The sequence below is a fragment of the Chlorocebus sabaeus genome, chromosome 9 (assembly GCF_047675955.1).
Source record: "Chlorocebus sabaeus isolate Y175 chromosome 9, mChlSab1.0.hap1, whole genome shotgun sequence".
NCBI classification, from domain to species: domain Eukaryota; kingdom Metazoa; phylum Chordata; class Mammalia; order Primates; family Cercopithecidae; genus Chlorocebus; species Chlorocebus sabaeus.
In genome coordinates this window covers 69884275-70018925 of record NC_132912.1, presented here as the reverse complement: position 1 = coordinate 70018925, position 134651 = coordinate 69884275, and the positions used below count along the sequence as shown (strand labels likewise).

Sequence of the window (134651 nt, the reverse complement as noted above, 5' to 3'; positions counted from 1 at the left end):
TCTGCTTCAGCCTCCCGAGTAGTTGGGATGACAGGTCCCCACCACCATGCCCGGCTAATATTTTTATTTTTAGTAGAGGTGGGGTTTTGCCATGTCATCCACCCACCTCAGCCTCCCAAAGTGCTGGGATTACAGGCGTGAGCCACTGCGCCTGGCCAAAGTATTGATTCTTAAGTCCAGACCCAGACCTTCAGATTTAGAATTTGGTGAGAGGGCGTGGTCATCTACATATTTCACAAGCACCCCAGTGATACTTTTTTCTTTTTTTGAGACAGGGTCTCACTCTGTCACCCAGGCTGGCATGCAGTGACATGATCTCGGTTCACTGCAGCCTCTACCTCCTGGGTTCAAGGGATTCTCCTGCCTCAGTAGCTGTAATTCCTGCCTCAGGAGCTGGGATTATAGGCACATGCCACTACGCCTGGTTAATTTTTGTACTGTTAGTAGAGACAGGAGTTTCACCATCTTGGTCTCGAACTCCTGACCTCGAGTGATCTGTCCGCTTTGGCCTCCATAAGTGCTGGGATTACAGGCATGAGCCACCATGCCCGGCCTTCCAGTGATTCTGATCAGCCAACTTTGGGACCCACCTGGGCTAGGGTTCTTGCTGCAGTTTGTAACTCACCTCTCTACATTGTTTCCTCATCTGCAAAACATGTCTAAAGATTACTCCTCCCATGTAGACCAAACGAAATGAATGTAAAAATGCTTTACTGGCTGGGCGCAGTAGCTGAAGCTTGTAATCCCAGCACTTTGGGAGGCCGAGACGGGCGGATCACGAGGTCAGGAGATTGAGACCATCCTGGCTAACACGGTGAAACCCCGTCTCTACTAAAAAATACAAAAAAACTAGCCAGGCGAGATGGCGGGCGCCTGTAGTCCCAGCTACTCAGGAGGCTGAGGCAGGAGAATGGCATAAACCCGGGAGGCCGAGCTTGCAGTGAGCTGAGATCCAGCCACTGCACTCCAGCCCGGGGGACAGAGTGAGACTCCGTCTCAAAAAAAAAAAAAAAAAAAAAAATGCTTTACAAGCTCTAAAACCTGATGTCATTATAGAGGATGATGCATGCGGGTATTATTGTTAGTGGTCCATGGTTGTCATCTGACTTCCCCAGCCTAGAGACTCAGCCTCAGCCCTCTGTATCAGACCCGTCCCCAGAGGCAGAAGGCACCCTCATCCAGGTCATGCACATATAAATACAAAAATGACAGGTTGTGGTTAGTGTTGTGGGAGCCTCTGACCAGGACTTAGGTTCCAAGGATGGCAGTACAGGGAAGGCACAGACAACTAGATGGAGGTACAGGAGTCAGACTCAGTGAAACCAATTCCAGAACCCAAGTCTACCAAATCGCCATGTGGCCTAGTGTGTAGGTGGTCCCTGTTTAAACATGCTTAGCTCAGCTCAGAGCACCCTCATCCACTGAGACTGGAAAGGAACAAAAATGATGGCATGCTTTCCATCCTGGACCTGAAGCTTCTTCTTCTTCTTTTTTTTTTCTGAGATGGAGTCTGGCTCTATCACCCAGGCTGAAGAGCAGTGGCATAATCTCAGCTCACTACAACCTCTGCCTCCTGGGTTCAAGCAATTCTCCTACCTCAGCCTCCAGAGTAGCTGGGATTACAGGCATGCACCACCATGCCCAGCTATTTTTTTTTTTGTATTTTTAGTATGTTTAGTATGTTGGCCAGGCTAGTGTTGAACTCCTGACCTCAAGTGATCCACCCGCCTCAGCCTCCCAAAGTTCTGGGATTACAGGCATGGGCCAATACACCCAGCCCAGAAGCTTCTTGAAATTAGGGCTAAAGCTTTATTCATCACATGTCCCTTGCACTACAGGCACTTAATGGGTGCTTACTAACTGTTTAAGGTAAAATGAATGATAACCATAGCTAACATTTATTGAGCACCTAATGCACCAGACATTCTGCTAATAATTGCATTGATTTTTTCCTCATCCCCACTTCAGAGATGATGAGAAAACAGAAGCTCAGATAATTTACCCAAAGTCACAAATTTACAAGTGGAAACAGCCAGTATGTGAAGGGTCAGTTTGCTTGTCGCCCAAACCCATTGCTTCCCCATAGAAGAGGAGTGAAAATGTGCTTTGTACTAAGACTTTTAAGAAAACTCTCAAATAATGCCTTGCCTTTCCCAGGGTCCAACAGCTGCAGACAGCTCATTTCTGATGTGTATTGGCTTAGAGCCCTGTGGAGGCCTGGAATTTCTCTCTGACCCGCAAGAGCAACTGTCTGACAAAGCTCATCCATCTCTGAACTTTCTTGGGCTCTGGCACTATCCCTGGAAGAACCTGAATCTCTGTTGCTTTTTTAGGACCGAGGCTAACAGTCACCCTCACTTTTTAAAGACCTTAGTTGGTCCAGGATCTCTTTCATATAAGAAAAACCAGAGGTGCCCTTTTCCCAGGTGAGGAACGACACCTTCTCATTTCCTCTGTCCCAGACAGACTCACCGTCAGATTCCCTGACCTGGGAGATAACCTTTGAGGCCATCCCAGCTGGCAGGAGGGTGGGGGCAAAGTCCCTTGAGATTCTCAGATGCTTTCCAGTGCTCTCCATCGAGACATTTGGGACCCTCCCTTGACATAAGCAGCAATGTGTGACATGGTTAAGTGCTTGGACCCTGAAGCTGAGCCTCCAGGAGGCAGAATCTGGATGCTTCTCTGTCACTTCCTACCTAGGGATATTAGACCAGGCACTTAGCATCCTGAAGCTTCTGCTTGCTCAGCTGTAAAATGGAGACAAATAATATCTACTGACAGGAATGCTATAAATAGTAAATGTGTGTGAAATGCATAGTGCACGTAGCATTTAGTCATTCATTCATTCATCGAACAAACCTGCTTGTCTAGTGAGTCTCTGGCAGGCTAACTCAGAGCTAGATTCTCAGGGAATCAAGGACATGTGTTTAGTGAGCATTTCCTGTACAGCCAGGGTGCCTGTATATGTTGCCTACGTAAGCAATCCTGTTCACCCCTCACTGATGTTCTCTGTGCGGCAAGCCTTTCAGGGATGGAGAAACTGAGGTACCCAGGAATTAAAGCTTAAGCTTTGTGAGGGGGGAGGGCACCTGCTTCGTCATATCCCTCTGTGCCTAGCATAGCTCCTGGCACACAGGTACCAGTGAGTATCTGCTAAGTGATTGAATGAACCCCGTATTCCCAAAGTGGGGCCCCCAAGCACCCTTGCCTTTCACTTGTTCTTTCCTCCTGCTGTTTGTACTTTATCTCCCCCAGTAAACTCCTAAACTCCCACTCATGTATCAAGACATAGTTTTATTTATTTATTTATTTATTTATTTATTTATTGAGATGGAGTCTTGCTGTGTCGCCCAGGCTGGAGTGCAGTGGCTGGATCTCGGCTCACTGCAAGCTCCGCCTCCCGGGTTCACGCCATTCTCCTGCCTCAGCCTCCCGAGTAGCTGGGACTACAGGCGCCCGCCACCTCGCCTGGCTAGTTTTTTGCATTTTTTAGTAGATACAGGGTTTCACCGTGTTAGCCAGGATGGTCTCAATCTCCTGACCTCGTGATCCACCCGTCTTGGCCTCCCAAAATGCTGGGATTACAGGCTTGAGCCACCGTGCCCGGCCAAGACATAGTTTTAAAGTCTCCTCTTCTATAAACCTGTAACTGCCCCTGCAGCAATTTAGCAGAGCCCTCCTCCTCCTCCTCCTCCTCCTCCTCCTCCTCCTCCTTCTTCCAGAGTCTCACTCTGTCGCCAGGCTGGTTTCTTCTTCTTCTGACAGAGTCTTACTCTGTCGCTAGGCTGGAGTGCACTGGTACGATCTTCGCTCACTGCAACCTCTGCCTCCTGGGTTCAAGTACTTCTCCTGCCTTAGCCTCCCGAGTAGCTGGTATTACAAGTGAGTGCCACCAGGCCTGGCTAAAGTTTGTATTTTTAGTAGAGATGGGGTTTCAGTATGTTGGCTGGTCTCAAACTCTTGACCTCAGATGATCCATCCACCTCGGTTCCCAAAGTGCTGGGATTACAGGTGTGAGCCACCGCGCCCGGCCAGCAGAGCCCTCTTCTAAGTAAAACATCAGGGCGGGGCGTGGTGGCTGGTGCCTGCAATCCCAGTGCTTTGGGAGGCCAAGATGGAAGGATCGATTGAGACCAGGAGTTTGAGACCAGCCTAGGCAACATGGTGAGACCCTGTCTCCACAAAAAATTTAAAAATTAGCCAGCTTGTGTCTGTAGTCCCAGCTACTTGGGAGGCTGAGATGGCAGGAGGTCAAGGCTCCAGTGAGCCATGATCACACCACTCTACTCCAGCCTGGGTGACAGAGTGAGACCCTGTCTCAGAAAAAAAAAAAAAAAAAAAAAGGAAGAAGAAAATCAACAAACAAAGTAAAGCATCATAGAGCAGTTGTCTAAACTCTCTTCAGTGAAGGCCACCAGCCTATCAGACTGTGAGCTGCCTAGGAGCAGGGGGGACCCCTGACTCCTTTCTCTCTGAAACCCCAGCCCCTGGTTTATAACTGCCCACTGTTTGCTGGAATCTGCAACCTATGTGAATGAATTCAATCTCGTAAAGGCAGGTCTAAGACAAGTCTCTTGCTTCTACCTTTAGTCTGTACCCGCAACTGTTGGTCTTGGAGGCTGATGCCCAGGCTCAGAGGTGCCATCCAGCAACTCTGCTGGGCACATGTGGCTCTCTGTGATCTCAAGCTAGAAATGAGCCTCCATCTCCCGCCCTGTTTTCCAGAGCCCTCCCCTGCAAACCCCTTGGAGCCCAGAAGCACTCCAGCCCCATGCAAACACCTGCCCTTCCCCAAAGTTCAAAGCGGTTCTTTCTCCGCCCAAAATGAGTTTGCCTCCTCTTCATTCAACAAAACATTCTTATTTATCCCACAGATCCAGCCCAAGAGTCTCTTCTTCCATGAAGTTTTCCTTATATGATCTCTCTCCCCTCAGGCACTCTCCCCCTGAGACCCCTTCCTTATCCGGGCTCTGATCCCAGCCATTCTTTGTTTATGGGACAAGATCTTCGAGCCCCTGGGAGTTTCCCACCAGCAAGCCTGGTGCTGGTTTGCACTGTAGTCTTCAAAGTGCTGGGCAAAGGGCCTGGTATACAGTAAATGGAGGTTGCAAACCATGACTGCAGCTGGCCCTGGCTGATGCGGTGTTTTGTCTGCCACCAACTATGTTTTTAAAAGTTTTTTACTGACTGCCATGACTCCCACCTCTAATCCCAGCGGTTTTGGAGGCTGAGACAGGAGGATCATTTGAGTCCAGGAGTTTAAGATCAGCCTGGGCAGTATAGCATGACCTCATCTCTAAAAAAAAAAACAAAAAAGCACATCCAGGCCAACATGGTGAAACCCTGTCTCTACTAAAAATACAAAAATTAGCCGAGCGTGATGGTGCTTGCATGTAATCCCAACTATTTGGGAGGCTGAGGTAGGAGAATCGCTTGAACCATGGAGTCGGAGGCTGCAGTGAGCCGAGATTGCGCCTCTGCACTCCAGCCTGGGTGACAGACGAGACTCCACCTCGAATAAAAAGAAAAAGAAAAAGAAAGTATCTGGGTGTGGTGGCCTATGCATGTAGTTTCAGCTATGCAGGAGGCTAAGGAGGGAAGATGGCTTGAGTACAGGAGGTTGAGGCTGCAGTGAGCCATGATTGTGCTACTGTATTCCAGTCTGGGTCACAGACTGAGACCCTGCCTCAAACACAACAAAACAAAAACAAAAAGAAAAGTCTTGAAGATGCAGGGTGTGGTGGCACATGCCTGTAATTTTTGAGATTGTTCATAAAAACGTTTTTGTTTTCTTATCTTCATTTGAGAAATGGAAAGAAAGGTCTGGGCCCTCATTTCAACATGGCAAAGGTTCCCTAAAGCCAAATAGTCACTATTTCCTTTAGGCAGGGTCTATTCTCTCTTTTTTTTTTTTTTTTCTGAGACAGAGTTTTGCTCTGTCACCCAGGCTAGAGTGCAGTGGCTTGATCTCGGCTCACTGCAAGCTCCGCCTCCCAGGTTTACGCCATTCTCCTGCCTCCGCCTCCGGAGTAGCTGGGACTACAGGCGCCCACCACCACACCCGCTAATTTTTTGTATTTTTAGTAGAGACGGCATTTCACTGTGTTAGCCAGGATGGTCTCGATCTCCTCACCTCGTGATCCACCCGCCTTGGCCTCCCAAAGTGCTGGGATTACAAGTGTGAGCCACCGTGCTCGGCTGGGTCTATTCTCTTAAGTGCTAGAGTCAATCCTTAACTTACTACATCTATTTGCCTGGCCCTGGAGATACTTGTTATATTTTATTTTATTTTAAAATTATTATTAGTTTTTTCTTTTCTTTTTTTTTTTTTTTTTGAGATAGAGTCTCACTCTGTCGCCCAGGCTGGAGTGCAGTGGTGTGATCTCCGCTCACTGCAAGCTGTGCCTCCCGGGTTCATGCCATTCTCCTGCCTCAGCCTCCTGAGTAGCTGGGACTATAGGCGCCCACCACCATGCCCGGCTAATTTTTTGTATTTTTTTTTTTTTTAGTAGAGATGGGGTTTGACCGTAGCCAGGATGGTCTCGATCTCCTGACCTAGTGATCTGCCTGCCTTGGCTTCCCAAAGTGCTGGGATTACAGGCGTGAGCCATCGCGCCTGGCCTATTATTAGTTTTTTGAGATGGAGTCTTACTCTGTCACCCAGACTGGAGTGCAGTGGACTGATCTCATCTCACTGCAACCTCTGCCTCCTGGTTGAAGTGATTCTCATGCCTCAGCCTCCTGAGTAGCTGGGATTACAGGCATGCGCCAGTACGCCCATCTAATTTTTGTATTTTTAGTAGAGATGGGGTTTCACTTTGTTGCCAGGCTGGTCTTGAACTCCTGACCTCAGGTGATCCGTCCCTCTCAGCCTACCAAAGTAGTGGGATTACAGGTGTGAGCCACTGCTCCCAGCCCCCCTTGTTATATTTTAGATGAGAGAAAGACACTCTGGAGTCAGTTAGGAGTGTTTGGGTTGGGCTCATCTCATTGTCCTTCTCCAAAGGGACTAACTCATGCATTGTGGGTAGGTGGCCCAGGCTGGACAAGATAGACATAATCTATTATTCTATAAATGCTTACCATAATGTGTTTGCACTCTCCTATCAATCCTATGAAGTGGATTGGATGGTTACTCCCATTTTACAGGTGAGGAAACTGAGGCTCACAGAGGTTAAGCAGCTTGCCAAGGAGGAGAATCTAGCAGGTGGTAAAGTTGTGAGGGGCTCTAAGTCGCTGTGACTTGAGAACCCACACTGGATGCTCCCTTGGCCCAGCAGAGTCACTTATTATTACTTTCCTTGCACAGAGAGGTCTTTCCCAGCTTCCCCCATCTAAACTGACATCCTGCACTCTGTTCTATCACTGTTTATTTTCTCCACAGCTCTTCCATGGTCAGAAATTACCTTGTGGCTGGGTGCAGTGGCTCATGCCTGCAATCCCAGCACTTTGGTAGGCTGAGGCGGGCAGATCACTTGATGTCAGGAGTTTGAGACCAGCCTGGTCAACATGGTGAAACCCTGTCTGTACTAAAAATACAAAAATTAGCCAGGTGTGGTGGCACATGTCTGTAAGTCCAGCTACTTGGGAGGCTGAGGCAAGAGAATCACTTGAACCTGGGAGGTGGAGGTTGCAGTGAGCCGAGGTCGTGCCATTGCACTCCAGCCTGGGCAACAAGAGCAAGACTCTGCCTCAAAAAAAAAAAAAAAAAAAAGAAATTACCTTATTTTGTTTTGTACTGTGTGTTTCTTTTTTATCCTTTCCCCTCCCCAGCACTAGGCTGGCTATAAGCAGCTTCTCTGTTTAGTTCATTGCTGGATCCCAGTTGTTAGCACAGTTCTTGACACATGTAAGTGTTTATAGTACATGTTTGTTGAATGAATGCATTTAACCCGGTGTCTGCATTGCAGGACACAGAGGTAAGAAGGCAAAGACAGGGAAGGCGCTTCTTGGTCCGGTGGCCACTAAAAGGACATAAGTCCCTCAGATCAGCAGCTCCCACTGCTTTCAAGTTCTTCCACCTCACTCTCCTGAGCACATGGTCGGGTACACAGTGGGTCTCACATACTGGGTGCACTGTCTTGGCATGCCGACGTCTGGACATCAGCAAGACAATGCCTTCTGTGTCCCCATCTCTTTGTGGACACGATTCATGTTACTGCACCTTCTGTGTGTATCACTCATGCCTCCAGTCTCTCTCGTGGTCCTTGCAGGAGCCGTATGACCTAAGCAGGGCTGGTACCACCCTCAGACAGAGTGACTGGCCCCACATTGTCCAGCTGGCAGGGCCTGGCCTGTCTGACTCTGAAACTCAGGCTTCTCCAGCTCCCATGGCCCCCCAGCCTCTTGGGGTGGAGCCAAGTCGAGGCTTGTGCTTCCCACAGGGTCAGGAGGTGAAGGCACAGTCTGGCCTTGGAACCCCCGCGGAATGGGAAGGTTTTGTGAAACAAACAGAGAGACCACCAGGAGGGTGCCCTCCCCTCCCACCCCGGAAGCTTCTCAGAGATTCCCACAGCCCGGCCAGCTGCCTCTGCCTTCTACCTTCCCACTTCCCCTCCACGGGGAGTCACTGGTGCTGAAGTTAAGCTGGAGTTTGATGACCTAACTCTGAGCCTGGGGGTGGGAGAAAGGCTCTGTGCTTGAGAGGAAGAGAGAGAGAGAGAGAGAAGCCATGAATAAGAATCAGAACTGACAGGGAGCAGTGGTTCATACCTGTAATTCCAGCACTTTGGGAGGCCAAGGCAGGCGGATCACCTGAGATCAGGGGTTCAAGACCAGTCTGGCCAACGTGGTGAAACCCTGTCTGTACAAAAAATACAAAAATTAGTCGGGCATGATGATGGGTGCCTGTAATTCCAGCTATTCAGGAGGCTGAGGCAGAAGAACTGCTTGAACCCAAGAGACAGAGGTTGCTGTGAGCCAAAATTGTGCCATTACACTCCAGCCTGGGCAACATAGTGAGACTATGTCTCAAAAAACATGACGCCAGGCACGGTGGCTCACGCCTCTAATCCCAGCACTTTGGGAGGCTGAGGCGGGTGGATCACCTGGGGTCAGGAGTTTGAGACCAACCTGGCCAACATGGTGAGACCTCCTCTCTACTAAAAATACAAAAATCAACTGGGCGTGATGGCGGGCGCCTGCAATCCCAGCTACTCGGAAGGCTGAGGCAGGAGAATCGCTTGAACCTGGGAGGCAGTGGTTGCAGTGAGCTGAGGTAGTGCCACTGCACTCCAGCCCAGGCGACAAAGAGAGATTCTGTCTCAACAAAACAAAACAAAACAAAACAAAATAAAACACAAACAAAAAAAAAACGCCAGGCGCAGTGGCTCATACCTGTAATCCCAGCACTTTGGGAGGGCGAGGTGGGCGGATCACGAGGTCAGGAGATCGAGACTATCCTGGCTAACACAGTGAAACCCCATCTCCACTAAAAATACAGAAAAGTTAGCTGGGCGTGGTGGTGGGTGCCTGTAATCCCAGTAATCCCAGCCACTGGGGAGGCTGAGGCAGGAGAATGGTGTGAACCCGAGAGGCGGAGCTTGCAGTGAGCCGAGATCTCGCCACCGCACTCGAGCCTGGGTGACAGAGCGAGACTCCATCTAAAAAAAAAAAAAAGAAGAATCAGAACTAAGAATAAACACTAAATAAACTAAGAATAACACTAAGCACTTAGGGAGTGCTTACTGTGTGCTGGGCACTGACTGCGCCAGAGATTTATATGTGCAGTTAACTCATTGTCTCCCAAAATTGCTTGCTGACGGTTATCACTGGGAGCAATTATTAATCGTAAAGGGAGCTCTAAAAGTCCTAGTGCTCTGTTTTAGTCATATTTAATCTTTGATAACTTCAAAAGTATAAATGATAGAAACTTACAGAACCAGCTTCTGATAATTTATTGATATTTCTTTTATACTTATTTAGTTTTGCGATCTTTGAGTAATATATTTTAAATTTTATTGTTTTGTTTCTGTCAACATGTGCTATCTTCAAAAAGCATTTATATTAAAAACGTATTATTCAAAATTCAAAATCGTCCAAAAGACCATGGATAATTCAAGTTCAAAGCTGAACAGGCAATGACCAGGCATGGTGGCTGTGATCTCAGTACTTTGGGAGGCCAAGGCAGGAGGATCACTTGTGCCCAAGAGTTCAAGGCTGCAGTGAAATATGATCACGCCACTGCACTCCAGCCTGGGTGACAGAGTGAGATCCTGTCTCTTAAAAAAAAAAAAAAGTGAATGAGTAAACAAATTGCGGTATATCCATATATTGAAATACTATCTGACAATAAAACGGAATGCACTATTGATACACATGAAGGGGATGAATCTCAAAACAATGATACGACAATGATGTGGAGTGAAAGAAGCCCAACAAAAAGTAGTATGCACTGGAAGATTCCATTTCTATAAAATTCTAGAAAATGCAGACTAATGTATAGTTACAGAAAGCAGATCAATGGGTTGCCTAGGGATGGGGAAGAGGGAGGGATAACAAAGGGCAGAAGGAAAGTTTTGGGAATGATAAATATGTTCATTTTCTTTTTTTTTTTTTTTTTTTTTTGAGACAGAGTCTCACTCTGTCACCCAGGCTGGAGTGCAGTGGTGCAGTCTCTGCTCAATGCAACCTCTACCTCGGGTTCAAGTGATTCTCGTGCCTTAGCCTCTGGAGTCGCTGAGGTCACAGGCGCGTGCCACCGTGACTGGGTAATTTTTGCATTTTTAGTAGAGACGGGGTTTCACCATGTTGGTCAGGCTAGTCTCAAACTCCTGACCTCAGGTGATCTGCCCGTCTTGGCCTCCCAAAGTGCTGGGATTATAGGCGTGAGCCACTGTGCCTGGCCTATTAATTTTCTTAATCGTGGTGATGGTTATATATATATATGAAAGCTTATCAAAATGCACACTTTAAATATTTGCAGTTGTAGCCTCGTCAACATGGTGAAACCCCGTCTCCGCAAAAAATATAAAAATTAATCGGGTGTGGTGGTGCATACCTGTAGTCCCAGCAACTCCAGGGGCTGAGGCAGGAGGATCTCTTGAGCCTAGGAGGTAGAGGTTGCAGTGAGCTGAGATCATGTCACTGCACTCCAGCCTGGGTGACAGAGTGAGACCCTGCCTCAAAAAAAAAAAAAAAAGAAAAAGAAAAAGAAAATATTCACAGTTGTGTGTTGATTGTACCTTACTAAAGCTGTAAAAATGAAATTCAATGTAATAAACTTTAGAACTATAAAACTTGGCTAGGCACAGTGGCTCATGCCTGTAATCCCAGCACTTTGGGAGGGTGAGGCAGGAGAATTGCTTGAGGCCAGGACTTCCAGACGAGCCTGGGCAACATGATGACACTGCGTCTCCACAAAAACTACAAAAAGTAGCCAAGTGTGGAGGCAAGAACCTGTAATTTCAGCTACTCAGGAGGCTGAAGTGGGAGGATAGCTTGGTCTCAAGAGATTAAGGCTACAATGAGTTGTGATTGCACTCCAGCCTGGGTGACAGAGTGAGACCCTGTCTCAAAAAAATTACAGATATCTCTATATGTATCTTATTTGAAACTCATAAAACTAATATGTGTAAAAAATTTAAATAAACTTTGATGTTCTTTGTAAGTTTGTAGCATTTATACTTCTGAAACAGTATACTTAATAGAATATACTTCTATTAGAACTTAAAAGTGCTCTAAAACTTTTAAGGATATCAGTCTTGTAGGTCTATTGCCTTGGGGGCCCTGGAGTGGGACCCAGGAATCCTTGCTCTTTCAAAGAGTCTTAGGTAAGATGGGAAACAGAGCATAAACTCTTCTCTCTCTCTCTGTCTCTCTCTCTCCCTCTCTTTCGCTCTCTGGCTTTTCACAAACACATAAGATAGGTATTTCTAAAGATGAGGGATCTGAGACTCAGAGAGGCTCGGTGACTTGCCCCAGGTCACACAGCTCATTAACAGCGGTGCTGGGATTGGAACCCAGGCAGTCTGACTCCAAAGTCCACACAGGCAGGGATTGGGGGCACTTACATCATCTCAAACTCCCCAGTCCCTATTCCTTGTTGGCCACTGACCCCAGAGCTCTCAAGAGCCCCAGGCTGGTGCATCCCCCACTAACATCAAAGGGCCCCAGGCTTCAAAGGCAGGTGAGGAAGATGCACATACCCCATACCTGGCTGAGTATGCAGGGAAGCCTGGGAGAGCTAATACGATTAAGCAGAGACCCAGTGGAGCCGGAAGTAGCTTCCCTGAGTAGATCATTCACTGGAAGTGACTTGCATACATTCTCACCCACCAACCACCCTCAGAGTCTTTCATTCTAGGTCTACTAACAAAACCTCTGGACACTTGGGAATCAGGACAGCAGTGGGGGCTGTGCCAAGTATGTGTCCATCCCCTAGATGAACAAATTTGTTTGAAACCAGTTGCTACCAAATTTGTGCCAGGCATGGTGCTGAGTGCTTCGGACATGTCTCATTTTTATCCTGAAATTAGGTACAGGGTAACCACTAAATGTATGACTCCAAGGAGCTCCTTTGATGTTGCATTCTCTAGGTATAATTATTCCCATTTTACTGATGAGAAAACGAAGGCGTGGAATACCTGCCCAAGGTCAAGTTGGTACTAAGTGGCTAGAATTGGAGCCCAGGACTATTTTGATTCTAACCTCCATTCCCTGCCTTGGCTGTCAGGAGGGAACACACAGCTAAGACCCCAGCATGTTCTCCTAGCCCTTTCCCTTCACTCTGGGTGTCAGGAGTGGCAGGGGTTAACTCTGTGTCTGTTTGCCCAAATTACCCCACGTATCTTTAGGGAATGGGAAACAGACAATCTAAAGCTGAGATCACCTCCTCATGATTCGAGACGTTACAAAACCACAAGGCCTCCCCGACCTTCTTCCATTGCTCCCATGTTCATGCCACCATCCCCCAATCATTCTCCCACCAACCTGCACTGCAAGCACTCCCTGACAAAGGCTGCGGTTTCAGAGCCAGAAAGCGCTGGGGTTATGAGGAGTGAGGGAGGCTCCAAGCGCAGGGCCGCTTCCCCCCAGCTCCTGTCTTGGCCACACCAGCCTCTTTTCCAGGGGAGCTTCCAGTCCAACCTTCCCAGCCTATTCTTTCCTACTCCTGCCCTCCTACCCTACCCACTGGAAGATCTAAGGTCACATACCCTTTCTCTGCCTGTACCTGCCTCAGGTCCTAAGCTGGCCCAGCAGGGATGGTGGGGTCAGCAACAAAAATTTAGAGGGACCCGCCCTGCTGGGAAAATTGTCCTTGCTGGGAAAGTGCAGCCAAGGAAACTCCCTGAGGGCAGAGGTGGGAGAGCGGGAGAGTTGTTTAAATTAGTACCAGTTAGGCTGGGGTATGGGGGGCAGGACACCTAGATCCTGCTCCCAGCTCAACCCAGACCAGCACATGACCTTGTTGAGCCTCCGTTTCCACATCTAGGATGATTCCTAGCCCTGTCTCCACACTCGACTGTCTTGTGTTTGGTGGAACTCTGAGGCCAGGGGGTGGAAGTGTCTCCTAACATTCAAGGCCTGCACAGCTTCTTCTCCCTCTCCTCTACCTACTCTTTGATGAAGTGCAGCCAATTCCCACACACTCCACTCCCTGCTCTCCCTCCCCTGCCTGCTTAGTTCTTATTTATTGTGCTATTGTGCTTTTTTTGTTTTGTTTTGTTTTGTTTTGAGATGAAGTTTCACTCTTGTTGCCCAGGCTGGAGGGCAATGACGAGGTCTCGGCTCACTGCAAACTCCACTTCCTGAGTTCAACCAATTCTCCTGCCTCAGCCTCCCAAGTGGCTGGGATTACAGGCACCTGCCACCACACCCAGCTAATTTTTGTATTTTTAGTGAGACAGGGTTTCTCCATGTTGGCCAGGCTGGTCTCGAACTCCTGACCTCAGGTGATCCACCTGCCTCGACCTCCCAAACTGCTGGGATTACAGATGTGAGCCAGGGCACCCGGCCATACTGTGCCTTGTTTTTTTTGTTTGTTTGTTTTTGTTTTTTGTTTTTTGTTTTTTTTTTGAGACGGAGTCTTCCTCTGCGCCCAGCCTGGAGGTGCAATGGAGCAATCTCAGCTCACTGCAAGCTCTGCCTCCCAGGCTCACGCCATTCTCCTGCCTCAGCCTCCGGACCACAGGCACCCACACCACGCCCGGCTAATTTTTTGTATTGTTTTTAGTAGAGACGGGGTTTCACCCTGTTAGCCAGGATGGTCTCGATCTCCTGACCTTGTGATCTGTCAGCCTCGGCCTCCCAAAGTGCTGGGATTACAGGCATAAGCCACCGCACCCAGCTTTTTTTTTTTTTTGAGATGGAGTTTCGCTCTTGTTGCCCAGGCTGGAGGACAATGGCATGATCTCGGCTCACTGCAACCTCTGCCTCCCAGGTTCAAGTGATTCTCCTGCCTCACCTAGTGGCTGGGATTACAGGCGCCCACCACCAAGCCCGTCTAATTTTTGTATTTTTAGTAGAGATGGGGTTTCACCATGTTGCTCAGCAGGGTCTCGAACTCCTGATCTCAGGTGATCCACCCACCTTGGCCTCCCAAAGTGCTGGGGTTACAGGCATGAGCCACCGTGCCCGTCCTGTATTGTGCTTTTTAAACACAAAATGCATGCCTATTCGCTGTAGAAAAAGTGCAGACTATATAATGGTATATACAGGAAGAGAAAAATCCCCTGTAACCCCGTGATCTAGATATAACCATGGTTAATCTTTTGGGGGTACATTCTTCCTGCCCCCTGCACTTAGGTATTGATGTGCACATGCATTTATGTGCACTTAGAAGAATCACACCATGTGAACCGTTCTGTAAACTACTTCTTTTATGAAACCTGAACATCTTTCCAGGCCATAAAGCATCCTCTCCACTACCATTTAAAAATAAACGTTGGCTGGGTGTGGTGGCTCATGACTGTAATCCCAGCCCTTTGAGAGGCTGAGGCAGGCAGATTGTTTGAGCCCGGGAGTTCGAGACCAGCCTGGCCAACATGGTGAAACCTAGTCTCTACTAAAAATACAATAATTAGCTGAGCGTGGTGGCGGACGTCTGTAATCCTAGCTACCAAGAAGACTGAGGAAGGAGAATCGCTTGAACCCGGGAGGCAGTGGTTGCAGTGAGCCGAGATCTTGCCACTGCTCTCCAGCCTGGGCTACAGAGGGAGACTCCGTCTCAAAAAAAAAAAAAAAAAGTTTCTTAATTCTTTAGGCCTCCTCCTCCAGGAAGCCAGCCTGGAGGATTTCTCTAGCCCAGTCAGCCTCTCTCAAGGTCCTCACACCAAGTTCCGTGTTATCCACCTTCTCTTGGGCTGTGAGCTTTCAGGGGACAGACAGAAGGCCCCTCCGGACCCTTTCACTCAGTGCCCGGTGTACGTAATAGGTGCTTAATAAATGAGGCTGGAAAGGGTACTTTTCTTGATTGCTGTCAGCAGGAGGAGGCCGAGGCAGAGGAAAAGAGCACTGGACTTGGAGTCGGCGTGCCTCCCTGTCTCTAGCTTCGCGTTCTTGTTTGCAGCCAAGAGGCATAGTGGTCTGTGCGACGCAGGGCCCAGCCCCGCTTGCCCCGCCCGCCCCGCCGCTCCTGGCCGGGCGCCTGGCACAGCCAAGGCGCCCAGCGGAGGCCCCAGCCATGGCAGAACCGACGGAGCCCGGTGAGGTGAGCGCGCCTGGCCGGCCCGCGGGGCTGGAGGCGGAGGCCCAGGCGCCCGCCCCCGTGGGAAAGCGCGCGGAGGGCGAACCGGGTGAGTCAGCCTGCTAGCAGACGGGCTGCGGAGCGAGAGGACCGAGGCCGGAGGCGGCGGTGAGTGTTCCCGCCGGGCGGGGAGCTTAGTCGCCGCCAAGGGGGACCCGCCCCTCTCCCTTGTTCCCCGCACTGCGGGTCCCGCCGCCGGGGCCGGGACACGAGCCTAGCGAGACAGAGACGCTCCGGCGCGAGCTCCCGCCCCGGCCCTGTGGCCGGGCGGGGTAGGGGTTACCCAGGGCTTTGCCCACAGCAGGGTGTGTCCCCTCCCATCTGTCCCGTCCCCTCGCTGGGTTTCTGTCCAGTGGCCTCATTCTCTTGCTGCTGGTGGGAAGGGTGGGATGTGCCTGGTTGGTAAATTGTGGGGCGCCACCAAACGCAGGTAGCCCCCATTTGGTGCCAGGCTGGGCCTAGTGCGTGGGCAGGAGAGGCGGGATGGGCTCCGCACACCATCACCGCCTTATCACGGTGCTGCACTGCTAAACAAGGGGTTACTGCTGCTCCTGGGCTCAGGAAGAGAGCGGCTCCCCCACCTTTATCCCCCGCCATCCGCCTACCCACTGCTTCACCCTTCCCCCACCCCGCCCCACTCCAAGTCCCAAGGAGCCCAGTTTATAAGAGCCACTGCCACCGTTTGTCCAGCGCTCACTGGGACGCTGCCTTGTTATAAACATTTTGCACAGTTGCCTCAGTTAGCCCTCCCGCTGGCACTATACTGACGGCTGCCTTTTCAGATGTGGAACTGGGGCTCGGAGAGGTGAAGTCACTTGTTCAAGGTCACTGCAGTCAGAGGCGGAGTTACCCTGAGGCTAATTGAAGCTTAAGTTTCAGACCCTTGCAAGGCCGGGACCTAATTTTTGCATTTGTATTTTTGTGTTCTTTTCCTTTAGAAGCTCCCTCCCCCAACAGTAGGAGGGTCAAGCCCCTTCAAAATGGATCTCTCTGGCTGTGCCTGGTCTGTCTGCTGTCCTCTGTGGCACTGCCCCGGATGGGTGGGGATGGGGGATTGCTGGGGCTGGGCAGTGCCAACCTGGCAGGGAGGGAAGGACGTCCAGATTTGGTCAAGGGGCCCACATGCCCTCTGCATGAGTCTTGGCAGACTCCAAACAGCCTGCTGTGTGCGGAGCCAGCTTAGGCAGAGCCCTCCTTGTGACGTTGGGATCTTCTCTGGGACTCAGCTGTCCTCATCTGAGTTAGGGGTGGTTATTATGGGGTAACTGCAGACACGAGGTGAAAGTGGAAGGAACAGAGGCTGGAAAGCTCGAAGCCCTGCCTGTCCTGCGTTCCCCCTCCCACTCCCACCCCCCCCGCCACCCCACAGGTGCCCGCCACTCTGCCCTGTGCCCTCGTCTTCACAGCCAGCCCTCTCCTCTACAGCTGCCGCATCTTCTCCACAGCCAAGCTGTCCGTGGTGCCGTCTCCCTACACTACCCGCTTCGCGGTCACCCTTCACCCCGTTCCATTGTTTGCCTCCTGCCTCCACCCACCATGGCGTCTGCCCTGGCTTGGGTTGTATAAGAGAGATTCCGTGTTACCAAATTGGCTCCAGCCCTGCCTGGCCGCACAGCAGCCTTTGACACGGTTGAAATGCTCCCCACCTCTTAGCTTTTGTGCAGCTAAGCTTCCCTTCTGCCGTCTGGGCCCCTCCTCAGTTCTCTTTGTCTTCTGAGCCTCTTCCCCCTGCCCCAGGCCTCCCCTCCCCTGGGCCCGCCCTCCAAGGCTGTGCTTGGACTTCTCCTCTCCCCTGCCACTACCTGCCTCTCCTAGAGACCCTCACCCGTCCTGGGGCTTAAAACCCACCAATGCCCATGGTGCCCGGCCTTTGTCTACCTCAGACCAGTCCTCACAGCTCTGGACCCCTGCACCCACCAGCCCACCTGTGCGTCTCCCGTGGGCTCCCTCATAGTCATCTCTGGCTCCACTCATCAAGACTGAACTCCTCTGTGCCTTCTCCAGCGTTCTCTCTGCAGCCAAGCCCCTGGTTGCTGATTCCTTCCTCCCCCAACACCACAACATCCAACCCCAAACCAGCCCTGTGGATCCCGCTTCCAAAATGGCTCTCTAGAATCCACCTGCTCCTCCCCATCTCCTCTGTCATCACCTGGTCCCAGCCACCATCATCTCTCTCCTGGACAACTGCAGGGGCCTCCCTGCCTCCACCCTGGCCCTCCAGAATCCACTCCTCTCAGGAGCTACTGCGCTAGATGGGATGGCATCACTCCCCTCATTGACACCTTCAGTGCCTCCCATTGCCTGTAGGACAAAATACAAGCTCCAGGCCGGGCCAGGTGGCACACGCCTGTAATCCCAGCACTTTGGGAGGCCAAGGTGGGCATATCACCTGAGGTTGGAAGTTCAAGACGAGCCTGACCAACATGGAGAAACCCAGTCTCCACTATAAATACAAAATTAGCTGGGCATGGTGGTGCATGCCTGCTACTCGGGAGTAGTAATCCCAGTTACTCAGAAGGCTGAGGCAGAAGAATCGCTTGAACCCGGGAGGCAGAGGTTGCAGTGAGCTGAGATTGTGCCACTGCACTCCAGCCTGGGCAACAAGAGCGAAACTCCGTCTCAAAAAAAAAGAAAAGAAAATGCAAGCTCCAGAACCCCGGCCGGCGGGCCTCAGCCCTCTGGGCTCATTGCTGTGCAGTTGCAGCAGCCTTCTTTCCGCTTCTGGAGTGTGATGTGGGTGTTCCCATTGTAGGGCCTTTGCCCCTGCTGTCCCCTCTGGCTGGAATGCCCTTTCTCCCACTCTTTGCCTGGCACACATCTAATTAGCCTTCAAGTCTTAGCTTAAGGATGACCTCCTTGAAGAGGCCTTCCCCATGACCCCCTGTCACACTCCCTAAGAGCACCCCGAGTACTTACTGTCAGCTGGAATTATGCCTTTATTTCTAGAGCTATGGGTTAATGTCTGCCACCCTCACCAGACTGCAAGCTCCACAGGGCTGTCTGGTTTACTGTCTGTGTTGCTCTGCCTCTCCCGTGCCTAGCATGGTGCCAGGCACACAGTGGGCACCCAGGAAACACGTATGAAGGAGAGGCGTGGAGACCCAGCTGCCAAGGTTGTCCTGCTGCCATCTGTCCAGCAGGTGGCCTCCCAAACCAGAGCTTCACCTCTGGAGATGGGTACCCACGGCAGTCCTCAGATTTTGGAACAGCTCCTATGCAAATCCTGGGGCCCCCACTTGAGATCCACATGGCAGATATGTCTTCAGTCCCAGAGATCCCTTGGCACTTACTTTTTTGAGATTTACGACTTGGCATTGTGATTTTTTCTGTTTTTTGTTTTTGTTTTTATTTTTGAGGCAGGGTCTTGCTCTGTCACCCAGGCTGGAGTGCAATGGCACAATCATGACTAATTGCAGCCTCAACCTCCCTAGCTCAAGCCATCCTCCCACCTCAGCCTCCTGAGTAGCTGGGACTACAGGCATGTGCCATCATGCCTGGCATATTTTCATATTATTTGTAGAGATGGAGTTTCACCATGTTGCCCAGGCTGGGCTCGAACTCCTGACCTTAAGCGATCTTCCCACCTCAGCCTCCCATAGTGCTGGGACTAGAGGTGTGAGCCCCCACCCTCAGCTTGGCATCACGATTGTCTACCTGCATGTGCTGCAAGGGGACTAGGGGCAACTCAAGCCAGAGACCTGATCTAACCTGTGGAGAGACTGCTCCTGGAAGTTAACATTAAGGCTTTGGAGCCCCATGCCTGGGTTCTAATCTTGGCTCTGGGGCTTCCTCATTGTGAGGCTTAGGCGAATTGCTTAACTAACCTATGCCTCCCCTGTAAAGTGGTAATACTACCTGCCTCATAGGATTGTTGTGAGACTTGAATGAGGAAATACATGAAGAGTACTTTTTCTGGTGCCTGGCATGTAATCAATGCTCAGTAAATGGGAGCTTTTATCACTGAACAATTCTTTACCCCTACTGGAAGCCCAGTCTCAGCTGGGGAGAGGCTGCCCACTGTTGCACTGGGCACAATTGTGCATGCTTGTGCAGGGCATGCACACACATATGCAGGAACAACACACAACTCTCCCAGCTGTGGCGTGAGCTGGCCAAGGTGCCTCCCTTGCCAGAACAAGGGAGCCTGGCAGATGCCTTGTGCCCCCTGGCACTGTGCCTCCTGTGCCCAGTGCCATTGGCTTGGCAAGACAAGTTGCCATGGCAGCAGGTGATTGGGCCTGCAGGCGGGGACAGTGGCTGGCCTTGGCTGAGCTCTCTGGCTTTTTAGAAGGGGATGGCTTGCTGCCAAGGCACAGGCTTTCCTGTTACTTGGCTACATCCATGGCCACACCCAGGAGCCCTTGTGGGCTCCCAGCCCTGGGAACTGGGAGACTGAGCCAGCCACTCACTCTGGGCATTCCCCCAGGCCTGGACACATGCCCCATTGTCCATCACTCACACTCCACTAGAAAGATCTGGCGTGGGTCTTTTTCCTCTACCCCATGGGGAACTCCTGGAGAGTTCAGGTTGCACCCAACATATTGTAGGTCTCTCTGGAATGTTTGTGGGGTGAATCAAAAAACAAAAAATGAACAGGTAGAGCAGGTAGAATTATGACTTTATTCTCTACTCACCACCTGGAGGAGAAGAGGTGGTGAGAGGACTGTAAAGTCTCCAGACTTAATTCTACCTGCTCTAGACACTAATATCTAGTTAATAATATTAATTTAGTACCCACTGTGTGCCAGACATTGCTCTAGGTGAAGCCAAGATTTAAACCCAGATGGATACATTCCTGCTGTCATGGAGCTAATATCCTAGTGGAGGGAGACAGACAATAAACAAACAGGCAAACAAAACCAGGAAAACATCAGATAAGGACTACAGGTGCTGTCTGAGAATTACAATAGGGGGATGCAGTAGGGAGGAACTGAATGGCTGCTTCAGATGTGGGGACAGGGGAGGCCTCTCCAAGGAGGCGACATTTAAGCAAACACCTAACTGGAAGAAAGGAAGATCTGGATGGGGAGCCTTCTAGGAAGACGTATGAACTAGTGCAAAGACCCTGAGGACAGACCACACTTGATTGGTGTGGAAAGAAGTGAGGTTGAACTTAGTAGGTGAAGGGGATGATGAAGATACACATACAGTAAAATGTACTAATCCTAAAGTTACAACTTGATGAGTTTTCACACATGCATTTGTCCGCATAACCCCTATCCAGATCAAGCTATAGCACCCCAGCAGGTTCCCTCAGGTCCCTCCCAGTCAGTGTCGCCACTCACCCATGGGCTGCTCTTCTGGCCTTGATGATTGTCATAGGCTAATTTTGCCTGTCCCTGGACTTTATATAAGTGATGAAATCTTATGCTGTATTCTTGTTTGTATCTGGCTTTTTCCTTGTTTTTTTTTTTTTTGTTGTTGTTGTTTTGTTTTGTTTTTTTCTTTTTTCTGAGACAGTGTTTCACTCTTGTTGCCTAGGCTGGAGTGCAGTGGCATGATATCGGCTCATTGCAACCTCTACCTCCCGGGTTCAAGCAATTCTTCCACCTCAGCCCCCTGAGTAGCTGGGATTACAGGCATGTGCCACCACACCCAGCTAATTTTTTTGTATTTTTAGTTGAGATGGGGTTTTATCATGTTGGCCAGGCTGATCTTGAACTCCTGACCTCAGGTGATCCGTCCGCCTCAGTCTCCCAAAGTACTGGTATTACAGGCATGAGCCACTGTGCCTGGCCTGGCTTCTTTCATTCATCATTAGTTTTGTGATGTTCATCCATGATGTTGCTTTGTATCGGCAATTCACTCATTTCAGTTGCTGGGGTATTCCAGGCTAAAACTGTACCTCCTTTTTTTTTTTTTTTTTTTTTTTTTTTAAGATGGAGTCTCGCTCTGTCGCCCAGGCTGGAGTGCAGTGGTGCAGTCTCGGCTCATTATAGCCTCCACCTCCCAGATTCAAGCTATTCTCCTGCCTCAGCCTCCCAAGCAGCTGGGATTACAGGCACATACCACCATGCCTGGCTAATTTTTTGTACTTTTAGTGGAGGTGGGGTTTCACCATGTTGGCCAGGCTGGTCTCCAACTCCTGGCCTCAGGAGATCCACCCATCTTGGCCTTCCAAAGTGCTGGGATTACAGGAGTGAGCCACCATGCCCGGCCTCTACATACACTTTTAAGCAGCTTATATATGCTGGTGAAAGTTCCCCTGGTTCTCTTCCATTTTACAGGTGGGGAAACTGAGGCCCAGAGAAGGGAATAGACTTATCCCTGGTTACTCAGGCAGTTAGTGGCTGACACTGGTGCTGCTGACTCTGCAGAAGGCAGAGGATCTGGGTTCCAGAGAGGGAGGAGGAGAGAATGAATATTTACTGAGCACCTACTATATATCAGGTCCTCCATAGGTATTATGTCATTTGCCGTCATCCTCAAAATAACCCCGCCAATTAGGCGTGATTATGTTAGTTTTACAGGTGAGGGGCCTGAGTCTAAGAAACATATTTATAGAATGGAGTCAGGACTCAGGCGGGCCAGTCTGACTCCAAAGCCTGACACCCTCCAAGACATCACGCTGCCACTCAGGGAGGGGTAAAGCCTCCATGTGCCAAGGCTGCACAGGCAGAATGCAGAACTCACAGGTGAATGAAGAGCTTGAGGGGGCTCGCTGGATTAGGCTGGTCCCTCCTCAGGATGGAGGACAGCAGGGAGAAAGGTCCTGGTCTTCTGTTTTGAACGCCTGCCAGGGTCCCACAGACATTTACCCTCTGAGGCCCCAGTTTCATGGTTAACTTGCTGTTAACTTTGGGCCAGGTACTTCCTCTCTGGCTCCTTTTAGCTCTGCTCTTCTGAGTGGGGTTTGGACTGGGAGTCTCTTGCCCTTTACTGTTCTGATCCTGCCCCATGCCCCAGGGCTGTTACTGGGGAGGCTGGAGGGGAGAGGGGCTTTGAGACCTCCAGGGTCTCCACCTCCTCCACATGCTGGTCTTCCTGATTCAGAACCGGCCCTCAGGCACCCTTGGGACTTTGTGGGGAGGCCTTTTGTTGGAGGAGGACAATTATTTTCTTGCATTTGGTGGGTTATCTTTAAAAAAAATTGTGGTAAAATATACATAACATAAAGTTTGCCATTTTAATCTTTTGTTTTTTCTTTTGCTTTTTGAGGCAGAGTCTCACTCTGTCGCTCAGGCTGGAGTGTAGTGGCACTATCTTGGCTCACTGCAACCTCTGTCTCCTGGGTTCAAGCGATTCTCCTTTCTCAGCCTCTGAGTACTTGAGATTATAGGCGCCCGCCACCATGCCTGGCTAATTTTTGTATTTTTAGTAGAGACGGGGTTTCACCATGTTGGCCAGGCTGGTCTCTAACTCCTGACCTGATGATCTGCCCACTTCGGCTTCCCAAAGTGTCAGGATTACAGGTGTGAGCCACCGTGCCCGGCCATTTTAACGATTTTTAATTAAACACTACAGTGGCATTAAGTACATCCTTGTAACTGTGCAACCATCAGCACCATCCGTCTCCAGAACCTTTACATCTTCTCAGGCTGGAACTCCTTACCCATTAAACAATCACCGAGGCTTTTAAAATAGTGGTTTTTGGAGATGGCAGATGCCCTCCTTGAGAAGCGTGGGGGAAGTTGTAAGAGAACGTGAGACAATGTGGAACACTCTGGGGAGAAGGGGCAAGAATTTGAGGGGAGAAAGCAAGGGCCCCGGGGCAGGCAGGCTTAGCAAGTTCACCTCCGGGATGCTGCCAGGGCTCCGAGAGTCCCCTGCGTGGGCCCTTTCCTTCCTTCCACAGCCACCCCAGCCCACCATCCTGGACTCGCCCTCTCTCCCTGTAAGGAAACAGTGGGCATTTTAACGATTTCGCTTCCTCCTGCCAGCAGCAGCCCACTCCTGCACCCTCTTCAGAGACTTGAAGTTGGGGACAACTTCTGACGGGTGGGCCTAGTGGGTGCAGAAAGGGACTTGTCCACAGGTCTCTAAGTGTCAAACGTCAGGTAGGTGTGAAGTCAGAGCCAGGAGACCAGCTTCTGGGGGGTATGGGAGGTGTTGAGTGTTGAGAGAAAGCAGGGTTTCATTCTCTTCTTGACCCCCCTGGGAAAGAGGCCCCCTGGGGAGCTGGAGGTAGAATCACAATTAAGGCCTATTCTGGTCCTAGAGGTTCCCACCAGCCTTTGAAAGTCCTTGGATGTTTAGCTGGAGAAGCCTGGGGGTCGGGGTATGAGATGGTGTTTCTCAAATATTTGAGAGGCAGCCCCCTGGGAGGAGGTACCTATGCTCTGGTAGTCCCAGTGGCGGAGGTGGGGGGTGGGAGGCAAGGGGAAGTAAAAGACTAGCTGGAGAGTGAGGGGAGCCACTGAGAAGTGGATGTCGGGTTCACGTGTGGAGAAAGGTGAAGGACATCCTAACACCTAGCACACATCTCAGAAGCGGATGGCCTCTGAAGGAGTGAGATCCCTGTCACTGGGAGGATTCAAGTCAGGCAGCAGTTTAGTAGCCCAACACAAGAGCTGTGGAGTCAGAGAGGGCTGGGGGACATTGAGCAAGTTCCTCAATTGCTGTGTGCCTCAATTTCTTCATTTATAAAATGAGGATAGCAATGGAATTTGCTCTAGGGGTTTTGTGAGGAGTGAGATTGTGATTCTGACACAGTAGCCAGCACTCAGAACACACCCAGGACAGGACAGGAGTGCATGGAGGGGATTCTTGGATGAGGTGGGCAGTTAGATTAACTCCTCACTATGAGCTCCCCGCCCTGATTTTCATGGAAGGAGTGCCCTGGGGCTCATTGTGACAATGTCCCTGAGTTATCGGAAGTTCGCCACCTGCCATCAAATGGGCAGTTTACCCGCTCCCCCCCGCCCCCGCTGCCTCCCACTGATGGGGTCTGAGGACAGTACCTTGTGATAACGCACAAGGCAGGGGTTATTTATCCCATTTTACAGATGAGGAGACTGAGGCTGAGAGGCTCCTTGGCTTTCCCAGTGTAAACATGGGGAGGCAGGAATGAGACGAGGATTCTGGTTTCCAGAAGCCTGGTCAGGGTCCTTGACCTGTCGTGATGGCCCTTATGGAGCCTGGCCCCTGGGCTTCCCTCTGTCAGAGTAGTTGCCTGTCTTACTAGGAAGAAGGCAGGTGCAGTCCACCAAGCAAGGTTTTTTTTTTTGAGATGTAGTTTCGCTCTTGTCGTCCAGGCTGGAGTACAATGGCGAGATCTCGGCCCACTGCAACCTCCACCTCCTGGATTCAAGTGATTCTCCTGCCTCAGTCAGCTTCCTGGGTATCTGAGATTACAGGTGCCCACGACCACACCCAGCTAATTTTTGTATTTTTAATAGAGACGAGGTTTCACCACATTGGCCAGGATGGGCTCGAACTCCTGACCTCAGGTGATCCATCCAGCTCGGCCTCCCAAAGTGCTGGGATTACAGGCTTGAGCCACCGCACCTGGTCACCAGGCAAGGTTTTTAAGGAAACTTTCTTTCCCTAGAACCCAAGTGTGGAGCCCCCATTCCCTGCCTTTGCCCCACAAGGAGCCCCTGCCCAGGACTTCTTATGGATGGGGTGTAGTGGGCAGAGCACAGCAGCCTCACCCTAGCCCATGAGGCAGGACTCTTTGTGTGTGTGTGTATGTGTATGTGTGTGTGTGTATTTTTTTTTGAGATAGAGTCTCACTCTGTCGCCCAGGCTGGAGTGCAGTGGTGTGATCTTGGCTCATTGCAACCTCTGCCTCTCAGGTTCAAGCGATTCTCCTGAGGCAGGACTCTTATTATGGCCTATATAGATGAAGAGACTGAGACTCGGGGCACACAGCTGGTAAGGGACAGAGCTGGGATTTAAATCCGGCAGCCTGGCTTTAAAGCTTGCCTTTATCTACCCACAGTGGAGGGGGCACAGTACCATCTCTGAATCCATTACCTCTAGCCGTGGAAGGCACCTTGGATTTAGGGCTGCATGTGTCCCTTCTGAGCCTTGGCCAGCACACCCTTAAGAGGAGCTGACATTGCTGGGCCCCCTGCCAGCTGGAGTTGGGTACATCTCACCCCCCAGGCTGGCAGGCGGCTAAGGGTCAGATTGGCCTGTCAGCCAGAGGAAAACCTCGGAGTCCCTTGGAACATGGATTCTCAAATGTGAAACACTCTACCATGGCCTTAAACCCTCCTAGCGGGCTTTCCTAGGCTCAGCTCTGGAGATTCTGGCTGAGGAGGGCTGGGCGGAGCCTGGGAGTCTGTCGTGTAACCCCTCTGCCAGTGATTCAAATGCATACACAGGCAGGCTGGGGAACAACTGTTTACTCCGAACTGCCGGACCGTGAATGCCTGTCTCGGATTGTCTGGAGGTGTCTGGAGGGGCCTTCCAAGCCAGCGGAGCTTCCGCGTCTGCTAGTTGAAGTGAATGTGCATTGCATACATTATGCTTCTGAGTTTGCCGTAGAGGTGAGCAGGCCGATAAGCTGGACTGGGTTCCCCTGCGCCACCCCTGCCTGCTGCTGGGTGCCTGCAAGATGCAAAGGGTGGGTGGACTGGCTGGTGTCTGTGCCTTCTGAGAAGCCTAGATCTCAGTCAGCACCACAAGGAAGGAGACTGAGTCAGGTTGTGATTCCTCATTGCTGGGAATAGTCAAGCAGAGGCAAGGGGGCTTAGTACAGGGCTGCTCCAGGTCTGGCAGGGTGCACTGACTTGCTTCTCAGACTGTTTCTTTTTTCTTTTTCTTTTTTTTTTTTTTTTTTTTGAGACAGAGTCTCACTCTGTCACCCAGGCTGGAGTGCAGTGGCGTAATCTTGACTCACTGCAACCTCTGGCCCCCAGGTTCAAGCGATTCTCCTGCCTCAGCCTCCCGAGTAGCTAGGACTACAGGTGCCTGCCGCCACGCCTGGTTAATTTTTGTATTTTTAGTAGGAACACGGTTTCACCATGTTGGCCAGGCTGGTCTCAAACTCCTGACCTCAGGTGATCTGCCCGCCTCGGCATCCCAAAGTACTGGGATTACAGGCATGAACCACCATGCCCGACCCTGACTCTGTTTCTTTAAATTGCATTTGTTATGTCTGTTGTATTCTGATGGAAGGAGGAGTGAATGGTGTGATATTTGGGGGCTGCTTTAAAACACTCCAACAAGGAAATGGAAAACAGTAGATGAAGCAAGTGTGGCAAAATCTTGATAACTGTCATATCTGGACAATGGGTATATAGAATCGATTTTACTCTTCTCTACATTTGTGCATATGTAAGAACATTCCAAATTAAAATGACAAATGACTTAATTATTAGAATGTCAGAAATGCATGATGTAAAAAAACTCAACTATACAGTAGGATAGTGGGACGTCAGTCTGATCCCCTCTCCCAGGCCCCAGTCCCTTTTAGGACTAAGTCCTCTTTCCAGCCTGTTCTACAGCCTTCCAGAGGTTGACCGTGTGTATACAAGCCTATGAGTGTAAGCGTGGTTTATTATTTTATTTTATTTTTTGACACAGGGTCTTACTCTGTCACCCAGGCTGGAGTGCAGTGGTGTGATCTCAGCTAACTGCAACTCTGCCTCCTGGGTTCAAGTGATTCTCCTGCCTCAGCCTCCCAAGTAGCTGGAACTACAGGCATGCACCACGACGCCCAGGGAATTTTTGTATTTTTAGTAGAGACGGGGTTTCTCCACGTTAGCCAGGCTGGTCTTGAACTCCTGACCTCGGGTTATCCATTGGCCTTGGCCTCCCAAAGTGCTGGGATTATAGGCATGACCACTTCGTCCAGCCTCAATAGTATTATACATTTATTACTCTTATCCCTGGATACTGGGTTTCCAAGCTCACTGCATATTTCTGTGTGTGCACCTGGGTGGGTGTAACTGTTGGACAGGATTCTGTGGTTGGAATCCATGTGACTTATTCATCACCCTAGAGACAGATACCGAGGCTGCCTCCAGCACCCACTGTCATGGTCAACACCACTGTGGCCATCCTCGTCCATGTCCACCTCTGAACCTTGCCCCTTACTGCAGCAAGCATTTTTTCTCAGCCTACATACATCTGCCTTGGGTTTTAAAATAGCTGCATGGTGTTCCTCATTTTGGATGTTCCATAGTTTAGCTAATCACCTCTCTATTGACAGACTTTTCAATCTTCTCTTTCATCATCTCACTCAAACTATGAATAGCCTTGTTCAGTTGTCAGTTTGCACACATGCAAGCACATTTTTAGGCGAAAGTCCTAGGGATGGAATTGCTGAGGCAGAGGGCCTGTGTCCTTGTCATTTGCATGGATACTGACAGAAAAGTGTGAGAATGTCTCTTTCCCACCCATCAGCAAAGCTGTCTTCTAGCACTCAGGTTCTTTGAGACTCAGAGTGGTGGCCTGGCTGGGATAACACAGCCAGTGAGGGTTGGCACTGAGCCTGGCATGCAGGAAACTGAACCCTGGCCTTTCCAAGGCACCGCTTCAGCTTCTTCGTGCCCAAAGCTTCACAGAGTCTGGGACCTTCCTAGCAAGTCTATGGGCTTCAGCCTTTGGAATGTGCCCGGTAAGCAACCCCTCCAAGTGTCCGCTAGCCTACAGCAGTGTCAGCCTTGGAGCTCGTCACGTGAAAGCCCCTGGGAGGTTGTGTCAGGCCCAGCCTCCGTAGATCCCTGACCCTTTCCCCACCCCCACCTCCCCTGCAGCGTCCTCATAAATGGCTCTGTCGGAGTTAGACATCCTTGGGAGCCTGGAGTGGTGTTGCCTGGAGACAACTGGGCAACAGATCTGAGTTATTTATTTATTTATTTATTTATTTATTTATTTATTTATTGAGACGGAGTTTCGCTCTTGTCGCCTAGGCTGGAGTGTAATTACGCGATCTCGGCTCACTGCAACCTCCACCTCCTGGATTCAAGTGATTCTCCTGCCTCAGCCTCCCCAGTAGCTGGGACTACAGGCGCCTGCCACCATGCCTGGCTAATTTTTGTATTTTTAGTAGAGATGGGATTTCACCACATTGGCCAGGCTGGTCTCAAACTCCTGACCTCAGGTGATCCACCGGCCTCAGCCTCCCAAAGTTCTGGGATTACAGGCGCCAGCCACTGTGCCTGGCCAGATCTGAGTTATTTAAAGGAGGGAGAGGGTGGGAGGGAAGGGGTGACAGCCTGTTTATTCAGGGATGGATGGTCCTGCTGCTGCAGGGTTTGGCAGCCTCTCCCACCCCTCGTCTTTCTCAGTGTCCAGAGCCGGGGACTCTGTAGCGAGACCCAGTAGAAGGCCACTTGGAGCACCTTTCTGATGGCAGTAGGGGTTGGAGAGTCTCTGCATGCCCCAGGGGGCTCTGTACAAGTGCTGGCTCAGGGAGCGAGGAGGTGTGGGCAGAAGGACCAAGCCTTGGAGAGAAATCTTCTGATGTTGATAACCACAACTCCTATTATGAGCTTCCTCTCAGACAGCTATTCGATAAGAATTTTAAATTTATTAGTTCATTTGATCTCAAAACTCATCAAGGTAGGTATGACTATCCCCATTTTATAGATGTGGAAACTGAGACTCAGAGACATTAAGTGACTTGCCTGAGGTCACACAGCTAAGTGGCAGAAACCAAATGAAAACTCACATCTGTCTGATGCAGAAGCCAGAACAAACCTCCGTATGTTGCTAGAGATGGCAGGGCCCTTGAATGCACCCACGTCTCCCCACCCCGAGCTGACCTGGAAGGTCCTGCATCCTGTCCTGCTGTGTGCCACCAATCGTGCTTCTCCAGCACCCTGGTCCCACCCCGACCCTGCAGGAAACCCAGGGCTCTGAAATGATCTGAGACTTATCTGCCTTTCCCACAGGTCTGTGAGCACCTCGAGGGCAGGGCAGGGTTTTACTCATCTCTGTGTCCTGAGCCCAGGGTCAGGCACATAGTGGGTACTTAAAGAGCATTTCCACATGGAGCTTGGATGTTTGAGCAGCTCTCCCTCAGACAGGGACCAGCTGTCTATCTATGGGCCCTCACTCTCTCCCCGATAGCCCTGCAGGGGCCAGAAGAAATGATCCTTCTTTTTTTGTTGTGTACTTGTTTACTGTCCTCCCAGCCCACTAAAATGTCAGTTCCATGAAGGCAGGAACTTGTCTGCCTCATTCACTTCTCAGGGGATAGAACAGTCTTGGAATATAGAAGGGGCTCCATAAATGTTTGTTGACAGACTAATTTTTTTTTTTTTTTTTTTTAATTGAGACAGAGTCTTATTCTGTTGCCCCGGCTGGAGTGCAGTGGCATGATCTCAGCTCACTGCAACCTCTGCCTCCCAGTTTCAAGCGATTCTCGTGCCTCAGCCTGCCAGGTAGCTGGGATTACAGGGGCGTGCCACTATGCCTGGCTAATTTTTTTGTATTTTTAGTAGAGATGGGGTTTCACCATGTTGGCCAGGCTGGTCTCGAACTCCTGACCTCAGGTGATCCACCCGCCTCAGCCTCCCAAAGTGCTGGGATTACAGGTGTGAGAAACAGTACCCTGCCTGACTGACTAAATAAATGAATGAAATATATTTGTGGAATGAATGAGCCAGGATTCCTCCCCCCTTTTCTCTCTTGATCTGATGGAGCATCTCCCTGTAGAACCTGAAGAACGTTCTGGAGCTAGAATCACCCTCCTGCCACATGTCCTGGGTGCTCTTCAGTCAGGCCTTTAAGTGGTCCTGTGGGGAGGGAGGGGAGCAAGATCTGGTGCCTGCTCTTAGGAATCTCATTGTTCTGTGCAGCATGTACAAACTGCAGGTCACGGGCAAAATCAGTGTAGTGCCCTGCAGTCAGCAATAACAAAACGAAATAGAATAAGATAGATTAGAGGGCCGTGCGTAGTGGCTCACACCTGTAATCCCAACACTTTGGGCGGCCGAGGCAGGTGGATCACCTGAGGTCAGGAGTTCAAGACCAGCCTGGCCAACATGGTGAAACCCTGTCTCTACTAAAAATACAAAAATTAGCTGGCCATGGTGGCGGGAACCTGTAATTCTAGCTACTCAGGAGGCTGAGGCAGGAGAATTGCTTGAACCCAGGAGGTGGAGGCAGCAGTGAGCCGAGATTGTGCCACTGCCACTGCACTCCAGCCTGAGGCTCTGTCGAAGGAAGCAGGATGCATCCAATGCAGTAAGGCTAAGCGTTTTTTGTGAATAACACACATTCACATATCTGTGTAGCCGGCCCCGGTGTAAAATGTATTTCTTACTTTGAGTCTTGGTAAAAAAAAGGTTTGAATCTTGTGTGTGAATTTGGGAGTTGGGGGATGTAATCCTTAGGCTTAGACCCAAAGAAGGGTATAACCAATTAAATGAATAATCCTGCCCATAGTATGATGCCGATAACCGAACATGTATCCTGTGCCAGGCGGGGGTGCTTGGGTCCCAGTGCCTGGCAGGGAAGGGAGGGGAAGGAGTCCTGAGTGGACAGAGATCCCATGGGCAGATAAGGGAGGAGTCCAAGGCAAATTGCCTGGAGGAGGAACCTGAACTCAGGCTCCAAACACCCCTCTGCCCTGGCAGGTTCAGGGCTAGGTCATAGTGTGAGCTTGGGTGGCAACAGTAATGACAGGAACAGCTGTCATCAGTAAGTACTGGCTGAGTGCCAAGCACCTTTTATCCTCCAGACTTTCCCAGGAAGCAAGAACTGCTCTTCGCATCATTTTACAAATGAGGAGACTTGGAGCAATGTGGTAACTTGTAGCATGGGGTCACATGGTGGTAAAGTTGCTGTGGCTAGATGCAAGCCCAGCTCTGCCCTGCTTAAAGCCCTTGTCTTTAGGATTGCACACAGAAGGGGGCCGAAAAAATGGGAGTGCTGGGTGCTGGAGATGGGGCAGTGGGCCTGGAAGGGCAGATGGCAGACAGGGGATCTGTCTGTGTGGGGACTCAGGCATCAGGGATGAGTTTGCCTGAGGCTCAGAGACCACTGGGCTCAGGGGGAAATCGTAGGCCCCAAAACTCCCACCCTGGAGGGTGCACATGATTCCTGTTCTTGGCAATAATGCAGTTACAAGGAGCAAGGCCAGGCCAGCCCGTGTTCTGATGTTGTCCACTCCTCAGGCCCAGTGTTCCCCAGCTGTGGCAGATGTCAGGGGAGTGGGGAGTAGAGAAGAGCAGCTAGGGCCTGTTTCCCGTCGTTGATCAGGATTCATCTTTGCTGGTTTGAATCCAGCTCCTCTGCTTTCCAGCGAGACATTTGTGCCTGTCAGGAAATAATTTTTGGTTTAAGCGTTCTCTTGAGGGAATCTGGGGTTCCCACAGCTCATGTTTCTGCCCAGGGACTGAACTTGCGAGCTCTCTCCTGAGAGCACCAGCACCTTGCTTGGGCTGACGGGGCAGTGGACGGCCACAGGCGAGTCTGTCGGGGTGTGAGTAACAGGTTACTTACATTCTTTGCAGCAGCAACTCGTCTGGTTTTGGACTATGGCAGGTGCTTTGTGTGTGTGCTACACGTAAACACACATACACCCATGCTCACTCATAAAGCCACACTCGCTCCCACTAGACACTTGCACAAACATGGATCCCTGCAAATATGAGTTCACATACGAACAACACAAGCATGATAACATGGTGTCTTGGGCGCTTGTGTGTGTGGGAGGTGGGTGCTGGCAGTGCTGGTGGAGTGCTGGGTGAGTGAGGGTCAGTCCCGACTTCTCTCCTTCCTGAGATCCTGGTCTGGGACCCATGAATCTTTTCTCAGGGGATTTTGGGCTTCTGCTCTGAGCTTCCAGATTTCTCAGGAATCTTCTGCTGCAGTTTGAGCCGCTCAAATGGGCTCAAGTGAGAGCTGGCTCGACTGATTCTTTCTTTCTGCCTGGGGCTGGGGAGACAGCAGAGTGCCTTCTCTTGGGTGTACCCAGGGCTGCTCTGTGGCCTTCAACATTCAGTCCTTGTTCCCCTCCCAGGCCCAGGGCGGGGCAGATCTGACTGTGAATCTTTCTTGTGGTTGCAGGAACTCTCCTAGCCCCATGGCCAGCAGACGGCCAGGGCTGCAGGACTTGCTATTCTGAGTAGGGACTTGGCAGGCCCTCTGCGGGGGCTGGTGGTGGGCTGGTGAGGCTGGGCACTGTGGTTTGGATGCAGTCTGTGGCCTGACCCCGAGGAACCTCCAAGCCCTCAGCCCCCTACCTACCAGCTGAACCCTGAGGCTGTTAGAGCCAGAAGGGTTGTGACTGCAGGCTTTCCTGAGAACATCTTTGTCCTGGGCTTTTCTGCTTGGTTCAACAGGAACACCTACTGTGTGTGTGGTGAGTACAAATGAACATATGAAGACGTGCCAGGCACTGTGCTGTGGACCAAAAGACAGGTCAGGCACAGGTAGGACATAGCTTTTGTTCTCTGGGAGCTAGAGAGGCACACAGTCATGGATCCCAGCATCTGCCGGACAGGGGGTGAGGTGAGGGGAAGCAAAGTGTGTATATTTGTATGTGTGTATGTGCATATGTGTATGTGCTATGTTTGTGTATGTATATATATCTGCACGCATACCTATATGCATGTTTATATATGTATATATGTGCGTTGGCATACATATATGTGCATGTATGTGTATACATGTGTGCGTATGCATGCACATGTATGTAAATGTGTATTTTGCATCTGCTCACACACATGCCTGCCCCTGCCTTAGTCCTGACCTAGAGGAGGGCATTATCCTGGAATGCATCCTCAGGATGGCAGGCTTCAGTTGGGGAGTCTGGCAGGGGGCAGGATGGGATACGGGGCTGTGGCAAGAAGAAGAAGGAAGGAAACTGTGGCCCAGGATGGAGTCCTACAGTGTGCCACACATGATGCCTGGACATTACTTGCCCAGCTCACTGGCTTCTCCAACACCTCTTTGAAGGAGGATGAAGCCATCTTATGGATGCAGAAGTTGGGAATCTGAGAACTTACATCACTTTTCCCAGACCACACAGCCAGTAAATTGTGAGCCACTTTGAGCCTAGCTCTGCTGAACTCTGAAGGTCAGGTCTGTTTCCCAAGGCCACTATCGGATTTTCTCTGCTGCTTTGGGTGGCGCAGGAGGAGGTATGGAGCTGAGAGCAAGTTTCCCTGGGCCTGTTTCCTCATTTATTAAAATAGGGATCAGAAAAGTATTGACCTTACAACATCGCGAAGCACTTAAGAGCTAGGTGCTGGGGACATGGTGAGACCACCACAATGAGTCATTTCTCTTGTCTTCAGTTATTCTTAGGGGTCATGGGGAATGTGTTCCCCTCTCCCAGCCCAGCACTCTCCAGCCTGACAGAGGTGGTGCCTACACTGCCTTCATTCTGGGGCAACCCCAGCTCGCCCAAATCCCGCACCGTCCCGAACGGGGGTGAGGCACGTGGTAACAGGTGAGAAAGGATTTCCCGAGTGTGGAGCGGCGAGAGGGAGGAAGTGACTCACCAACCACAACAAAGCCCATCTCTCCGCGAGGAAGCACCAGCCAGCGAGGAGTGAACGCACGCAGCGCTAGTCCGCGCGGGTGGGGTGAGGGGTGGTGGGGCGCAGGCCTATGGTGCGGGTCACTGCCTGAAACCGCATGATGGGGTGGGGGCAGAGGGACCCCTCTCCATCCAAAACTCTGCTCTGCCGTTCCCCTTTCGCCTCTGGGGGCCGAGGGGCGCGTTTACTTAGGACCCCGGGGCGTGGGAGGAGCCCCTGCTTGGGAGGACAGTCTGCTGTTTAGGGGCTCCCCTTCGACACCTGGGAGGCAAAAGTCCAGGGCGCACTATCTTCTAGCTCCCGTCGCACAGCACAGCGAGGCCAGCCTGGAGCCCACGTGCTGGGCTCGGTCCCGCCGAGGCTCGGTCTGCCTGTAAAGCAGAGAGGGGCGAGGAAAGCCAGGCCAGCTGGTCTCGCGGGTAGCCGGCGTCCGGGACGGGGTGTGGCGCCCAGAGCGCTGCTGCCTCTCGCAGCCAGGAGGCTGGATGTAGGGTTTGGGTGTCTTCCAGAAGGAGCCGCACTAGCGACGAGGGAAGAGGAACTGGCTTCCCGAGCAGTCTCCCCCGCCCCAAACTTTTCCTCCTCGCGGAGGGAGGAAGAGCGGCCGGGGAAGGTGGGGCCCGCGCCCGCCCGGGGACCGCGGCTGGGGTGAGTGTGTCTTTAAATCCGAGCCCCCCGCCCCTCGCGGTGCGGCCGGGGCTCGCGGTCCGGGCGGGGGCGGACGCGGTGATTGGCGGCCTGGCCGGATCCGCCCCTCGGCGCTGGGGACGCGGGGCGCAGGGCGCGGGGCAGCAGCTCGGCGCGCAAGGGCCGGGACGCTCAGCTACCGTTGCCGGTGAGTGCGGGCTCCCTCTCGCGTGGCCTCGCCGGGTCCGCCTGGCCTGCCCACCTCCGGAGCCGCCTCTGCCCCCGCATGGGCTGGGGAAGTTGGGAGGAGCGAGCCAGAGCCAGAGCCAGAGCCCGCGCCGGGCGCGCCCCGCCGCTGCCTGACTCGGCGCCCGCAGTCCGGGCGCAGCGCGCCTGCAGTAGGAGCACGGATGCCCCCCGGAGCCGCGGGCTGGCAGGTACAGACGTGTCCCAGCCTAGGGCTGGCGAGGGGCGGGCAAATCCAGAATCCCCCGGCACCCCCCATTCCGAGGCTGCTCCAGACACCAACTCCCCATCCTCTGGGGAGGTGAGGTCCTGGGCCTTCACCCAACACCAGCTCGGTATTGGTCGCTGGGAGGCAAGAGGGACTCACAGGGAGCAATTGCTGTGTGGTTCTGTGTGTTGGACCTTGGGCTACCCCCTCTCCCGAGTTTCCTGGTTTTGGTGTAGGCATGGGCTGGCGACAATTCCACTTTTCATTGCCAGACCTGGGAGCACGGCCAGGAGCTAGGGTTCCCCGCGAAGTTAGGGGGAGATTGGGGAGAGGGAAGCCGCTTCATGACCGTGATGGGGTGCTGGGACTCATCGCTAGGGGGCGTGAGGCCCGCAGATCCAGGATGAGTCCAGAAGTCTCAGCGGGCACACGCTTTGATTCTTGGCCCAGCCTGGCCCTCTTCCTCTGTAGGCCTGGGTCTCCGAGGAGAGTACATTTTTCAGTTTCAGAGGGTTTTCCTGAAGGGGCAGTGACCTGTCAGAGAGAGAGTGGCCTATGGGAGACCAGCAGCACCCGGCTCCTGAAGGTGGCCGGAATGGTTGGAGCTCTTTCATGTCTCTTGGGTTGTCAGAGATGGGAGTAAAGCTTCATGGCCCCGGGAATATTCTGGGCATCGCTACTCTCCCAGCCAGAGGCCCAGGCACCAACTCCTTAGCTTCTGGGTAGAACAACCTGAACCCAGTGGCTGAGCACCTCTTAAATGCCAGGCAGGGCACTGGGCCATGCCCCTGGAGTGTGCGGGTGGGGGAGATTTGGAGGATTCTGTCCTCAGGAGGCTCAGCCTCTGGGGGGAAGACAGGACATAAACACACAAAGTTCACTGATACAGGGTTTCGATACCAGTCCTGGACTGGTGATAGTGGAAAGCCAAGAGGCTACACACCATTAATTGCTACATGAGTAATACAGGCTGCGAGACTGCCAGGGCAGCAGAGATCCAGTTCCATGCAAGCAAGCAAATGTGCTGAAATGTTCCAGCTCCATGCCCACCCTTACTTATTACCCTGCTCCAAGGGCAGGGAGCAGCAGGGGCGCTGAGGAGGTTCTCTTGCACCCATCCCCACCCACTCCCAGGTTTGTTTGTTTCCTGCTGGTGGATTTCTGAAGTAACCCATTTGGTTTCTTGGCTTGGACTGAGCATGGGACTCTCCTAGTTGCCCTGTGGCTCCTGGGGTTTGGGGTCTAGAGCCAGCCTTGTAGGAGGTTCAGAGACAAACAGGAGGAAGTCCTCACTTCCTTTCTGAAGAGCCTCCATCGCTGGGGGTTGGGGGTAGGTTGGGAGGCTGGCAGGCACTGGGTCAGTTTCCTGTGAGTGCAGACAGACCCCAGGTGGTGCATGCACCCCCCCCTTCCCTGGCCAGTGTTGGGGGTGGGCACAGTAGGGCTCAGGTGACTTGAGGTGGGTGGTTCCTGGCACAGCTCTGACCTCACTTCTGTGAGGCTCTGCTGTATCTGGGGCCCTGCCCCCTCCCTCACTGTCCCTGGCAGGTTTCTGTTTTTCTGGAACACTTTGTGGAGGTGGCAGTGTGCTCATGCTCGTGGCCTTGGGTGCAGTTCTGGGAGTGGGAGTTGCTGAGCTCACCCGAAACTCTTGGCTGGCACTGTGAGAACTTGTGTGAACACACTTGCCTGCCTCAAAACAGGTGGTGCACAGACGTGGGTTACCCAGGCACCTGTGGGGGATACCCATGGGGGCAGAGACGTGAGTGCACGTGTGTGCTCAGGTTTACAGCTGCGTGGGCAGAGACATAGAGGAACTGGATGCATATGTACATGAGGACAGACACAGTAGGATGATGGGGGTGAGCAAACTACCCGGGGACACAGACGTGTGTGGGGACAGACATGCATGAATGCATCAGCGTGGGCCACGTATGGGCTGCAGACATGTACATAGAAATATACCATCGCTGGGATCTGAATCTCCCCATGTGGGAGGCAGACATGTAAGTGGACAGACATATAGGTAGACCCACCAGAGCACAGACAGGGATGGGAACCGACATTCCCAGACAAGACTTGGAGCCACAGGGAAGCCACTCAAGTACCTGGGCAGAATGGAGTTGGCTGTGAGCTCCTGAGGGGCACAGACACATATGCTTGCCAGAGCCAGCTGACAGCAGAGGCCCGGAACCAGACACAGGTGGGTTCTGAGAGGTGGGCCGAGGTGCGCGTTACCTGGGTATCACCCTTTCCCTGCGTGACACAGTGCCCGGGAGTGGTCCTGTTTGGGGTGGTGATGGTACCGGTGCTCTGTGGTGGAGTTTATTTCTAGACTCTCACTTTGGGGTTTGAGGACCCCCAAAAGCTCAGTCTCCTGTGTTTTCCTCTGAGAGTCATTTGGCCTCTCCACCTCTGCATTACAAGGCTGGGCTGTGCCTTAAACGCCAGCAGGTGCTCTTTGAATTTTGATTCTCATCTTTTCTGGGTCTCCAGAGGCTTCCTGAAGTGAGGCTGTGTGGCCTGGGTGGAGTGCTCCAGCTATTCTTTGCCTACCAGAATAGAGGAGGAACTACCTGGGGATTCTCCTGAACGCAAGCCTGCGGGTCTTTGACAGGGATGGGAGATTCCCCCAGGGGAGAGAGAGAGCACATGCGGCTGCATCTGTGATAAGAGCCACTGCCCTCTGGGGCGGGCTCCTTCTCCGCTAAGCCCTGGGCTTGCACAGGGAAGGAGTCCGCCACCTTGCTATGCTCAGGTCTACCTCTGCCCAACCTGGCACCTGAGAGCCAGCCCAGATTCTAGATATGGTTTGATACTAATGCACCATGTAACCTCCAGCAAGTCAATTAACGTCTTGGTTTCCTCATCTTTAGAGTGGGGCCACTAACCTCTACCTCCTTGTGGGTTCAGTGGGAGAAAATCAGTGCAAAGCATGTGGCCCAGTGCATGGCATGGAGTGAGTGCTCAGTTGATGTCAGGGTGGGGGCCTTTGATTATGAGCCGTCCCCTGTGGCCAGGACTCTGCAGGGCTTCCTCGGCAGCTGGGTGCATGGCCCTGGGCCTCTGGGTGAGTCCTGGAGCAGGCTGGGTGGGCCAGGCATCTCTCATGTGAAAGCTGGAGGGCTTTGTCCTCAGTCTGTGCCCAGTCCCTCCTTAGCCCTGTGGGACCTCCATACATGGGGTCAGGAAATGGCAGTCTGGGCAGGCGTATGGAAGCTTGGGCGTCCTGCCTGCTGGGCCTCTGGGAGGGGAGCCAGTGGTTTGCTAAGAATAGTCCCGAATCATGGCTCTTGCCTCCCAGAGGGCAGCCCAGCCGTGTGCCACCCCTGTCTCGGGCCAAGGCACTTGCAGATGGGCTTTTTATGTTTCCTGTAACTGGTGCTCAGCACAGGATTCTGCCTGGGAGCAGCCAGCTTAGTCTGGGAGGAGGCTCTGTTTGCCTTCCGAGGCTTTTGACTGGGACCTGGGGAAAGAGAAGGTCTGGAAGCACTGGCCTTTATAATCCCCGAGTTCCTCTTCCACTCAGGGCTTTTCCTGACACATCTGCCTTGACCATCTTCCTACCTGCAAATAGACCTGTTGTGATTAAGAACACTGGCTCTGGAAAGAAACCACCCGGGTCTGAATTTCTGCTCCCTCCCTCATTAGCCGTGTGGCCCAGGGCAAGAAACTTAACCTCTCTGTGCCTCAAGTCCCTTGTGTCACAGAGTTAAGGATAACAGCTCCCTTATGAAAATGTCACAAGGATGAAAGGAGGTAATCGCAGAGAGCCCCCAAGGCACTGGCTGCTAGGAAGTACTCCAGAAACATTAGGTGCTTCTGTTGTTACCATGATATTACTCTCTCAGCAGAGGCCAGGGTGCTCAGCACAGGACCAGATGGTGGGAAGGGACCAGAGTGGCATCTTGATGTGGGTTCCTGAGCTTTTTGGCCCTGGGTTCAGTATGAGGTGCAGGGGCTTCGAAGGTGGATTAAACTCAGTCCCCACCAGGAGGTGAGCAAGGTACATGCAGACACCATGTCTGGTTCTGTGATGGGGTCTGTGCTAGTTATGGTTTGAGCCGGAGGGAGGGAATGGCTGGCATGGGGTGTGTGTGATACTTCACGTGGGCTTTGAGGGATGGCCAGGAGTTTGCAAAGGGGGAGGGCAAGGCTTCTGCAGCAGAAAGAGCAGCGTGGCAGAGGTGTGACAGCCTTGGGAAGCGTTTTGTATATTTCCCATAACTGGCATGTGGGCTGGCTTTGGCTTTAAGGGGTGCGCCTGCTTGGGCTGAAGCTGAGCACTGATGAGAGAGGCAGGTGGGGTGTCTAGCTCATCTGCACACCCGTGGAAGGCAGTAGGGAACATCTTTGGGAACTGGGTGTGTCACTGCCAATGCTTTGGGCTCCTAGGGAGTTGGGGCTTTCAGAAATTCCATGAGGAGGGAGGATGTGGTGCTTCGAGGGCTGTGGGTACCCTGGGAAATGGCCAACAGGCTGGGTGTGGCCCATGGGTGGGGAGAGGGGTGGGTGCCCTGAGATGACCTGGGACCCTGCCAGCTTCTGCGTCCTGCTGAGCCCCAGGCCCTTCCTCTCTGCGGGCTGTGCCGGCCTCTGTCTGGCCTTTCCAGAGTGGAGGCCTGGGACGCTGGGACATTTTTTGAAGATTCTATTTAGAAAGCATAGAGGGGACTTCTCCCCTTTTCCTTTTCCTGGAATGGAGAATCTCCTGAAGGAGTTAACCCCTTTCCTGCTGGTCACAGAGTGGCCCGTGGATGTGTCCCCCACTTTTTTTAGGATCACTATTTTATCGTTGCCCTTTCTGTTATGAGGGATGTGTACATCAGGTGCTGAAAGGTACAACACATTCTGCAACTGAGCGCCACCTTCCGAGACTGAACCGGCAAAGGAAGTACACTGAGCATCTGCATCTGGCAATATATTTTTTATTTGTTTGTTTGTTTTTTTGAGATGGAGTCTTATTCTGTTGCCCAGGCTGGTGTGCAATGGCACGTTCCCAGCTCACTGCAACCTCTGTGTCCCAGGTTCAAGTAATTCTCGTGCCCCAGCCTCCTGAGTAGCTGAGCTTACAGGTGCCCACTACCACACCCAGCTAATTTTTGTATTTATTTATTTATTTTTTTGAGACAGAGTCTCGCTCTATCGCCCAGGCTGGAGTGCAGTGGCGCGATCTCGGCTCACTGCAAGCTCCGCCTCCCGGGTTCACACCATTCTCCTACCTCAGCCTCCCGAGTAGCTGGGACTACAGGCACCTGCCACCACACCTGGCTAATTTTTTTTGTATTTTTAGTAGAGACAGGGTTTCACCGTGGTAGTCAGGATGGTCTGGATCTCCTGACCTTGTGATCTGCCCGCCTCGGCCTCCCAAAGTGCTGGCATTACAGGCGTGAGCCACTGTGCCTGGCCTGTAATTTTTGTATTTTTAATAGAGATGGGGTTTCACTGCATTGGCCAGGCTGGTCTCAAACTCCTGACCTCAGGTGATCTGCCCATTGTGACCTCCCAAAGTGTTGGGATTATACGCATGAGCCACCATGCTCGGCCCCAATATTTTTCTAAAAAAAGACTAAAATGGATTTAAATTGATTAGCACTGTTAAATCACATCTAATATTTGATACTACATGATTTAATATAGCTGAATGATGCAATGATGGAAAATGTGTTTACATCAAAGAATACAACCAAAATGAAGATAGCAAACAAAACCCATATACTTTTTTTAAATAGGAAAATGCTTTTGAAGTATACACGTAACCGCCCATTCTTTTCTTTTATTTATTTATTTATTTATTTATTTTTGAGATGGAGTCTCACTCTGTCACCCAGGCTGGAGTGCAGTGGCGCGATCTTGGCTCACTGCAAGCTCCGCCTCCCGGGTTCAAGAGATTCTCCTGCCTCAGCCTCCCAAGTAGCTGGGACTACAGGTGCGTGCCACCACACCTGGCTAATTTTTGTCTTTTTAGTATAGACAGGGTTTTGCCATTTTGACCAGGTTGGTCTCAAACTCCTGACCTCAGGTGATCTGCCTGCCTTGGACTCCCAAAGTGCTGGGATTACAGGCATGAGCCACTGTGCCTGGCCGAAACTGCCCATTCTTTTAAAGAAAATCTACTGCAAGCAAAGTTATCAACCTTTAGAAAATATACACATAGCATTGCTAAGCATCCCCCGTTCCAATATGCATACTTGGAAAATACAAAGTTAAATAGTAAACAATAGGTGAGCTTCATATTTGTAAGAATATGGAAAGAAATCCCATTTTTAGCAGTGTCGTATAAAGAACTGTCTTTTCATGTGAAATTCATGAATTGTCCTTCTGTTGGGATCATACTTCACAAACCACCATGTTTTTGAGATGAGATTACAGTGCGAGATAGAACATCTTAGCAATGTTACCTTATTATTAAAGTTAAATTTTTTTTAAACTATTTTTCAGAACACCTCCCTTAAGTATGTAGGATTCATTTTTTAAATTTTTCCTAGAAAAAATATACAAAGGAGAGGTATGTTTATTCCCTGTTATACTTCTGGAAGGCACTTCCATGGTGGAGAAAGGGCTTCTTTCTCTTCTGTTCACTGATTGTTTTTGTCCTTGGTGTGTGTTAAGATGTAAGATTTCAGGTTAGTTGTCTGAGCAAACTTTTTTGTTGTTGTTTTTGAGACAGAGTTTCGTACTTGTTGCCCATGCCGGAATGCAATGGTGTGATCTCAGCTCACTGCAACCTCCACCTCCTGGGTTCAGATGATTCTCCTGCCTCAGCCTCCCAAGCAGCTGGGACTAAAGGTGTGTGCCACCACACCCGGCTAATTTTTGTATTTTTAGTAGAGACGGGATTTCCATGTTGGCCAGGCTGATCTTGAACTCCTGACCTCAAGTGATCCACTTGCCTCAGCCTCCCAAAGTGCTGGGATTACAGGTGTGAGCCACCATGCCCAGCCACAAACTTCTTATTACAACCACGGAAGGGGCACACATGGGTCCTGTCTCTGGTATGGATTCACACACATGTGCGCAAATTGAAGTCCAATAAAAAGTGTTTCCCGCAGACCCACCGTGTGCCATGAAAGAGCTTCTCTCCAGCACAGACTGGTTGGTGTCGTTCTGGTTTTGAGCTCTCAACAAGAGCTTTGCCATGTTCTTCACAGATGAGGACTCTGGGACTGTGGCTGTGCAGATGTTTTCTCATAGCAGAGTTATCTAAGAACATCTTTGTGCTCCCTTTATGAGGGCAAGCTGTTGTTCTTGGAGCATCATTTTATTTCATTTTTCTTGGCTTCATTCTAGCCAGTTATGCCCATTGTTTAGGATTTGAGAGGTTACTGCCAGGTATTCCTCCAGGAGGAAGTTTCAGGAGGCAGGCTATCTTCATTGGTCAGTCATTCAATCACTGTTGACATATCAAGGTCAATATCTTTTTTTTTTTTTTTTTTTTTCCCTCGGAGGACCACATGGTGACCAAGAACTTGCCTTCCAGGTTCTTGATCTGCACCTGCTTCTGCTCCCACTTCTTGTTGCCTAGGTTGGCGCCATTAACCACCCACCACATTTCTGCTTTGACGTCTGCCCTGTAGTGACTGAGCCCTTCATCCTGGGACCATTGAGGTTGGTGCCAACCCCTGCACTTCCCAGGGACAGCCCTCTCTCAGGGCCCCGGGACCCTGGTTGGCAGGGCCTAGAAGGCTTCATCAGCCGGTCAGGCACTGTGGCTCACACCTGTAATCCCAGCACTTTGGGAGGCCAGGGCAGGTGGATCGCTCGAGGTCAGGAGTTCGAGATCAGCCTGGCCAACATGGTGAAACCCCATCTCTACTAATAATTCAAAAATTAGCCAGGTGTAGTGGTGGGTACCTGTAGTCCTAGCTACTAGGGAGGCTGAGACTGGAGAATAGCTTGAACCTGGGAGGTGGAGGTTGCAGTGAGCCGAGGTCGCGTCACTGCAACCCGGTCTGGGCAACAGAGTGAGATTCTGTCTCAAAAAAAAAAAAAACACAAAACCCAAAAAACTCATCAGCCTGATCCGAGTGGTGGTTTAGCTTTGCCTTGACCATCATCTTCAGGCGTGCTCCCTCCCTTCCTCCCGAGGCAGCCCTGTCTGCTGGAGCACAAGGACTTCTAGAGTTTCCCTGCAGGTGTTACCCTGCTGGCTCACCCCAAGGCCTGATGGGAAGCTGATTTCTGAATGCCTCAGAGAGAAGGGCCCGCCATAGAGACAAGCCCCAGAGTTGCAGAGCCCTTTGGGGAGGTGTGGAGTAGTCTCTGCTCCAGGGGGCTCTGAACTGGGCCCTAAGGCATCAGGTAAATAAGCCCTGGGCTGCCTTTTGACTGTCCCTCTGAGCCTAGTTTTCTCACCTGCATAATGGGTGTGGACATTTTCCCCTGCCTATCTTTAATTGTTTTTTTTTTTTTGAGACGGAGCCTCCAAAAAATTGCCCAGGCTGAAGTGCAGTGGCATGATTGCCGCTCACTGCAAGCTCCGCCTCCCTGGTTCACGCCATTCTCCTGCCTCAGCCTCCCGAGTAGCTGGGACTGTAGATGCCCGCCACTACACCTGGCCAATTTTTTGTATTTTTAGTAGAGATGGGGTTTCACCATGTTAGCCAGGATGGTCTCCATCTCCTGACCTTATGATCCTCCCGACTTGGCCTCCCAAAGTGCTGGGATTACAGGTGTGAGCCACTGCGCCCGGCCTAATTTTTTGTTTTAACTGAGGTGAAATCCATTTAAGTAAAATAAACCATTTTAAAGCCCACAATTCAGAGGCATTTAGTATAGTCACAATATTGTGCAGCCACTGCTTCTATCACATTCTAAAACATTTTATCACCCCAAAGGAAAATCCTGTATCTATTAAGCCGTTACTCACCATTCCCTTCTCTACCACTGTACTTTTTTTTCTTTTAAAAAAAAAAAAAAACAGTTTTGTTGAGATATGTACACCATAAAATCCACCTGCGTGAAGTGTGTACTTTGGTGAGTATTGGTAAAAGTCATGGGCGTGCAGCCACCTCCTAGACAAGTCTGGCAACATTTTCCATCACCTAGAAGGGCCCTATGTTCCCTTGTAGCCGGTCACCATCCCACCTTGGGCCCAGGCCCACTCGTCTACTTTCTGTCACTCACTATGATTTTGTTTTTTCTGGATTTTTCACATACATGGACTCATATAACAGGTAGCTTTAAGTGACTGGCCTCTTTACTCAACATGATGTTTTCTGAGATTCATCTCTGTTATTGAATGATTTAATCAGTTCCATTTCTTTTTTATTGGTGAGTAGTATTCCAGTGTGTGAGATATGTTAAAAATAGTGTAAAATTTCTCTGTTTTTTTTTTTAGAAGGGCCTTATTCCTATTGCCCAGGCTGCAGTGAAGTGGCGCAGTGTTAGCTCACTGCAGCCTTAACTTCCTGGCCTCAAATGATCTTCCCACCTCAGCCTTCTGAGTAGCTGGGACTACAGCTGTGCACCACCATGCCCGGCTAATTTTTGTATTTTTAGTAGACACGGGGTTTTGCCCTGTTGCCCAGACTGGTGTTGAACTCCTGGACTCAAGTGATCTGCCTGCCTTGGCCTCCCAAAGTGCTGGGATTACAGGCGTGAGCCACCATGCCTGGCCTAAAATAATCTTCACAAAAGATTCAAGTAGTAGCTTCATAGAAAGTAAAATGTCAAAGTCCCCTTTCCCCTCCTTCCCCTCTCTCTGGTCCCCGGAAGTGACACTATCAGCAGTGTGCCGAGTGTCCTTTGGTCTTTTTTCTGTACCTCTACATGAATTTGTGTGGTTTTTGATTTTCGGGGTAAGCTCAAACTCAGTCTATGGCTGTGGGGCCTGCTTTCATCCGGCCGTGTATCATGCAGAGGGACCCCAGCACTGCCATGGGAGTTCTGAGCATGTGTCCTGAGCTGGAGCCCGGCGAGGCTTTGGGAGAGATGGGAAGAAGCCTTCCTGGAGGTGGTTAATGTAGAGCAGGTCCTGGAGAAGGGTGGCATTGGATCAAACAGCATCAGTGTCCAAAACAGCCTCTGTGGTGACCCGTCCTGGTGGTCTGGGTGGATGTGTCCTCCTGCTGCTTCACCACTGACCCCAACTTGGCTGCCACCGGTGGGGGCTTTTTCCCGTCTCTATGAAGTGTCACTGGAAGGAATAGGTCCAGGACAGGGCAGTTTGTTGGGTTGACAGAGGAGGGACTCTTGGGAAATTGCCCCTTGCCAAAGTCTCTTTAGGCAGCTTGTAGGGGCCTCCCAGTAGCCATCTTGCCTGGCCTGCATGGGTGGAGGATGGGATGCCTGTGGCCTCTGAGGAAGGGGCTGCCTAGGCTCAGATTTTCACCCTCCTGGCTCCACCCCAACCCCAGCCAGTGAGACCCCAGCCAGTGGGGTCCCAGGGGCTCCAAGTCTTATGTCATGCTGCTTTCCTTGATGCTGCCGTCGATGTGTAAATGAACCCCATCCCCTGCATCCTAAAGTTGGTTGTTTTCATTGTTTTTAAGTCTTTCCTAACTTAACAGTTCAAAGTAGTGCTTTAATTGTAAGACATGGGTTCCAGGAGATAGGTGAGCCACCTGCTCACCCAGGATGGGGTTATCTTGTGACCTGGGGTCCCATCCTGGGCTCAGGAGTCCTGTAGGGGGAGGGGGAGGACCTGGCAGGGAGCTCTGTGTAGGTGGGTTTGTGGATGTCTCCCTTTCTCCAGCTCAGCGCTGCTCAAATGTGGGTAATACATGGACTCCCAATTCACAGCCCTATTGAGATCTAATTCACATGCTGTACAATTCACCCATTTAGTAGGTTTTTTTTTTTTTTTTTGAGATGGAGTCTCGCTCTGTGGCCCAGGCTGGAGTGCAGTGGCACGATCTGGGCTCACTGCAAGCTCCACCTCCCGGGTTCACGCCATTCTCCTGCCTCAGCCTCCCCAGCAGCTGGGACTACAGGTGTCCGCCACCACGCCTGGCTAATTTTTTGTATTTTTTTTTTTTTTTTTTGAGACAGAGTCTGGCTCTGTCGCCCAGGCTGGAGTGCAGTGGCCGGATCTCAGCTCACTGCAAGCTCCGCCTCCCGGGTTCACGCCATTCTCCTGCCTCAGCCTCCCAAGTAGCTGGGACTACAGGCGCCCGCCACCTCGCCCGGCTAGGTTTTTGTATTTTTTTAGTAGAGACGGGGTTTCACTGTGTTAGCCAGGATGGTCTCGATCTCCTGACCTCGTGATCCGCCCGTCTCGGCCTCCCAAAGTGCTGGGATTACAGGCTTGAGCCACCGCGCCCGGCCTGTATTTTTTAGTAGAGACGGGGTTTCACCATGTTAGACAGTATGGTCTGGATCTCCTGACCTCGTGATCCACCCGCCTCGGCCTCCCAAAGTGTTGGGATTACAGGCGTGAGCCACCGCGCCCAACCATTTAGTAGCTTTTAATACATTCAAAGAGTTGTCGTCTCACCACAGTTTAATTTTACGACATTTTCATCAACCTCAGAAGATACCCTGTACCCATTAGTAGTCACTCCCCACCCCCAGCCCACTAGCATGCTCTCTATTGCTATAGATTTGCCGATTCTAGACATTTCATATAAATGAAGTCATATAACATATGGGTTTTTTGTAGACTCCCTCTTTCTCTCTCTCTTTTTTTTTTTTGAGACAGTGTCTCGCTCTGTTGCCCAGTCTGGAGTATAGTGGTGTGATCTCAGCTCATGGCAACCTCTGCCTCCCAGCTTCAAGTGATTCTTCTGCCTCAGCCTCCTGAGTAGCTGGGATCACAGGTACTTGCCACCATGCCCAGCTAATTTTTGTATTTTTAGTAGAGATGAGGTTTCACCATGTTGGCCAGGCTGGTCTTGAACTGCTGACCTCAGGTGATCCATCTGCCTTGGCCTCCTATAATGGTGGGATTACAGGTGTGAGCTACCGCGCCCGGCCCTCTCTCTCTCTCTCTTTTTAAAGGTCTCACTCTGTTGCTCAGGCTGGGGTGCAGTGGTACAGTCATGGCTCACTGCAGCCTCAACCTTCTGGGCTCAGGTGATCCTTCCTTCTCAGTCTCCTGAGTATCTAGGACCACAGGCGTGTGTTTAAAATTTTTTTTTTTAATAGAAACGAGGTCTTGTGTTGCCCAGGCCTTGAACTCCTGAGCTCAAGAGTCCCTTTTGAACAACAACAACAAAGCCCTCACTTGCTGATTGACATTATTCTTACTGTACTATAACTGAAATGTGTATAAGACCAGGCATAAACACCTTAGACTTAAAGTTTTTACAAAACTATTTTAAAAACCAGGAAATAGTAGTAAAACCAGAAAGCCAACTCATTTCCAGTGAACAATGTGACTTTAATTGGAAGGATGTTAACTGCACCTACACTGCCAACCTTGGGTTGATGGAGAGAACTGTGCCCTTGGACCTCTCCTGTGTCCCCTGCCTCTGTTTCTTGGGCCTGCTGTACAGGAAAGTACTAATAATGTTGGGCTGATGGGACGGTTTGGGGTAATCAGACCTCATATTTAAGCCTAGACTGCACGTGAGCAATCCCTGAATGTCTGTTTTAATAGGGCATCGCCTGATACCTGGAAAGCTGGCTTGTTTGATTGAAGATAAGCATGGCATAGTGGCATTATTGAAATCTGCTTGTAGTGGCTCTTAAACCCAGTTCTTGTAGGAACCAGGAATTTGGCACAGAGATAGGCTTTGCTCAGTTCACGCAGATGCTCTCAACATGCACATGGTCCTGACTGCTAAGAAGCTGGGCCTTTGAATGGGCACCTCCAGGCTGCCATGGGCTATGGGGTGGCTCTGTTCTTCCTCCCCACCCCCTTTTTTTCCTATTTGAATCACAACCTTTTTTGGGCTGCGTGAGATGATACCATTTGGCCTTCATGGAGAAGGAACTGGATTGTAAACACAGGAGCAAACTTGAGGCTCAAATTGTAGGGCACTGCTTGCTTTTGAGATGATTATTCAGAGGACCAGGGGATGCTCTCATTACTTTTTGAAATTAACATTAAAAATAATGCTTTTAAAGTGTACAATTCAGTGGCATTTAGTACATTTGCAATGTTGTGCAACCATCACCGCAAACATTTCCAGTTCCAAAACATGTTCATCACCCCAAAAGGAAAACTCCATCTAGCCATTAAGTAATCCCTCCCAGTTTCCCCTCCCCCAGCCTTTGGCAACCATGGATCTGCATTCTGTCTCTGGATTTACCTATTTTGGATAGTTTGTATAAGGGGAATCATATCATATGTGACCTTCTGTGTCTGGCTTTTTTCACTTAGCATAGTGTTCAGGGCTCATCTGTGTTGTAGCAAGTATCAGTCCTCCATTCCCTTTTATGGCTGAATAACTTTCCATTGTATGGATAGGCCACACTTTGTTTATTCATTTATTGTTTGATGGACATTTGGGTTGTTTCCACTTTTCAGCTATTGTGAATAGCTGTTTGGCTGCTATGAATGTTCATGTACAAGCATTTGTTTGGATACTTGTTTTTGATTCTCTTGGGTATATACTCAGCAGTAGGATTGCTTGGTCATATGGTAAGTCTTTAACTTTTTGAGTTTGATGTTCTGGGATTAGTGGCGATGGTTGTACAACTTTGTGAATATACTAAAAAACATTAAGTCATATACAGACGGTCTCTGACTTACGATGGTTCCACTTATGCTTTTTCAACTTAATGATGGGTATATCTGGATATAACTCCGTGGTAAGTCAAGGACCTCCTTACATCCTGCGATTTGTATCACTCTACCGTTGTAAAGTTGAAAAAGTATAAGTGGAACCATCGTAAGTCAAGGACTGTCTGCTGTGTTAGCAGAATTAAATACGTGTTTGACTTTTTTTTTTTTTTTTTGGAGACAGTGTCTTGCTCTGTCACCCAGGCTGGAATGCAGTGGCGCGATCTTGGCTCACTACAGCCTCTGCCTCCTGGGTTCAAACGATTCTCCTGCCTCAGCTTCCCGAGTAGCTGGGATTACAGGTACCCACCACCACGCCTGGCTAATTTTTGTGTATTTAGTAGAGATGGGGTTTCACCATGTTGGCCAGGCTGGTGTAGAACTCCTGACCTCAGGTGATCCACCCACCTCAGCCTCCCAAACTGCTGGGATTACGGGCATGAGCCACCGCACCCGGCCTTGACTTATGATATGTATAATTTATGATGGGTTTGTCAGAATGAAACCCCATGGTTACATCAAGGAGCATCTGTACTTTAAAGCATGAATTTTATGGTATGTGAATTATATCTCAATTTAAAAATTTCACAGATCCCTAAGCAGGCATTCATGGAGTCTGGATTGAGTCGTGTTCTCAGTTTTGGCAACCCAGGGTCCTGCATCACCTTTTGGGAATCCTGGGGTCTCCCTTGGTGGGTGAGGACACTGTGTCTCCATAGTCCCATTTTTGGGGGTAGTCGGTGCGAGCTGTAGGAAGCAAATGGGCTCACTGGCTGCCTGCCCCCCTACCTTGGCTCATTCTGGCCCTTTCCAGCTGCTGCTGCTGCTTCCTTGTTTTGAGTCAGGGCTTTGCTTTGTTGCCCAGGTTGGAGTGCAGTGGCATGATTGCAGTTCACTGCAACCTTGAACTCCTGGGCTCAAGTGATCCTCCCACCTCAGCCTCTCAAAATGTTGGAATTACAGGCATGAGTTACCACTTGTAGCCTGTTTCTGGCGCCTAAACAAGAGGTGCTTACTGTAGAACTGTTTCCTTAGTTTCCCCACCCGTGAAGTGGGTCTGTGAGCAGCCCAGCCATGGCCACAGCCTGGGCTCTGCAGACAGTGATGTCTGTTGCAGGTCAGACATGCCGCGCTGACTTCCTCTCCGGATCCTCTTTTCCTCTGTCTTTTGTGTTGCTTTCCACAATGGCCTGTGTGAGCCTCAGGAGCAGTTCCTCTTTTGCGATGCTGCTTCCTTCTAAGATTGCAGCTGAGGGCGGCGGTGGCCCCCTTCCCTTGTCTGTCTGTTCAGTCCTCACTGCACACTCACTTCCCCCCAGTCTGGCCCATCTCAGTTGGCAGCAACCCCATGCTTGTAGGTGTCCAGGCTAAATACTGCAAAACTGTCCATGGTTTCTCTCTTTCTCTTACACTTCAGAAAAGACGTGTCAGGAGGTTCACTGGCCTCACCTTCAGCATGGATGCAGGATAAGCCATGTCTTCACCCGTCCTCCGCCGCTGGCCCCACCTCCAGCATCACCTGCACTGTTGCAGTGCCACCTGATGTTTCTGCTGGTTTCGGCCCTTTTCCCCAACCAACTCTTCTAACACAGCAGCTAGCAGACCTTGTCAGAACTTAAAACTCAGGTCAGAGCACTTCTGTGTTCCAAGCTCCCTAGGGGCTCCCTGTATCCTTACAGTGAAAGCCAGTGTCCTTACTGTGGCTTCCAGGATGCCGCCATCCAATACCCAGCCTCATGCTCACCTTGTCGCAGCCCCACTGGCTGGCTCATGACTCTTTCAGTACCCTAGGATCACCCCACCACAGGACATTTGCATAGGCTAGCCCCGCCACCTGGGGTGCTTTTTCTCCAGAGAGGCACAGGGCTGCCGCCGCGCCACTTCCTTCAGGTCTTTACTCTCCTGTGAGGCCTCCCCTGCATACCTTGTCTAAACTTTCACTTCTTGCCTGCATCTCCTTGTGTACTATTTAACTAATTTATATAGTTTATTTCTGTGTCTCTTGCTAGGTTGCATGAGGCAGGGATTTTTGCTCTGTATTTCTGGCTCTTAGAACAGTGCCTCACACATAGGTGGTGTCCCAAAAATGTTCGTAGGATGGCTACAGGAAGAGAGAATGTATGAGCCCATTTTACAGATGAGAAAATGATCCTCAGAAAGATGGAGTGGAACCTGGTCTCTTGACTCCCTGCCCAGGGCTCTCTGGCTGAACCACAGTTGCCACCACCTCTTCCCCATAACCCTGACTCCAGAACAGCCATGTGAACCTTGTGGGTTTGAGCGTTCAGAGCTCCCTTAGAAGTTCCCCTTGTTGTGGGGTAATTATAGAACTGGAAGCTACCTCCAGGCATTTGCATGGAAAGGATGGTAAGAGCCTGCTCCTGTGGACAGGGGCTGTCTCTGTGTGAGGCACTGGGCTTGGCAGGTTACAGGGATTTCTCAGTTAAGCCTCACAGCATCCTGTGGAAGGGGACTGGTCATGTCTCCCATTTTGCAGACAACGAAGTGGGAGCTTTTATGTGGGCAGAAATGAAAAAGATTGGTAACATGTTGAACTAGGCAGGATGTGGGGAAGCTGGCTTCCTTAAGCATGAAGCAGCATTAGTTGCTGCATAAAATGCAGCAACCTTTTGGAAAAGTAATTTGGCAGTATCTCTGAAAGTTGTTTAAGTGCACATTTTTATCTCAGCCTCCCGAATTCTGGTAACCTGTCCTAAAGAAGTAAACTATCAGGATGCAAGGCTGTGTGCACAAGGATTTCGCAGCAGTAAACCGGAGACTCGCTGTCTCCTTTCAGTTCTGTGTTTTTCCCACCGCAGGGCATCTGCATGGGCCATTCCCTCTGCTGCTGGGCATGCTTCTTCACATGGCCGGGGCCTTTCTGTCTTCATACGTCAGCATAGGCTTTCCGTGACTGTCATATCTGGAATATGTGCTTTCCCTATCTTCCCCATCTTCTAGCTCAGCCTCAGCCCCTGGTAGCCCACATCACAATGTATACAGTGTATCATAATCGTGTCCCCGGGTGGACTCCCTCCCTCTCTTTCTCTTGTTGGAAGATCTGTTCCATGAGGGTCTGGGTCTGTGCCTGCCTGGTTGACAGGGTCAGTACTTCGCAGCTGTTTGTTGAATGAGTGGTGATGCAATGAAATGACTTGCCACCATTAAGCAGACGGGGTTGGAATTACCTGTATAGGCTGGGAGGGGTGTTTGTATTAAAACACTGGTTTTAATACAATGGTGTTGGAATTACCTGTATTGGCTGGGAGAGGTGTTTGTGTTGTCTTGTTAAGGGCAAAAGCTTTTGCACAAGGAAGCTTAAGAGGTAGGCTTGAATGGGGATGGGAAGGGCATAAGCATTTTCTGTATAGACCTTTGACTTGTGACAGTAAGTACAAGTTACTTTTGTAATAAAAAATCTTGTAGGCTGGGTGTGGTGGCTCATACCTGTAATCCCAGCACTGTGGGAGGCTGAGACAGGAAGATCACTGATGCCCAGGAGTTTGAGTGGAGCCTGGGCAGCACAGTGAGATCCTTGTCTCTACAAAAATAAAAAAAATTAGACAGCTGTGGTAGTGTGTACCTGTAGTTCCCCAGATACTTGGGAGGTTGAGATGGGAGGATTGCTTGAGTCTGGGAGGTCGAGGCTGCAGTGAGTCATGATCATACCACTGCATTCCAGCCTGGGCAACAGAGGGAGACTCTCTCAAACAACAACAACAACAACAACAACAACAACAACAGCAACAACACCTGGTTAACCAACAACAAAATTTAAAAAAAGGGGAAAAAAGTATCCCATTAGGGAGTATCAGGACTTGAACTCTGGTCTTTCAGACTCCCAGCCCATGTTCTTGCCCATAACCCAACCCTTGCCATATTTCCACACACAACCTCTTAGTATAGCCTCACTGCAGTCCTCAGAGGAAAGCAGAGGATGAGTTATTAGCTATTTCTATTTTATTTTGTCAATTGAGATCTAATTTCCAGATGGTGAATCAAGGCATAGCTTGATGAGTTGCTGCGGTTGTATCACTTGTGTCTCCCTACCCAGATCAAGGTGTAGATTTCCAGTGCCCCAGAGGTTCCCTGGTGCCCCTTCCCAGTCCTTTCCCCCACCCTCCCACCCCTGCAGGTGGTCACTCCCCTGACCGCCTTCCCGAGGATCAGTCCTGCCTATTCTTGAACTTTGTACAAGTGGACTAATATGGTATGAGCTGCTTTTATCGGGTATCTTTCATTCCACATCAGCCCCGAGGGAGTCACCTGTGTCACTGCAGGTATCAGTGGTTTGTTCCTTTCCTTGCTGAGTAGGGTTCCTTGGTAGGGACAATTTGCTGATTCTTGTTCTTATTGTTGGGCCTTTGCCATGTTTCCATTTTTGGTGCTTGTGGATAAAGCTACTGTGAACATTTTTGTGTCTCTTGACGAACATGAACTCCCGCTTCTCTAGGATGTAGAGCCAGGTGCGAACTGCTGGGTGCTGGGGTAGAATCCTCCTTTCACCAAGAGGGAGACGGAGGAGGTTCCAGAGGGTCTGAGAGAGGAAGAGCCTTGCCCAGGGTCACATGGTAACTCGATTAGCTTGTCTAACCCTCTTCCTCCCTTCACCTTCCAGTCTTACCAACCTCCCACCCCCAGCTGCAGCCTCATGGGAGAGTGGTCAGGCTGGAATTGGGGGTGAGGAGCTTCTGGAGGGCCGTATTTCCAAGTCTCATTTCACTGGGTGTACCCACGAAGCAGCAGTCTTCTCTGCCTTCCTCGCCCGTCTCCTTCCCCATCCCTGACTCCAGGGAGAGTGGCTGGACTGCAGTTTGCCCTGTGTGGTGGTTGGTGCTGGGAGAGATGAGGAGGGCTTGCTGTTTGTTGGATGTTGGTGCTATGGGCTGGCCAGGCACAGACCCCGATCAGCACGTAGGGGCTGTACTGGCACCTTGAGCCTGGGACGGTGCACATTCGTGAATGAAGATCTGAGCAGGGCCCTGCACACACCTTCCACTCATGCATGCTCCTGGCTCCTGGCGGGTGCAGGTGTGCACAGATGCCTCGCTCAGACCCAGCCTGTCTGGGGCCAGTGCACGCCTAGCCACGAGGCTGCCAGCTCCCTGACCCGAGGTCGCGTTTGGGTCTTTCCTCAGCGCCTGTTGCACAGCTCTCCTGACTGTGCCAACTCTCTGGGTGGTGATGCCTTTAGCTCTTTCCATATCTGCTCCATCTCTCCATCCTGAGCTTTGCAGGGGTGGAGATGGAAATGAACAGAGGCATTAAAAACTTTTTTTTTTTTTTGAGACAAAGTCTTGCTCTGTCACCCAGGCTGGAGTGCAGTAGTAGCATGATCTTAGCCCACTGTAACCTCCGCCTCCTGGGTTCAAACGATTCACTTGCCTCATCCTCCTGAGTAGCTGGGACTACAGGCGTGTGCCACCGTGCCTGGCTTATTTTTTGTGTGTGTGTGTGTATTTTTTGTAGAAACAGGGTTTCACCGTGTTACCCAGGATGGTCTTGATCTCCTGACCTCGTGATCCACCCACCTCGGCCTCCCAAAGTGCTGGGATTACAGGCGTGAGCCATGTGCCTGGCCTATTAAAAACATTTTTTAATGAGGCCTTAATTTTCTTTTACCATGGTAAAATATACATAACATAAAATTTACCATTTTGGCCATTTAAAATTGTATAATTTAATGTCATTAAGAACATTCACATTGTTGTGCACCCATCACCACCATCCAGCCCCAGAGCTTTTCCTTCTTTCCACACTGAAACTCTGCACCATTAATCACTAACTCCCCACTCCCTCTCCTCCAGGCCCTGGCACCCACAGTTCTGCTTCCTGTCTCTGAATGTGACCAAGGTATCTCGTATTAGTGGAATCGTACAGTATTTCTTCTTTTGTGTCTGGCTTATTTAACATTTATTTTTCTTTAGAGATGGGGTTTGCTCTATCACCAAAGCCAGAGCAAGCACAGTGGCATGGTCCTAGCTCACTGCAACCTCAAGTTCCTGGGCTCAAGCAATCCTCCTGTTTCAGCCTCCTGAGTAGCTGGGACCACAGGAGTGTGCCGCCACACCCGGCTAATCTTTAAAATTGTTTTTTATAGAGATGAGATCTTGTGTTGCCCAGGCTGGTATCAAACTCCTGACTTCAAGCAGTCATCTTGCCTTAGCCTCCCAAAGTGTTGAGATAACAAGCATGAGCCACTCTGCCTGTCCTGTTTTGTTTTTCTGAGGCTGTAATTGTTCTTTTGAGCATATTTGAAAGGTATTGCACAGACTGGGCGCGGTGGCTCACTCCTGTAATCCCAGCACTTTGGGAGGCCGAGGTGGTAGATCACCTGAGGTCAGGAGTTTTGAGACCAGCCTGGCTAACATGGTAAAACCCTGTTTCTACTAAAAATACAAAAATTTAGCCAGGCGTGGTAGTGCACGCCTGTAATCCCAGCTCTTGGGAGGCTGAGGCTGGAGAATTGCTTGAGCCTAGGAGGCAGAGGTTACAGTGAGCCGAGATCGCCCCATTGTACTCCAGATTGGGCAACAAGAGCAAAACTTTGTCTCAAAAAAAAAAGGAGAAAAAAAGGTATCATATATCTTTGGGATTGAGTGAGGGGATCAGCTTGATGGTGAGAGTGGCAATAAATAGCATTTATTATGTTTACCAGGTGCTAGCACTTTCCTTACATTGCCTCATGTAATCCTTACTACATCCCTGTGAAGTAGGTATTAACATTATCCTTATTTTACAGATAAGGGAACTAGGCTCAGAGAAGTTCAGTAACTTAGCCAAGGTCACACAGCAAGTTGTGGGCCAGCTAGGTTTGGATGCCAGTTCTACCTGGCTCTACAGCCAGTGCTGTGTGTTCCTGACCCCAGCTCTGGCTCTGGCCCTTCCTTCAATACCAGGCTTAGAGTTATTTCTTCAAATCCTTCTTGTCACCTCTCTGGTCTGAGTGTGGAGCTGATTGGTGCCATGGTATGGGCCCCTCCTCCCAGCTCCAGGTCCCCTTCCTGGGCCCCAGCTTCTTCTGAAAGCCTCTTTATGCAGCCTCTGGGCCAGGCGGGAGTGTCTGCAGGGAGGTGGGCCTCAGAGCCTGTAGTGTGAGGCTGGCAGGGGAGGCCTGGCCTGGGGCGGCCACACGGCAGGATGTCCCTCTTGGCAGGATTTTCCGTGCAAAAAACAGCTACCAGGACTTCAGGATGGAAGGGACAGATAAACAGGAAGAGGGAGAAACTTAAAAATATTTTTCTTCCTCTCCCATGGCCTGGCATTTTCTCCCTGCCCCTCCCTCTGCCACTGGAGGTTTGAGGTGGTAGAGCACTGCCCGAAGCTGCCCGGGGGCCTGGAGAGCCACAGCTGGCAGGTGCAGGTTTCAGTCTTGTGGGTTTTGTTTTGCCTGATGGGCTGGTGTGAGCCTAGGCATTGGGGGCCAGATGGCCTGAGTTGGAATCTTTGCTCCACTGTTTCTTTGCCGTGGGTTCTAGGCCAAGTCACTCAGCCTCCTGGTGCATCAGAATGGCCACAATCTGTAGCCGCAGGGCTATTTGGAGAAATGATATGGTAGTGACTCTTTGTCATGCCCCAGCTGTGGCACTCAGGTGGATCTGTACAGAGGATTTCTCAGTTAGTCCTCATGGCCTCAGAGGTGGGCATGGGCTTGGGCTTCACTGACAGATGTTGAAGCATAGAGAGGTGGAGCTTCAGTCAGGGGCGTCAGGCTGCCCATGGTAGAGCTGAGGCTCAAGCCCAGGCAGTCTGTACTCAACACCCTGCTTGCTCGTTGATCTGGCATGTGGTATAGACCTTGGCATATGGTACTGTTGGTATTGTGAACTTCTTTCTTAGTTTGATTAGGGTTGGTGGGGTGGTGGGGTGAGCTTTGCGCCCCAGATGTCGCAGAGCAATACCCACCCTCTTGTTCAGGTGCCTCCACATGTTGCCTCCTCCCTGCAGCCCCACTAGGTGGACACAGGCCGTGGTTGTGCTTCTATCCCATTGCCACAGCGGGGCAGCACATCACACCCCGCAGAGCAACACCTAAGATCCTGGCACGGTCCCCAGGGACTGGGGTTCAGCCTACCCCACCTCATCCTATATTCTGGCCTCACAAGCTCCTTAATTCTTCCCACAATACTGTGCAGGAAGCACCTCTGTCTCCATGCTGCTCCCTCTGCGCAGAGTGCGCTTCCTCCCCCTTCCTGTCTGTCAAATGTGGCTCATCCTTTAGGACCCAGCTCAGCTGCATCCTCTTTCAGGAAGCCTTCCCCAAGTTCCTGACCATCAGTTAACATCTTCCACTGTGTGGCTCAGTATGATGGGACAGGTGCTGGAGTCCCTGCGCTTCTGTCAGCCTCTCCGAGCCTCCGTTTCCTTATCTGTGAATTGGGGATTGTAGGGGTGGGGGAGAGGAGACAACTTGAACTCTTTTGCTCTGGTCCATGTGGAGTTGGCTGGAGCCGGTGCAATATGGCCCTCTTAGGGTTAAGTTCCTCCCATGCCAGGGGTGGAAGTGAAGAGGACAATGTGTGAAATGAAGTCACTTCCCTGCCGGGGGTCTGCCGTGTGCCTGGCCTTCCGCAGTAAATCCTGCTTCCTCCTTGGTCTCTGTATGCCCACCCATTCCTGGCTCCCATGACCCCACAGGCCACCAGCAGGTGGGGGCTCCTGATGGAATGTCTTTCATCCGGCGAGGTCACTTCCTGTCTGGATAAGCCGTCCCACTGTTCCTGCCACTGAGGGAGGCTACATGAGGTCAAGTGCAATGCCCAGCCTGCTCCTTTTACTCCTGGAGCTGCTGAGGCCCAGGGAGGGGAGAGGATTTCCTGGGGTCAGGCCTCCGGACCACACTCCAATTGTGGGGAGGACTTTGCGGGCCAGGGTGCCTCCTGTGGTTGTTTCTGGGGAAAACTAGGCCTCACAGGCCCGCTGCATGAGGTGAGGAAGTTCGTCGGCCTCCGTGGGCCTCCTTGGAACCTGGGGGAGCCTGGGTGTAAGAGCTACCCTAAGAACTAACCTGGTGTGGCCAGGACATCGTGGCCTTATTTAACCTTCACTGCCCTGCAGGAGAGCAAGGCTCAGAGAGGCCAAGCCTCGGGCCTCTGGTGAGGGACGGCGCCGGGGTCTGCGAAGCTCCTTCTGACCCCACTGGCCAGTTTTCCCACGGGAAGGTGTTGAGTGTTCCAGCACTGGCACCTCGGGAGCGTCCTCACCCCGTGGGGTCAGGGTCTCTTGGGCTGTCAAGTTGATGCAGAGCCATGGTTGCTAGTGTCAGTGGCCACTGTGTAGTTTTTTTTTTTTTTTTTTTTTTTTGTCCTTCTTTTTTCTCTAAATAGTGTATTTTTACTGTAGGGAAATGAGAGAAAATAAAGATATCCAGGAAGTTGAGAAAAATCATCTGAGATCCCATTTTCCAGAGATAACGACGGTTCACCATTGATGTTTTGAGATTCGTCCTTCCAGACATTTTTCCTCTGTGTGTGTGTGTGTGCGTGTGCATGCATATCCATGTTCATGCACATTTGTATATAAGAGGCCTCCCCCTTTTTAATGGAACAAAACTCTAAAATACTGTGGTGTCTATTTTTTTTTAAAACTAGACATACAGTAGATATTTTTCTACACCAGTAAATAAGCTGCTACTTCATTCGAAGTTTACCATCCATAAAAGAGCCAAGGACAGTGGCTCATGCCTGTAATCCCAGTGCCCTGGGAGACTGAGGCAGGAGGATTAGTTAAGGCCAGGAATTCGAGACCAACCTGGGCAACATAGTGAGACGAGGCCCCCATCTCTACAAAAAACAGACTTCTGTATCCTAGCACCACACCCTCTTCCTGCTCTCAGCAGGACTTCTTGCCTGACTTTCAACATCATAGACTAGTTTTGCCTGTTTCTGAGTTTTAGATAAATGGAATCATGTAGTATTTGCTTATGTTGGCTTTTTTCGCTCCATGTCCTCTTAAGGATGTTCTTCTGCTGCTCCATCCATTTTCATGACCTTAATGATGTCCATGATACATTCAACTTCAAGCACTGTTGGTGTGAAAGACATTTCTAATCTTTCACTAATATCAACAAAACGGTACTGGATACCTTTGTGGCCCCGTCTTTCCCTGTTTGCTTTGGATACATTGATAGAAGGCTTGCAGGGTCAAAGGGGCTGCAGGACAGTTTTGTTGACATTAGTGAAAAACTAGAAATATCTTTCATATTCACAGTGGTTGAAGTCGAATGTATCATGGACGTCATTGTGTAGTCATGAAAATGGATGGAGTGGTGGATGAATATCCCTAACAGGATATGGGGTGAAAGAAGCCAACATAAGCAAATACTACCTGGTTCCATTAATCTAAAAAGGCCATTTTACAGATATTTTAGAATTATTACCGGTTTACATCCTGCCAGGTGCTCAGGAGAGAGCCCGTCCCCAGTGCCCATGCCCACACGGGCGTTTCCACCCTGATTCACTTCCAACGTGATGATGGACATTGCATGATTCTCATTGTTTCTGGGTCTGGTCTTTTCTCTCCCCTCCCCTCCCCTCCCCTCCCCTCCCCTCCCCTCCCCTCCCTTCCCCTCCCTTCCCCTCCCCTCCCCTCCTTTCCCCTCCCCTCCCCTCCCCTCCCCTTCCCTCGCCTCTCCTCTCCTCCGCTCTCCCCTTTTCTTTCAGAGTTTCACTCTTGTTGCCCAGGCTGGAGTGCAGTGGCATGATCTCGGCTCACTGCAGCCTCCACATCCTGGGTTCAAATTCTCCTGCCTCAGCCTCCTGAGTAGCTGGGATTGCAGGCATGCACCACCATGCCCAGCTAATTTTGTATTTGTAGTAGAGACAGGGTTTCTCCATGTTGGTCAGGCTGGTCTCAAACTCCTGACCTCAGGTGATCTGCCTGCCTTGGCCTCCCAAAGTGCTGGGATTACAGGAGTCAGCCACCGCGCCCGGCCGATTTCTAGATTTTCCATTACGAGTTAGGTTGGACGTTGTGTCTCGTGTTCACTGACCATTTGTATTTCTTCTCTTTCTATTTTGCTTGTTATTTTTGGTCTGCTTTACTTTCAAGATGTACTTGTTTTCCCATTTGTTTGAAAAATAATCCGTATGTTGAATGACAGATAATAGACCGGGCACAGTGGCTCATGCCTGTAATCCCAGCACTTAGGGAGGCCAAGGTGGGTGGATCACCTTAGGTCAGGAGTTCGAGAACAGCCTGGCCAACATGGTGAAACCCTGTCTCTACTAAAAATAAAATAATTAGCCAGGCGTGGTGGTGTGTGCCTGTAGTCCCAGCTACTCGGGAGGCTGAGACATGAATCGCTTGAACCTGGGAGGTGGAGGCTGTGGTGAACCTGTATCACGCCACTGTACTCCAGCCTGAGTGACAGAGCGAGACTCCGTCTCAGAAGAAAAAAAGAGAATGAGAAATAATAAAAATATGTTGAAAATATTTTTATCCAGTTTGTCATTGGCCTTGTGACTTTGTGTTTTGTTTTTTTCTGATTGGTCAAAAGCTGATTATTTTTTATGCAGTCTGATCTATCCATCTTTAACTTTTATGTGTTCTGCCTCCAGAATTTTGTGTAGAAAGTTCTTTTCTGCCCCAAGATTATACAAATATTTACTTACGTTCTCTTCTTTCATGTCTATGGCTTCCCTCATACCACATCTTCTTTTATCCTTCTGCACTTCCTTTGGGAGAGTAATGTAAGATGAGGGGCAGCTATAAAGAGCATGCCTGGGAAGCCGGGCTGCCTGACTTTGAGCTGTGCTCAGCCACCTGCGCACCCTTGGGGCAAGTTAACCCGGACTGTCTGGGCCTCAGTGTCTGCACCTGCAAAAATGGGAGTAAGGTAAGGGTTATGAAGGTGAAATCAAACTGTTTGTAAATGTATTCTCAGGGCTCCTTTACACTTAAAAATTGACGACTCTAAGAGCTTCTGTGTGGCTTATATACATATATCAATAGCTACCACACTGGAAATTGAAACAGTATATTTAAAACACATATTTTGGCTGGACACGGTGGCTCACGCCTGTAATCCCAGCACTTTGGGAGGTCGAGGTGGGCGGATCACCCGAGGTCAGGAGTTCGAGACCAGCCTGGCCAACATGGTGAAACCCTGTCTCTACTAAAAATACAAAAATTAGGCATGGTAGCACATGCCTGTGATCTCAGCTACTCGAGAGGCTGAGGCAGGAGAATCGCTTGAACCTGGGAGGTGGAGGTTGCAGTGAGCCGAGATCGCACCACTGCACTCTGGCCTGGGTGACAGATCAAGACTCCGTCTCAGAAAACTAACAAACAAAAACACGTATTTATAAATTCATTTATAACAAATCTATTATATGCAACATAAATAAAATCTATTATTTTTCCTGGAAAATATATGTTCCAAAACAAAAAATTGAATGGGAAGAGCGGCATTACCTTACAGATTTGCAAGCCTCTTTCGTGTCTGGCTTAACAGAAGACAGCTGGATTCTCATGTCTGCCTCCGCACTCAATCTGTTGTGATACATTGTTTTGACTGAAGTATGGTGAAGAAAATCGGCTTCACCACAGATACGTATTGTGAAAAGGGAGGAATATTTTATTAGCTTCTAGATATTTTCCTTTGATCCTACATAAAAATTTGACAGATGGTCGATTCTTAAAGCTAGTTGAAATGCGGAGTCTGAAAGCACATTAATGAACATTTTGTACCTCGTCACGTTAAGATCCTCTGGACTGTGTTGCAGTGTGAATGGCTCTGTTACGGGATTTTGTAATATCAGGCATCTGTCTTTGGGGAAATATTGGCCCTGTGTGTTACACAGATCTTCCAAATGTGGATACATTTCCTGTCAACATTTTAAAAAAGTCACATCTGTTACTATCGACACACCTATTATCAGAAAAATCTTTCTGTTTTCAGCAGCTTTTGAACTCACAGTGGGTGACACACGCTTTCCAAAATGATAATTGTCCCTCGAAAGCTCCCAGCCCTAGCTTTATTATTGGCAACAAATTCAGTCAGTTGTTTTCTTTGAAGGGACAGGTTCACTTTACTCATTTTTGTGAAAATATCTGCCATGGTCAGGCGCGGTGGCTCACGCCTACAATCCCAGCACTTTGGGAGGCCGAGGCAGGCGGATCACCTGAGGTCGGGAGTTGGAGACTAGCCTGACCCACATGGAGAAACCCCATCTCTACTAAAAAAAAAATACAAAATTAGCCGGGCGTGGTGGCGCATGCCTGTAATTTCAACTACTCGGGAGACTGAGGCAGGAGAATCGCTTCAACCTGGGAGGCGGAGGTTGTGGTGAGCTGAGATCGCGCCATTGTAGTCCAGCCTGGGCAACAAGAGAGAAACTCTATCTCAAAAAAAAAAAAGAAAAGAAGAAAAGAAAAAAAAGCCTGCCAAATACTCATATCTGAAAACCCACTGTCTGTTGGTCATTCTGTCAAGTAAAAATGGTGTTCCCGGCCAGGTGTAGTGGCTCACATCTGTAGTCCCAGCATTTTGGGAGGCTGAGGCAGGCGGATCACTTTAGCCCAGGAGTTGGAGACCATCCTGGACAACATGGCCAAACCCTATATCTACCCAAAATACAAAAGTTAGCCGGGCATGGTGGCACACACCTGTAGTCCCAGCTATTTGGGAGGCTGAGGTGGTGGGAGGATGGCTTGAGCCTGGGTTAAGGATGTGGTGAACCATGATCGTGCCACTGCACTCCAGCCTGGGTGACAAAGCAAGACCCCCATCTCCAAAATAAAATAAAATAAAAATAATGTTCTTTGGACTAGAGGCTGGGTCAGCTCCAACTGTGACGAACTCTGTGTGATTTCTAGACCCCTGTCATTCTTGGGCCTTACATGCACTTCCCATTTTATCACACAGAATGTCAAGTGGGCATGTACCCAAAGGCTAAGATTCAGTGAAACTAATCATTTTTACTGCCTCATCATGGACCCTTATATGACATTGGTGAATTTTGTCACTGCGAGTGCATGTCTCTGGGAACACAGTGAGACCGGCCCATTTTGGGGCTGCTGCCTTGTTTCTACTGAGCCTTTAGCAGTTTCACCCCCCATGGCTTTTGAGCCACCGAATGTCATTCCAGTGAAAGGCAGTGACGCGTTAGTGCTGCCGTGAGAATCCTGTTGACCCTGAACCCCTGGAAGGAAGGTGCTGGGCCCTGGAGTCTGTGGAGCCTGCTTTCAGAACTGTAGGATTAGATGACAGATGCACTGCTGAGCCCAGTGCCTGGCATGCTCTTAGAGTTCAGCAAACGTTACCTGCTGCCATTATTATCCTTTCCCCCAACGAACCTGAAGGACACAGCCTGGGGGAGTGGAGGTGGAAGCCATCGGGTTAAGAATTCGGTGTTTGTGATTTCAAATCCTGCTCAAGGTGCTAACATGTTTGGTCCTCAGGAGTGAGTGAGGGGCCCAGGGGACTCGATAGGTGCCCCATTTTTCTTGCCCCTCTGAGTGGCGGGGAGGGCACGACTCATCGAGAGACCCAGGGGTCTCAGCCAGGCAACTCCCTCATGGGTGGGATCTGCCTCTCAGAGAGGAGCCCCTTAGAGTCACTCTGTCTTCCTTCTGACCTGAAAGGGCTTCCCTGACCTCTGACCTCCATGTGTCCTCCTCCTTAGCCTTCTCACCTGGGGGTGGGGGCTGTCAGAGGTCAGCGCCTTCCGCCCAGCGTTTTCTTTTAGGCATTCAACACATGGTGGTCACTTATGGGCTGTATGTTGTATTCTGGGACCTGGGCTAAAACCCCATCTGTGCTGTCTGGTTTATTTTCACAACACAGACACCTGCAAAGTTGATCCTTTAAAAAAATTATCTTTTTTGTCTCAAAAAAAAAATTATCTTTTTATTAAAAAAAATTTTTTTAGGCCAGGCATGGTGGCTCATGCCTGTAATCCCAGCACTTTGGGAGGTCAAGGTGGATGGATCACCCGAGGTCAGGAGTTCAAGACCAGCCTGGCCAACATGGTGAAACCCCGTCTCTACTAAAAATACAAAAAAAAAAAAATTTAGCTAGGAATGGTGGCGGGTGCCTGTAATCCCAGCTACTTGGAGGCTGAGGCAGGAGAATCACTTGAACCCAGGAGGTGGAGGTTGCAGTGAGCTGAGATCGCACTATTGCACTCCAGCCTGGGCGACAAGAGTGAAACTCTGTCTCGCTCTTGTCGCCCAGGCTGGAGTGCAGTGGTGTGATCACAACTCACTGCAGCCTTGACCTGGGCTCAAGTGATCCTCCCACCTTAACCTCCCAAGTAGCTGGGACTGAAGGTGTGCGCCACCACACCTGGCTAATTTTTGTACTTTTAGTAGAGATGGGGTTTCGCCACGTTGCCCAGGCTGGTCTTGAACTCTTGGCCTCAAGCTATCTGCCAGCCTTGGCCTCCCAAAGTGCTGGGACCACAGGTGCATACCACCATGCTGGCTAATTGTTACATTTGTATGTTTGTGTGTGTGTGTGTGTGTGTCTGTGTGTGGTGTATGTATGTGTTAGTAGAGATGAGGTCTCACCATCTTGCCCAGGCTAGCTTTTTATTGTTTTTAAAAAATTTTCCCAGTTTTGTTTATCCAAGTGGCTCCTTTGTGCCAAGCACAGGCCAGGCCCAGAGGATGCCATTGAAGGCAGCCCCAGCTCCTGCCTGGTGGGTCCCCAGGGAGACCCCTGTGGTGGGAAGGCATGGAGGGGAAGGTAAGGAAGGCTCCTGATGCGGGGAGTGGGCTGGACAAGAAGGCTGAGCCAGTCAGGAAGATGTGGAATGAGTGAGTTAGGGGCTGGTGTGTGGCCCTCAAACTTCCACTGCTCCACAGAAGAAACAGCAGCATCGGTTCTGTCACTGCAGGAAAACTGGCTGGACCGGACCATTTGAGAGACAGCCCAGCCTTGTTGTTTATGGAACATGTCAAGGATCTTCAAAGGCAACATTTCTGCCGTAAACAGACTGCAGAACACCCCGCTCCCACCCCTGGTCCAGTAAGATGCTCCTTGGCTTTCATGTTATTTTTGTTATTGATGTTGATTATTTGCCAAGGCCTGTTGATGGTGCCCATTCTGGGGACTGTGAGGAGATGTACTGGCTGGAGTTTAGGGCATGGGAGTTGGGGAGCAGCAGGTTGGAGAAGGGCTGGGCCAGCCCAGTGTGCTCCTGGACTGCCACGTGCTGTGCCCTGAGTCCAACTGATATGCTTAAAGTGGAATCTGCCTCCTTGGTATCAGGGTCGTCCCTGGCCCTGGCTGGACGTGCCCGGTGATGCGCATGAGCGGGGGGTGCCATGTCCCAACACCACCACCCACTGTTCTTGTGACTGTGGGCAGGTCTCCGGCCACCCGTGGACTGTTTCCTCCTTTGTAAAATGAAAGGGTCAGACTTGGGTCTCAAAGGTACTTCTGGCTCTCAACTCTAGGACACACATGGGTGCCCAAGGTGGGTTTCGACTCTGTACGGCGTGTGTGTGTGTGTGTGTGTGTGTGTGTGTGTGTGTGTGTGTGCGCGCGCGCGCAGGCCTGTGGTAGCTGTGGGACCAGGCCCAGGGCAGGTGAGGGGCTGGTCTGAGCCGCTGCCCTTGGTACAGACCTGGACATTTCATGTGCCCTGCACCCACAGTAGGGGAACCCTGCAGCAGGGCAGTTTCCTCTGGGTTTGTTCTCTGAGGCAGATGTTTCCTCCAGCTGGCCACTCGGCCCCCTGCCATCCCCCAGAGTCGGGCCCTATTTTTAGCTCCATTGTTACTTACTCTGGGCATCTGGCTGCCAGGGGCATGTGAGAGGCCATGGCTCTGGAAGGGGTATTCTCCCCCTGGGTCCCATGTGTTCTTTGCCTCCTGCCGGTCCCTGCTCTAAGCTTCCCAGTGTCCTTTGGGAAAGCTGGGGTGGCTTCTGCAGAGGAATGAGGGACTGGTAGGTGGAGTGCAGGAAGAGCCAGCTGAGGAAATGGAGGCTGGGCTCTGTCTTGTCTTGTGGAGAACTCTCTGGCCTGTTTTTTTCACCTGCTTCATGGGACACTTGCCCTGTGCTTCTCCCTTCCTCATAAGGTTGTCCTGAAGTTCCAGTGAGATAGCCAGTGCGAAATGCACTTGATAAAGTGACATTTGGAATCTACAACTATTATAGTCTGAATGCTGTTAGTGGGGCTGCCCCACAGAGGGAACATGAGACCTGGAGTGGGGAGGTGAGGCATGTACTTAGGAAACACCAGGCCACTGGGGTCAGGGCCAGGCTGGGTGGAGCACGGGCTGAGTGCTGCTCAGCTTGGAGCCGGAGGCCCATTCATTTCCACTGGATGTTGATGGATGTACTGAAGGGGGTGAGGGTGGGCTGGCATGCCTGGTTGTGGGACCCACAAGGGTGAGGGCAAGGAAGGGCCTTATATCCTGGGAGGGCCTTGAGGACCTTGAGCAGCTCTGTGGGGCAGCTCTGGAACTTCTTCTCTCTAGGAGGGCACAGGGTGGGTCTCAGGGCAGGAAGCGCTGCAGCTTCTTCTGAGTGTGCAGCCAGTACACCAGCTCTGCTCCTGGCTGTTTGACACACAAGGATTTCAGGAAACATTGATTTTGCACAAAGAATTCAGCCGCTGAAATGTTTGAAAACCACCCGTCTATCTCGTCCAGATGGAAATAAGCATGGGCTGTGCTGAACTCTTGGCAAGTCAGGGCTGGAGGAAAACTTCTAGTCGGGCTTTTTTTTCTGTTCAACACTACAGGGCAGCTGAGATCTGGATTTGCCTAAAATATTGGGGATGTGTGGGGCACATTCGTGGTGTTGAGATAAGAGTGGGTAAGGGGGTACTTGAGTACTGGGCAAAGGAGTTTAGACTGGAGGCCACGGGGGTGGGTGGGATGGAGACAGATGCCCAGAATCCAGGTCATGGTTCTCCCCAGCTCCTTGAAATGATTCTTTAGGTCCCTGCGAGATTGCTGGAGGTTGGAAGTGGGGCTGAAGTGTGCTTTCCCACTGGCACTCTGGGCCTACTCCCTGGTGGCAGCCAGGAGAGTGTCAGCGGGGCAGAGCCCTGGGTGAGGTCTCAGGTCACTCTGAGTTCCTGCTGACCTTGAAATGTCCAAATGCCCGACTTCCTGGAACTGAGCACATGAGCATTCCAGATACTCTTAACACTATTCTCCCTGGGCCCCCCGCCCCAAAGGCATTTGCCCCCAACACCTGGCTGCATGGAACCTGGAGATGGACAGGAGCTCAGGCTCTTTCAGGAGAAGAAGGCATTGCCTTTCCCTGAGTTGACCAGCTCCTTCCTAATTGTTACACACCACTCCCTCTGCTCCTTCCTGGAAGAACCAACAGGGCAGGGTCCCTCCCATCCAGATAACACCTTCTTGCTTCCCAGGGACATTCTTGGCTCAGAAGTCTCCCTAGAGGGCAAAAGAGAGACTCTGCCCTCCAGATGGAGAGAGGCTTGTGGTCTTTCTCTGCCACTTTGAAGCAGTAGAGGCCATGTCTCTATCTATAGAGTGAAACAAACATTTAGCAGCTTGGGACTTTCGAAATCTCCGCTGACTCAGGGAAAGCTGCTTCACCATGCTGTCTCGCAGTTAGTTGATGGTGCCCTAACAGCACGCATCTCATGTGTGCATATCCTCAGCTATCTTGCAGGCCCTGGTGGGCAGGGATTATGTCTTCTGTGTTCTGTACACTGTGCACTTGGATCCTGGGCTCTCAGGATCTTGGAGTCACTCTGCCCAAACATGGAGTTGCCAGCCCACAGTGTAGCCTGGCTTTCACCGGTGGGGAAACTTGACATTCTCCTGCAAGAGGAGAAAGAAATAAATTCTCTCCTGTTCCCATGTGGCATGTGATCACTGAAGGCCAAACCTAAAAATAACAGAGTGCATTAATCAGGATTAGATTTGGCTGCAAGTAATAGGAAAAGCCAGATAACAGTGGTTTACACAAGTTGGAAGTTTATTTCTTCGTCCTGTCTAAGCCCAGAGTTTTGCAGACCAGGTCTGGTATAGTAGCTGTACCCTAGTTTCCTTGGGGAACTTGATGTCCACCGCACCGTTCCCAGGTCGTGGCTTCGAGGGCTCATGGTTCAAGATGGCTGTGAAACTTTAGTTACCACATCTGTGTCCAGGCAGCAGGATCGAGACAGGGAGGAAAGAGGTCTTGTAAGGAAGGATTCCAGAACTTGGCATCTTATACTGACCCTTATGTCCCTGTCTTAGTCCATTTTCTGCTGCTATCACAGAATACCATGGACTGGGTAATTTATAATGAACAGAAATTTATTTGACTTACAATTCTAGAGGCTGGGAAGTCTAAGAGCACAGCACTGATGTCTGCTTGGCATCTGGCACGGGACTTCTTGCTGTGTCCTCTTATGGCAGAAGGCAGAAGGGCAGATGAGCATGTGAAACAGATAAAACTCACTCCCCAAATCCCTCTTTTAAAAGGCATCGAGCGCTGGGCATGGTGGTTCATGTCTGTAATCCCAGCACTGTGGGAGGCCGAGACAGGTGGATCATGAGGTTAGGAGTTCGAGACCAGCCTAGTGAAACCCCATCTCGACTAAAAATACAAAAATTAGCCGGGTGTGGTGGCACGTGCCTGTAGTCCCAGCTACTCAGGAGACTGAGGCAGGAGAATGGCGTGAACCCTTGAGGCGGAGCTTGTGGTGAGCCGAGATCATGCCACTGCACTCCAGCCTGGGCAACAGAGCGAGACTCCCTCTCAAAAAAAGGCATGGAATCCACCATAAGGACAGCGCCCTCAAGGCCTAATCACACCTCTTAAAGGCCGCTTAATAGCCCCAGGTCGCTGCTAGGGAGGTGGGGAATGCAGTCTTGGCTCTGGGCAGCTGTGTTCTCAGCTGCTGCTTCTGGGGGATGAAGGCATTGTGAGCTTTTTGATTAAATCTGGGCCATTCCCAGGCTGAAAAGCTGGACCAGAGCTTCAGGGCTTGAGTCTCTCACAGAGAGATTTCCCAATGGGGATATCAGTCCTGCCTTGGGACCAGAAAACTCATGCTATAGGCCAGGAAGTGGGAAGCAGGGGCCAAGCCCGAGGGAGAAAAGCTTTAGAGGTGTTAGCAGACAGCTCAGTGGTAGTGGTTAGAATTAGAGAGGCAGTGACCTCTTCTTAGTGTGGTCAGAGCACGCCAAGAAAGTGTGGTCTGTGTCTGGGCTGTTGAGGCCTGAGGGCAAGGGCCAAGCTCATTCATAGGACAGTAGCCAAGAGGCCAGGGACGGAAAGGCTTGGGAAAAGCGAGGAAGCTCTGCAGGATCTGGGACACAAGTGAACACGGTACAGCAGTGGAAGGCCCACCCCAGGACAGGGTTAGACTGGGAGCACAGTCCCCTTCTAGCCCACAAGAGGCCAGGGCAGGGCCCAAGTGCAGTGTGGAGGCCCAGCCTGGTAGACTGCCGGGATCCCTACGCGAGTCCAGCCCCCGCTCACCTCCTCGAGTGGCACCTTGTTGTTGTACATTTTTTAATTCACCAAGAGAAGCCAGAGATCTAGAGTTTGTGTGTGTGTGTGTGTGTGTGTGTGTGTGTTTAGTAGAGACAGGGTTTCACCATGTTAGCCAGGATGGTCTCGATCTCCTGACCTCGTGATCCACCCGCCTTGGCCTCCGAAAGTATTGGGATTACAGGCGTGAGCCACCGCACCCGGCCGAGATCTAGATTTTTATTTGAAATTCATTGATTTCAAAGTATGGGTGGCTAATTAGAGTGGGAAGTACAAAACTATGAGGATCATACAGATTGTTCCTGAGAGCGACCCCTTTTGGCCTGTGGGCCACAAGCTGTCTCCCTCCAGTTAGCGTGCGTCCTCTGGGTCCTCGGGCAGAACCAGGAGGAATCCATGGAGCACTTCTCATAAGACCCCTTAACACTTCTCAGTTTTATTTTTGAAATTTTTTAACCCCCATTTTTTTATTTGGAAAAATTTTAAACCTACAGACAAATTGAAAGAGTTCGCTGGACACGGTGGCTTATGCCTCACCACTTTGGGAGGCTGAGGTGGGTGCATCATTTGAGGTTAGGAGTTCGAGACCAGTCTGGCCAACATAGTGAAACCCCATCTCTGCAAAAAATAAAAAAATTAGCCGGGTGTGGTGGCACTTGCCTGTAGTCCCGGCCACTCGGGAGGCTGAGTCAGGAATTGCTTGAACCTGGGAGGCGGAGGTTGCAGTGAGCTGAGATCGTGTCACTGCCCTCCAGCCTGGCGACAGAGTGAGACTCCGTCTCAAAAAATAAAAAATAGGAAGAGTGCAGTAAGTAAACTGTCTCCTGTCTGCCAACACCAGGTAAGATTTGTTCCATTTACTTTTCTCTCTAAATCATATGAATGTCAAACATCAAGGGGCCTTACGTAACCCCAAATGCTTCAGCCTGTATTTCCTAAGAACAAGGGCATTCTCCTTTTAGGCACAATCCAAGGACGTTAACTTATTTATCCAGCATATACTCCATTCTCAGATTTTCCCAGTTGTCCTCAGAATGCTTATTATAGCCTTTCCCCGCTCCCCAATCTGAGATCCCATAGACAGAACAGCAGAGCAGACCCACTTGGAGGCAGGCAACCAGGGGTGCTGGAAAAGGTCCTGAATTCCAGGAACCTGCAGGCCCGTGATGGCCGGCCTGCACCTGGTGACCAGGGACCGCTGCTGGCTGTGGGGCAGGCTTTGTCATCCTGAGAGCCCGCCTGCCCGGTGAGCTGAGAGGGAGGCTTGCCCCCTGCTCTCTGAGGGCAGGCAGGGACTTCCCCATCCCTCCACAGCTTCTCCCAGCTCAGTGGGCCGACCTGATTTGCATCCCCACACTCTGCTGGCCCTGGGTACTGGCCTCCATGTGTCACAGTGCCTCTGCGGGCCATCCGGTCATTCTTTCCACCTTTGCCCGCTTCCTGCTCCATGCCCACCTTGACTTGTCATCTCAGTGTGTGACAGCCACGAGGCCTCCTTCCTGCCAGGACTCAGTGCTCGCTTCAGAGGCTCCCCAGGGATTGCAGGCTGAAGCCAGGAATTCAGGACTGCCCCCCCGCAGTGGCAGCCTCGACCGCAGAGCAAAGGGCTGCGTTTCCACACGTCCTCTAATTTCTGTTTTTAACTTTTAAACTTTTTTTTCTAGTTTAGAAAAATATAAAAACACTTGAGAAAGAGATAATTTAGCAGGTGAAGGGTTCCTGTGATCCCAGCCCCCAGACAACTTTATTTTAGCTTTTATTGAACTCTTCCTAGTTTTAAAGAGAAAGAGGCTGAGGGGCAGAGGTCATGAAGGACGGGTCTGTGGGACCCCCAAGAGATGAAGGAGTCGGGGCCAGGAGCCTCTGCCTCCATGAAGCCTGTCACCTGGGAGGTTCATGTCTTTGACTTAGCTCAGCTGTCGCCTATTCTGTAAAATGGGGATCCTAATTCTCGGCTCCCTTGAGGGTTGTAGCAAAGACACAAAAATCCTACCAGGCTGGATGAGTGGAATTATTATCAGGGGAACATGTGCTGCAGTGGGCAGAGTGCATCTGGGCAGAGGGCCGGGGTTAAGGACATGGGGCTGGAGGAGCATGGGGTGCTTTGGGGTGGGCGGGGTGAGGGTTCTCTGGGTGAAGAGTTGTGACCTTTGTCCAACTTGGAAACTTATACAAATAACTTCACTTAACAAGAAAATGTTCCTGACCGGGCGTGGTGGCTCATGCTTGTAATCCTAGCACTCTGGGAGGCCGAGGCTGGTGGATCACGAGGTCAGGAGGTCGAGACTATCCTGGCTAACACGGTGAAACCCCATCTCTACTAAAAATACAAAAAAAAAAAAATTAGCCGGGCATGGTGGCAGGCACCTGTAGTCCCAGCTACTCAGGAGGCTGAGGCAGGAGAATGGCATGAACCCAGGAGGTGGAGCTTGCAGTGAACTGAGATCGTGCCACTGCACTGCAGCCTGGGTGACAGAGAGGGACTCTGTCTCAAAAAAAAAAAATGTTCCTAGGGTAATCATGTTCATTGTAAGATATTTAGAAGTGATGGATGAGCAAAACAGAAGAAAATTAATACCACCCTACAGCTCACTACTCAGGAATAACTTCCATTTCTGTTGAAGTAGATGGCCCCGTCTTTGGTGCCTACTTGTTGAGAACCAGCCTTGGCCCATCATCAGTAACCAGAGAGGGTGGAGAGGTAAAGTAATGGCGAGACTCTGCCCTGCCCTCTTGGATCAGATTCAAAAGGGAAGGAGATAGGCCAGTCAGGTACTAGTGGCCCAAACCTGGTGGGGGCAGAGGGTTGGAGAGAACTGGGCTGACTCGGGCTGTGCACCTGTTCTTCCAGGGGTGGAGGACTTGCCCCAGGACCCAGAGCAGAGCTGGGGCCTCCTGGTTCTTGAGGAAGGCCAGGAGCAGATGGAAACCTCCCCTGAATGGCTTCCCGGACAAAGCAGAATGAGGAGAGTGATGTGATGATCGTAGTTGTTAAGGGAGGGTGGCTGCTGTGGCCCAGCCCAGTCCAACTCTGCCCTGCTGGCTGCCTAGGTTGAGAGCCAGGGACTGCTGGCCATTCATAGATGGCACCTGGGCGAGGCCCCTAGTTCTAGTCTTGGTCCTGAAGGTTTACGTCGGTGGCAGCTGGCGGTTGCTGGGAGTTCAGTGCAGGGTCAGCCGTGGTGTAGGGGGATGAGGTGAGGGCAGCTGAGGAGTTGGAGCCCTTGCTGTGCTGTGCGTCGAGCCATCCAGGTGTTGCATACATTCACTGATTTCATCTTTGTATGGTCCAGCAGGGGAGGTACCAGTGGTCCCCGGTTTACAGTTGGGGAGACAGTTTAGGGAAATTAAGTCATGAACCCAAGATAATGTGACTAATGCATGATAGAAGTGGGGTTCAGCTGGTGTCCTCCCAGAGCCCATGATTCACAGAGCCTAAGCCCTGTGTCCCCAGCCAGGGGTCAGGGTGTGAAGAGTTGCCACTCCTGCAAGCCCTCACTTTTCTTTTTGTTCAATGGGAATGAAAACACCAACTTTCTGGGGCTTTTGCTTGCCTCTAACAGATATTTATTAAACTCTTACCTGCAACAGACACTGGGCTCAGTCCTGAGTACCCTGAGCTGAGCAAGAGGTGTCCCTCAGGGTCACAGAGCACTTAAGACTCAGAGCAGTGCCACCCAGTAGAAATCTCACAGGAGCCATGTGCAGCACTTTATTTTTATTTTTTTGAGACAGAGTCTTGTTCTGTTGCCCAGGCTGGAGTGTCGTGGTGCAATCTCAGCTCATTGCAACCTCTGCCTTCTGGGTTCAAGCGATCCTCCTGCCTCAGCCTCCCGAGTAGCTGGGACTATAGGCATGGACCACCACGCCTGGCTAATTTTTGTATTTTTACAAAAAAGGCACAGTTTTTTCATGTTGATCAGGCTGGTCTTGAGCTCCTGCCCTCAAGTGATCCACCCACCTCAGCCTCTTACAGGTGTGAGCTAGCACGCCCAGCCTTGTGTGGCACTTCAAATAGCTGCCCTCAAATACAGACGAATGAGTGAACTTTGTTGTAATAACATATATTATTTAACGCAGTATGTCAAAAGATTATCATTTTGACATGTAATCAGCATAAACTATGTTTTGGTTCTTGGTTTTTTACTTTTTGAGACAGAGTCTCACTCTTGCCCAGGCTGGAGTGCAGTAGTGTGATCACGGCTCACTGCAACCTTGACCTCCTTGGCTCAAACGATCCCCCTGTCTCAGTCTTCTGAGTTGCTGGTACTACAGGAATGCACCACCACACCTGGCCAAGTTTTTTTTCTTTCTATTTTTGTTAGAGACAGTGTTTCTCTGTTGCCCAAGCTGGTCTCGAATTCCTGGGCTCAAGCAATCCTCCTGACTCGATCTCTCAATGTGCTATTATAAACACGAGCCACTGTGCCTGGCCCCAATATACATCGTTAATGAGATATTTTACTGTTTTTTTCTGTAGCTAGTCTTCAGAATCTGGTATGTATGTTCCACTTGCAGCATGTCCTAGTGTGGGCCACCCACATTTCCAGGCCTCAGTGATCACTCATAAGGCACAGCCCACCCAGCTTCAGAGGCCAATGGGCCAGTGTCCCCCAAACGCCTAGTATCACCTTACCTTTATTGACCAGGCCCTTTTCTGAGGTCTTTACCCACAAGATATTATTTAACCTTTGCAACTACCCCATGAGGGAGGTGCTACTGTTGTTCCCATTTCACAGAAGTGGCAGCAGAGGCCCAGAGAGGTTATGGAGCCGAGGTTGCACAGCCGATGAATTACGGAGCTGAGTGGGAAGGTGTCATGAGAGGAGAACATTGTGGGACAAAGGGACGGGGGCACCTCTTGTTTTTAACAGATTTATTGAGGTAGAGTTCATACAATGAAATTCTCCCTTTTTAAGTGTTAAGTTTTTTTTTTTTTTTTTTGAGACAGAATCTTGCTCTGTTACCCAGACTGGAGTACATTGTTGCAATCTCAGCTCACTGCAGCCTCCCTCTCCTGGGTTGAAGCAATCGTCCTGCCTCAGCCTCTTGAGTAGCTGGGACTACAGGCATGTGCCACTACACCTGGCAAATTTTTGTATATTTAGTGGAGATGGGGTTTTACCATGTTGACCAGGCTGGCCTCAAACTCCTGACCTCGGGTGATCTGCTTGCCTTGGCTTTCTGAAGTGCTGGGATGACAGGCGTGAGCCACCACACCCGGCCTAAGTGTTCAGTTTGATCAGCATTGGCAAATGTATGCTGTTGTGTGGCCACCACATTCAGTATCCCCAGCAGTTCCATCCCCCAAAACGTACCCTTGTGCAGTTGAGTCCCTCTTCCACTGACCTGCTCTCTGCTCCTGCAGTTTTCATGGGGTTATACAGTGTAAGTGTCTGGGGCTTGTCATTCTAGTGCATGACCCTGATGACAAATGATCCTGAACATCTTTTTAATGTGCTTATTTGGCATCTGTATGTATCTTCAAATCTTTTGCACGTCTTCACATTTTTTAAAAATTGACTTGATATTGAGTTGTTAAGAGTCGGCACCTCTTTTTTGGGTCAGGATTAAATGAGATAATGTATGTCAAACGCATTGCAGTCAGAGATTCACCCATTGGCCCTCCTGGTGTCCCCCTCTCTGCACTCAGGGTCTCTGGTTCTCTCAGGCAGCTGTTCAAACCCCATCTCACCCCCAGTGAGTTCCCCACCCTTGCCCCCTGGCAGGCATGTGAGTCATGCGCTCTCAACCAACACACAGTGACTGACTAGCATAATTCCATACTGGCACATCTCTGTGTGTTCACAACACAGTCTTCCCCTTTGCCTCAGGCTAGAGGCAGTGCATCCCAGCCAGGGAGCCTTGGGTCTGGAGAAAGGAGCCCCGAGTCCCAATTCTGTCCTTGTGGCCACTTGCCATGTGAATGGGGGCATATCACTCTCCTGTGCCTCAGTTGCCTCATCTGTGGAAAGACAGCATTTTACTATTTTTTTTATTTTTTATTTTTTGTAAATGAGATGGGGTCTTGCTATGTTGCCCAGGCTGGTCTTGAACTCTTGGGCTCGAGCAGTCTGCCCACCTCAGCCTCCCAAAGTGCTGGGATTACAGGTGTGAGCCACTGTGCCTGGCCCCTAATATTTTAGTGCGTTCAGGCTGCTATGCCAGAATACCATGAACTGGGTAGCTTAAAAACAACGGAAATTTATGTTTCATGTTTCTAGAGGCTGAGAAGTGCAGGACTAAGGCATTGATTCAGTATCTGATGAGAGTGCACTTTTTCATTGATCTTGCCTTCTTGCTGTATCCCTCAGAAGGTGTGACAAGGCAGCTCTCTGGGGTCCCTATTATAAGGGCACTGATCCCATTCCTGAGGGTTCTGCCCTCATGAACTAATTATCCCTCCCCACCTAAAGCCCCCACCTCCTAATACCATGACCTTGGGGACTAGGATTTCTTTTTTGTGTGTGAGACAGAGTCTGGCTCTGTCGCCCAGGCTGGAGTGCAGTGACGCGATCTCAGCTCACTGCAACCTCTGCCTCCCAAATTCAAGCAATTCTCCTACCTCAGCCTCCCAAGTAGCTGGGATTACAGGTGTGTGCCACCACGTCAGGCTAATTTTTGTATTTTTAGTAGAGACAGGGTTTCGCCATGTTGGCCAGGCTGCTCTCGAACTTCTGACTTCAGGTGATCTGCCCGCCTCAGCCTCCCAAAGTGCTGGGATTATAGGGGTGAGCCACTGTGCCCAGTGTGGGGTTAGGATTTTAACATATGAGTTTTTAAGGGCAAAACATTCAGACCACAGCAGCTAGATGACCTTCAGGGATGTGGCCAGCTCTGAATCTGCTTTTTGGGGGATATAGGGCAGGGGCTGTTGAGTGGTTAGGCCTCAGCAGCGATAGGGTCCTGCAGTGACAGCTGTTTGTGGAGATTGCTATGGTCTCAGCATCTCTAAGGTGGGTCTTGGGATCGTGCCAGAGGGTCTGGGATTCCGGCGGGCAGGGAGGGCAGGAAAAAGGGACAGGGCTGGCGTGGTCGCTGGGGTCAATGGCAGATAGCCACCTTTCTGCTACAGTCTGAGAAGCCAGACTCTACTTTGGGAAAGCTACCAGTCATCTTTTTCAAGCCCACTGAGCTTGACATGCTGGGAGGTTGTGGCTGCTGCACCCTGGCAAGGACAAAGAAAGTGGGGGTTTGTGAGCTTTGGATTCAAAGTGGGGAAACCAAGATTGGAATGGTGATGGTTCATTTCCACCAGAACCGTACACAAAGCAATGGACTTCTACTCCCAAGATATTTAGGAATCAGCTCTTAAACCTATTGTCCCTACCCTAGGACCCAGAATGGGCATCTCTAGCTTCCCCTGGGCTTGAATACTGCCATTGACAAGAGGCTTACCACTCCGGCTGGTTGGGCGAGTACGTTGGAGCATCAGGCAGCTAGTGGGTGAGTTGGAGCTAATGTCCCACCTTCTGAAGCTTGAGTCCTCTTAAGGAAATGAGGTAACCTCTCTGCCAGGGACTCCACAGGTCAGTTTTTTTTCCTTTCTTTTCTTTTCTTCTTTCTTTTTCTTTTCTTTTTCTTTTTTTTGCAGTGGAATTTTGCTCTTGTCGCCCGGGCTGGAGTGCAATGGCGCGATCTCGGCTCACTGCAACCTCTGCCTTCTGGGTTCAAGCGACTCTCCTGCCTCAGCCTTCCAAGTAGCTGGGAATACAGGCGCCTGCTGGCACACCCGGCTAATTTTTGTATTTTTAGTAGAGATAGGGTTTTGCCATGTTGGCCAGGCTGGTCTCGAATTCCAGACCTTAGATGATCCGCCCGTCCCAGCCTCCCAAAGTGCTGGGATTACAGGTGTGAGCCACCGCGCCCAGCCAGTCAGTTTCTTTTCTGACTGCCATGAGAGGCAGGAGAATGGCATGTCTGTGTGCCAGACTTTCTCAAATGCCATTGGAGCTGCAGCCTGGATGATTCTGTGGCTTTTTAGCTGGATACTGAGGGCTTCCATGGGTGAGATGGGTCCTGGAGTCCCCGACCGTCTGTTGGAAGCTGTGTATCTCTCTGGGAGGCCTCGTCAGGGTGTTCCCACAGAGAATGGAGTGAATGGGGTTGGGGGTCATTCAGATCCAAGAGGGAAGGGGACAGTATGAGCTACTTTTGCTGGTAGGGTGAGGTCTAAAGAGGCAGGAAGGAAGCTGAGGGGCAGTTATCAACTGCTGCCCCTTCCCAAAGACCAGCTGTCCTCATCTGAAAATGGACACAATGAGTCCTCATCCTAATAGGGTTCTGGGGGTCCGTATGACAAAAAGCATCCAGCAAGGTGCCCGGCACTTCACGAGGGCTTTGGGATGTTAATAACAGAAGCAGATAAGGTGGAAGAGGGCCTGTGTTTGCAGTGGGGAATGTTATTCCCTTCAAGCAGGATTTCCTCTTTTTTCTTTTTTTTGAGATGGAGTCTTTCTGTTGCCCAGGCTGAAGTGCAGGGGTGCCATCTTGGCTCACTGCAATCTCCACCTCCTGGGTTCAAGCGATTCTCCTGCCTCAGCCCCCCAAGTAGCTGGGATTCCAGGAGCCCGCCACCATGCCCGGCTAATTTTATTTTTAGTAGAGACGGGGTTTCGCCATGTTGGCCAGGCTGGTCTCAAACTCAAGTGATCCGCCCGCCTCGGCCTCCCAAAGTGCTGGGATTATAGGCATGAACCAAGCCTGGCTGGTTTCCTCTTTCTTTTTTTTTTTGTGCCAAGGAACCCCAAGCAGAAGCCCATGGACTCCTTCTCAGAATGCTTTTAAATACATAAAATATGCGGGGTTACAAAGGAAATATGTTTCATTGAGAGAACTATCAAAATATTTAAACACATTGTGTTTAAACAGTAAACAAATGGTAATATTTGTCTTTAGGTATTATTGCACTAATAAGATAACCCATTAGGCAAATTAAGGTTACATTTTTCTTTTGAAGAGACTCATCAGTGACAAGGCTGCAGTGGCTCAGCTTCAGTGGGGGTGTTAAACTGGGGAGTGTCTTTGAGGGAAAGGCCTGTGCCCCGCATGGTGGACACCCAGGCCATTGTGATATTTTTGTTTCGAGGTTTCCCAAGTGTTGCAAATCCCACTTCGCAAATGTAATTGCAGCTTCTTTGTAGCTAGTTTTATAAGGCAAAGAGGCTTCTGTCTAGGATCGCTAGGGTTCTCCAAGCTTGTTGAGTTAACCTGAATCATGAGGACCCATAGTGGGAGTGGGGAGTGGTTTAAGAGTACCAGGTACACAGTTACTTGAAGCTGGCCAGGTGCATCAGCCCAGTGTCTGTGGGCAGGGGACCGGGGGCTCACGTGGTCCCTGGTGGGTCTGATAATGACTGTTGTTTAGAAGAGTGGTATCATAAGCGACATCTCCAGATCCCACTGCGATCTGATGTGAAAATGGCTGTGAGCTCCGGGGGCACTGCCTCACACTCCACTGTCCCTGCAGGGGCAGCCCTCACTCATGACAAAAGGAGAGTTAGAAGACGGGAAATAAAGGCATAAACCATTCACCAACCATGCAGGGACATCTCATCCCAACCCACTTCCCCCTGTCTTTCCCTAGCAGAGGTTTGAGCACTAGGCACCCCACCTGCACCCCCACCTTTGCTGACCCCTGTCCCTGGCAGGTGACAGCAGTGCTGTGACCACTAGGACCACTGATCTGAGGCGCCAGATCCCCCTGAAGTTGGAAGGGGCTTTCAGACCATCCCACCCTTCACTATCATTTTACAGTGGCTGTGGACACTGAGGCCCAGAGAGGGGAAGGAAGTGGCCCAAGGCCACTTGTGTGTGGCCAGCAGGAGGAAGGCCCCACGCTGGCGAGGTTCTTTCTGGCAGAGTTGAGAGAGATTTCAGGGTGAGAGCTACAGTGTGACAAGTCTGGGGTTGCCCCCCACCCCAGATATTTTGGAGGTGGGCTCGATTTTCAAAGGACATTGCCCTCCTCCCACCCCTAGCTGCCTGTTCTACCCCTGCGGCCCACAGCTGTGAACATTTGTGTCGTCTCTGGGCCACCCTTGCAGGGCACCAGCTGCAGGCTGTCATTGCCTCTGGAGCCCATGAGAGGTGATGGTGGCTGGAACTGGAGCTGGGGGCAGGCAGGGGAGGAGAGGCGGAGGTGTCAGGCCGAGCCCAGCCCTGTGGGGACGGGCCCTGATGCCCGGCCTTGGCCTGAAGCTGTGGCCAGCTGTTGCCTTCTGCAGACCCTTCTGTGTCCTGCCCATCCTCTCCCCCGGGAAAGCTGCCCTGAGCCCTTGTTCTCCAGGCTGTTCCCACATGTCTTTCTGACCCAGGCTGCTGGGAGGGGTCTGGGAAAGTTTGATGAGAGCTGTTGGGGCCTGCCAGGGCTGGTGAGGTGGAGAGAAGGTTCTGCTCTGCTGTTGGCCAGTGAGGGGGCCACTGTGGAGCTCCCTCCCCTCTCTGATCTGCCTGTTTTTCTGTTTGGAAACATAGAGGCTCATTCCCTCCACCCTTGCCAAAAAGAGAGAGAAGGGGAGGGAGAAATTAGGGTGTGGAGGACCATGGAGATGGGGCTCTTATAAACACAAGGTGTGTATGTTAATGAAGCCATCACGAGGCTCCTGGGAGTTTTCAAGGGTGACAGGCGTGGGTGGGGGTGGGGGGATCTTTCCAGACTGGAGAGGGACGGGTGCCTGTTTGAGAAGGTTCTGGGAGGGCCGATGAGTCTGGAGTTGTTCTCTCTGAGAGTCCCTGAATGGGAGGTGGCTCTAGGGTAGGCATCTGAGTGCATGGTGCAGAGGAGGCCTGGGGAGCACCCATCTGGGGACCAGAGCTCTGGTTCAGGACCTGGGGAAGAAAGGACAGTGAGCTCAGCCTTCAGACTGACATGACCCCAGCTTCATGCTGGCCCCATGACCCTACCTTCCACTTCTTGAGGTGATGCTGCTGCTTATGGGAGGCCCGGAGGGAGTGTGGATGGTTGGGAGCAGACAGTCCCTATTGATGGGGAGCAGCTTGTGCCTGATGAGGGCAGCTGGGGAGGTTGCTGTGCTCTAGGGATGCTTATTGTCCTCGTGTTTCTGCAGAGTCAAGGGGTGGCGGGCTGGCAGGGCAGCTTGCCCTGATCCCCAATCCTGGACCATCAGTGCTATGTGGGGCCAGTGGCCACTGAGCTCCCAGAAAGTTCCCTGAGCCTCTGTCCCGCCTCTCTGTCGCCCTCTGTCCCCGTGGAATTCCCAGCCCCCTCCCTCCTCTGCAGCTCTGGCTCTCAGACTCCTGAGCCACTACTCCCCCATCCCTTGACCAGCCCTTAAAAGATGTCTTAGCCATCTTTCCTAGCCATTCCTTTATTCTTTAAGTAGGTTTTAACCATATTACACAATGTTTGGAGGAGAAAAATTAGAAAATACAGATAAGCAAAAAGGAGAAAATCAAAATCATCCATAATCTCATCACTTGCAGATAACTCACGCTAGCATCCTGGTATCTGTCCCTCAGACTCATCCTGACGCCTTTTCATGAGTTAAGGTGGGGCCGTGCCCGCACTTGCTATGCAACCTGCTTTGTCCTAGATGTCTTTCCGTGTCAGCCAAGATGATTTTTTAAATGACTGTTTAACATTCTACCCTATAGATGTCTCATTATTTATTCAGCAAATCCTCTGCTGCGGGCTGCAGGTTGTTTCCAGTGTTGTGTGATTATAAACAACACCCCAGTCAACAAAGCATCGTGGTACCCACTTTGTGCACGCATCCTCAAGTATTTCCTTAGGAAGGAGACTTGCAGGAGGATTGCCGAATCCCCGAGGGTCCCCGGCATTCTTCAAGTGGAGTGGGAGCTGTGCCCGTTGAGGATATTGATGTTGATTCAGATTTTTTTATTTTTGTTTTTATTTTTTTTGAGATAGGGTCTCACTCTGTCACTTAGGCTGGAGTGAAGTGGCTGGATCTCTGTTCACTGCAACCTTTACTTCCAGGGTTCAAATGATTCTCGTGCCTCAGCCTCCTGAGTAGCTGGGATTATAGGTGTGTGCCACCATGCCTGGCTAATTTTGTATTTTTTTTTTAAATTAGAGATGGGGTTTCACCATGTTGGCCAGCCTGGTCTCAAACTCCTGGCCTCAAGTGATCTGCCTGCCTCAGCCTCCCAAAGTGCTGGGATTATAGGCATGAGCTACCACTCCCGGCCACCAATTCAGATATTGATGTTGATGTTGAGTTTGGGGCCTGGTATTTTCTTTGAACACTTGATCTGCTGAGAGCTCACCTAATCTGGACTTCCCTGGCCTTATTTTATGACATTCGTGGCTGTATGTTCTCCTGCATCCATTACCATCCAAAGCCTTCAAATCCAATTCTAACTTCCCTCTTTGCATCTATCTGCCCCTGCCTCTCTTGGTGACATTTCCTGCTTCTCCTAGCCTGGAAGCTCTGGCCTTTGTCTATACCACCTGAAACAGTCACTTTGAACTCTAGGCCCTGGCCTGCTGTGGATGATTCACCTCTTTCTGTCTCATTTTCACCAGAGGAGTGCAAACTAAAGGGGTTGGGGACTGCATCTTTATGTCTCCTACGTCCATGACTCCCCCAAAGCATCGGTAAAGGGCCGGGCATGGAGCAGGCACTCTGTGAGCATGTGATCTTCTGGGCCCCAGGGTGTAGGTGGCACGCCTCCCTCTGTCTCCAGCTGCAGAGTGAACTGCCTCCCTCTGTATGATGGAGGGCGAGAGGTGGGTCAGGTCTCCTGCTGTGCCTTTTCCCGTCCCCTCCTTCACTGCACACCCTCTTATTCCACAGGTCTGGGGTCCTGAGGCTGCCAGCAGACTATGGGTACAACGGCCAGCACAGCCCAGCAGACTGTCTCGGCAGGCACCCCCTTTGAGGGCCTCCAGGGCAGCGGCACGATGGACAGTCGGCACTCCCTCAGTGTCCACTCCTTCCAGACCACTAGCTTGCATAACAGCAAGGCCAAGTCCATCATCCCCAACAAGGTGGCCCCTGTCGTGATCACGTGAGTGGCAAGGGGAGTGTGCCCATGTCCCTGGGAGACATGGTGGGCAGGGGGACTTGCCTGGGGGTACAGTGGCATACAGCACTTAACATGTGCAGGCTGGATTCAGGTTCACAGATGATGACACTGAGGCCCAGGAAGATGAAGCAGTTCATCGGGAGTCACACTGCATGCACCTGGCAGAACCGGGTCTCTGTCATGGGTCTCTGAGCCCATGCTACTCACCACATCCACAGTGTGAGGGAATGCGGAGGAGGAGGCGTGGCTGGGGGACCCCCACTTTGAAAATAATTTTTGGCTTAACATTTTCAAAAGAAGTTTATGTAATTGATGGATGAAATTGAGATTTGTTTTTCACCGACAATAATCACAGCTCAAAACTGAGGCTAACACCAGGCTGTTGAAGGGCCTTGGGCTGAAGGAGCTGGAAGCTGCTAGTCGGCTATCCTAATGATGCCCATCAGGGCTTGTTCTGGCAGCGTGTTCTGGTGTTCTGAGATCTGGACATACTGCGTGCGACCAGAGGAAGAGGGTCATGAGGTGGGCCCTGAAACCCTGTCTGCCCTGTGGGGCTTGGAGGAAGGGGTGGGTGCTGGACAGCTGTGCTGGGGAGGACAGGAAGATGAAGGGGACATTGGATCCATCTCCTGGTGCGTTGGGAAACCTCGTACTTTCCACACCTCTGCCTACGGTGCTTCCCTCCTCTGGGTCTTCCAGGAAGCAGGAAGCAGGAGATGACTAGCTAGGAATTAAATGTGTTCCGCACATCAAAGTTTGGCAGAGACTTAGCAGATGGGACCTTCTGTGTAAGGAAACCTGAGGGTGGGAATGATAAACCCTGCCTGCCAGCTCTGGGGCCTGCCAGGAAAACTGTCATCATAATCAATTCTTGGGCTTCTGATAAGGAGAGGAAAAGGGATGTCATATAAAAGAGACTTGATATGTAGTCTCTGTACTGACAGATGACAAAGGTGGTTTGGGGCCTGAAGGTAGCATGGAGACTCGTGCCCCAGGCCTGGCTCTGCCCTTGCTTTGTTCTGTGACCTTGCAAAGTCCCTTTCCCTCTCTGGGCCTCAGTTTCCTTATTAACATAAGCAGAGATGACATTCAGAATATTTAACCAAGTGGTGTGTCTCAGAACAGTTGCTGACCAGCCGTAAAAATCCTGTACACGGCGCTGTGCTTAGGGCCTGGAGCCAGCCATGAATGTGGCCCTTTTTGAGGGTGTAGAATGTTTGAAGTGGAAGGGACCACTAGAGATCATCCAATAGAGGGGTCAGCAAACTACATCCTGCAGGCCCAACGTGGCCTGTTTTTTTCAAATGAAGTTTTATTGGAATGTTGACACTTCCTTTCACTTACATGGTATTTGTGGATGCTTAGGGCCTCAATGGCAGAATTGAGTAGTTGCAACAGGTGCTGTATGGCCCACAAATCTTCAAGTATTTACTGTGTGGCCCTTTCCAGAAAAGGAATGGCAACTCCTGATCTAATGCATTTTAGCTCAGATGTGAAAACTGGGTTTCAGGGAGGTAGACAGACTTGCTCCCTATGGGTCACGTGGTAACAAGGAGGTAGAGCTGGAGTGGGAACCCAGGCCTCTTCTAGTGCTCCTCTGCCCCACCCATTCCACCCCCTGCCTTTCCAAAAGGCACTTCCTTTGTCAAGAGGACCTAACATCAGATCATGAACTCTGGGAGGCCCTGTCATATTCATTGTTATCATCAGCAAGGGAGCTGTTGTGTCTTGAGGGCACAGTAAATCTTGCTTGAGTGGTTGGGACTTTTGCCTGGTTTAGCATCTGCAGAAATCTTGATTTTTATCTGTGGGTTTTGTTTGAAATAGCCCTGTGTGGAGGTAGAACTACAATTATATTAATAAAAGCTTTCTGTGCCCCCAGGCACTGGGCTAAGCGCTTACAATCATTAGCACATTTAATTCTCAGGACAGTCTTGGGAGTAGGAATTCCTGGAAACGGAGCTCCTTGTCCAAAGCTATAGAGTTACCAAGTGGTGGGTGGAGTTGGGCTTCACGCCCCAAGCCTGCATTCTAAACCACCTCGCTGTGTGTGGAGTTAGCAGTGTAGGGATTGTCCCTCCAACACAATCTGATGGAGGGACCATCCAGTTACGTTGTCTTCTTCCAGGTACAGGCTAGGCCGCTGTCAAAGTAACCCAGATAGGATGCCTTCCTCAGGACAGAAGCTCATCTGTTACATGCAAGTCCAGGAAGATGTCCAGGCTGGGATGGCTGCTCTGTGATCATCCAGGCCCCTTCTCCCTCATTGCTCCAACATCCTCAACATGTGGCTTTCTCTTATGATCTAAGATGTTCTACCTCTGCCATCACTTCTGGGTTTTAGCCAGGAAGAAGGGGAGAAGACAAAATAGAAGGCACCTCTTCTTTTTGGGAATGGCTTGGAATTTGCACACTTTTCCTCACATCTCATTGGCCAGAACTCAATCATGTGACCACAATGAGTTGCAAGGGAGGCTGGGAAATGTAGTCTTCAGCTGGGTGGCTCAGTCCCCAGTCACAGCCCTGGGGCTCTCTTGTTGAGGAAGAAGGGAAGAGTGGATATTGAGGGACAGTAGGCAGTCTCTGCCACAAATCGTAGCCACAGGGGTTTCCCTGCCGTCGGCTCTGTGAGGGTGGAGCTGGCGTTGACCATGGAGGTTCCTTGACTTAGTTTCCATTCTGCCCCCAACAGGTACAACTGCAAGGAGGAGTTCCAGATCCATGACGAACTGCTCAAGGCTCATTACACACTAGGCCGGCTCTCGGACGCCACCCCTGAGCACTACCTGGTGCAGGTGAGCTCAGGCGTTACCATGCCAGCCCACCCACCACCTCCCACCCCTATCTCTCATGAGTTCCCTCCCTCACCTCCCTCTGGCTCTCCCCCACTTTCCCCATCTCTCTGCCCATCTTCAGAACTGGCAGGGCCCTAGGATGGAGCTAACACTGTGGTCCTCTGGTTGATTCCTGGTTTCCCAGCTCTGCCTTCCTACAAAAGCCCCTTTCAGGGGACCTCCTACCCTAGAGCCAGCTTTGCCCCTGGAGAGCGTCTCCCTGCTCTTTCCTCCAGGCCTGGCTTAGATGTCACCTCCCACATGAAGGAAGCCCTCTCTGCTGTCCCCTCTGGAGGAGTTATCTTTCCTTTTCCTGTACTTTATGACACCCTTCCCCAGATCTCAGAGAGTTATATATTGTGTCTACGTTTTCCATGAACTGCAGGCAACTTGAGGGCAGGATCATGTTCTTCTTGCCCCTATTTCCCCCCTCCCTGTCCCCTGGAGCCCAGAACAGAGCTCCATCTGCAGAAAATACCCCTGAGCCATCTGAGTGACCTTCCTGTGGCTCTCCCCTGCCAGGGTCGCTACTTTCTGGTGCGAGATGTCACTGAGAAGATGGACATGCTGGGCACCGTGGGAAGCTGTGGGGCCCCCAACTTCCGGCAGGTGCAGGGTGGACTCGCTGTATTCGGCATGGGACAGCCCAGCCTCTCAGGGTTCAGGCGGGTCCTCCAGAAACTCCAGAAGGACGGACATAGGGTAAGCATGGCACTTTCCAGGCAGAAGCCAGGCCCCCAAAGCCAGGGTGAGGGGCACCTTAGAGGGGCAGCTTTAGAGGTGCTGGAGGGGCCTGCTGCATGCTGGGGAGGTAGGGTGGTGGCCTAGACCAGGCCCTGCCTGCCAGGACAGTCACTGCGGTTGGTCTGGTTCGGAAATTCTAGTAGATGTTGATTGCACATCCTGAGTGGGTGGCGGGGCACAAGGTCAGAAGCCTTCATAGACCCTACTTGGGAGTCTCGGGGGAAGTAGGGAGCATGACCGGGTGACAGGAGGAGTCAGCTCATAATTTGACAGCTTGCTGAATGGTGATCACCGCTAACACTTAAATCCTGATGTTAGTCCTGTGATGGAGTGGCAGTTTGTCTCCCATTTTGCAGAGGAGGAAACAGGCTCAGAGAGCCTCAGTGACTTGCTCCAGGTCACACAGCTCATGAGTGGTACCCCAAGACTCAAACCCGGGCAGCTGAACTCCCAAGTGCCTGCTTTCAAGGACTGTTCTTACCTGCTGGATGTCAAGGCAGGGTTTTGCGTGTCCCTAGGACACAGGCTGAGGCTCTGCTGCGATTGTAGGTTTCTTGGGTGCAGCTGCATCTGAATTGACCCTGGGGTGAAGGTGGAAAGGCTTTGAGTGAGACAGAATGGGTTGGGAGTGTGGGCTGTGCACAGGTCCCATCTTCCTATCTTGATGATAAGTTCCTCATGGGGACCGTCTGCCCACACATTTCCCTCTGCCTGTATGGTGCTCAGTGAATGAATGATTGCATGGTCATGGGGCATTCTCTTCTTCAGCTGATATTCATCAAGCACCTGATTTATCCAGGACATCATGCTAGGAATTATGGGTACATGTAAATGACCAGGACATGATTTTGCTTACGAGGAACTTGTGGTCCATCAAGGGGGAAAAGATGCATTCATTGATAATACAAAGCAGGAATTAATGCCAGGAGATTCAGATGAAGGACTCTTGGCCCTGACAGAAGGGAGGAGTCACTGCTGACCGGGAGGGTCACGATGAGGTGGCATTTGGACTGAGCTTTGCTTCTTGGGTAGAATTCAGGTTGCAGGGGTGGCGTGGGGTGCAGGGCCCTTGAGGATGAAGGAACAGCTTGGGCAGAGGCCCTGTGGTGGGGCAGTGGTGTGGGTGTCTGTGCGGGATTGTGGTGATGGCTTCCTTCCCCGTCGGGCTCCTGGCAGGAGTGTGTCATCTTCTGTGTGCGGGAGGAACCTGTGCTGTTCCTGCGTGCAGATGAGGACTTCGTGTCCTACACACCTCGAGACAAGCAGAACCTTCATGAGAACCTCCAGGGCCTTGGACCTGGGGTCCGGGTAGAGAGCCTGGAGCTGGCCATCCGGAAAGAGGTGAGGACCAGTGCGGTGTGTGGGAGACCCCAGCCCACAGCCCAGCTTTGCAGATGCTCTTTCTGGGGCCAGGCCACCTGCTCTTACTGGCCCATGTTCCCCCACTGTTGTGCCCTGCTTGGGTGAGTGGCTGGCTGCAAGGCTGGCTTACAGGCAGCCAGAGGAAGGACTTCCTATTCTAGCTCTCTTTGCCTCTGCCCCTTTCCCACCCTGCTTTTCTCCTTGATGCTCAACGTCTTTATTTAGAAAGGGTTCTGGTGGGCCGGGTGCATTGGCTCATGCCTGTAATTCCAGCACTTTGGGAAGCCGAGAAGGGCAGATCACCTGAGGTCAGGAGTTCAAGACCAGCCTGACCAACATGGTGAAACCCCATCTCTACTAAAAATACAAACAATTAGCTGGGCGTGGTGGCACATGCCTGTAATCCCAGCTACTCGGGAGGCTGAGGCAGGAGAATTGCTTGAACCCGGTAGGTGGAGGTTGCAGTGAGCTCTGAGATCACACTACTACACTCCAACCTGGGCTGTAGAGTGAAACTATCTAAAAAAAAAGCCGGGGGGGGGGGGTTCTGGGCGAGTGAAAAGAGCACTAGACCAGAAGGACCAAGGCTGCAGTTCAACTCTTTGAGAGCCACGAGGCTCTGAGTCAATTCCCTCGGTGGGTCTGTGGGCCTGTTTCAAGATCCTCTGTCCTCCTCCTTTTCTGTAATTGTGGAGGCCTCTGAGACAGCTGACACACTGAGAAGGTGTGTAAATAGAGTGTGGGGTCCCGGTGCCCCCAGAAATTTCATGGGAGGAACCAAGGCTGTGCCGGCACCCAGCTCTCTCCCTCTCCCATCCCCTCCAGGCCTCCTGTGTGCTCTGCTCCCCTCAGCTCCAGCTCTCAGCTGACCACACCTCCCCCATCCTGGCACTGGTGGCTTTGTGAATTCCTGCACCCACTGGGCAGAGCCCTCCTGCCTGGCCACTGTGTGGGCACCCCGATTCCTTCAGAGCTCCCAGGAAGGGCATAGAGAGCACCTCTGGCCATGCAGTTCCCTCGGGGCGGGGGGCGGGAGCAGAAGCCTGCCTGTGGCCTCTGCATGACCTGGTCACTCCAGAGCTCTCAGCCAGGACACTCAGGGAGGGACCTGAAGTTCAGACATGGCCCTCTCACCCCCACACCTCCCTCTAGATCCACGACTTTGCCCAGCTGAGTGAGAACACATACCATGTGTACCACAACATCGAGGACCTGCGGGGGGAGCCCCACGCTGTGGCCATCTGTGGTGAGGACGACGTGCATGTGACAGAGGAGGTGTACAAGCGACCCCTCTTCCTGCAGCCCACCTACAGGTACCACGGGGCCGCCCTCAGCCCTGGCCCCATGTGCTGGCCATGGGTGCTGCAGGTCCTGCTCTCCAGCTGCAGCCTCAGTTTCACCATCTGCAGGTTGGGCCGAGTGCCCCCCACCCATGTCTCCCACGGTGTCTCCCACACTGTTTCCAAACAGTGCCTGGGAATAGGGAGTGAGAGGGATTCCCAGAGTGGGTGTCTGCCCAATGGGCTGCTCTCCCTCACCTGGCAGGTACCACCGCCTGCCTCTGCCCGAGCAAGGGAGTCCCCTGGAGGCCCAGTTGGACGCCTTTGTCAGTGTTCTCCGGGTAAGTGGGGCGGGCACGGGGGAGGAGTCTTGAGAGTCGTCCCCACGGAGGTGCCCTTGTTCTGTAGTGTGTGTGTGAGCACATCAGGGTGGACGTATGGTGGTGTCTGTCTCCGTGTATATGTCTGTGTGTGTCAGCGCCTTTGTGTGTGTCTCTGGGGAGTGTGTGTACATGTCTAAATGTCTTTGTATCTGTGTGTTCCTGTCTGTGTGTGTCTGTGTGTGTGTACCTGTGTGTAGGTGTGTGCTTGTGCAGTCTCTTACGACAGAGCCCATCACTGACCACTGGCCTAGCTGCTGGCCGTGACTGGGCTGCCAACTTGCTTTGTGGTCCCAGACTAATCGCCTCACCTCTCTAGATCTCAGTTCCTCATTTCTTTAGTGGAGCTAACAACTCTTGCCCTATAGACTCTTCAACTGACATTTCCTGAGTCCTGGCAGAGTTTCTGTCTAGCCCCCTTCAGGACGTTATCTTATTTCACTGGCATCTCACAGGAGGTGTTAATACTGGCCTGATGCCCTCGGAGTTGCTCTCACTTCCAGTTCTTTGAGCTCCTCCAAGGCCTGGGGAGGGAGCAGGCGGAGCTGATGAGGCTGTGGCTTTGGCAGAAGAGGCCGGGACACCTACTGGAGCCCACTTTGTTGCAGACAGTGGGGCAGGGTGGGCTGATGGCATGCTTTCCCCTGCTCAGGCCTCAGCCCAGGACTTCCTGGCCTCACTGGGGCCTGATCCTCATGGTCTTTCTCAGGAGACCCCCAGCCTGCTGCAGCTCTGCAATGCCCACGGGCCTCCCCCAGCCCTCGTCTTCAGCTGCCAGATGGGCGTGGGTAGGACCAACCTGGGCATGGTGCTGGGCACCCTCATCCTGCTTCACCGCAGTGGGATCACCTCCCAGCCAGAGTGAGTGGCCCAGGACCCAGTGTCCTGAAGGGCTGTGGGGCCGAGGAGGGGACAGGCTGCCCCACAATGTGGGGACATGTCTAGGAGCCCAGAGCCAGAGCTAGAAATTTGGCGTATGGGGTTCATTTCCTGGTTTGCCATAAGACTTGCTGGGAGACCTAGAGAAAGTCACCTGACCTTTCTGGGCCTCAGTTTCCCTAGTTGGGGAAATGTCCCCTGCTTCCCACAACGTGATTCAGAAGGAACCTGTAGTCTGGTGTCCCCCAGCGGTCATATGAGCGGAGACAGCAGGCAGGTGGCTGTGTGAGACCTTTGGAAGAGCCCTGCTAATGTACTGACCCCTGCCTCGACAGGGCTGCCCCCACACAGGCCAAGCCCCTGCCCATGGAGCAGTTCCAGCTGATCCAGAGCTTTCTCCGAATGGTGTCCCAGGGAAGGAGGATGGTGGAGGAGGTGAGCTAGGGACGGCAAGGGGCTGGGGCAGAGCTGGTGGAGGGGACGGTCACTCCTCTCACTGGTCGGGGCTCTCTTCCTCCCCGATACCCTCCCCCACCTCTCTGCCAATCTTTTTCTTTCCCCCTCTTTTCTCTTTTCTCCTGCCATTCTGCCTTGACCCTGCTCCCCACCCCACCCCCACCTCCCTCTTCCTTGCCCTGGTCCCTGGCACCAGGTGGACAGAGCCATCACTGCCTGTGCCGAGTTGCATGACCTGAAAGAAGTGGTCTTGGAAAACCAGAAGAAGTTAGAAGGTATCCGACCGGAGAGCCCAGCCCAGGTGAGGCATGGAAGGATGTGCGAGCACCCTGCTTCCCTGTGAGCCCCGCAGCCTGATTTCATTAGGCATGTTGACTGGCTTCTTTCAGACTGACTTTTTCTGGCTGCTGTATCTCCCATGAGAAGAGCAGTTTTCAGAGGAAGGGGAGATAGGGCGGCTGGGCCTGCAGGAAGGACAAGGAAGAGGGGAAGTTTATTTTCCCTGACCAGGTCCCTTCAGCTGCAGAATAAACAGGACGGAGGAAGGGGCTGCTGGCCAGGGCTGCAGGGGCCCCTGGACTCAGATACTCCCCAGGCCACTCATGGCCTCCCACTAGTAAAACTCCTGGTGTTTCTTTGGGAAGACTGGGGTTTGGTCCAGCTGGCTGCTTCTGAAAGACTTATGGGCTCTAGGATGTCTCAGCAGACCCTGTCCCCATGCCTTAGCGAAAGGAGGTGGGCTTGATAGTGTTTGTATCATACAGCGCATGGAAAGAATCTAAAAGCCACAGAGGTGGCTGCTGCTTCTTTCTTGTTTCTTCGTCTCTTCCTCCTCCTCTCCCTTCCTTCTCCCCCCTCCTCCTCCCCCTCCTCCTCCTCCTTCCTTCTCCCTCCTCCTTCCTCCTCCTCTTCCTCCTTCCTCCTCCTTCTCTTCCTTCCTCCTTCCTTCTCCTTCTTCCTCTTTCTCCTTCTCCCTCTTTCTCCTTCTCCTTTTCCTCCTCCTCCTCCTTCTCCTCTTCCTCCTCCCTCCCTCTTCCCTGCCTTCTCCTCCTCCTCCTCCTTATCCTTGCTTCTCTTTTTTCTTCTCCTCCTCCTCTTCTCCTCTCCCTCCTTCCTCTCTCCTCCCTCCCTTCTTCTCCTCCTCCTTCTGCTTTCTCCTTCAGTAGGGTCTCGCTCTGTCGTCCAGGCTGGAGCACAGTGGTGCAGTCATAGCTCACTGCAACCTCAAACTCCTAGGGTCAAGGGATTCCTCTACCTCAACCTTCTGAGTACCTGGGACTATAGGTGCATGTCACCACACCTTACTTTTTTAGAGATGGGGTCTTGCTATGTTGCCCAGGCTGGTCTTCAACTCCTGGCCTCAAGCAATCCTCCCGCCTTGGCCTCCCAAAACACTGGGTCTTTTTCTTTTTAAAAATATTTTTTAAAGGCCAGGGACAGTGGCTCACACCTGTAATCCCAGCACTTTGGGAGGCTGAGGCAGATGGATCACTTGAAGTCAGGAGTTCGAGACCAGACTGGCCAACATGGTGAAATCCTGTCTCCACAAAAAGTACAGAAATTAGCTGGGTGTGGTGGCACCCATAGTACCAACTACCAGGGAGCTGGTGTTTGCCCAGCAGTACCAGCTATCAGGGAGGCTGAGGCAGGAGGATCCCGTGAGCCCAGGAGTTCGAGGTGCAGTGGGCTATGATTGCGCCACTGCACTCTAGGCTGAGCAACAGAGCAAGACCCTGTCTCAAAAAACAAAACAAAACAAAACAAACCCAAACCAAAAAAAAATCCCCTACAGTACTTAGAGCCTGCCAGAGTCCCTGGAATGTCACCCCTGCTGTGATTTACTAAACAGTCCCCCTCTTCTTGGACAATTGAGTTGCTCCAGTTCCCCATCAGTGTAAATACTTCTTTGTTGAGCAGCTTCATGAAAATGAAGGCTGTTGTGTGTTTAGGATTCTTTCTCCCCTTAGTCTAGATTAGGCATCAGCAAACTACGGCTCTTAGACCAAATCTAGTCTGCCGCCTGCCTTTGTAAATGTGTTACTGGAACACAGTCTTGCTGTTCTCTTCTGTACTGGCCCACGACTGCTCTTATGCTAGGATGACAGAGTTCAGTAGCTGCAGCAGGGACCCTGAAGCCTGAAAGTCTAGAGTATTTACCGTCTGGCCCTTTGTGGAAAAAGTTTGCTGACCCCTGGTGGAGATTCCCAAAGATGGGATTAAATTTCACCAAAGGGCGTGGCCCTTCTTAGGGCCTCTCTGAATCTCACTTGCCCTCCAAAGGGTATTGACCCAGCAGGAGAACCTGGAGATCCGAGGGCCCTTGGGGCTCTCTCAGACAACCCACCATGCAGAGGAAGCTGGGCCGGAGTCAGGAGACGGGGAATCTAGCTCTGTTTGCTGTCAGCTGTGTGGCTTTCAGGAAGTCACCTCATTTGTCTGACTCTCCGTTTCCCTCTGTAAATTAGGAGTAATGAGGATGGCTCCCCTGGAGCGCTGCTGTGAGGGTCTTTGTATTTGTATTTCTTGTGGAGAGACTCCAGTTCTTCTTTTCTTTTTTTTTTTTTTTTCATTTGTTTTTTTGAGACAGGGTCTCGCTTTGTCATCTGGGCTGGCGTGCAACGGTGAGATCATAGCTCACTGGTGACTCAACCTCCCAGGTTCAAGCGATTCTCCCACCTCAGCCTCATGAGTGCCTGGGACTACAGGCATGTGCCACCATGCCTGGCTGATTTTTGTATTTTTTATAGAGATGGGGTTTTGCCATGTTGCCCAGCTTGTTTTGAACTCCTGGGCTGAAGCAATCTGGCTGCCTCAGCCTCCCAAAGTGCTGGGACTACAGGCGTGAGCCCCTCCAGGTTCCAGTTCTTAAGGGAGGGCCTCTGGCTCGGGGAAGGGTGTTCACACACTTGTCTTCCTCAACACAGAGGGGGCACAACCCTGACCTGTTGGGTGTCACTGGAGCTAAGTGAGGGAGCCCCTGCCTGTTTCGGGGCTGGGAGCCTGCTTGGGGAGACCAACCCTGCACCCAGAACCACAGTTCCTGGTGTGGTCACCCACATATCTCCCCGGACCGCAGATAACCACAGCAACTGGGATAGGGTGAGACACTTAGAAGAACTTCCAGCCTGGCAGAACTGTGTCATGAAGGGAGGGGAAGACTGTCTTCTGGAGAGTTCCAAGGCTTAACTCCTGCCCTTGCAGGGATGGGGACAGGGACAAGATGGGGACAGGCCCTTCCTTAACACCCTGTCCTCCCTCTCAGGGAAGCGGCAGCCGACACAGCATCTGGCAGAGGGCGCTGCGGAGCCTGGAGCGGTACTTCTACCTGATCCTGTTTAACTACTACCTTCATGAGCAGGTGGGGCCCGGGAGGAGCAGACCCATGTCCCCTCCTCCTGGGCCTCTTCCAGCCTCCCCAGTGCAGTGGCTGACTTGCTGTGGAGGGAGACCCGCCACAAGGAACTGGGGAGGGAAGGGAAACCAGGAGAGACCCAGATTCAGGAGTAGTCCCTGAGCAGCTGGGCACAGGGAGGCCCCACCTCTCTCCCCTGGGCCCTCGTTTCTGTCCTTAGCCAGGACACCAGATGTCCAGGTCTTCTCTCAGCCACTCCCTTGTCCCTGCTCTGGGCCATGTTGGCTATCTCCTGGGGCTTCCCCTGCCATGGTGTGGGCAGGGAGATTTCAGGATGGCCCTGTGCCCCTGAATTCCTCGTCTCTCTGCCTCGGGCTGCAGTACCCGCTGGCCTTTGCCCTCAGTTTCAGCCGCTGGCTGTGTGCCCACCCTGAGCTGTACCGCCTGCCCGTGACGCTGAGCTCAGTAGGCCCTGTGGCTCCGAGGGACCTCATTGCTGAGGGCTCCCTGGTGAGTGTGACTGGAAGTCGGGGAAGTGGGCATGGCTGTGTACTGGCCCTGGCCCCTGAACACTGGATTCCTGTGGGGTTGGGGTAAGCATTGCACTCGCGGGTGAACAAGAGAGGCTGTGGGTGTTGGGATCCTCTTGTGAGCAGAATGGGGTCATGCTCAGGCCCCAGCAAGTATTTGCAACTTTGGCCGCTGTTCTGGTACCTTCTCCTCAGTCTCAAACCCAAGAGCTCTGGGCAGGGTTCTAGGATCTTTGCCTCCAGCTTCTTGTCTTTGAGCCTCAGCTTCCTGGTCTGGAGAGTGAGCACCATTGCTCTTCTTGCCAGGGCTGGGGGGAAGCTCCAAGTGCTTTGTAAACTGTGAAGCTCCGGTTCCACCCCACCCGCTGCCTGCCTTGGGCCAGGTCCTGACCCTTGCTGCGGCTGCAGTCGGCTGCTGTGGGTCCCAGGCTCGGTGCTCTCCCCACAGCGGGAGGACGATCTGGTCTCCCCGGACGCACTCAGCACTGTCAGAGAGATGGATGTGGCCAACTTCCGGCGGGTGCCCCGCATGCCCATCTACGGCACAGCCCAGCCCAGCGCCAAGGTGACCTCTCCTTGGGGCCTGGGTCCCCCAGTGGGGTTGAGGAGGGAGGGCTGAGGGCTCACTGCCGGCCCTCCCGTGCCCAGGCCCTGGGGAGCATCCTGGCCTACCTGACGGACGCCAAGAGGAGGCTGCGGAAGGTTGTCTGGGTGAGCCTAAGGGAGGAGGCCGTGTTGGAGTGTGACGGGCACACCCACAGCCTGCGGCGGCCTGGGCCCCCTGTGACTCCTGACCAGCTGGAGGTGAGGCCCCCTGCCCTCTAGGCACCCCTTCCTCCGAGGCTTCTGGGGAGTGGCCTGGGAGGGTCTTCAGAAGGCCCCACGCTCCTGCATACAGATGGAGAATCTGAGGCCCCGGGAGGAGCAGTGTCAGGGAGTGGCCAACTCAGGATTCCCACTAAAGTGCTCTGGTAACCTGCCTGGCTTTGGGGGTGGTTGTGACCCCTGAGGCTTGGAAGGTCAGGGATGGGACTGGAAGCCAGGGCCAGCCTAGAGCCTGCGCCAGTGGCCTGTGTCCTCCCTCCTGCCCTTCTCCAGACCCTGGAGGCCCAGCTGAAGGCCCATCTAAGCGAGCCTTCCCCGGGCAAGGAGGGTCCCCCGACCCACAGGTTCCAGACCTGGCTCACCACGCAGGAGGTCTTCAGCCAGCACCGCAGGACCTGCCCCGGCCTCACCTACCACCGCATCCCCATGCCGGACTTCTGTGCTCCCCGAGAGGAGGTGAGGGTGATGCTCAGGCTGAGGCCTCTGGGGAAGGACGGGAGGCCTCCCTGCCTCCCCTCTGGCCTGGGCTCTGGGAGAATGAAACGGTCCCAGCTTCTCTATGGGGCCCAGGGATGGTCTCCTGGGGTTTTTCCGATTTGGCCCAAGTGGTTTATTCACATCCCTTCCAAGCTTTGTGTGTGTGTGTACCTGTGTTTATTATGTGTTGTAGGGTGTGTGTGTGTGTATTGTGTTACACGTGTGTGTGATAGGTGTGTGTTAGCGGGGTGTGTATTCTGTTACATGTGTGCATATGTGTTATAAGGTGTGTGTACATGTGTTTATTATGTGTTGTAGGGTGTGTGTGTGTATTGTGTTACGTGTGTCTGTGTTATAGGTGTGTGTGTGTTAGCGGGGTGTGTATTCTGTTACGTGTGTGTATGTGTTATAAGGTGTGTGTACATGTGTTATGTGTTGTAGGGTGTGTGTGTGTGTATTGTGTTATGGGTGTATGTGTTATAGGTGTGTGTGTTATCAGGATGTGTGTGTATTCTGTTACAGATGTGTGTGTGTATTTGTTATAAAGGGTGTGTGTATGTGTGTTGAGGGTGAGCATGTCCATGGTGTCCGTGGTGTGTGTGTCTCAGTTGGGGACTGTGTATGGAGTGTGTGGGTGGCGTGTGGAGTGTGGCTGTGTGTGTGCATGTGTTTTTATGGAGTTTGTGATGTTTCCCTTGTCTGTGTTGGGGGCTGTGTGTGGAAAACCATCTTTAGGGGAGTGGTGTGGTGTGTGTGGTAGGGTTTGTGGAGGGATCGTTAGGAATGCTTGTGTGTGGCATCTGTAGGTCTGTGACCGTGGGTGTCTCTATAGTGTGTTTACGGGACGTGGATCCCTGTGTGGCATTGTGTGTCTGGCGTGTGTTGTGATGCGTGTGTTGTAGGTGGGTCGCTGTGTGCTGTGTGTTTCTGGCAATGCGGTCCGGTTCCTGCCTGAGCCCCTCCTGGCGCATCTCTCCGCGGCTCTCACTGCCTGCGGTCTGCTGCCCCCCGGTGGCTGTGTGCTGCCAGGCTTCTCTGAGGTCAGGCCCCCACCCTCATCGTGGGACCAGGGTTGGGTCCAGCTCAGGTGGGTGGCAGGGCCAGTGGTCCATGTGCAGCCCAGGGGCGCAGTACACAGGGGTGGCATACAGGTGCATGTCCTGCGTGGTGGAGGGTGGGCACCTTGAGCCCCAGGTGCATACTGTGTTGGCTGACACGTCCTGTCCGGGTGCTTGGTGTGAGGGTGGTTATAGCTGCACAGGTGCAGCTGTTGACACGCATGTAGTCTCATGCACTCCGGTGAGTTTTGTTTGTGTGTGCAAGCTTGGGGGCCTGACAGTTTCTGGCCCGAGGATAGTGGCTGGGACTGCCATGTGTATGGGGCTGCCATGTGGACGGTGGGCCCTGTTGGGGTCTGTGCATCCAGGAGGCACCCACTGACCCAGGCCTTGCTCTCCCCACCCAGGACTTTGACCAGCTGCTGGAGACCCTGCGGGCCTCCCTCTCCAAGGACCCAGGCACTGGCTTCGTATTCAGCTGCCTCAGTGGCCAGGGCCGTACCACGACTGCGATGGTGGTGGCTGTCCTGGCCTTCTGGCACATCCAGGTACGTGTGGCCTCTCCAGGGAGATTAGAGATTTGCCCAGAGGGGAGTGGACACTCAGGTCCCAGGCACACAGGTCCTGCAGGAGGGTGTGAGGGGCACAGACACCCTGGTGTGGTCCCAGAGCCCCTTCCATCAGTCTTGGGCAGCCCCCCAGTCCTCCCCAGCAAGGGGCTCCTGGCGTTGGGAGGGGGCTTCTGTCTCAGCAGCTTTCCTCCCTCAGGGCTTCCCCGAGGTGGGTGAGGAGGAGCTCGTGAGTGTGCCTGATGCCAAGTTCACTAAGGGTGAATTTCAGGTGAGCATGCCCTGCGGGGTTCCTGGGGCACCTTGGGATGGGAGGAGGAGGAGGAGGACTCCTGCTCACAGGTCTAGGGGTCCTCAAAGCACGTCCCAATGCTGTCACCTCTGCCACCTCATCATATCAGTGCTTCCTTGTTACCATTTTATAGATTAGCCCAGCAAGGCATGGGACAGCTTGGCTCTGGGGCCCTAGCAGATGGCTGGCCATGGAGATGTGGGCTGGATCCCTCCCTGCCCGGCCTTGCTGCTGGGCTGCTGTGTGCCTTGGGGAGGTCACTGGCCACCGTCTTGTCTGGGTAATGTTGATAACAACCTCTCAGCACCTTCAACCCAGCTGTGGTTGATGACCTCGCGTGGGTCACCAGCCTACTTTGCTCTGCCTGTTCCCCTATTTCAGATTAGGGCACTGGATGGCCAGCCACAAACATTCCAGATTTAGTCATCCATATATTGTGCACCTGCCACATGCCACAGACCGTCTTCTGAGGCATTCCAAGAGTCATGGCAATGTTTCTCAGAGTTGACCCATTGCTGACCTGCAGTTTGCAGCACAGTTGGCTCCTGTCTCACTGGCTACCTTCGCTACTTGCCCCTCCCCTGCCCTCGCCACAGTCCTGAGGCCCTGACTGCCGTGCAGCACCTCACACTTCCCAAGCTCTTGCAGCCTCTGGGCCTTTGCATATGCTGTGACTTCTCCCTTCCTTCTTCTGGCTGGTTCTCTGATTCTTTCCTTTTTCCTTTTCTTTGTGTGGTAAAATATGCATAACATAAAATGTACCATTTCAACCATTTTTAAAAGTACAGTTCAGTGGCGTTAAGTACATTCACGTTGTTGTGCAGCCATTGCCACAACCCATCTAACTCCTTCATCTTGCAAAACAGAACTCTACCCTCCTATTCAGTACTAATTCCCCAACCTCCCTCCCAGCAGCCCCTGTTCTACTTTCTGTCTCAATGGATGTAACTACACTAGGAATCTTCTATGAGTGGAATTGTACAGTATTTGTGTTTTATGACTAGTTCATTTCACTGAGCATGATGTTCTCAAGGTTTACCCACATTGTAGCATGTGTCAGAGTTTCTTTCCTTTTAGAGGCTGAATAATATCCCATTGTAGGTATAGACCACATTTTGTTTCTCCATTCCTCCATCAAGGGACACTATTTGCTTCCACCTTTTGGCTGTCATGAATGATGCTGCTATGAAGTGCATTGTACATGTAGCTGAGTCCCTGCTTTCTGTTCTTTTGGGCATATACCCAGGAATGGAATTACTGGGTCCTATGGTAATTCTCTTCACTTTTTTGAGGAACCACCATGCTGTTTGCCGCAAGATATGCACCATTTTACATTCCCACCAGCAACACACAAAGGTGCCAGTATTTCCACATCCTCGCCAACACTCGATTTCTGTTTTTTCTTTCCTTCCTTCCTTCCCTCCTTCCTTCCTTCCTTCCTTCCTTCCTTCCTTCCTTCCTTCCTTCCTTCCTTCCTTCCTTCCTTCCTTCCTTCCTTCCTTCCTTCCTTCCTTTGTTTCTTTCTTGAGATGGGGTTTCACCATGTTGGCCAGGCTGGTCTCGAACTCCTGACCTCAGATGATCCACCTGCCTCGGCCTCCCAAAGTTCTGGGTTTACAGGCGTGAGCCACCATGCCCAGCCAGTTTTTTTTTTTTTTTTTTGATAATAGCCATCCTGCTGGGTATGAAGTGGTATCTTGTGGCTTTGATTTGCATTTCTGTAATGATTAGTGATGTTCAATATCTTTTTATGTGTTTATTGGCCACTCGTATATCTTCTTTGGAGAAATGTCTGTTCAAATCTTTGCCCATTTTTGAATTGGATTGTTGTTGAGTTTTGGTTCTTTGTATATTCTGGAAACTAATTTCTTATAAGAGAGGTGATGTGTAAATATGTTCTTTATTATGTGGGCTGACTTTTTACTCATTCATAGTGTCATCTGATGCACAAAAGTTTTTAATTTTGATGAAATCCAGTTTGTTTTTTCTTTTGTTGCCTGTGCCCTTGGTGCTGTATCCAAGAAATAATTGCCAACTCCAATGTCATGAAACTTCTCCCCTGTGTTTTATCCTAAGACTTTTATAGTTTTAACTCTTAGGTTAAAATCCTAAGTTTTAGGATTTTTTTTTTTAATCCATTTTGAGTTAGTTTTTGTATATGGTGTGAGGTAAGGGTTATCTAAGTTTATTCTTTTGCATGTGGATATCTGGTTTTTCCAGCACCATTAGTTCAAGAGTCTGTCTTTCCCCATTGAAAGGTCTTGGCACCCTTGTTGAAAGCCACTTGACCATACATATGAGGGTTTATTTTCCAGCTGAATTTAGTCTTTGCGTCGGTCCTTCGAGTGTGATGATCAGGCCTCTGCTTCCTCACACCAGGCCCTGTGCTGGGAGCTGTATGTACTCCCCCTGTCCCCTTTCCCAGCACCCAGGAGGTAGGTGCTTTTACTGCTCCCAGTTTGTAGATGAGAAAATGAGGCTTGGGGAGACAAGTTTATTACCCTTGGGCCACATCAGAGAGGTGGGGCTGGGGTATAAGCCAGGCTGTGAACCTCAGAGACTGTTCCAAAGTTACATCATGTGACCTGAAGACACCCCTGTATACCCCATCTTCACCTACCCCCAGATAATCTAGACCAGCTTCCTTTGCAATTAGTTCAGCGTTTGCTGAGCCCACAGTTTGTTGGGGAGAAGGGAATATTCAATAGAGCGTGAAGAGGCCCAGGGCAGACACTGGTTTTAAGGGCCAAGAGTGCAGCTGAGGGAGCCTGAGAGGGCTTCATAGAGGAGGCAGCATTTGAGTGCCTTTGGGGAAGATGAGTGAGTATGCTTGGTGAGGAGAGGAGTGTGTAGAAGGATCACGTGTGCAAAGGAGGGATTCTGGAAAGGACAGGAACGATGTAAGGCTGTGATTTGTCAGAAGGGAAGCAGGCAGGACTGAGGGGTGGGGGCCCGGATTGTGAAGGCCCTGGAGGGTTGCACTATGTGTTTGACCTTGACTGTGAGGCCAGCAGGGAGTCAGAGGAGGTTGTGATCAGACTCAGTCTGGGGGTCCCAGCAGGCAGTTGTGTGGTTTGGGGAGTGGAGGGAGAGGCAGGAGCTGAGTGAGGAGGGGCTGCAGGGTGAGCAGGAGCAGCCCAGTCCTCATTGGTAGGTCTTGTGGGCTCCTGGATGTGGGGTGAGGACGGCACCTAGGATGACCTCGAGTTTCTGGCTTTGTGGTCGTGACAGCTGTCGAGATGTGGAATTCAGAGGAGGAACAGCTGCAGCAGAGGCCAGGAGTTGGGTTCCCTGTAAAAAGCTGCAGTCCTGTCTGAGGTGGCCCCCAGGGGACACAGTTCCCTGCACCTTCCTAGGGACCTGCCTAGAGTCTGGGATTGGGGGTGTGGACTGGGCAGCTCCCTTCTGCTCCCCTGGGCACAGCCTGAGCCAGATCTGCCACTAGTTCCTTCCAGACTATTCTTTTTTCTCCTCCCACTTGGCTGCAACTCCATGCCTGCTGGGGTGCCCAGCCCCAGGCCAGGACTCTCTGAGAAACACATGAGTTGGGGAAAGGCCTTTCCCTGTTCTTAAGTGGCAGCCAGAGAGAGAAGAGGGTGAGTTAGGTGTTCATTCATTCACTGGGCAGCTGTTGCTGGGGCATCGGGCAGGTGCCAGGTGCCACTCCAGGTGCTGGCAGAAAGCCCCTCACTTAGTGGGGAGCAGGCATGAAAACAGAAGCAGATGAGCAGGTGGCTATCTACCATGGGACAGGGCTCTGTGGGGACCTTGCAGAGTGGTGGGGGTGGGTGGTGGGAGGGGTGGTGGGAGGGGTTATGGGTGAGGCTAGAGAAATAGGCTGGGACTGGGTGGTGCAGGGGGCCTTGTAGGCCCCAGTTTCTGTGCTGAGTGCAAGGGAGCCATGAAGAGATCAAAGCCTGGGAATTATACAAACATGGGTTCACATCTATACTTTTGTAAGACCTCTCTGGCCACCAGGGAGAGGGAGGGCGGGGAGGAGGCGGAGACACTGGTCAGAGGGGTACTGATGTGGAGGCAAAGGGGGATGGAGGTCTGGATCAGGTGCCAGCTGTAGAGAGGTGCAGTGTAGATAGATTTGGAGGGGAACTCAGCACAGGGTGGCTGAGAGGGCCTGGGGCGGAAGAGCCATAGAGTGACCTAAACAGACTTCAGTTTTCCCTTGCAATAAAGGGCAGATTATATCATTTTTTTCTTTTTTCTTTTTCTTTTTCTTATTACTCAGAGATGGGGGTCTCACTATGTTGGTCAGGTTAGCCTTGAACTTCTGGCCTTAAGCGATCTCCCCACCTCGGCCTCCCAGAGTGCTGGGATTACAGGCATGAGCCACTGCACCTGGCCTGGGTGGGGGATTATATCAGATGAGTGGTGTCCAACCCTGAGCATCTGCGCAGTACCTGGGGCTCCTGCAGGTTAGGAGGAGGGTGGGGAGGCTTCTCACACCCCCTTCTCGCCCCTCCAGCCCTAGTATGTGACAGCTATCTGTTTTATAGATCAAAGTTCTGCATGAGGCCTCGTTTGAAGCAGGATTTCTACTGCTTAAAAAATAAGCACCTCGACCAGGCATGGTGGCTCACGCCTGTAATTCTAGCACTTTGGGAGGCTTAGGTGGGTGGATCACCTGAGGCCAGGAGTTCAAGACCAGCCTGGCCAACATTGCGAAACCCTGTCTCTACTAAAAATACAAAAATTAGCTGGGTGCAGTGGCAGGCACCTGTAATCGCAGCTACTCGGGAGGCTGAGGCAGGAGAATTGGTTGAACCCAGGAGGCAGAGGTTGCAGTGAGCCAAGATCTTGCCATTGCACTCCAGACTGGGTGACAGGGCGAGACTCCATCCCAAACAAAACAAAACAAAACAAAAATAAGCACCTTAGGTCAACTTAACATTCCATGGGTGCATTGGGGTGGTTTTTGTATCGTGTAATACAGAGCATACAAAATGGCAATTTGGAGTCACAGTCGTGCATTTAATATGTCTTGAACATCTTAAATCACTTCTGTTCCCATGGTTTTTTTGTAGAATTATTTCCTAACGAAAACCACTTCTTGATTGTGGCTCTCCTGTGAGAAGTGGGTGCACGCTGTAATGTCTTTGGCTGTGGCAGTCCTGTTTTCCTAGTAACTCTGTTGATGCTCTGACACTGAAAATCTGTGTAGTATGCAAGATACTAAGTTGTGGATTGGTGGGGCTTTTATGCCACAGCTTATTAGAACTTGAAGATACTGGTACTTAATACTCTCTTAAGGAACAATTTACCTCCAAATTTTAGGCTGGAAAATTAATGGAGTAACTTCCCAGCACTTTGGGAGGCTGGGGGCGTGGATTGCTTTAGCCCAGGAATTTGAGATTACCCTGGGCAACATGGCAAAACCCCATTTCTACTAAAAGTACAAAACATCAGCCACGTGTGGTGGCATGGGCCTGTAGTCCCAGCTACTCGGGGGACTGGGGTGGGAGGATCACCTGAGTCCAGGAAGTTGAGGTTTCAGTAAGCCCTGATCACGCCACTGCACTCCTGCCTGGACGACAGAGTGAGACTCTGTCTCCATGAAACAACAACAAAAAATGTCAATGGAATAACTAAAAAGGAATCATAATCCATACCTTTTTTAGATTTTCGGTACAAATTGCAATGTCTGTGTACTGATCCTCAACACAACCAATACATCCCAATTGTGGAGGAAAAAGAAAAGCACCTGGGTAGCCTGGCCCCTGAGATGTCCAGGATCCCCCTGTCCTCCCTCAGTCTGAGAACTGAGGAGCAGGGCTCTGTGGTCAGCACCTGGGCCTTAGGCCTGGTGTGGCCTTTTGGTGAGCATGCAAGCCTGGTGCTGGGGCTGTGGGTTCTCACCTGCCCCCACCAGCTTTCTGTCTGCTCACCCCAGTTCTCTGGCCCCAGGTAGTAATGAAGGTGGTACAGCTGCTGCCCGATGGGCACCGTGTGAAGAAGGAGGTGGACGTGGCGCTGGACACCGTCAGCGAGACCATGACGCCCATGCACTACCACCTGCGGGAGATCATCATCTGCACCTACCGCCAGGTGAGCCCTCGCCCCACCCCAGCCACCCTTCCAGGTGTGCACGGCCCAGGGAGTGGCTGATGTGGCTTTGGGGTTGCTAGGGGTCCTAGGGGCCCCTCCTTGGCTCCTGGTCACTTTTCCACCTTCTGGAAGTGGAAGTGATCCATGAAATGGACACATCCCCAGCCCCAACCCACTCATACCAGATTCTGGAGTGGTGGGGGGGATGCGTGCAGGGGCCATGTTCAAAGCATTCAACAACTGCTGCGGCCCTGGGACCAATCAAGGATGTGGCCAATCAGAGTGAACACCCAGGAGCCCTGTGGTGCCAGGCATTAACCCTCTAGTTTCTGGGTCCTGGCAGGGGGGCCAGAGGTCCCGGACAGGAGTCAGGTCGTGGTGGGTGGGGACCCTCAGGGTCTTGGAGTGGCTGTTTCACAGCTAGCACGGAGGCCGTCGTCTTGGGATGTGGGTATGTCTGTGCTACCCTGGGGCTGGGGCTGGCTCCCAGATGGGGTGTTTCTGGTCTGCTCAGTAAAAATTGTTTTTAAATAACTCATCACATTATAAAAATAAAGTTTTGGCCAGGCACGGTGTCTCATGCCTGTAATCCTAGCACTTTAGGAGGCCGAGGCAAGCAGATCACCTGAGGTCAGGAGTTGAAGACCAGCCTGGCCAATGTGGTGAAACTCCATCTCTACTAAAATACAAAAATTAGCCGGGCGTGGTGGTGGGCACCTGTAGTCCCAGCTACTTGGGAGGGTGAGACAGGAGAATCGCTTGAACCCAGGAGGCGGAGGTTGCAGTGAGCGAAGATCGTGCCATTACACTCCAGCCTGGGCAATAGTGAGACTCCTCAAAAAAAAAAAAAAGTTTCATAATAGTCCAGATTTCATGTAATTGGATTTTCAGCCTATCTGGAAAGAATGTGCCCTTAAGCCTGCCTGGGTCCCCAGTACTCCCTGCTCTGTCACACTCAGCCCTACTGGCCCAGTCCCATGACCACAGGCTAATGTCGGCTCTGGAGTTTTCTTCCTGGGTCTCTGTGGAGTGCTCACTTCTGTTCCTCTCTGGCCCAGTGAATCTGATTGCCTTCTGGGACAGAGGCGGGTGCTGAGTGGGAGGGGCAGTGGTGCGAGCCGGTGGGTAGGGGGTGAGGACTCCATGGTGCTGAGAGGGGGCTGTATGTGCCAGCCATGTGTTCCCCACTGCTGGCCAGCAGTTCTTAGAAACAGCTCTTGCCTATGGCCCCTGCAGAGGGGGCCTGCCCCAAGCCAGCCCTATGCTCGGCTGCAGCTGTGCACACATTGGGGCAATGACTGATTGGGCCCAGCTTTTGCTCAGGGTCATGGATCAGGCCCTAATTGGGGCAAAGGGTGGATGCCTAGCTGGAAGGCAGGGTAAGGCATCTGGGGTCAACCTGGGTCCAAGATCAGAGGTCAATTGGGAGGGGAGTTTGGAGAGATTAAGAGGCTGCCAGGCCAGGGGAAGAGTGACTCACACCTGTAATCCCAGCACTTTGGGAGACGTAGGCAGGAGGATCACTTGAGGCCAGGAGTTTGAGACTTGCCTTGTCTCAAACAAAAAAAAAAAAAAAGAAAAAAAATTAGCTGGGCATGTTGGCCTGTGGTCCCAGCTACTTGGGAGGCTGAGGTGGGAGGACTTCTTGAGCCTGAGAAGTCGAGGCTGCAGTGAGCTGTTATCACTCCACTGCACTCCAGCCTGGGTGATGGAGAGAGACTGTCCAAAAAAAAAAAAAAAAAAAAAAAAAAGGTTGTTAAATGTGGGATGGGGAAGGTGGTTAAGGAGTTTCAGAAGATGAACTTTGGTGAATTTAGGAAGAACTATTTTCTTCAGGGCCATAGTTAGATTGGATCCTGAGTCTCCTTTTGAGTTACCTTTGGGTCCCTCTCACAATGGTCTTGTGGCAGCAATGAGCTAAGAAGCTGAGCTCCTCCCACTTTCAGAGGATGCTGAGAGGGTTGAGAATCGAAGCTTCCAGTTCAGTCTGCAGCTGGAGGCCCAATAGTTGAAAAAGGATGCCTGCTTCAGAGCATCTTAGACCCTCCATCCCATGCTGGCCAGGGTCTGTTAGCCCCTACCTTCCTGACTTCTGAAGCTGATTGGCCTCCCTTCCTCTGATCTCCGCAGCCCTGGAAGTCCATTGTGAGGCACCCAGAGGGTGGAGCAGGGAGCATGACAGGGCCTGAGCTGTGGGGAGAGAGGAGGGCTCCCCCAGAGCTGGCCTGGAGCAGTGTCCTCAGAGAGCCTGGGAAGGCGGGTCAGGTGGGAGGGGCTGCATGGCAAAGGCCAGGGGGCTGAAAGGTGCAAAACAAGTTTAGAGGCAGCAAAGGTGGTTTGGTGCACGCATCTGATGACATAGAAGTTGTTGGAGATGAGTTGGTGTGGGTGAGTTGGCGCTCCTCCTTGGACATTGGAGAGGGAAAGGTGGTTGGGGCTGTGAGAGGTGATTGCTTTACTCTGTTGGCATTGGAGAAGGAAGGTGTCTGGGGCTGTTAGAGGTGGTCACTCTGGCTGCCTTCTGAATGTGAAGTGTTTTTTAATGAGGTGAGAGGAAGCGGAGCCAGCTGAGGATTCTTACCGCTCCCACCAGGTCACCCACCCCCTTTCCAAAGGCCAGGTTTGTTGTGACCTCTGCAGTGGGAGAACGAGGATCCCTGAGCCCCAGGGCCCCTTGGAGGGCCCAGAGGCAAGATGTAGAGTCATTCCAGAATATGGCCACCAGGTGGCGCCAGTGACCTACCTGGCCAAATTCTTTGAGGCACTGAAGAGCAGAGGGACTGAGACACCCTCTGGTTCAGGGGCTTGCACCCCACATGTCCGAGAGATCTGAGAGCTTTAAACCATACTGTAGCAGAGCTCCACTCCTAGAGAGTCTGATTTAGTTGGTGGGGGTGTCTTGGCCAGGGCACGCGGCTTGTTTTTGAAGTTTCCCAGGTGATTCCAATGCACAGCCAAGGCTGAGAGCCACATATTCTAAGCAGCGGCCCCCAGCTTTAGTGGACTTCAGAATCACCTGGTGGGCTTGTTAAACTGCAGACTGCTGGGCCCCCACTCTGGAGCTTCTGATTCTGGAGGTCTGGAGATCTAACACACTCCCAGATGATACTGATGCTGGCAGGGACCACACTGGGGGACCTGCCATCCCCCCACAATCTCCGTTACAGCAGCTTTATTGACATACAATTCACGATGTATATAATTCACGTGCCATGCAATTCACTTATTTATGGTGCATGATTCTGTGGTTTTTAGTACATTCACAGAGTTGTGCATCCAGCACCACATCAAGTTTAGAACATTTTTCATCGCCATGAAAAGAAACCTCACACCCGCTAGCAGTCGTTTCCCCTCCCCCCACCCTCTGGCAGCCACTGATCTTTCTGCTGCTATGGATTTGCATGGTCTGGCCATTTCATATAAATGGAATCATACACTCTGTGGTCCTTTATGTCTGGCTTCTTTCACTTAGCATAATGTTTGAAGGTTTATCCGTGTTGTAGCATGTATTCTTCGTTTTTATGGCTGAATAATATTCCGTTGTATAGACATATCCCATTCATCAGCTGATGGACATTTGGCTTGTTGTAGAACTTTTTGGCTATTATGAATAATGTTGCTGTGAAAATTCTTGTACAAGTTTTTGTGTGAACGTGTTTTCATTTCTCTTGATTATATACCTAGGAGTGGAACTGCTGGATCATATGGTCATTCTGTGTTTAACCTTTTCAGGTTAACCACCATGAATTGGTGACTGAGTGGGGATGAGAGGCAACGGTCTTCACTCCCAGCCCACGTTCCTCCCCAGACCATGTTGTCCTTGACCCAAGGATCTCATCCATGTTGCCCCAGTGGGCTGCTGAGAGGTTGTGGAGGCTCTAGAAAGGCAGCGGCCCTGACCACCCCTTCCCTCTAATGGTGACTTCTGGAAATTGGCAGTCAGGTCTCCCCTGCAGTATCAGCTGTCTTTCTGGTTTCAAACCAGAAGTCCCCAGGTGGCCTCCAGCAGGGTCTGTGGTTCTCTGCTCAGAGCAGGCCGGGTGCTGTGTGTGCAGGGGGTGCCATCAGCCTGGTCAGATCCCCCACAGCCTCTGGATGTAAATGAACCTGAGCTCAGGCTTGGGCAGGGCTTTATCCCCTCCACTGGCTTAATTTGCCTGGGAATGTTCTAGGTTTGGTCCACATTTGGCCCATCTGAAGTTTTCCAAAGTCCCGAGAGTCCACTTGGGATCCTGAAATTCAACAGCACGTGTCTACTTGGCTTCCTGCCCCTCACTCCCCAGAGCCCCCAAATGGTGAATTTCCTTTTCGTGGCCCCCTGCCAGCTTCAGCAGTCAACTTATACTTTAATAATAAGCAGTTAAGAACACAGCTCCCGTGTTACGGCATTTGTGCTTCTTCAGCAATAAAGCTATTCCAGGGCCCTCAGTTGGGAACAGTGGAAGAATTTGGAGGTCAGTTTCCTTTTATGGATCAGAGAGGAGGGCTCAGAATGTGCATGAATCTTCATTTGCACCCCGAGGTTGCACAGCAAGAATAAGGACAGTAAGTACCAAAAGCTTAGATGGCCCAGGGAGAGCAGAGAGTCTCCCAGAATCCTGATGACTCAGCGATGATTTTACTTTTGCCCTTTTCTTTCTGGGCTTCGTGCACTTGCCTGCAGCCTGTCTGGAAGCTGTGATTGCGGCAGGCCCACGGGATGTCTCTGGCCGCTCACCTAGGCTGTGTTTGTGCATTTCAACATGTGCCCAGCCAGCACGTGCTGCCTCAGTGCTGGGTCCTGTGCTGACACTGGGCGGGGGCCAGTGATGAAAGGTGCGCAGAGCTGACGTTCTAGTAGGGCAGAGAGAGGCAAAATTAAGCAACAGCTCTGGCTCCTGGGCGTTTTGTTGTGTTTGCCGAGGAGCCCTTACATCATCACATTCTGTGTTCGCATACCACGCAGTGAGTGGAAGTGCCGTTTCCCACGCTGTTCCTGTGTATAGCATGTGTGGCCGGCCCTTCACGTTCTTTCCTGTCATCTTCTGGGATGGGGGTGACGTGGACCTCGTAGCGCATGTGGCTCTTCCGTTGTGTGGATTATTTCTGTAAGGCTGATATTTAGAAGTAGAATTATTGAATGAGTCAAAATGTAGGAACTTATATTTTTAAGTATTTTGGAATATTTCAAACAGAAAATTTCAAAGCAGAGAGTATAATTTCCTCAGCCCTCGTGTGCCCACCTCCCAGCTGCAGTAAGTACCCATCTCAGCCAGTCTTATTTCATCTCAAGCCCTCTGAGCTCTACACTGAATTATTTTAAAGCACATCCCAGTCCTCATGCTACTTCTTCTGTGCATATTTCAGTGTGTACCTCTAAAGAAGGGGGATCTTTTAAAGAAGGTAATCACACCGCCATTATTGCCTCTTAAACAATGGACAGTCGCTACTTACCAGCAAATATCTGGTCAATGTTTAGATGTTTCCACTAATCTCACAGGCCTTCTGCAGCTGGATCAGGATCCAAACAAGATCCACATGTTGCATTTGATTGACATGGCCCTAAGTCTCTTTTAATCTCAAACGGTTCTCCTTTCCCCCTCGAAATATATTTGTGAGGTGAACTGGTTGTCTTCCTGGGCTTCCTGGAGGTAATTTTGCTAGTTGCACCCCTAGGTTTAAGTTGGCCTGTGCTTCCTGGAAATGGTTCGCTTCCAAGGCTTCACAAGATTCCGGCTCATTGTGGCCGGAATGGTTACTGGGGGTGCCATATGCTGCTGTTGGGGCTGGAAGGTCCTGTCGTCTCTCCTGTTATGACTGGCTTCTGGGCATCGCCAACTTGCAGAATGGTGATCTGCTGGCTCTCTCATTCCATCTACGTTAATTAACTGCAATACTTCCAGAATGAGAGACTTCCCCTCAGGTGTGGTGGGGACAGACAGGCAGGTTCCATGCTTGCTATTTCCTTTGATTTCCTTGTCTCCAGTGGATGGGTTGGTTTGGGAGATGCTTGTCTAAAAATGAGGGAAAGATGTTGGCTTCAGCAAGGCCTAATGTTCCTCCAGATTTGGATGTGGTTGGAGTCTGTGAGGAGGGTCTGGGTGACTGGAGTGAGAGCCGGCAGGGAGAGGGATGGAGTAGAGGCTCATGCGGAGGGACGGGGAGTCACTAGAGACCCAGTGCCAGCCACACATGTCCTGATATCTCCTTGACCAACTTGGAACTAGTCCGAGAGGTGCCCATGCTGGGCTGATAGACATTTTCATGACCACAGTCCTCACTTTGCCTGTGTGTGATAAAGGGCGTACTAATGTTGGTTCCAGTTTTACATTTGAGGAGGGAGGCGCTGAGCTTGCCCAAGAATATGCTGCTGGCAGATTTAGGAGGGGGGCAAGACCCAGCCCCTGACTCCCAGATTGGGCCTCTCTGCCATGCTATATGGCCTCCCAAGTGGGAGGAGGCACCATTTCATCTCTCCCTGCCCACCTTGAGCCCTGCTGCAGGGAAACAGAACTGGAAGCCATGGTCCTTGCCCTTGAGGAAGTCACAGACTGAGCAGGAGAAGGACGAGGAAAAGAACACATCCCAGACACAGTTTGTGGGTGCAGCTGGGAGGTGGTGGAGCTGAGCCTAGGCACATATTTTCCACTGGGACAGACCTTCCCTGAGGGAACAGCCTCGACCCTTCTCTCTGCCTATGCCTGTCTCAAGCAGCCCGACTTCAGGGGCTGCAGCCTATGGCAATGCCCCTCTGTTCTCCAGTGTGTGCAAGATTGAGTCAAGGCTCGGATGCCCCGTGCATGTGAAGGGACCAGATGCTTGGGGCATTTTAAAAACTGCCTCAAGGCCGTGCACTCTGGCTCATGCCTGTAATCCCAGCACTTCGGGAGGCCAAGGTGGGAGGGTCACCTGAAGTCAGGAGTTCAAGACCGGTCTGGCCAACATGGTGAAACCCTGTCTCTACAAAAGTACAAAAATTAGCTGAGCGTGGTGGCACACCTGTAATCCCAGCTACTTGGGAGGCTGAGGCAGGAGAATCACTCGAACCCTGGAGGCAGAGGTTGCAGTGAGCTGAGATCATGCTGCTGCACTCTAGCCTGGGTCACAGAGTGAGACTCCATCTCAAAACAAACAAATAAACAAACAAACTGCCTCAAAAGGGAAAAAGAAAGAAAGAAAACCCATTGAACTAAGCCACTTCCGGCGCTTTGGATGGAAGTGAGAATGCCGGGCCCTGGCTGAGGAGAATCCAACATGGCCGCCAGCCCAGGGCGGTGACACCCTCGGCTCACCTCGTTGTTTCCTTTTGGGCTTGGAAAGGGAAAATATTTATGGCAAAAACCAAAGTCAGAGCGCCTGGAAGAGGCCCTGCTAGAATCATTAATGCCAGCGGCACTTTTCCTGGGCTTTGGCTGGTGACGTTAATTCTTAGTGTTTGGTGTTTAAAACAGCCTGTGTCTCCTGTTTTCCCTTGGGAAGAGTTTGAAGAACAGCTGAGGTGAAGGGAGCCACACAGGAAGAAGGCAACGTCATCTGGTCTCAAAGCGAGATTTATTGTATAAAGACTGTAGTGCTTTAACTTTGAGCAGTGCTTTTTGAGCGTCCCCTCCCCTCCCCTCCCCTCCCCTTGCCTGCCCTCCCCTCGTCTCCCCTCCTCTTGTCTCCCCTTGTCTCCCCTCCTCTTGTCTCCCCTCCCCTCCCCTTTCTTTGAGACGGAGTCTTGCTCTGTTGTCCAGACAAGTGCAGTGGCGCAACCTTGGCTCACTGCAATCTGTGCCTCCCAGGTTCAAGTGATTTTCCTGCCTCACTCTCCCAAGTAGCTAGGATTACAGGCACCTGCCACCACCACTCCCAGCTAATTGTTGTATTTTTACTAGAGATGGGGTTTTGCCATGATGCCCAGGCTGGTCTCAAACTCCTGGACTCAAGTGATCCACCCACCTCGGCCTCCCACAGTGCTGGGATTACAGGTGTGAGCCACTGCACCTGGTTGCTATTTGAGTTTTCTAAGAACTCACCTTTTGTCTTTTGTGGTCCTCAGACAGATGGTGAGACCAGGACAAATTTTATTAGACGCATTTGACTGAGAAGAAACTGAGGCCTAATGAAGTTTTGTGATTGGCTGGAGGCTGGACCAGAACCTGGCTCCCAACTCCTCGACTTGCTGTGGCAGCCACAACCCGGGGGCAATCTTGCGATGGCAGAGAAGGGAAGGGTTGGAAGGGAAGCTGCCAGCCACTACTGTGTGACTGCCTGGGTTGGTGCAGAGTTGTCCCTGCGACCAAAGGAGCTGCCAGGAGGTCAGAGAGACCAGCTCTATGTCCCAAGGGCTGAAGTTATTTCTTAAGAAAAATAAAAGGCCAGAGAGCTCTGGCTCTGAGCCCCAGGCAGGGTCTCTCTCAGCCTCTTGAAAACCCTGGCTGTTGGCCGGGCGCGGTGGCTCCCACCTGTAATCCCAGCACTTTGGGAGGCCGAGGCAGGCGGATCACGAGGTCAGGAGATGGAGACCATCCTGGCTAACACGGTGAAACCCCATTTCTACTAAAAATACAAAAAAAAAAAAAAAAAAAAAATTAGCCGGGCGTGGTGGCGGGCGCCTGTGGTCCCAGCTACTCGGGAGGCTGAGGCAGGAGAATGGCGTGAACCCGAGAGGCGGAGCTTGCAGTGAACTGAGATGGCGCCACTGCACTCCAGCCTGGGCGACAGAGCGAGACTCCGTCTAAAAAAAAAAACACCCTGGCTCCCTGGCTGCCAAAGTTGTTCCCCAGAGACACGGTTCCAGTAGGTAATGTGTCTCGGGAGGAGGTCCGGAGCAATTAGGGCAGCCCTGCAGTGCTATGAGCTGTGACATAAAATAGGACCCAAGCAAAGGCTGCTTCCTGGGCTCTTTCACACCCAGCCTAGAACGGCTTCCAGAATGGAGTGTGTGTGTGAGTGTGCATGTGAGTACACATGTGCTCTCGTGTGTGTATGCATGTGTGTAGGACACATGTTCTCAGTAGCCGAGACCTCTCTCTCTCTCTGTCTCTCTCTCTCTCTCTCTCTCTCTCTTTGAGACAGGGTCTTGCTCTGTTGCCCAGGCTGGAGTGCAGTGGTGCAATCATAGCTCACTGTAGCCTCAACCTCCTGGGTTCAGGTGATTCTCCTGGCTCAGCCTCCTGAGTAGGTGGCACTACAGAGATGCACCACCACGCCTGGCTAATTTTTAATTTTTTTTGTAGAGACAGGGTCTTTGCTGTGGTGCCCACGCTGGCCTCAAACTGCTGGGCTCAAGTCATCCTCTTGCCTCAGCCTCCCAAAGTGCTGGGATTAAAGGTGTGAGCCACCATACCTGGCTGCCAAGACCGCTCATCTCTCTTCCTTCCCATTGTAGGGCAAGCTGATATTTCCATTCTCCAGGAGGACTTTCCTGTTTTATTCAACAACAGACATCCATTGAGCAGCTGTGGTTTCTAAGTGTGCACCACTGGGCTTAGAATTGTTGGTGGGCTTGGGAGGGGTTTAATCTCAACTCCAGCCTCACCGCCTCCCTCACCCCCTGGGTAATCCCCAGAGACCCTGCCTCAGTGCCTGCCTCTCCCATTGTCCCGATTGTGGTTGTTACCAGAGATCCCTGTTTCTGCTGCAAGGTCCACCTCTGAAATCCTGACTCCAGCACCCTGCCTGGCACAAGTAGGGGCTCCACAAATGTCTTTCTAGTGAGTGGATGGAGGGAAGGTTGAGTAAATCATTGTGTAAATAAATAGGAAAGCCTGACTGCACCTTCATTATTAACCCTTTTGGTTCTTTGTCCACATTGTTGGTCTTCCAGGACAGGGCATTCTTCTGCAGCAAGCTAAAGAGCCCGGGGTCAGGGGTTGGAAGCCCTGGCTCTGCCAGTAACTCCCTGTGGAACCTTGGGCAAGTCACTTTGGCCTGCCTGGACCCCTGTTTTTCCATCTGTCACCTGGAATTGTTACCCTTGCTCTGCGTGCTTTGAGGGATGGTGGTGAAGACCAGTCTGGGGCCCATGGGAGGTGGGATGGGGTGTGTGGGGTGTGCAGGGTGGCTGGGCTGCCAGGCAGGCTCCGTGGGCTACATGCGGGCACAGTGGGCCTCTTGAGGAACGAGACTGTGTCCTCTCAGCATTAAATCTCTGTGCCTGGCCTAGAGGTGCTGCTGAACAGCATCTGTTGAACTCATAGCATGCAGAGTGGCCCACGGCACCAGGTCAAGTCCCTTCACACTTTGAAATTACTTAACAAAATATGATGTCACCTTTGGAAAATGGGTTACCCGTATGGATTGAGGGCGATTTTCTCCCTTCCAGAGGTTAGGTACTTCCTGTGCTGGGGTCCCACCGCTGGGCTGGCCTGAGGATGCAGTTTGCAGGGACTCGGTGGAGACCCACCACACACAGTGGCTGCTGCTGCACTTGGGAAGAGGGTGGGCTCCCGGCCCTGGAACCTGCCCTTCAGCCACTGGCCATCTTCGGGGACTGTCACTTGCCTCCCCAGCCTGGGCCCCACCTCAGCTGGAGGCAGAGGTCACCAGGCCAGGTTTCTTTCTTTTGAGTCGGTGAGCGAGGGGATACCAAGGAGGCTTCGGGCTTTAGTAATCGCAGCAGGTGGCAGGGTGGGGAGAGTTGCTCTCTGGCTGGCTTGATGAAGACCCTGAGCCTGGCCTTGTTGGCTCTTCCTTTTTTTTTTTTTTTTTTTTCTTTTCTTTTTTTTTTTTTTTTTAGAGACAGACTCTCGCTCTGTCACCCAGGCTGGAGTGCAGTGGTGCAGTCATGGCTCACTGACTGTAACCTTGACCTCTTGGGCTCAAGCCATCCTCCCTCCTGAGCTCCCGGGCCTGAGTGGCTGGGGCTACAGGTGCGTGCCACCACACCTGCCTCTTTTTTGTTGTTCTTTTGGTAGAGATGGTCTCCTTCTGTTGCCTGGGTTGTTGGCTCTTCTTATTTCTCCTCTGGGGCTGTCTTCTCCTGAGCCTCAGCTGCGTCCAGGTCTTCAAGTGTGTGGCTCCCCAGTGGACCCGAGGCCTGGGTTCCTGCTCGGGCTCTATTGCCTACTCTTCATGTGACCCTGGCAGGTCATTTCACCTCTTTGACCTCAGCCTCCCTTTCTGAAAGGCAAAGGGGTTGGCATAGGCAACCGAGGTGTCCTGTGAAGCTGGGATGAATGAAAATGCAAGATGCACATGATCGTCATTCATTGATTTGACAAACGGTTATTACACACCTACCAACTGCACTGCGCTAGGTGCTGGAGATGCCACACAAACAAAGGGCAAAAGGCCCCGCCCTCATGTAGTCTGTACTCTAGTGAGGGAGACCTGTGGCAGGCAGCACACACATCAGGGCTGTGGTCTGTTGGACAGCGGGGTGTCCGTTGGGAGAAGCGGAGCCTCTAAGTGTCACAGGTTATAACTATCTGAGGCTGGTATTACATGGGGAGTAAGAAGAATTTGCTAAAATTCTTCTTACTAAAGAAGGTAAAGGGCTGGTTGCGGTGTTTAAAAAAAAAAAGTAAAGGTGCATTTTTAGAGAAAGTATGTAAAAGGTAAAGAAAGGCAGATTTTTAGAGAAAGTATGGAAACACGTTGCAAGGGTGCAGTGGGCAAGTTAGCAAGAGAGAAGCTGGTTGCAAGGAGACAGAGACTGGCGGGGATTTTTTTTTTTTTTTTGAGACAGAATCTTCCTCTGTTGCCCAGGCTGGAGTGCAGTGGCGCAATCTCCGCTCACTGCAATCTCCGCCTCCTGGGTTCACGCCATTCTCCTGCCTCAGCCTCCCAAGTAACTGGGACTACAGGTGTCCGCCACCATGCCCGGCTAATTTTTTGTATTTTTAGTAGAGACGGGGGTTTCACCGTGTTAGCCAGGATGGTCTCGATCTCCTGACCTCGTGATCCACCCACCTCAGCCTCACAGAGTGCTGGGATTACAGGTGTGAGCCACCGCACCTGGCCAGGCTGGGGATTTTTTAGGTCAGTGCTTGTGCTGTTTGCTGAAGAGAGCTTTGTGCAGTACTGATAATGCCGAAGTTGCAGTGAGCTAAGTTGCATTTTTCTATCAGCCGAGGGTCTGGTGATAGCTGGACACTGGAAGATTGTGTCATTTGCGTAGGAGGGCGGTGTCCTGGACCATGAAGAAAGGCAGACTTGGAGCTTATCTGCTTTCTCTGTTTGCTTTTTCCTGGTCCTGCCAGCCTGACTCCTTTCCCTAATTAGGACTCCACAGTTAGGAGGTGCCGACGGGGCGGTATGAGGGCTTGCAGTTTTAAATAAGTGGGGTGGTTAGGCAGGGACTCCATGGGAAGGTGGCGTTGAACAGACCTGAAGGAGGAGCCGTGCTGGCGTCTGGGGGAAGAACAGTCCAGACAGAGGGTGTGGCTTGTGTGCGGTTCCGAGGTGGGAGCTGCCTGTGTGTTTGAGGAGCAGAGCGAGGGAACGGGAGGGCAGGAGAAGAGGTCAGAGGTTATGGGGACAGGAGGAAGACTGTAGGGCCTTTTCTGGGATTGCTGGGACTTTGGCTTCTACTCTGAGTGCAAAGGAAGAAGTTGCAGGGTTTTGGGCAGAGCCACCCACTTACTGTATGTAGAGTCACTTAGGTGCTATGTTGTAAATAGACAGCAGGGGGCAGGAGAGGTGGCAGAGGACCAGCCAGGGGCTGTCGCTGAGTGGAGGGTATCTGGGACCACGGTGGTGAGAGGTGGTCAGCCTCTGGAGGTGTTTTGAAGTGGAGCCAGTGGGGTTTACTGATTGGCCGTGGGGTTGAGAAGGGCGAAGTGAAGGAGGAGTCCCGGGTTCTGGCCTGTGTACCTGGGAGGATGGAGTTGCCACGGAGATGGGCAGGCTTATGGGCGCAGCAGGTTTGGGGTACGCTCAGGAGGTTCACTGGGACATGTTTTGTGGGTTTGGGCTGCCTGACCCTTATCCATGTGGAGCACTTGAGCCGCTGACATGTCCCAGTCTGCAATCCTCAGAGTCTGTCTAGGATCTGGATTCAAGATGATACTAGAAGCCATGAGCCAGCACAAGAGGGGTCTGGGGAGGAGTGCTCAGTGAGCGCCTGCTGCATACCAGGTTCTGTGCAGACCCCCAGTGCGGTGGGGAGAAGGGGGAGGGGTAAACCTGGTTATGGGCTGGTGCCCGCCCCTGGGTTTATGGTTGTTTTGAGACAGCCCCTGCTTTGATGAAGCAATTAGAATCTGTCAAGGTGGAATTTAGTGCAACTTTTAATTGAAAGGTTCGGCCTGAGGGCAGAGGAGACTGAGAAGGGCAGGGCTGTTGGGCTAAAAGGCTTGGAGCAGGCGGCTTCACTTTGGGAGAGTGGGGGGCTTATCATAGGCCTGGAGGAAACCCGGCCAGGCAGGAGGAACAGTGTGGGTGAAGGTACAGAGACAAGAGTGAGCAGGGAGTGGTGGGCTTGACTGTGGCCAAGCAGGGGAGGGTGGTAGGAAGAGTTGGGTCTTGGGGTTCATCTCCCAGCTCAGAACTCTGAGTTTGGGCAGGATGCCTACTGTTTGAAGGGTTAATTAAGCATGTGCTAAAACAAACAAACAAACAAACAAAAAACAACCTTGCTAAGCCTCATCTGCAAAATAGGATGGTCTCGCCTCCTTCACGGGGTTGCTAGGAGAATGTGTTAGGGTCTAATCCTCAGGTCAGGATGTGACGTGCTTGACCCGCAGGTGGCACTCAGTAGACCCCGACGCTCGTGCTCTGCTTGTGTGGTAGCCTGGGGAGGCTCCCCAGCCCTGCCTCAGTGGGCCTCTCCCTGGTGGCTCGGCAAATAGCAGAGCTTCATGAGAGCCCCCGCTGGCAATGCTGGGCTACCTCGATGCCAGGTGGGCTGGAGGTTTGAGAGGCCCGAAGTACCCAGTGGCCCGGCCACCTCTCCTGGCCCTCTTCTATTTTAGGGCTCAGTCCAATGGGTGAGGAAGCCTCGTCCGGCTCCACCACAGCTAATGACAGCCTGGCCTGCCAGGCCGTTTATAAACAACTCCGCTATTTTTATCGACAGGAGGTGGCTGACCCATCCTCCTCCCCAGGCAGTGGTGCTAACATGGGATGGTGTTAAGGAAACCAGGGCCTTGACAGGAAGATGGGCGTTTGTCTCAAATCACAGACCTGTGATCCAGCAAGATGTGCCCTCGAAACCTTCTGGGGGCGGGGTCAGGTGTCACCTGTACACAATGGTCTGAATTTGGAGATAATTCTACCTTTGCCAGTAGAGCTCAGAAGGAGCCACTCCACCTCTCACCCCAGAGAATCTTCCTCAGACCTAATCCTTACCCGTGTCTCTTGCAACAGGCATCCCCATGGCTGTGGGAGAGGATGGTGCTGGTGTGGTCATGTCCATGGCACAGAGCCAGAGCTGAGGGCGTTTCACGCCCATAGCACATTGCCTCTGAGCTCTTTAATTGAAAGTAGTTTAGAATGGCTCTTGCCCAGTGGAACTGTGGGTGATTTCCTTTCCTTCCTTCTAAGAAAATGTTTTGAAGTAGGCTCTAGGCTTTGGGATGGAGCTTGGGGAAGGATAGAAGCAGCCTAAGGGGTGGGGTGGAGAGCAGCCAGTTGCATTGTGGTGCAGACCGTCCATCCTTGCAGATAGGCAAGGTTGCATTGTATTGGCTGCGGTTTATATTTAGGTAAAATCTTTTTTGTTGTTGTTCACTCCCCAGTCTCTAAACAAATCCTGCCCCCAGTGGCCCCATCCCTTCTGCGGCAGCCACAGGCCATTCCCATCCTCAAATCCCCAGAAGCCCTCACTGGCCTCTGTCTGCAGGGCCAGGCCTTGGCTTGGCCTCCATACCCACTCCAGGCCTGGCCTCTCACCTTCACCCCTCTCTTACCGCCATGAGCTCTTCCCCCTCTGCCCACTCTGGGAGGGGGTACTCTGGGGACTCATCTCATTCTTGGGCCCCCTTCTTGCCTTTCATGCCCTCCCCCTCTCAAGACACTGTTCTGCCTCCTCTCTGTAGACCTCACCCACCCTGGATGTCCCCTCCTCCTTGAGCCCTGCTCTCTCCCCTTTCTGTCATCCTGGAATGCAGCTGTTCTGGCTGCTTTGAAATGATTTCCATCCCCCTCCGGGCACGGAGGGCAGGGCCTGTGAATAGTTCATCTTTGCATCCCCAGTTTGTAGCTGGGTGATAGGCACGGTGGAGCGGCCCCTCCCTGCTGGATGGGTGAGTGGATTAGTGAGCTTTCTGTGGTGCACAGGTGCCTTCTTATCCCTCACTTTGCTGAGAAATCCTACCTCCATAAACCTGGGGCCTGTGAGTTTAAATGGCAGATCCAGGACCTGAACCCAGCTTATGGGACTCACGTCTCCCAGGGAGTCACAGTGCTGGCTCTGGTCCCCTCGCCCCTCTTGGGCACAGCCCACTGTCCACCTTTCACCCCTGCCCCCATCTACAGGGCCCCCGAGCTCCTTCTGGGTGGATGGGTGGGCAGGCTTTGCAAGTTACCGTCCACTCTGTGACCCTGGAGGCAAAGACAACAGAGGCCGTGGAGGTAGAAGTGGGAGGTTGGGGACCACAGGCCCTGCTCAGGCTACTCCAGCTCTGATTCTTGGGACTGTGGGCCATGCCACGTCTGAGGCCGCAGAGCCCACCCCAGGGCTGAGGAGGAGATGCATGTAGGCTGACGTCGTGTTCCTGTGCGGAAGGGCTTCCAGCTGCAGCCCAGCTGGGAGGCGAACAGCCCTTTCCGGCTCCCAGAGGCTGGGTCTTTCTGTGTCCTCGCACAGATGTTCCTGGTGCCCGAGGGATGACCCCTGTGCCACGTCCTTTTCCTGGAGCAGGGAGAGCTGCTGTGGGTCTGGGGGGTGGGTATGAGACGAGGTATGGCCTTCACTCTCCAAACTCCGCTTCCATAGCATGCAGGGGAGGGTGCTGGGTGGGTGACATGTCTGTGAGGGGTGGAAGGAGCAGGGTAGGCAGGGTGCCCTGTAGGAGAGCCCGGCTGTGCATGTCCTGGGTCTTATCCCTGGCCTGTGGCCTGTCCCCTGACCCCCCACATTGTGGAGAACCTAGAAAGGACTCTCTTTTAAGTTCCCTTCCTCCTGAGCACAAATCTCCCAGACATCTTCTGTTAACGGGTCACTCATACTCTCAAGCCTTCAATGGCTCCCCAGTACTGAAGCCATAGTGTGAACCCTGGCTATAGAGAGTCACCCAGAGGGCTTTCGACAACCCCGATGCCCAGGCCACACCTTGCTGAGATTCTCATTGGATTGTTCTAGGTGGGGCCCAGACATCTGCATTTTAAAGTTGCTCATGTTTCTCATGGACAGCAAGGTTGTGAACCGCTGACCTGGGGATAAACTTTCTAGGTGACACAGGTGGCTTCCATAATAGATCCAGCCCAGCAGAATGGCAGAACCACCTCTTATCCCTCCTCATTCTCCTTCCAGCCAGGCCAGCCCCTCTCAGCCCCCATACTCCAGGCACCAGCCTCACCTCTGTGTTTCCCCCATCTGGTCCACATTCTGTCTGTGCAAATCCACCAGGCCTTCACGTCCCAGTGGCACTCCCACACTCTCTGGGAAACCTCTCTAATTGACTTTGCTGTCCCTCTCGCCCCAGCACGTGGCCTGGTGCCATTTCCCATGAAGATGCTTAGGCTTGCTTGCTTAAAAAATCGATGCCCCACAGTCTCCCCTGCACTCACACCTCGTCTCCCAAACCCTCTCCTCAGCCGCTTCATCTCTTGCTGCTCCTTGGCCAGGTAGCCTTTCTTGTTACCTGTCCCCAGCCTTGGAGAGGGTGAGGGCTGTACGTGTACCCCTTTCACTTTTGGAAGTCACTTAGGGACCTTTGGGCCCAGAGGCTAAGATGGGGTTTCTCCCCTTCAAGGCTGGAGGATGAACTCACCCACCCAGTAGGCCCAGTGCAGGAGCGGGTCAGTCGGCGGGAGGAGGTTAATGTGCATCCACACGGCAGAGCCCCGAGAACGCAGCCTTAATGACCCCTGCCATCGGCGCCTCCCAGGCCACTGGTCAGAGCACTCATACCCTCCCTGCGGGAGGCCTGAGGGGCTGCAGAGAGAGGAGTGAAGCCTTTCCTCTGGTCCTTGGAGGATTGGGAGCTGGCAGGAAGTGGCAGTAAGGGTCCTCCCACCCTGAACATGGATCCTGCCATGCGGGAGGGCCTCAGCGCACCTCAGGCACCGTGGAGGGTATCTGCAATGAGCTCTCCTGCTGTCCCCGTTCACCCCTCAGAGCAGGACAGTGCTTGTGATTCCATGACGAGGAGAGGGAGGCCGGCCATGCCGGCCATGCCTCTCAGGTGGGAAGTGGGCTCCTGACCCGCAGCCCCGGCTTGCTCGTCCTGTAAGTCAGGTGGAGGCAGTGCCCTTGGCTCTGAGGTTGGATCAACCTGCCCTGGCGCTCAGGGCAGCGGGGGTGGTATGTTTGTGTGTTGGGGGGCACACTGACCCCCCACACTGACCCTACCCTGTCCTGTCCTCCAGGCAAAGGCAGCTAAAGAGGCGCAGGAAATGCGGAGGCTGCAGCTGCGGAGCCTGCAGTACCTGGAACGCTATGTCTGCCTGATTCTCTTCAATGCGTACCTCCACCTGGAGAAGGCCGGCTCCTGGGAGAGGCCCTTCAGCACCTGGATGCAGGAGGTGAGGGGAGGCTGAGGCCGAGAGGGCCTCTTTAGCTGCCTCCTGCAGATGGAGCTGGGTCACAGCCGCGCTGTGCCCGTGACAGGCGGAAAGAGCCTCCATCCCCCTTTCTGCAGGAGGCTTCTGTTTGGCCAAGAGTTTGTCTGATCTGACTTTGGGTCCCGAGCAGTTTGTCTGCGCCTGGCAAGCAGTTGATGAGTTTGATGAATGAACAGATGAATGAGGAGGAGGGAGGGACTGAGTGGTGGGGGACAGAGCAGGGCAGCCTTTGGGACTAGGACCCTGTAGCACACATCAGCACAGCCACCCTTGAGTGGATGGCGGCTCTGGGCACTTCATGCCCACAACTGTGGTCAGCCCTCACCTGTGCTCTGCGAGGTGGCCCTGCCCCTTTCTCCCTCCAGCCATGGCCTTGTACCAGTGAGCCAACTCCTCCACAGCTGCTGGCCTTAGCACTAACATGGAGGGGATGTGATCCTGCGGGTGCCAGCCCCGAAGGCTGCTGTGGGGACGCGGGGAGACACACAGTGCCGTCTGCTGGAGCCTGTACTAGGCGGGTCTAGCACGGTGTGATTGTTGCTCTCCCATTTTACAGAGATGGAGACTGAGCATAGAGAGGGTGGGTGACTTGTTCAAGGTTGGTATTAGGGCTGACTGATTGGCTCCAGAGCCCACCATGTCCTGACCTAAGACACCACCCTCGCTGTCCAGCCTCCTGGATCCTCTCTGTTTGGCCTCCTGGCTCTTCTTCCACTTGGCTGTTTTAGAGGCAGAGCTGCCACCTTGGCACCTCTATGTTAGAAGAGAGGCCTCCTTCCCTCCTTGGCAAAGCGGCCTGTAATTACTCCTCTGCCAGGAAGCTGGCCCCTCCAGACCTCACCAGCAGATCCTGGCAGTTCTAATCTGGACTAGAGGCTGGAATTAGCTCCTGGGAAGTGGGTGGGTGGAGAGCAGGGGCTGGTGACCCGGCCAGAGTGGGCACAGGAAGGGTATGGGGACTGAGGCAGGTGTGAGGTGGACTCAGGGCTATGAAGGAGTGGAGGCAGAGTGGCAGGCTTTGAGGGTGGGCCTCAGGTCGTCAGGTGGAGAAGCATTTGAAATGCCCCCGGTGCATGTGATGTGTGTTGTCAGGAGACCTGATGTGGTCACACCAAGGCCATGTCGGGGCCACCCTCTTGAGCAGGCCTGGGCTCAGCTTCCTCTGTGAGCCCCTGGGGAGGGGTGGAGGTGGAAGGGGATGAGGACACTTCCTGCTTGGTTCTGCTTGGAGAGCGGAAGTTGGGGGAGCCTGGGGCTGAGAGGAAGCTTGATCCCCTCCCCAGCTGAATCCCCTACTGGGGGAGGTCAAGGAAGGAGGGCTGCCAGTCCAGGCTGAAGTATGGGTTCCATCCTCAGGGGACCTCAGCCCCTCTCTCCTGCGGATGAGTGGAGGGTGGCAGTGAGGGCGGCCCCAGGGCCAGAGCGGGACGGACCCATTCTTTTGTTCTAAGTGGAGGCTGCACCCTCCCCATCCCCAGGACGGTGGAGAAAGAAGGGGACTGGTTGTGGATGGTTTGAGTCTGGCGCCAGGGTCTGGGCTGCTGGGCGGCAGGCCTGAGTGTCCAGGGGGGCCACCTGGGGCAGAGGCTGTAGCCTTACCTGCCCCTGCATCCGTATTCCTCCTCCAGCCCTCTCTGCAGGCCCGCTCCTGGGCATCCGTGTTCCTCCTCCAGCCCTCTGCAGGCCCGCTCCTGGGCATCCGTGTTCCTCCTCCAGCCCTCTCTGCAGGCCCGCTCCTGGGCATCCGTGTTCCTCCTCCAGCCCTCTGCAGGCCCGCTCCTGGGCATCCGTGTTCCTCCTCCAGCCCTCTGCAGGCCCGCTTCTGGGCGTCCACAGGGGAGCATTGAGCCACCCAGGGCCCAGCGTGTGCCCGGCCTCCCTTGCTGCTCTCTGCATGGAGCACTCACTGTCTGCCAGTACTTCTGTACGTGTAGAGTCCTCCTCGAGGCAGTCCTGTGAGGTAGAGCCTTTTCCTTGCTATGAGGAAACTGAGGCCCAGAGAAGTTAACAGAAGTCAAGGTGCAAACTTGTTCAGGTCACCAAGTTCACGGGCCACAGACTCATCTTCAGAACTCAGTGGCCTGAGTGGCATCCTCCCTCCCCTGAAACACTGCCCCTGCCTCTGCTCTCTTCCCAGGTGGCATCGAAGGCTGGCATCTACGAGATCCTCAACGAGCTGGGTTTCCCCGAGCTGGAGAGCGGGGAGGACCAGCCCTTCTCCAGGCTGCGATACCGGTGGCAGGCGCAGAGCTGCAGCCTCGAGCCCTCCGCCCCCGAGGACTTGCTGTAGGGGGACTTACTCCCTGTCCCCCACCCGTAGGGCCCCACGCGGGCCTGGGGTGTCTGAGGTGCTCTTGGCTGGGAGTGGCCCTGAGGGGTGCTGGTCTTGAGGAAATGATTCCCCTGCTTCCTAGAGAGACTGGGCGGAGTTGGGAGCCTTTTTAGAAAGAACTTTTTATAGGACAGGGAGATGGCACAGCCATCCCTTGCAAACCACCAAGGTGTGTGGCTGACCTCCAGGGAGGAGCACTCACTGGAGTGCTCACAAGGCGTACACTCTGCTGTGTGCACCTGCAAACAGGCTGGCGTTTGGCCTCCAAGGAGCTCACTCCCCCAGTTGCCAGACACTGTGGATCTCTTTGTCCCCTTCTCCCTGCTCTCAGATTGGCCTGGCAGCCCCTGGCACAGAGCAGACCCGGCCACTGGTAGCTCCCCACTTCCTATTCCTGCTGCTCTGCCATTGCCGCTCCCCTTCTTGCTGCCCAAGCACTGCCCTCGGGCGTCTGGCAGCCTGAGGTGGGTGGAGGGGACAGTGTTCTGGATAGACCTATTACGTGAAAGGCAGCTTCACCCAGTTTTCTGGACTCTCATGCTCGCATCTCCAACCTGGGAGACTGCAGGAAGGACACCTACCTGGCCTGGTGGGGCTGGCAGGATGGTGGAGGTTTCTCAAGGAGTTGGAGACCTTGGGGAGCCCCTCTCGGGGAGTAAAGAGCTTCCAGGATGCGGACGCAGCACAGTGGAAGAGGCCTGCTCCACTTGCCTGGGAACCTGGGCAGGAGGCACAGAGGAAGCCACGGCCTGGAGCTGCAGGTCCCCCGGCACCTCTCCCTGTCCCAGCAGCCCAGGATGGCCTGGTGCCCCCACCTGCTGCAGCAGGAGCCCCAAGGAGTGCTGGCCAAGGGCGGTTGCTGGGGTGGTCCTCATGGACAGTGAGGTGTGCAGGGGTGCACTGAGGGTGGTGGGAGGGGATCACCTGGGTTCCAGGCTGTCCTTGCTGAGCATCTTTGAGCCTGCCTCCCGGTGGAAGCAGAAAAGGCCAGACCCTGCTGAGTTAGAGGCTGCTGGGATCCACTCTGTCCACACAGCGGAAGGGCTGCTGGGAGCAGGTGGTAGAGAAGTGCCATGTTTGAGTTGAGTCTTGCAGCTCTTCCAGCTGGGGACTGGTGCTTGCTGAAACCCAGGAGCTGAACAGTGAGGAGGCTGTCCACCTTGCTTGGCTCACTGGGACCAGGAAAGCCTGTCTTTGGTTAGGATCGTGTACTTCTGCAGGAAAAAAAGAAAAAAAAAAAAAAAAAAAAGGATGTGCCATTGGTCATGATGTTTGAAAAGAGGAGGAGGCCGAAGTTGTTCCCATTTACCCAGTATTGGAAAATATTTGACCCCCTTGGCTGAATTCTTTTGCATAACTACTGTATGTCTGTTCACTACCTTTTCAGGTTTATTGTTTTTATTTTTGCATGAATTGAAAGTTTTAATTTCTTTGCAGACAAGGTCTAGATGCGGAGTCAGAGATGGGACTGAATGGGGAGGGATCATTTGTATTCTCATGGTTGGCTCTGACTTTCAGCTGAACTGGGACCACTGGCTGATCACATCACCTCTCTGCCTCAGTTTCCCCATATCTGTAAAATGGGAGAATAATACTTGCCTACCTACCTCACAGGGGTGTTGTGAGGATTCATTTGTGATTTTTGTTTTTTGTACAGAGCTTTTAAGCTTTAAAAACAGCTAAATGTGAGTGCACCTGGCTGCTAATGCGTCTCTAGTGTCAGACATTCTGGAACTGGTACAACAGGCTGGGGTCCCTGCCCCTTCAGAGTAAGGGTGGGCGGGCAGAGTGGGTCAAGAGCACCTGTTCTTGGCACTTCCAGCTCTAGAGCGGTCGGGTTTCTGCAGACACGCGCTCCCAGTTATGCCTCACTCTCTTAAACTGGATGTCAGACTGAGCTCCTCCTTGAAGAAAACAAAGGAACCGGTGAATTCTCGCTAATGTATGAAGGACTACTGCATCTAGGGAAACGGTATAGAGCAAAGTGGAATTGGGGGCCTGTGAAGAAACGTGGATCTCAGCCTCCACTTTCTCCCCTAGCCCGTGTGGACCCCATTGGACCCCTTTGGGCGCCTGGTTGATTGAACACACCTCACCCCTGGTTGAATGCTGGCATTTAAAGAGGCAGTGGGGAGGGTGGGGTAGAGAGAGCACTGACTCCAGGCCTCTCCCCCGGCGCTTGCAGGGTTAGGGGAACAAGGCTGTAGTTCTGAGGTCAGCTAGTGGGGGCCAGAATGGAACTGAGAGCCCCCACCACCCCTAGGGTTGGTGTTCTCCTCAGACTAGGAGAGAAGGCCCCGGGGATTCGTCCCCAGCCCAGCAAGGTATGGAAGTTGTCTTCTCTGGGTCCTAGAATGCTCTGTGTGGCTTCCAGACACCAGTGTAGAGCTGTGTACACTGGGGTGGGGGAGGGGGGCAGGAGGGGGGTGGCTCTGCAGTTATCTCCCTGGGATGTGGGGAGGGGCTGGGTGGAGACACACAGGAGTGAGTGGGTGTGCCTGTGTGTGTCCCGAAGTTGCCCTGGGCCTGCTCTAGCCTGTGGGAGGGCGCTTAGCAATGACATTAGTGGCACTGACCCACATTTCAGTGGCTCCTGCTGGTCAGCATCGTCTCAGCCCTCTTGTTAAATGAGTGAACCCAGCCCAGCAAAGGAGCAATCAGCAGAGTTAGGGAGCCTACCGAATGGGAGACGGCATTTGCAAACCATTCATCTGTGTTGCAGTTGGGTTAGGGCAGACGACCTGGCTTCCAGAAAACCTGCCTCCTTTGCATTGCCCAGGACAGCAGGTTTGGGACAGGAAGCTCCAGAGTGACTTTAATTCTAGAGCTTGCTGAGGACCTTGGCCTTCTCTGGATGGTGTCCCTTCCTTTGCAATAGCAGACTGATCCTTGCCCCTTTTGCCTCTAGGCAGCCTAAGGGAAAAGGAGAAAAAGCACTTTTCCCTTTCCACCTTGGCCTAAAGGAGGGCAGGGCAGATGCCAGGGTCTGTTGGGCACTGACTGTGTGCTGAGGCCTGCACTAAGTTCTTTACACACAACATTGAAAACGGGCTGATTCCATCAGGTCTACCTACCCTGCTTGCTTTGGCTTGCTTCTTTTATTCTCCCCCTCCCAAGCTTTTTCTATGAAGTTGAAGGCCATGGTAGCTGAAGGCCTCGCCGCTGAACACTGGAACTTAATCGTCACTGGCTACTTTATAGATAACATTCCTAGGTCACCATGGTAATGTTCACTTCAGTTGTTTTTTAGGAACTTGGCCAGCGCCCGTCCAGTTCAAACTAGCTGAGACCTCGATCCTTCACCCGAGACTGCCCAAGTGCCCAAGGGGTGGCCTTTTGATGTCAGAGGGCTGACAGCTCCACCCTCAGATCATGCAAATGCTGCCATTTTTGTTCATGCACCCTATGAATTGCCTTGAAACCTGACTACCCTTGCTCAGGAGGAACCTGTGACTTCATTTTTTCCCAATGCCAATCACCTTTCCCCATGATTTAGAACATCCCACTTCCCCTACCTGTAAATATCCATAACCTTTATCCTCAGGGGTCGGGTGGGGGTGGTTTTCAGAGCTGTTCTCTTACCTCCTCATGCATTGCTCTTGCAAATAAATCTTTCTCTTTTGCAAAACCCATGTCATCATGATTTATTCACTGCGCAGAGGCAGAATGAACCTGGACCTGGCCAATCTTACTTACAATTTTTGTATTTTTAGTAGAGGCAGTTTTCACCATGTTGGCCAGGCTGGTCTCGAACTCCTGACCTCAAATGATCCATCCAGCTCCAGCTCAGCCTCCTAAAGTGCTGAGATTACAGGCATATGCCACTGCGCCCAGCCCATTTGATGAGTTTTTGCAAATGCATACACCTGTGTAATTCAAACCTCTAGCAAGATATATAGACTTGCATTGGGGTTTTTAATGTTAAAACTTATAACAATACTTCAAATAATGTCTTCAAACACAAATCTTTGTGCAGGTAATAATTAGACCCCTTTGGGTGACATGTTACAGAAAATAGCCCCAGCTAGCTTAAGCAAAGAGGGAGAGTGTAAAAAATATGACTGCCGGGTGTGGTGGCTCACACCTGTAATCCCAGCACTTTGAGAGGCTGAGGTGGGTGGAATCACGAGGTCAGGAGTTCAAGACCAACCTGGCCAAGATGGTGAAACCCTGTCTCTACTAAAAACATAAAAATTAGTGCCAGGCACCTGTAATCCCAGCTACTCGGGACACTGAGGCAGGAGAATCGCTTGAACCTGGGCAGTAGAGGTTGCAGTGAGCTGAGATTGCACCACTGCACTCCAACCTGGGTGAAAGAGAGAGAGTCTTATCTCAAAAAAAAAAAAATATATATATATATATATATATGCGCAAATATATATATGTAAATATATATGTAAATATACATATGTAAATATATATATGAAACCATTAGAGGGCCCTGGCAGGAATGCAGCAGGGACTGGGACTAGGAGGCTGCCCAGGGAGCCCTGGAAGCTCCCTCTGTGTCCTCCATAGGGGTGCACCACTCACTTCTCCCCTCAGGACAACCTGCTGCTGCTGCATAGAGAACAGTTGGACCACCTTCCAGCAATTGCACCTCTGGATGCAACACAGTGTTCGTGCCAACGCCCTGGTCCCCCATCTAGCACACTCCACCCACAGGCTGCTGACTGAACAGGGCAGGGATATAGAGCTGGCTGTGTCTGCCCCTCCATCCTGCAGCCTGGCTGGGAGCCTCCCCTTTGGTCTGACCAAGAGTTGCCCAGAGCTACTCTGCAGTGTCAGGCTTGTTGTGTCTACTGAGGAAGGATGAGGTTCATACACATTTGGAAAGGAGAGCTTTATTTCTCATAAAGGGTTGCTGCCTGCTGGGTAGTCATTCTGATGGGCTGGGAAACGTAGCCTCTGGCCAGAAGCCAGAAACAGACACTTCAAAGGTGGGGAGAACAAGACAGGGATTTATGCTGAACAGGGTGTCCAGATACACATATTCAACAGGTTATAGGAGCAGCAATAAATATTCACAAAGGGGAGGCAAGGACATTCGTAGTAATGTAACATGCATGTAACATGTGTCCCAGATTCACTTTGGGGTGGAGACCTAACATTTAAATGTATTACAGTTAGGCCCTCTACATTAAAAAGGGAAGCAGGGGACTTGAAGGCCCTCTGGGTGCAGCTTCTGTAGACTGGCCAGAACCACTCTGTGGTCAGTGGCTTTTTTTTTTTTTTTTTTTTTTTTTAATCAGGAAGGAATGCTTAGTGGTTGTGTGTCAAGCTGCAAAAGGGGAGGGGCTGTGTTAGGCAGTTGGTTGGTTCCAGTGTGAAGCAGTGGTTTCTGTTTAACCCTTACAGAAGAAAGCCTAATGGTTAGCGAGGGAGGGGGCATAGTGAGGCCTGTCCAACCTCATGTTCTATCATGGCCGGGAATTCCATTTTTAAGGTTTCTTTGGGGTCCCCTAGGCCAAGAGGTGGTCCATTTGGTCAGTTGAGGGGTTTAGAATTTTATTTTATTTCTCTGGCTCTTCTTTGCCTCTCTCTTTTTGTGGGTGTTAGACCCACACTGTGGTCTGAAAGCCCTTCCTGCTGCCTTCCATTTCCTCCTTTGTTCTTCACAGGTGTTTCCCCAGATAGCTTTCTTGCACAGACCTGAACAACCCACCCTCCACCTTGTCTCAACCTCTCTGGGCACCTGCTTTGTCTCTGAAGGCCAGCACTGCTGTGACGCTGCTTGGTGAAAATGACCACCCTGGTTTCCAGCTTCACATGGTACAGTTCCAGCAGACTAAGAGCTGGTTCTTGCCCTGCCCTTCTATGCCATCTCAAGAGAGGGGGCAGTCCTGTCCACGATGGTGGCCATGGGTCAGGGAACTGTTGCTTAATCTTCCCTGTGGATGGAGGAGACTGTAGCCATCTGGGTTGGTGCCTCCAAATCTGTGGATGGAAGTGCAAACCTCTGGTTATCTCCTAAATAAAGGGAAGCTTCATTTTGAAGGCTTTCCACATGTACCTTCAGTTTGTTGTTTAGAAATGCCCTGTTTCAGAGTCTCAGCTATCAGTGAGTGGCATGCTCATTCCCAGCCTTGCTAGCACTGCCCACAGTTTTATGACTCAGAATAGAATCTCGTACTTGTTTAATTGTATTTCTTTTTAACTAATAGTGAAGTTGAATTTTTTTTTTCATGTGTATTGGCCTTTTTGCTTTTCTTTTATGAATTGTTTATGTCCTTTGCTGACTTTTTCGTTTAGGCGTTTGTTTGCCTGCCTTCCTTCCTTCCTTCCTTCCTTCCTTCCTTCCTTCCTTCTTTCATCCTCTTTCTTTTCTCTCTCTCTCTCTCTCTCTCTCTCTCTCTCTCCTTCCTTCCTTCCTTCCTTCCTTCCTTCCTTCCTTCCTTCCTTCCTTTCTTTCTTTCTTTCTTTCTTTCTTTCTTTCTTTCTTTCTTTCTTTCTTTCTTTCTTTCTTTCTTTCTTTCTTTCTTTCTTTCTTTCTTTCTTTCTTTCTTTCTTTTTCTTTCTCCTTCCTTCCTTTCTTTCTTTCTCTTTCTTTCTTCTTTTTCTTTTTCTTTCTTCTTTCTTTCTCTTTCCTTACTTGCTTGCTTTCCTTCCTTTCTCTCTCTTTCTCTTTCTTTCTTTCTTTCTTTTCTTTCTCTTTCTTCTTTCTTTCTTTCTTCTTTTTCTTTCTCTTTCTGCTTTCTTTCTCCTTTCTTGCTTGCTTTCCTTCCTTTCTCTTTCTTTCTTTCTTTCATTCTTTCTTTATTTCTCCCTTTCTCCCTTTCTCTTTCTCTTTCTTTTCTTTTCTTTTTCTTTTTTAAATTCTGTGCTGCTTCTGGGACAGAGTCTTACTTTGTCACCCAGGCTAGAGTGCAGTGGTGCGATCATAACTCACTGCACCCTCAAACTCCTAGGCTCAAGAGACCCTCCCACCTCAGCCTCCAGAGTAGCTGGAACTATAGGCACATGCCACCATGCTCAACTAATTTTTGAATTTTTTTTTTTAGAGATGGGGTCTCACTATGTTGGCCAGGCTTGTCTCGAACTTCTGGGCTCAAGTGATTCTCCCACTTCAGTCTCCCAAAGTGTTGAGATTAGAAGGTGAGCCACCACACTTGACCCCTTTCCTATTGATTTGTTAAGATGGTAAATTTATCATATATGTTGCATTTATTTTTTAGCTTTAAAATACCATTAGATACACATGCTCTCTCAGAGCCTGTCCTCTCCATTCCTGTATGTCTCAGTCTATGCTGGAGCTGACCTAGTTTCAGATCGGTAAACTTCGCTTATTTTATGATGTCCTTTATTAGATTACTTACTTTGTCAAGCATTATATCTGGTTTCTTTTACAGTCGTCATCTTGTCCAACCCTCCAACAATACCACAAGGTGTTATTTTACAGCTAGAGGTACCCGTGTCTGATGCCAAACCCTTGCTCATTTCAGGGCTGGATATGGGAATCCTCTCTGCCATTTTTGATGACAGGTTGGGGGCAAAGAAAGGTGGATCCTGGAAGAGCGCCCAGGCTGGGGTGATTCGGGGAGGAGACTGAGGGGAAAGCATGATGACTCTGAAAGCCCTCTGTCAAATTCTTGTGGTTCTCTGACTTGATGTTATTTAAATCGCTGTGTCCTTTCAAGAGGTTCCCCTCAACAGCCACAAGAATGGGAAATGGCTTGTGTCCTCTGAGTCATATTGGTAGATTACAGGCCTTTTGAGTTTCACTTTGCACCCCTTCTTGGCTATTCTTTCCTTTTCCCACATCTGCCCACCTCACCATCAACAAACCTGCACAGTGTCTTTGCCCTTCAAAAGTAATTGTCATTCTTTCTTTGAACTAATTGACAGCATCTAAGCTGAATTACACACTCATGGCCTTTCACAGTTTATGAAAGTATCCATTTCCCCATTCCCGCCTTAACATTTGAGGTCGCCAATCCTTTTAATTTTTGCCAATCTGATAAGAAAAAAGTCTTTTATTTTTATCTTAACTTGACTTTTCCAGATTAGTAACGAGGTTGGAACATCCTTTCATATGTTTCCTGGCTGTTTGAATTTATTCTGTTACGTATATGCCCGTTTTTCTACTAGGTTGTCTTTTTTTTAATTACCAGGCATGAAATTTTAGTATAATTTGTTCTGTGGGTAGGTAGATAGATATACAGTCAGTTCTTTCTCCCAGTTTGTCTCAGGTCTTGTAACGTTTTTAGTGTGTTTTGTCATAGAGAAGTTGTTAAATTTACACATGGTGTATTTTGTGACTTGTGTAAGCAGGCCTTCCCTATCCAAGGTTATAGATCTCTTTCCTGTTCTCTTTGAATATTTCTACAGTGTTGTCTTTTATGTTTAATGCTTTAATTCATCTGGAATAGTTTTTTGTGAATAACATGAGATAGTGAATTTTTTTTTCCAAAATGGATATCCAGTTGGCCCACATTTATTATTATTTGTTATTATTATTTTAGAGATGGGATCTTGCCATGTTGCTCAGGCTGGTGTCAACCTCTTGGCCTCAAGCAATCCTCCTGCCTCAGCCTCCCAAGTAACTGTGACCACAGGCACGTGCCACTGCACCAGGCTGGCGTACGTATTTGTGGAGTAGTCACATTTTCTTACTACTGGAAGTACGGTTTTCATCATATGTGAAATAAGCACTTATACCTGAGTCCATAGAGTAGACACAGGGTTGTTGTTGCTCCTGGCCTCCATTCATCCTTCTGATAACCATGTCTGATTTTTCCCATCCCCAGGAGAACAAGAACCAAGGCTTGAGCCAATTTGTGCATCTCATTGTCTTGGCACTGCCATTGGCCCAGGGCTGGCCATGTGCTCAGCCAGCCAATTACACCCAATCAGAGCTTATCCCTGACATATGTCTGAGTGACTGGAATAGTCTTAACTATTCTTGTGGAACTTAAAGGGAGAGGCCAGACATGGCTGCGGTTGTCATACAGCCACAAGGTGAAAACAAATATGAAAATGAAACCAACACAACAAGGTCAATGGAATTGAGCTGAGGCAACTGATGTTGCTCTTAAGCTTCCATATCCTATCATGTCTAGAGCCAGGTCACCCCTATGCCCACAAAACTTTTAACCGACAACCCAGATCCCTTTGTGAGCTGGGTTGGGTTTTCTGTCATTGCAAGGGAGACATCTTCTATATCTGTACTCTGTTCTTGCCATTGATTTTTTGGAGGTCTTTTCAAGTTCTTGCTCTTCCTCCTGTCTCCCATCCTCATTCTCTCCTTCTTTCATTCATTCTTTCTTTTTCATTCTTCTATACTTCTGGAGTGTTCTAGTGTACTTTCATTTCCAAATGGATTTTAGAACCAACATATGGACTTCTATTTAAAAATCTCATCTTGGTATTTTGATTGAAATTACATTTAATTTATTGACTAATTTAGGGAGAATGGGCACTTTTATAATATTGTGTGTTCCCATTAAAGAATAGGTTTTTTCCTATGTTTATTAAGGTTTCTTTTGTGTCTTTTAATAATAAAAGTTATTAATACTCCTCTTTTAAGTCATACCTATTTCTCATGAAATTTATTAATTGTTTATTTTTTGAAATTATGTTTTTTTCTTTTTCTTTTTTTTTTTGAAACGGAGTCTGGCTCTGTCACCCAGGCTGGAGTGTAGTGGCATGATCTTGGCTCACTGCAAGCTCCGCCTCCTGGGTTCACGCCATTCTCCTGCCTCAGCCTCCCAAGTAGCTGGGACCACAGGCGCCCGCCACCACACCCGGCTAATTTTTTTTTTTTTTTTTGTATTTTTAGTAGAGACAGGGTTTCACCGTGTTAGCCAGGATGGTCTCAATCTCCTGACCTCGTGATCCGCCCGTCTTGGCCTCCCAAAGTGCTGGGATTATAGGCGTGAGCCACTGTGCCCGGCTGAAATTATGTTTTTTTTCTGTTATAGTTTCTGATTGACTAATTAATGCTCATGTAGGAAAAAATAAATATTTCTTTTTGTTTGAATTTGGCCATATTCTTGAACTCACTTAATAACTAAGTTTTTGAAAACTTGTCTTGGGTTTTGGAGATAGGTGATGATATTATCTGCAAATAATAACTATTTAATTTCTTTCTAATATTTATAATTAGTATTTCCTTTTCTTGTCTTTTGTTATAAAGGCCAGACCTTCCTGTACAATATTTGGGATAGTGACCATTCTTATACTTTCTATGTCTAATGGGAATATTTCACCACTAAATGTAATTTTTGATCTAGGTTTCAAGTAGGCACATAGTCAAATTAAAGAAATTTTCTTTTATTCCTGGTTTACAGATTTTAAAAAATTATAAATAGATTTTTAATTTAAAAAATGTTTTCTTGACATCTATTGAGGTGGTCATATATTTTCTCCTTTAATATGTTAATTTTAAAAAGTACATTAGCAGATTTTTCAATGTTGACTAAGCTTTGTATTCTTTTTTTTTTTTTTTTTTTTTGAGATGGAGTCTCGCTTTGTTACCCAGGCTGGAGTGCAGTGATATGATCTCAACTCACTGCAACCTCCACCTCCTGGGTTAAAACTATTCTCCTGCCTCAGCCTCCCTAGTAGCTGGGACTGCAGGTATCTCACACCTGGTTAATTTTTGTATTTTTAGTAGAAACAGGGTTTCACCGTATTAGCCAGGCTGGTCTCGAACTCCTGACCTCAGGTGATCTGCCCGCCTCAGCCTCCCAAAGTATTGGGATTATAGGTGTGAGCCACTGCACCCGGCCTACATTCTTAAATGCTGAGACCCTAACCCAGCGGCACTAGAGGAATTAAAGACACACAGAAATATAGAAGTGTGAAGTGGGGAATCAGGGGTCTCACAGCCTTCAGAGCTGAGAACCCCAAACAGAGATTTACCCACAATGCAAACCAGTCATTAGCATTGTATCTATAGATGTTAAATTAACTAAAAGTATCCCTTATGGCAATCGAAGGGATGGGCCAAATTAAAGGAATAGGTTGGACTTAGTTAACTGCAGCAGGAACATGCCCTTAAGACACAGATCGCCCATGCTAATTGTTTGTGGCTTAAGAATGCCTTTAAGCGGTTTTCCGCCCTGGGCAGGCCAGGTGTTCCTTGCCTTCATTCCCGTAAACCCACAACCTTCCAGTGTGGGCATTAGGGCCATTATGAACATGTTACAGTGCTGCAGAGATTTTGTTTATGGCCAGTCTTGGGGCCAGTTTCTGGCCAGATTTTGGGGGGCTTGCTCCCAACACTTAAATGTTTATTACTTGGTCATGGTGTTTTCTTCTATCATATTGCTGAAACTGAATTTCTAATATTTGATTTAGGATATTTGCGACTATGTTTATGAGTGTTT

The 134651-nt window shown here is 51.4% G+C and overlaps 2 protein-coding genes across 5 annotated transcripts; both read left to right on the top strand.

Moving 5' to 3' along the window:
- Window positions 1-15593: 15593 nt before the first annotated feature.
- PALD1 (phosphatase domain containing paladin 1) lies at window positions 15594-124953 on the top strand. 4 transcript variants are annotated; one of them, XM_038009106.2, is made up of 21 exons: window positions 34847-35141; window positions 76582-76692; window positions 82026-82239; window positions 84950-85052; window positions 85614-85793; window positions 87012-87176; window positions 88350-88510; window positions 88743-88818; window positions 89567-89718; window positions 90072-90171; window positions 90389-90493; window positions 93455-93550; window positions 93926-94054; window positions 94523-94639; window positions 94723-94878; window positions 95173-95355; window positions 96842-96982; window positions 97203-97274; window positions 103215-103355; window positions 120795-120950; window positions 123127-124953. In XM_038009106.2, exons 3-21 carry the CDS (start codon window positions 82055-82057, stop codon window positions 123277-123279), a joined length of 2571 nt encoding a protein of 856 aa, XP_037865034.2. In that variant the 5' UTR covers window positions 34847-35141; window positions 76582-76692; window positions 82026-82054; the 3' UTR covers window positions 123280-124953. The 4 variants fall into 4 exon arrangements, with proteins under 4 accessions (XP_007961354.3, XP_007961353.3, XP_037865034.2 ...); XM_007963163.3 differs by lacking the exons at window positions 34847-35141; window positions 76582-76692 and adding an exon at window positions 15594-15793; XM_007963162.3 differs by lacking the exons at window positions 34847-35141; window positions 76582-76692 and adding an exon at window positions 34639-34725.
- On the top strand, window positions 123460-125010 carry LOC119627923 (uncharacterized). Its single transcript, XM_038009108.2, has one exon. The coding sequence runs from the start codon at window positions 123460-123462 to the stop codon at window positions 124405-124407; it is 948 nt and encodes a 315-aa protein (XP_037865036.2). The 3' UTR covers window positions 124408-125010.
- The last annotated feature ends 9641 nt before the right edge of the window (window positions 125011-134651 follow it).

Coding starts and splice junctions, on each gene's coding strand:
- PALD1 (XM_007963163.3), top strand. CDS start 82,055: ATGGGTACAACGGCCAGCACAGCCCAGCAGACTGTCTCGGCAGGCACC. Junction 82,240..84,949: donor GTGGCCCCTGTCGTGATCAC/GTGAGTGGCAAG, acceptor TGCCCCCAACAG/GTACAACTGCAAGGAGGAGT. Junction 103,356..120,794: donor TCATCTGCACCTACCGCCAG/GTGAGCCCTCGC, acceptor CCTGTCCTCCAG/GCAAAGGCAGCTAAAGAGGC.
- LOC119627923 (XM_038009108.2), top strand. CDS start 123,460: ATGGCACAGCCATCCCTTGCAAACCACCAAGGTGTGTGGCTGACCTCC.